The sequence below is a fragment of the Melozone crissalis genome, unplaced genomic scaffold, assembly GCF_028551555.1.
Source record: "Melozone crissalis strain CALT ecotype California unplaced genomic scaffold, PUWL_Pcris_2 ptg000006l_1, whole genome shotgun sequence".
Classification (NCBI taxonomy): Eukaryota; Metazoa; Chordata; class Aves; order Passeriformes; family Passerellidae; genus Melozone; species Melozone crissalis.
In genome coordinates, this window is record NW_026535784.1 from 38560812 (window position 1) to 38676525 (window position 115714).

At 43.8% G+C, this 115714-nt stretch overlaps 6 protein-coding genes across 8 annotated transcripts; 1 reads left to right on the forward strand and 5 right to left on the reverse strand.

Annotated features, from left to right (window-relative positions):
* Positions 1 to 22782: 22782 nt before the first annotated feature.
* On the reverse strand, positions 22783 to 26689 carry LOC128950639 (alcohol dehydrogenase 1-like). Its single transcript, XM_054295518.1, has 9 exons — positions 26672 to 26689; positions 25705 to 25803; positions 25109 to 25250; positions 24918 to 25005; positions 24598 to 24817; positions 24213 to 24473; positions 23788 to 23923; positions 23332 to 23470; positions 22783 to 22921 (listed from the first exon to the last, which is right to left on the reverse strand). Exons 1-9 carry the CDS (start codon positions 26687 to 26689, stop codon positions 22897 to 22899), a joined length of 1128 nt encoding a protein of 375 aa, XP_054151493.1. The 3' UTR covers positions 22783 to 22896.
* Positions 26690 to 30336: 3647 nt separating this feature from the next.
* LOC128950643 (alcohol dehydrogenase 1-like) lies at positions 30337 to 33688 on the reverse strand. Its single transcript, XM_054295522.1, has 9 exons — positions 33671 to 33688; positions 33194 to 33292; positions 32598 to 32739; positions 32407 to 32494; positions 32074 to 32293; positions 31689 to 31949; positions 31264 to 31399; positions 30808 to 30946; positions 30337 to 30397 (listed from the first exon to the last, which is right to left on the reverse strand). The coding sequence occupies exons 1-9, from the start codon at positions 33686 to 33688 to the stop codon at positions 30373 to 30375; spliced, it is 1128 nt and encodes a 375-aa protein (XP_054151497.1). The 3' UTR covers positions 30337 to 30372.
* Positions 33689 to 38074: 4386 nt separating this feature from the next.
* Positions 38075 to 42344, reverse strand: LOC128950641 (alcohol dehydrogenase 1-like). The gene is made up of 9 exons (XM_054295520.1): positions 42327 to 42344; positions 40914 to 41012; positions 40569 to 40710; positions 40165 to 40252; positions 39845 to 40064; positions 39462 to 39722; positions 39002 to 39137; positions 38546 to 38684; positions 38075 to 38135 (listed from the first exon to the last, which is right to left on the reverse strand). The coding sequence occupies exons 1-9, from the start codon at positions 42342 to 42344 to the stop codon at positions 38111 to 38113; spliced, it is 1128 nt and encodes a 375-aa protein (XP_054151495.1). The 3' UTR covers positions 38075 to 38110.
* Positions 42345 to 46375: 4031 nt separating this feature from the next.
* On the reverse strand, positions 46376 to 56586 carry LOC128950644 (alcohol dehydrogenase 1). Its single transcript, XM_054295523.1, has 9 exons — positions 56569 to 56586; positions 53588 to 53689; positions 52265 to 52403; positions 51155 to 51242; positions 50827 to 51046; positions 49875 to 50135; positions 49246 to 49381; positions 47814 to 47952; positions 46376 to 46400 (listed from the first exon to the last, which is right to left on the reverse strand). The coding sequence occupies exons 1-9, from the start codon at positions 56584 to 56586 to the stop codon at positions 46376 to 46378; spliced, it is 1128 nt and encodes a 375-aa protein (XP_054151498.1).
* An 8005-nt stretch (positions 56587 to 64591) lies between these two features.
* Positions 64592 to 71944, reverse strand: TRMT10A (tRNA methyltransferase 10A). 3 transcript variants are annotated; one of them, XM_054295883.1, is made up of 8 exons: positions 71899 to 71944; positions 70482 to 70785; positions 69320 to 69482; positions 68881 to 68952; positions 68378 to 68452; positions 67256 to 67405; positions 66586 to 66691; positions 64592 to 65283 (listed from the first exon to the last, which is right to left on the reverse strand). In XM_054295883.1, exons 2-8 carry the CDS (start codon positions 70754 to 70756, stop codon positions 65117 to 65119), a joined length of 1008 nt encoding a protein of 335 aa, XP_054151858.1. In that variant the 5' UTR covers positions 70757 to 70785; positions 71899 to 71944; the 3' UTR covers positions 64592 to 65116. The 3 variants fall into 3 exon arrangements, with proteins under 3 accessions (XP_054151858.1, XP_054151856.1, XP_054151857.1); XM_054295881.1 differs by lacking the exon at positions 71899 to 71944 and adding an exon at positions 71802 to 71884; XM_054295882.1 differs by lacking the exon at positions 71899 to 71944 and adding an exon at positions 71442 to 71665.
* Positions 71945 to 75908: 3964 nt separating this feature from the next.
* Positions 75909 to 101138, forward strand: MTTP (microsomal triglyceride transfer protein). Its single transcript, XM_054295834.1, has 18 exons — positions 75909 to 75969; positions 80252 to 80439; positions 81005 to 81148; positions 83023 to 83130; positions 83883 to 83999; positions 85051 to 85190; positions 86057 to 86207; positions 89535 to 89692; positions 90548 to 90716; positions 91300 to 91407; positions 92302 to 92514; positions 93526 to 93737; positions 94339 to 94436; positions 94538 to 94659; positions 95427 to 95654; positions 99437 to 99561; positions 99908 to 100078; positions 100970 to 101138. Exons 1-18 carry the CDS (start codon positions 75909 to 75911, stop codon positions 101136 to 101138), a joined length of 2682 nt encoding a protein of 893 aa, XP_054151809.1.
* Positions 101139 to 115714: the final 14576 nt, after the last annotated feature.

Consider the following 115714-nt stretch of genomic DNA (forward strand, 5'->3'; position numbering starts at 1 on the left):
GTGTGGGACAGAGCTGGGCTGCTCTGGTCAGGCCCTCGTGCACCCCAAGGCACCAGGGCTGTACAGGAGACCCCCGAGAAGGAGTCACTGTGCAGCTGACACTGTTCAAGTTGTAAAACAAATTACTTGCCTCTGGCAGAACAAGTGTTCTCCACTCTCAGCTCTGAGCTCTTGAGCAAGGAGACCTTGCTGTGTTTCCTCCCTCAGAGACCTTTTCTGTGCTGCTCTGAGGGTGAGCTAAGGACACACCAACCAGCTTGCAGTCAAAGACATGGCTGTGAGCTGACCATGTAAGCAGAATTCAGTATGAGCACAGCCTACCAGCAACTGGAAGGCCTTCTCAAGGGAAAAGGCTCTCAAAAGCATTCAAAAACATCCAGACCCCTACAGCCTTGTGTGGCAACACCAAGAAAAGAAATTGCAAAGAGAAGGTTTGCTACTGCACAAACACAGAAAGGGACTGGCCCTGAATTTCTTAACAACTCTGAAACGCAAAGCTTCCTTCTCAGATGTTGTTTTCTCTTATGCACAATCCTTAAACAGAGAGTTTTCAGCAGTACCAGCAGAAATTACTGCAGCTGGCTTAAGCTATTGCCAGCACGGGTGAAAATGCCTGCCGTGGCACAAGAATCCAGTGGGATCTATTTTCTGGAGGTTACTGACCTCAGATATATCAGTGCTTTTCATCTCCCAATGCTAGTTGTGCTTGCCTCTCCGTGAAAGATTGCCTGAACTCACTTGGCCAGCATTTTGCTCCAGTTAGATCTGGAAAAAAGAACACCTGAATAAGCAACGACCCTTCTCAAAGTGAGATCCTCATTGCCCCAGTGACATTTCCAGTTATTTGACATCTTGAGCAACACAAAATGCATGAATTTGTCCTCAGCTGATTCTTACAAACTAAACAAACCAGAACACAATGTTGCTACAAAATTGCTACATCACAGGAGACTGCAGATATCTGAAAATGGAAATAAAGTGTAAGGTAAACATGATTTCAATACTTTCTTATATTTTCCTTGGTAGAGAAAAGACTTTCTGTATATTAATGAAGAATTCTTGCAAGAATTCTTGCTTGTTGAATGTTTCAGTAATCCACAGACAAATCAAGAACCTGTGGTATCAAACATTAACAAGTTTAAAAAAGAAGCTAGGGCTGGAAAAAAAAAAGAAGAAAAAAAAGATTAGCAATTTGGAAAAAATTTCAGGAAAGGCTAAAACTTGAAATTGGCCTGAGCATTTTGAGTGATGCTTATGGCTACACAATGCACCTTCCCACTATTTCTGGAGAATTGGCTACTAGCACTTCCATGACTTGGAAGCCATTGGTCCTGCTCACCTCCAAGTCCTTGTTGCTTAACCTTGGAAATGTACTTGGAGTCATCTTGGACACCTAAGATAGGGCCAGATATAGGCAGTGAACAAAACTATGAAGTTCCATGTCCTGCCTTGACTCTTTCCTCAGTCCTGTCTCTCTCTGTGCACAGTCAGACCCTTCCTGCCTGACAGGACACTTCCCCCAGTGCCAAGAGCTCAGAAGTACATTGAGTAAAAGGTGAGAGCAGCATTATTTCCCCACACCCTGCCTCTCCCTGCAGCCATGGCTCAGAAGAAAGGCATGTCTCTCCATCACACATGCACCATTTATAACAGAAACCACCCTGTCCAAGGACTGTTCCTGCCTTACCAGTAAGGACTGTGGTTTTCTGCCAACTTATATTTTTGGAGGCTGTTTACATATAATGACTGCTCAGATCACTCCAGTTTGTTGACATTTTTTTTTTTTTTCTGGGGATCCTCAAACTGGACGCTGTTCTTCTGAAACAAAGCTACAAACACCAAGCAGATGGAAACCAACCATCTCCTTTGCTCCTGTCAAGTGGGTGGAGGCTCATCAGGAGAAATCACCTCTGAGGGCAAACAACGTGTAGCTGTAGCTCTAGAACATCAAGGATACTTTTTGTCCTGTCCAAAAACAAGAGTGAGGCTGGATAAGCGGCAGCAGGAATTGTCCTTAGAGGTGTGACAAGCTCTGCAGAAAACAGGGCAACAGCTGGGAGAGAGGGTGTACTTGTGGACATGGAATCCATGGTAACATGGACTGCAGGAAAGGCTTAGTCACTGGCAAATATGCATCTGGGTTTAGGGTTTATGCTACTATTACATTTGCATACTATTTATTCATTTTCTTGTCCATATTGTGCAATTTTGTTTTCTTCTGAGTCCCTTAGCATTGGCTGAAGACTCCTTTTTGTATTGAGCCTGCCAGTTTTGGGGTCAAGATGAACTGGAATGAATTCTATAGTGTTATATACAGAGGGTGTCCTACAGCCATCAGAAAAAGGCAAAGAGAAAAGAGGTGCTACCTGGAGAAACCTTGAGACAATTCAAGAAGTAAGATCTCAGGGGACCCTGAGCGAATTCCACCACCAGTGGCAAGATGGCATTGGGAAGAAAAATTGCTGAACTCCAGGAAGGTGTTTCAGATGCCCACCTGCAGCCAGCATCCATCCCCCCCACCTCCAGTCTCCTCTAAAACAACATTGTCTGCTTTACTGCTTTGGTATTAGCAGCCTGGTGAAAGAATTTGTGCCTGATTTGCCAGGTAAAAAAGGGAACCGGTTTGCAGTGATGCTGTCACACAAGGTGAAAGCCACCTGTGAAATAGTGCAGGCCCCAGGCCAAACACAGAGACAAGTCCATAATGGCATTAGCTGCCAAATTTGCAAAGCCTTTGACTGCAGCACTATTATCTAAATTTAAGGGTAGCAGGACTGGTTGAATTATTCATTGGCAAACCTTAGCCCTGCTACCTGTTCACAGATGTTTACAGATGTCTGTTACACAGAACAGTACAAACTGTTCACGCAAACACATTTCAGCCTGGGAGCTGTTTGCCAGTCTTCACTTCTGTAGCTCCCTGCCCCATGGATTGTGCCAAGGATGGTATCTCTGCTCCCTCCAGTACCTAAATCCTACCTATGGGCAGAAGAGAGACACAGCCCATAGGGAGGAGCCTGTAAAGCACATGGCTAGGTTTCACCACCGTTTTTGCAGATGCTTATGCATGTATTTGCTTATATCCACTTTGTGTTCTGTCTTGTTCTCATGTGTCAGACCATCCCCTTTCTCTGGAGGGTCTTTTTTGCCCATCTGAGGGACCAGACTGAAGACAGTGAAGAGTCCATTGTTAGATGCATTTCTCTTACTGCTGTCCCTCTATTTATAGCCAGCCCTCTGCCCCTTTCTGCCTTCAACAGTCTCACAGTCATTCCCAATTCTCTTGGCTAAATAATTAAAACAAAGCACTCCCATGCTTGTGCAAGAGGCTAGGGCTGTACCACCAGTGTCACATGCACATCCCTTTGAGGCCTTGCACTACCTTTTCCAGAGGCAGGACTCTGTTACCAGGAACAGCTTCTAGTGCAGAAAAACTGCTTTTTGAGAAGGAGGGATGGAGCTGAAGGAAGCCCAGAAAGACTGGCTGCTCCAAAATTACAAAGAGGAAAATAAATAAATAATATCATACAATAAAATAATAAAGAACTAATTTTTTTCCTTCCATTTTTTGGGGGCATTCATTTTGCAGGTGAGGGAGAGTTCTCTTGCCAACCCCTTCGCCTGTAATCAGCTGTGTGTCAGTGTCTTGCAAGACTGGGTTCACTGCCCAGTGCTATGGTTTGCTTCACTAGTTTTAACACAGTTGCACAGAAATTAGCTCTGTCCCACCCATGCAGAATGTACCTTTTCATGTTCCACCAGGAGAGACAATAGTCTCAGTCTTTGTGGTTTGTGCAGACAACCACAGAGATACTTTTGCAGGCATAAGTTGCCCTGAGAGGGAGTGACACCTAACCCTGAAAGTATGAAGACCAGGCATCCCAAATGGGATTGAAGAAGAACCTTCAATCTTCAATCTAAGATTCTGAAAAGTTGAAATCACTTCATCCCAGCTTAAACTTTAGCACCAAACCATTATCAAAAAATAAGCACCATACTTTTGTCACTTCAGACTCTCCCCAACTTCGAACCAGTTCAAGATTTTCTAAAGGACAAAGGCTAAGCACCTCGACCTGCGGTTGAGGACTGTGGCAAGTAATTGACCTCCAGATCAGTTCCTCCACCACCCCTGTGCAAAGTGCAAAGTATAGCAGAACATGATCCCAGCCTTCACAATCGAAGAGCAGTTGTCACTATTGATTTTCACTGAAGCGCAGAAATGAAACACCTAAATCCAGACCTAGCCATCTTCCTCCCATGCTTTTTGGGAATGCTGGTGAGTGAGCTGAAGAGAAACACATCCCCATTTCCCAAAGCCTTTGATGTCTGGGAAATCATGTGTGGGCCTCAAAACTGCATTCCCTCTCCTGGCTCCCTGAAATTCCCATCTCTCTAGCGAAAGTTCTGTGGAAGCTTGGATGCTGCACAGCACCAGCAGCAGCAAGTTTCCACCTCCCAGCGAAGTCATATAAAGAGGCAGCAAAGACCAGTGGGACAGTTCATCCTCTGACAGTACCTGCCTCTTCCTGTTAAGCTGACTGGGCCATGGGATTGCTCCAGGGACACCATTCCAGTGCCTACACATGGGTATGAGCAGCAGCGCTACTGGAAATGTCTCAGGCCTCCAGGCTGGCCTCCAGCTGCTGCTTCAGATGACAGGAGGTCCTGCAGGTCCCACATGCTTTGTGCAGACACCTCAGATACCAGAGGGCACCAGACACCTATGTTTAGGTAGCTAAATCTTTCCCCTAGCAGGCCCTACAGGTGTAATTCTTAAAGAGCTTAAGATAGAGGGACTTACGTGTTGTTTGCGCCAAGCTGTTCTGAGAGAGGAAGAAATAAAGTGGAATTGGAACGGGACTAGTTTGAAAGCTATAACTCTATGGCAAATCCAGCAAGTGACAACCATTTCTAATCAACAGGCATCCTTCTGTCTTCTTGAGAAAACAACTCCCTAGATGGTCTCCATTTACCATTACACTCTGCTGAAAATGCATGCTCCATCATACTTCTGTGCACCATATCTGGAAAGACTCACAGACTCCTTTTCCATTTCAAAGCCTGTCATTTTAGGTTGTACCCTTCAGAGTGGATCAACAAAATTGTTTTGTAGCAGGAAACTACAGTCCCCTGCCATCTTTTGAGTTCTCTCTTGTGTCAGTAGATTCTGGAAGGATGGCTCCAAGCAAAGCCACATTGCCCTCTGTATCTGTGTGGGATGTGTACAACCCAGTAAATCAGTGCCTTTACAGCATCTTAAATGGCCCACAGCCACCCTACAGCCTGAGGATTTATCTGCATAAATACTCTTAAGACCAATTTCTATGCTCTCATGAAGCCAAAATAAATCAAACAACATGGATGGGTAGAGAATCCTGGCATAACTATAATCCTAGGATTATCTTGTCCTAGCTCTGTGAATCATTAGGGTAAACTCACTGTCTTTTGTCTCTTTATCTCAACAACTAATAGTGCCAATCCCATTCCTTTATTATCCAACCAGCATATTTTAATGCCTTGAGATTTCAGATTTGTCTTGTCAGGTTTAGGCTGTCTGTGGTTTATTCCATGTAGGTATTCCTGGAAGTGTTAGAAGCCAGGTTGGATGGCCTTTGAACAACCTGATCTACTGGAAGGCATCCCTGCCCATGGCAGAAGCGCTGAAACCAAATGATCTTTAAGGCTCCTTCCAATCCAGACCATTCTAGGATTCTATGAGCTGTAGGTGTGCTAATTTTGATGACCTGCTAACACATGTGCCATCAGCACCTGTCATTCTCAGACACCTCTAATTATTTCTTTCTGATGCTTCTAGACATTCCTTCTATTTATGTCAGTGTGTCTTCCACTAATCTTTACAACTCCTGGCAGCATAAGAGAGCAGAAGAGGAATTGCTGATGTTCTTTGCAGTCATCACAAACACAGTCCAGAGGGTTTTATGTTGCCAGCTGAAGTGACTGCATGCACTTAAAGCTCTTGGAAGTCTCAGTGCTAGAGCCAGAGCAGACTGCAATGCCCCATTGCTCAGGAAAGCATTCCCAGAAGACACATCCTGCAAGTCCAGAGAGGATATGCAGAGCCAGCTGCTTTGGAGACAAGGAGCTTGTGTGGAATTCCCCCAGGCAAGGGCCTGCCTTCAAAAGCTCAGCCAAAATTACAACAGCAGCAGCTCGGCTTCTTCCTCTGGTGGCAACCTACACTAAAATGTTGCCTACTGAGAGGAAACAGTAGAGGGCTTAGGGAAGACAGCAGCTGGGTACACAAGGCAGCTGGTTTCCATTTCTTGCACTTTCCTTAGTCATTGGACTTTTAATTTAATTTAGCAATTTAATTCTATGCCTGGATTTCTTCTTTAGAACACGGCTAGTAACTTCCCTGTAAACCACAGTTGGTGTCAAAAAGTCACTACACTTGTCCATTTCCTTAAAGCAACCACAGGGCTCAGCACACGCTTTTGGAGGTTGTGTGTCTGACAGTGAGGAGCTGCCTAACTGTGGCAGGATGCCATGGTCAGGACCACAGCATGGGGAAGCAGAGGAAGAAAGGGGTAAAACAAAAGGGAAGCTGCATCCCAGACATGCAGGGAACAGCTGGTGCAGGACAGAGTGGAAAGCTTGAAAAGCAAAATGGGACAGAAAAGCAAAAAGTGGGACAGAAAGGAGACAGTTGTACTTCAAGGTATGTATGTTATAGACACTCTGTCCTGCCAAAAAAAACATAAGGGAACAGAGCAGTGGTTGTCTGCCAGGTTGAAAGTTAGGTGGTGTGGATAGAAGAACAGAGGTCAGCTAGAGTGCATGAAGACAATTCAGTCCATTCTACACATGCTCCAAAACTCAAGGATTAGGGCTGGGGGGAGCACTTTAAAGATTACAACAGCTTATATGGCCCTAGAGCACAAGGAGACGGCTAAACTGCGGGATTCAGTGCTCAAGGAGATTTTGCACAATTAAAAAAATATTCTGCAGATGGCAGAAGAGGAGGAACAGATGGAAAGCTCCCCACAGCAATGGCCATGTGACTGCAGCCACCAGCTCAGTTGTTAAGATGTGAAGACATTTCATATCCAGTATGAACACAGTGGGATAAGCTTCCTTTATATCCCGCAGCACACAGCCAAGATCCATGCTCTTCATCTCTTGGACACAAAAGCTGATGTTTCCATCTCAGAGCATTTTGCTCACTACCACAGCTACCAAGAGGGTCTGTGGCCTCTTGAGTCAGAAAAGCAGTTCTACAATCTTGAGCATGACCACCTTGGTTGAAGGCAGAAGTTTCATCCAGTATGACACACCTGCTACACCACCTACAGAAATGTTTCACGCACAGACTGAGCCAAGCACAGGGGAGCTTATTCACCCTCTGCCAAACCATGTCACTAAAAACCAAAAACTCCCGTGTCTCTGTCAGTCAGCATCCACCAAGGTGGGGCAGGTTCTCTTGGCAGGAGGACAGCATGGCAGCATTTCTTTTTTCTCCCTGAAAGGGAGCTAAATCATAGGCTTTTACAATGATTATGTTCACATAGTGAAAGAGCACTGTCTGGAGATCATTCATTTTGGAAGCCTTGATCCAACACTTGCAGGGACATCACCATCTCCCAGACTAGAGTGAAAGAAAACTACCTCCTGCTATGTTAAAATCATATGCAGACCTCTTCATCTTCCCAATCCCTCAAATACAAAATTTTGAAGATTTTTCTCAGTTTAAAAACGTTATTTTCCTCTTTCAAGGCCAACACAAAGTTTTCCATGCTTGAAGACTAATGACAATCTATCAGAAAAATCAAAGGCATTTGAACAGGTTTACTTACAGAATCTAGTAAAGTGTCACACTATTTCCTGCACATGATGCAACATTTACCAATGCAGCTCTAGTGTGGAAACAAATACCAATCACACAAATACCCATCACACATCTAATTTAATTATCATTTAGTTTCAAAATGTCCTTCCCATGATTTTTAATCTCTAACGGTGGCAGCCCCTCTAGCGATGTGCATGTGGTAGCATGCTTGAATGAAAGTGCCATTAAACCATGAGAATTTGCCACAAGCTGTTTGCCATAACATGTGAAGGAAGCCAACAGAATCTCCATTTACTTATACTGTCTTCCCTACTGTTGGTGTCTGCTAAATGGCTGTGGCAGCATTCAGGAACCCCAGCACCACACTCCACAAGGCAGCAGCCCCTGATCTGATAAGGTTTCTGTAAGACCTGTGCATAACAGCGAGGCCAGCAGTGCAGACGGGATTGCAGCAGAGAGTACAGCTGCTTCCAGACGTGGCTTGTTAGAAAATCAGTACAGGCAGGGTCAGAGAAGGACTATTTCATATATGCAAAACAATCAAGAAAAAGGAGCAAACCAGCAAATTTCAGGGAAGCCAGCCCCCAAAAACAGCAAATGTGAAGTTTTTGAGAAGGGTCCAAAGAAGAAACATGCCCACATGACTCTGCAGGGAAAAAACAAAGCATCAGCATAGCTGAAAAAATCGGCTCCCAGAGATCTGCAGCACACCACCAGATAGGCTTTGCAGGCACCACCACAATTCCCCTCAATGCAGGAAGCCTGGCTTCTCTTTCAGCTGTGCCCCTCCCAGGCTTCTCAGCTCAAATAAATGCTCCTTATCTTCAGGTCTGCCTGTTTCCTGAAGTCTGCCTAGAGTGGTGTGACCCAGATTGTGCTTAAATACAGCCAAGCTCAGCACAGTAGCATCTCACCTCTCTGGACATGATGCTTGCTTGGCATCCCAAAGAGCCTGTTGTCATAATTCAGCTGTATCAAATACTCAGACTATATGGACAGGTAATATCTGGCCTAGACTGCCTAGATCAACTAGTAAAATATCACTTCTCCCTTCTTTTTAGTCCTCTGTCATCTCAGTCCCTATATGCACAAATGGAAATGAATCATAAACATAGGAGTGTTTTCAAGTGAGTGAAGGAGGGCACACTGAGTCTCACAGCAGGCTGCTGCACTTGCCTCTAAATTACATATAAAACACTTTCATGCTGCACACAGCATAAGTATTCAACTACTTACCTAGCTTGAATTCAAGCTAGGAATAAAATAATTTTTGCTCAGCATGAGACTCTCTGGGAAGGTGTGTCATGCTCCACAGCCCAGGTCCTGCATACCACTCCAAACCTGAACACAACCACAATGAAGCAATTCCTGCTTATTGGGACATCTCTGGCTCATAGAGATCCATCTGGCTACGTGTGCTCTTTAAAAATTAACATTGCTGAAACAGGGCAAATAAACAAAGGAGGTCAGAATCACCTGCAAATACTTTACCAATGCAAGATCACTACTACCATTCACTTCAAACAGCAAAACCTCATAGTTAGCACTAATTTAGCCAGCAAACTAGGCAAAAACTCCACCATGATATATCTGCAAGTCGCACCACAAGCTTTACAATTAAGATGTGCAGTCATGACCACACCAAGTTAAGATCACAGGAGCAGGACATGGTGCTCCCCATGGGCATTCCTGAACTGAGTGGCCACAGAGCAGACAGATGCCTGACCCATGGAATCACATCCCTAATCAGAACACACCCAGAGGTCACCCCTGCCTTAAAGAGGTGTTCAAGGCTCCTGCCATTTACTCAAAAAAGACTTTTTTCCATATGGAGCCACTTTAGTGCGAAGCAGTCACACTCTTTTTGTTTAAAGAGCACATCCCTTAAGCTGTTTCAGGTTTTCCTCCCACAACGCCAAGCCCTCCAATTTAAAAAGGGCAAAAGCCAGTCAGCATTGGAGGCAGTGAATGGGAAAGGACTGAACTAGAAAGAACCCAAAAGAGAAGCAACTGCTCAACCTCCAAAGTCTTGTGCGCACCCATACTTGCAGATCAGCACCCCGTTTTCTGTTGGAGGAAAGTGCTCTGGAACACAGTGTGAGCCTGTTCCCAACCATGGCTCTGCAGCTGAGGCCACAGCTCAGTACAAGGCAGAGCAGCAGCGTGTACTGAGCACACCCCGGGCACCTCATGGATCTTCACCTGGGGAGTCCTCCTGGTGAGATGTCACTGCCACCCCATGGGGCTGCCAAAGGTGAAGTCCCTGAAAAAAGGCTGGAATGGTCTTGGTTGCAGCAGGAATGATGTTCTATACATTTGGCCCATCTCAAAAGCCTGCAGTCAGTAACTGGGTCTCCTCTACCCTCCATACTTCCATACAGACTTCCAATTTCTCTATAACGGGCCTGTCAGTTGTTATTAGAAAGAGCGTACACGATCTTACTTGGCACAAGCCTCTCTGCAGAAGAGACAAATGTTTATTAGTGGAAGAAAAAGGGAAAAGGACAAATTAAAACCAGCCATGGGAAGTGTGAGAGGGTGAGAGAAATGAGTAAAAAAACACTGCTTTCTCAAGGTCACCGAAGAGCTGTCAAGGCCTGCAGGGAAACGCAGAGAGCTCTCCAAGGGCATGACAACAGTGAACTGAGTTTTTTCTGATTTCCACTGCTGAGAATAGCCCCTTCCTCATTGCAATGTTCATTTCCAACAAAATATGAAACAAATACCCTGTTAGACCAATTTATTAAATTACCTTGCTATCAGACAAGCTCAGACAAAAGCAGTTTCTGTGGACAGCTGAGCTGCTGTGAGTGGCCCCTGTAGCCACACCTCCAACAAGGAGCTAATGGGATGCTATGAACTGTTGTAACCTCTCTTTCCCATTTGCTCAGGCATTTGCTCACTGAAACAGAGGCTACTGCTCTTTAACCTGTCTGAGAAACCTTTTCCCCTAACATAACCCCAAGATTCTGTGAAGCCCTCTCACGTTCATATAAATGTATATTAAGAAATCTACTTGAAAGCACTCATTTGAAATTAGTCTGCAATCCCTTTGTTTAAAGTTGCTGCTGTTCCACAAATGCTGTCTGCAGTAGAATTGCTCAAGTACAGCTCCTGAAATGTGAAATAAAAAGCAACAATAGAACAAAGCTTCTAACTTGAACAAGGCAATCAATGTCTGCATGGGTTTTTTTCTGCATAAAAATGAGATTGGATTGTTTTTTTACATAGTTGTCAATTATGTTTTCCAGCATGGGAAGACTCCTCTAATAAATTAAAATATTCATTACAGCAGATGCTCTCAGCAAGCTTCTTTGGATGAACAAATGAGATCAACCTGAAAAAACCCTGTTTGGCTGAATATGAGCATCACTAGTAAAATCACCAAACCATTTTTTCCCCTGTGGTCTGAAGTATCCAGGAAAATTTATTTCAAAACTGAGTGTTGTGAACGAGTCACATGCATGGGATTTAAGCCATCCATCCACGGCAATGTCACTGGTCTACTGGAGAAGACAAATCATGAGCTGAGCTGATGCCAAGACCCCCCAAGACTGTTGAAATCATCTCATGCTTTACAGACCAAATTCAGTACCTGACATGTTTAAAAATAGAAAATTATTTTAATAAGTTTGTTTACATTTTAAACAAATCAGCAAACATTTTTAAAATTCATTTCATCTCAAAATCACAGAATCAAATATTCTGTGAAAATACTTACACCTTACAGTTTGACATTAATCCAACTGATAAAATAGTATCTGGAATGATTCTACTGATTTCTGCAGCTCACTGATAGAAAACATCCCAGCCAAACAGAAAACAGTTATGATTTAACCCTTATCTCAAAATATCTTTTTGAAGTTACTTAGCTAAAATAAACAACTCTGTACTTAAAATAAATGATGTACAATTACAACAGCTCTTATGCAATCTGTAGTATAATCTGTAAAAAAAAAAAAAGTTTCTCATTTGACTGTGAGCCTGTTCCAGACGTGTAAATAAAGACTAGTGATAAAGTCTCTGGCTGCCACCATGCCCAGGGGAGACCTGACTGCTGAACTAGACTCAATTTTGTCAAAGAAACTTGCACAAATGTAACTCAGACACAATAAAGTAAATTACCATGGTACTTCAGAAAAAGGGGATACTACAGTCACTACAGTGAAAAGCATGTATATAGGAATTTGTACAAAATCTGAGCTGGCAGATAAATGGCATTTGAGGAGAAAGCATACCAGAGATTTCTATTTTACCTTGTGAAAATCCATCAAGTAGGGCTACAAAAGGAAAAACAACTATAAAGTTCAACAAAGTTCTCTACAATAGAGCAACTATCTGCTTTCAGGCAAAAAAACCCCAAAAACAAAACAAAACAAAAACAAAAACCAAAAAAACCCCAAAAACCTCCAAACTTTCAGGGAAGAAAAACTCAACACCAAAAACCATAACTCAGAAGCAGTTATGACTGTCCAAATCTGTGACTCAAGAAAGAAATCATGTGAAGCAACTGAGAATTGACTAATACTTCTCCCTCCTCCATGAACTTAAAATGGAAGTTTTCACAGTTCCATTGATGCAGTTTAGCAGTCAGAAGAGCAAAGCAGGGCTGGGAGGAGTTGGATTAGTCAAACAGTCAGTGTTCTTAACAAAGTTTATTAATTGGTTATTTTGTGTCCTGAATGTAGGTGGTAAAAAGGGTGAATTGTAATACAGAGATAGCAAATTCTTTTTTTTTTTTTTTTTCCTAATCAAGAGCAACCAAAATACATTATTTCACTTTTCAGAATGCAAAGTTGATCACATTAATGGTGCACTTTGTAACAGCCCTCAGAGACAAAGCTAATTAGTACTTTGGCCTCCTTTGAATATCATCTTATCTGAGGCCTGGGGAGTAAGCAGAAGTTGCTAGTAATTAACTGTGGCCTTTAGCAATAAAATTATATTAATCTTCCAATGCTAGATTTTGTAATAATGGCATAGCTCCATGGTGGCAGAAGCACAAGAAGATACCAAAAATAGCTGGACATGTCTTCGGCCATGAATGAGAAGCTTCTTGTTTTGTTTTATGTAATAATCACAGAGCATGAAATTTTGACAACTTGGCATGTTTTGAACTTACTTTTACTTCACTCATTTTTAAGAGCAAATGGCTGATGGTGTTTAAAAACAACATTAAATGAAGGGCAGCTTTTCAGGAATAGGAGATGGGATCCTTAAAGTGAAAATCTAAAGAACCTTTTTGTTTGAAACAATAGAAAAATACCATCATTCTACATTGATGAAATTTTTATTCAACACCCAGCCTTTCCATTTGATGAAAATTTTATTCAACACCCAGCCTTTCCATTTGATGGGGAAGCAGACAAATATATCCCTTAAAGAAGAACCTCAAACAACAGAGTACTCCTCTGCTGCTTTAGAACTGATGAATGCACACCCATTTCTCCTAGACTTTGTAAAAAATAAAAAAACTGGTAGGAACCCTTAGCAGAGTGCCTCATCAGGAAGGGCCAGCCCAACCACTGCTCTTTCAGCTCTTCCAGGAATGGCTTATTTGTGTGCAATGAATAAGCAGATAGATGCTAGATACCATTGGAGTACATCACAGTGAACAAATACTGCCCACAGGCTGGGGTGGCACAGCAGCACACAGGCCCAATCCCTCTTAGCAGGTGCTCAAATTACACCTTCTTAAAAGCTTAACACTTTGTCTGGATTCCAGATATCAACCTCACTGCTAGCAGAAGTCACCAGTACAAAAAGAAATTGCTGTAATAGGCTTCAAAGAACAAACAGCTTCCATGCTCCTCTTTATTTCAACAGAGATGATTAGTTAAGGTGCTTTAGGATTCTGCACGGCAGACAAGCTGGCAGAGGTGCCCATTTAACAACTCTGGAGTCTTTAGCGGGTATGTGAGGGCAGCCTCCGGGGCAGAGCCCTGATCTACCAGTTTCTGCAGCGGGGCATCTGTGGAGCAGGGGCTCCCTCTAAGGAGCCTGAGGAGGAGACTGTCATCAGCTGTCCACCGTGAATTCTCTCATTCACCCGCAGGTCACAGCTGTCCTGCAGCATCCTTATGGCGATCCTTGCAATGTTTTTAGAGTCATCAAGTCCGCTGTGAGGTCTCCCATCATAACTCATGCCCAGATTTTCAAGCATGATTGTCAGCTTGGTCTGATTCCTAGGAACCTGATGGAGAAAGTGAGTAACATTCAAGGATTAGGTTGGGTACCAAGTCTTTTTAATCTAACAGGGGGCAGTAGAAACACATGCAGATTTTAAGCCTACTTAAGTCACAAATGACTTTCATGTTGCCTCTGTCAGATCACTTACCATTTAACTTCAAAGCACCTTGGTGAGACAGAGACTCTCATTTTAACAGAGGAGAAATAGTCAACAGGAGTTTGTCTAGACCTGGGACCTGGGTCAAGAGCCTCTGACCAGCACCAGCTCAAGATACACTTGTGCTGGCAAGGGTGGAAGCTGTGACCTAGATAAGTTTAACCATCTTTATAAAAAACAAAAAACATTGACATTGCAGAGGGAATCTGAGTTTGGTTTTCCTTTCAAATTCTAGGTGATTAAAGATGCACCAAGCTCCTGATTCTCACTGACATCGAGCTCCTGAATGCCTTCAACCTTCACAGGATCTGATCAGCAACACCTACAGCAACCCTGTAATATTTGTCCAGCACAAAGTAAAGCTCTTCCCTAATTAAATGCCAATCTCTCTTTTATCTAGAGGTTACATTTTGGATGAAAAAGCCCTTCAAATGAAGACCATTAGCTATGCTGAAATCCCTTTCAAAAAAAGTACTTTAGTGTAGGCTGATTGGGAATTTGCTAGAATCTCCAATAACTCATTTTATGGTAGTCTGACAGAAAGCAGCAATAAGGTCCAGCACTGAACTCAGTATTACTTTTCTCTTAACAATTTGATTCCACTGTAGATACATCCTAATCTTTCTCTGTCTCCATTACACTGTCAAAAGTCAAGATTCTATGAGGGGAATGGTACAAATTAGTTTTGTAGTGTATTGCATGAAAACAGGAAAAAATAATCAAAAAATCAAGACAGTCTTTCCAGCTGAACTACTTGATCTAACAGGAGCGGTGTAACATTTTTAGACAATCCTTGAAGGAGCACATCCCGATTCTTAAAAACAAGATTAAAATCAAAATGTAGTAATTATATGATCTTCAATTAGTGAAGTGAGATCTGCACATGAAACACATTTGAAAATCAGGCACCAGGTAAGTAGTTCAAGTACTATAATTTTATACTACACAAGTAGAGATGACAACAGGTCATTCTAGACTTTTAAACCAAAACTTCCCGTAAGAGAAACAACAATTTGTACAAACCTTGTAAAGGTTCCCATAATTGTGAGTATTGATCCACTTTTTGGCAAAAGAAGGGTATTTGGTACGGTTAATAAAGCACTGGATGTTCAAAAATTTACTCATGTCCCAAGATCTTAGAAAGTCAAAAGAGGAATATTATTAGTCATATATAATCCTGTGTTCTACATATTGTACTGGTGTAGAACTAAAAGCTGTCTTGTCTCTGGTGATCAGTAGAATGAAAACAGTTTGGGAAAAGCTCATTTGCTGTAATCCTGGTAAAGAATTTTTTGATATGAATTTGTTAATCATGGGGGAAAAAATAAAGACAGGGGCAGGATGGTTTCACAGTGGTTGGGACAAAAAATAGCACACCAACTACCACATCAACACTGAAAACTGCCAGTAAATTAGATGCTTACACAGCCCTCGGGGAAGCAAGCAACACCTTAAATATTCGTGATTATCTGTGTATGCATTTATCTCTCTACTTCAGGTAGGTTATTGAAACTAGACTGCACCAAGTTTTATGAGAAACCAGATCTCTATGAAAATATGGAGAAATTATAATCCTATTTATTTAGCAGCCTGCCTTCATGAAGGGAACCACTCCAACAAGTTTGTAAGCTGCAAGATAAAGTAAAGCTTTTTTCCATCCATCTCTTCCAGTTGTCTATGCAATCTCACCTATACAACAGCTATTTTAATGCACCTGTTTTCCTTTAAGGAATTTCACCGAGAGGATTCCTCTGGAGGGGAATTCCAGAGACATTTAGGCCCAGTAACATAACCAGTCTTGCATCAGATTTTCTTTAGCATTTTCTTTTTTTAATTCACTGTTGCTTCCAAAGATAGCAATGTAATTATAGGTTAAAAACTAAAAATTGCAGAGTGTTATTTTCAGGTATTATGTGCTAGATATAAATGGAGAATTACAGCAGCAACAAAGTATAAAGTCTTCAGCATCACTCTGTTGCATACAGACCACTAGGAAAGAAACGGCGCCCTCTGATGGATTTAAGCTTCATTTTGAATAGTTCAGCTCAGCTTTACAAATTTTACTAAAAGCTTCAATTAAAATAAAACCAGCAAAATGGCAGCGTCCTGATCCATCTTCAGCAGTACTCTCACAAATATTAAAGGTGGTTTTGCAGTTTTAGATTGTGCTGAAGGCTGCATAAGGACATACCCATCAGTCAACATGGAATAGCTGTACTTTGTTCCCAGTTCTCATTGTCTCATCCACTCTATGACATTCTGCAGAACTTGAGGAAAAATAGCAGCTTTATCAACAATGTCGTAAGGGAACAAAATTTAAAAAAAAAAATGCCCCCCCCCCCCCGCAAAAGCCCCAAAATACAACCAACAAAACCAAAACCCAACAAAGTAAGGAACATTTTTTCAGAAAAAAATCCCTCAGCATATAGAAAACTTATAACCTAAGAGAAGGCCACAAACACATCATATACTACCGGAATTCTGCTTTCAATTTTAAAATCACAGCAATTGCTAAATAGCTATAGAAATCTAATGTGTTTTACCAAAAATTTTCCCAAGTAACGATAAGATTTTTTCCTCATGAGGCACTAAATTAATTTAACCAACCAACTCCCCAGCACTACTTCCTCATTCCTGCTGCCTACAGAAACAACACACTATTTTTCTCAGCTGACCTTCTTCACAATATCTCAATATCTTGCCTGGCCACAGAATTATTAATCTTGCAGGTCATTGCCAGTACAGTAGGAACTACACTATACTCTCGTGCTTCTGCCCCAGTGAACACAAACCCAGCTTATAGTACGTTCATTTTTTCACATTTTTCTAGCACACATATTCAGAGTAACAAACTCTCCATCTAAAGGTACTTCTCTGCAGTGATTAAATCCTGAGCCCCATCACCAGGGTTTGTAGCAAGTGTCAGATCTGTACTGGATGGGGTCAATTTTCTACTAATAGCATAATACTACATATTTTTTCTAACTGTTGCAAAAAAAAAAAAAAAAGCAATAGCAAATCCTCCAGGTTTATGAATTCCAAAAGGGTCAAGACCAAGACATTTGTTTAACTAAGGCAGGACAGTAGCTTGATGTCCTCCCACAAATTTTTCGTAAAGATTACATCAAAAGAAATAGAAGACTGAATTAAAAAACACATAGTTTTAACCTGAGACCAGAAAGAAGAATTAGAAATGAAGTTTTGGTTCCATCAGCACATTATTCCCTCATTTGGTCATTTTCTGAAGGGACTGCCAGGGTGGATGACTACCACCTACCCCTCCACAGTCCTGGCATTGCTAACTACTTCTTTCCAGTGATATATTCCACTATAATTGTCATATTTTCTGTTATACTTCCAACATGAAGGAAAAGATGACACTAAAAGTGGTGTAACAGCATGCAAATACACTGAGAGAGATCTCTGAACCTTTGGCAAATGTTACCTTAAGAAACACAACCCTGAAGATGTGTGTTGGGGAGCATTGCTGTGAGAAATGAATAAACATCCTTTCACTCCTTCTCCCTGACATCAAGCAGAAATGAGAAAGGGAACTCGACAGAGGTCACACACAAAAGTGAAGAGCTCCATAGAAACATCTTTGGATTCTAATCTGGACTGACAGCTATCCTATTCATTACCAGTGTTATGTATAATGGACACATAACTCCTGCTTCAAAGTCAGAATAACCCTCTGTTTAAATGTTTTAAAGACAAAATTAGTAGGCCTTATTCCAGCCTCCTGAACCAAAGTACACAAGAATCAACAGTCTATTTAGGCAAGTAGTGGTTCAAGATAACATGCTAAAAAATGCAGCAAAATTTGCACAAAGTAAATTGAATTATTCATGCAATTCTAAGAGAATTATCACATCTATTACATGTATGACCTTAGGAAAATTATTAATATTAATATTAATATTAATATTAATATTAATATTAATATTAATATTGATGTATACATTTATACTGTTGAGACATTGTAATATGTGGATCACAAAGAAAACTAAGGCAACCCTTCACCAAATGCAGAAATTGTTTTCTATACATGTTTTATTTGGCTTGGATATATAATTTAACTGTAATTGATATAATCACACTTTTACTTTCACAACATCAATTAGATGCATATTTATCTATTTCTAAAGCTGATTTTTTTAATGCCTTTTCAGTTGTAAAATTGCCCAGATATTAATTCTTTTTGCAGCTGTTCCAAACGCCAAAGATTAGGAACAGGCCTGCCCTTAACAGGCCACAGCTGTGTCTGATTATGATGAGTGCTATAGAAGATTGGGTTAGCTGGGTAAGGAGAGAGTTGGAGTTTTTTGGTTGTCCTGTGAAGGAGTCAGTGATGTGAGGAGTTGTCCATGAGAAATCAGCCAGAATGCATGGGACTCTTGCAATAAGATGATAACAATTGGTGAGCCTGATCTGATTCTGACATGAACCTGTGGTGGTTTGGGAAAAAGGATTTAAGTATTAAGCAATAGGATCTCAAGGTGATTCAGGAAGATTACTGCAGACCTAAGAGAAATTAGACAGTGGAGTCAGGCAGACCAAGAGTCTGAGAGCCTAAAAATCCAGATGAGCTATAGCCAGGCAGACCAGGGAGCCTAGAAGTCAGGACAAGGTATTAGATACCACCCCCAAGAAGAAGAGTGCTGGATATGAGGAGTGGACACTATGCACTTTGCTTAGTTGGTGCATTGGAGCAAGCCCTGTGCCCCCTGCCAAGGAATGGCTGCAGTCCAGAGGGGACCCAGGATGTGCAGAGTTCCCCTGGAATGGCAGTGTGTGTGTGCAGCAGGACACAATGGGAAATAACATATGGTTTGCTAAGTTGCTACTACATGAGCACTGGAACAAAAGCAACATGGAGCTCTGAGAGGCAGAGTCAGAGCTGCACAGACAATATGTAAGAGAAGCCCTCTAAAACTGTATAGTGGCCATCTCCACAGTAACCCCATGTGATTGGGGATTGGGCTGTAGGGAGAAGCGCAGCCCGAGATGGAGCCCAGCGTAGCACTGAGAGCAGAAAGGAATGCTGCCTGGTCCGGACCTGACAGATTTTGACACCTGGAGTACAGGTCAGTTGCTGGGGACACAATGGGAAAGAACATATCAAGTGAAGAACAGATTGTTTCATCTACATGGAAAACAGAGCAGGGCAAGAGAGGATTGCAGGGACCAACTAATACAACAAAAAACTGTAGAAGGAAGAAGAGAATTATTAAAACAACAGTGTGAGCTGAGGACAGAGTAGCTCTATAATTCAGTATGGTGTATTTGTTTGCTGATGAAACATGTATTTTGTTTGTGAATTGCACCTATTATTCTTCGATTAGGCATAAGTGTAAAAGTTTATATTCCATAAGCATAAGAACTGGCTTGATGTTGTTCAAGTTGTATAGCTATTGATAAAATTATGTAACTGTTGATTTGTTACTGTCCTAATATATAGCCTTTAGCTTATTCTTGTGAGTTGCCTTACGAAGTTGTACAGCTATTGACATTGTCAATATTCTAGAAGTGTAAGTATAAGAGTTTCTGATAGTATGTAATGTAAGTTTGACTAATGAATCAAGGTCAGTCCACAGACCCATTCCAGAGTTAACTAGAAATTACACAAAAGATGATTGTACTGGGTTTACTGTCTTTTGCGAAAGGCACTGCAAAAGATAGTAAACACAACGTTAGTTTATGAAAAGCCTAAGGTTAATATTATAGACTGTGAAAAGCAAAACTAAATCAGAGCTTAGAAACGTATGTTCTTGCTGTGACATGCTGTGACATTTGTATACTGTTAGTCCTAAGTGAGATATGTGAATATGTTATAATATCAATTTACTCGAACATATCTTTCTAGAGATGCTGCAACTTTGTAATTAAAAGAGAAGGGGGAATTGTGGAGGGGTAGAATGAAAGAAAATAAAGATAATGCAGAAGGTAGTGTCACACCTGAGGAGTTGCAGCTGTACTAATCACCAAAGATTAGAAACAGGCCTGCCCTTAGCAGGCCACAGCTGTGTCCAATAATGATGACTGCTATAGAAGAGTGGGTTAGCTGGGTGAGGAGAGAATTGGAGCTTTTTGGTTGTGCTGTGAGGAGAGATGGAGTCTGTTGGGCGTACTGTGAAGAAGAAGGAGTCAGTGCTGTGCGGAGCTGCCCATGAGAAATGACCCAGAGGATATGGGAACTTTCACAATAAGATGACAACACCTTAGACTTTGGGGAAGATTTTTTTTCTTTTTTTTTTTTTTAAGTATCCAAGCTATGTCACTCCTATCTTCCCCTCCAAGTTATGTCCTCCTCCTTGATTTTTTTCCCTTACTTTTGCAATATCTGTCAGTTTAGTTTGACCTGGTTTGGTCCTTTGCACTTCAGCTCAATTCCTCACAGAACATTTTTTAAAGGCACTAAAACTCCCGATTTTCTGGTTTTTTTGGTGTTTTTTCAATTGCATTTCATTTGATGGTATCTCCATTCCAGAGTGTTTGTAAGTCCTTTTTTCTGTTTTGGCCATCAGAGGGGATCAATTTTGGCAAGTTTTGCTGCATGTGCCTGCACTTGATGGCATATGGCCTGCCTTTATATGGCTTTGACTTTGGGCAAGATTTTTTTTTTTTAATATGTCCCTCATATCTTCCCCTGCAAGTTGTGTCTTCCTCCTTGACTTTCTCCCCTGCTTTCGCAACATCTGTGAGCTTAGTTTTGGCATGTTTTGGTCCTTTGCACTGCTCCTGATATAATCCTGGTCCATTTTCTTATAGTCACTAAATGTCCCAAATTTCTTAATTTTCTTTGTTTTCTCCTCCAATTCCAATTCCTTTGACGGTGTCTCCATTCCAGCGTGTTTGTAAGTCCTTCTTTTCTCTTTTGGCCTTCAGCAGGGATTAATTTTGGAAGGCTTTGCTGCATGTACCTGCACTTGATGGCATATGGCCTGCGTTTTGAAGGCTTTGATTTAGGGAAAGATTTTTTCTTTGTTTTTTTTTTTTAAGTATCCATGCCATGTCCCTCCTTTCTTCCCCTGCAAGCTGTGTCTTTGTCCTTGACTTTTTCCCCTGCTTTTGCAACATCTGTGAGCTTAGTTTTGGCATGTTTTGGTCCTTTGCAATGCAGCTCCTTTCCTCACAGACCATTTTTTGAAGACACTAAAACTCCCGATTTTCTGGTTTTTTGGGTTTTTTCAATTGCATTTCATTTGATCTTCTCTTCTTTCCAGAGTGTTTGTAAGCCTTTCCTTTTTTTTTTTAGTATCCATGCTATGTCCCTCATATCTTCCCCTCCAAGTTTTGTCTTCCTCCTTGATTTTTTTCTCCTGGTTTTGCAATATCTGTGAGGTTTCTATGGTCCTGGTTTTGTCCTTTGCATGCAGCTCAATTCCTCACAAACCATTTTTAAGGCACTAAATCTCTTTATTTTCTGGGTTTGTGGGTTTTTTTCAATTGCATTTTATTTGATCCTATCCCCATTCCAGAGTGTTCGTAGGCATTTCTTTTCTCTTTTGCAAGGTACTGTTTCCATTTGCGAAAGGAAATAAAACGGGATCTTTTGAGACAGAAAAGAAGGGCTTACAAACCCTCTAGGATGGAGATAGGATCAAATGAAATGCTTTTGAAAAGGCCAGATAATCAGGAGATTTGGTGCTTTCAAAAAATGGTCTGTGAGGAATTGAGGTGCTGTGTAAAGGACTTAAACAGGCCAAAACTAAACATACAGATATTGCAAAAGCAGGGGAAGAGATTAAGGAGGAAGACACAGCTTGGAGGGGAAGATATGAGGGACATGGCATAGATACGTAAAAAAAACCTTAAAAAGTCTTTCCCAAAGTCAAAGCCCTCAATAGGCATGGCATGAGGTAGTAAAAATTCGTGGACAGGATGGAATTTGTTTACCTTTGATAACTCATTTGTGTGTCCATGATATTCTATGTGATTGCTGATTGTGCTAAGAGGTTTCCAGAAGTTCAAAGGGCTGTGGGATGTGATAAGAGTTGCACAAAAGAGGTCAAAAGGCACAGTAATGTTATGGGTCCAATGTCAGAAACTGATGGAAGGATCTGTTTAGCAGAATGACAATTTGGAGTGATAAGCCTGTTCTTTGGCGAATATTTTTCAGAGTTGTACAGTAATATACCGTGGTACTTGGTGTGGAAAATATATTAAAAGTACAATAACATTTGCCAAAAATGAAACAGCATCCATGGAAGCTCTATGAGTGTTACATCATTATAGGAGAGTTATCTACTGCTTTCTATAATATGCTTCAGAGCAGCAGCAGCAGGGGTGGTTTCCCTGCTGGGCTTTGCTGGAGGCTGCAGCATTCACCCAGCTGGGACAGGGGCAGAGAGGAGCAGGCCCAGTTCTCTGAGGGAGATGAAGGTGGGGGCAGCAGCAGAGGAGGGGCACAGGCTGTTCCTCACTGCTGAGAACAAGGGTGGGGTGGAAGGGATGTGATGTGAGGGGGAGCTCCCCCTGTCCTCTGGAAACACTTTTGATTGAGTGCACTGCATGGGACGAGTTGGACAGTAAACCTTTATTAGTAAAAGCATTTTCCTGGGAGAGACATCCTTCCATGTCCTGTCTGGGCACAGCAGGACCAGCAGTGACAGCAGCACAGGTGAGTTCCTCATTCTCTTCTCCTGGTGCCCCACAAGGGGAGGTGCTGGGTGAGAAGGGCCCGGGCCAGGAGAGCACCTGCTGCGCTGGTCCCTCCGCTCGGCTTCCTAGGCCGCATCCCTCAGAAGAGCAGGACAGTGCGGATACTGAAACGTGGAAGGGAAGGGAGGCTTGGCTGCAGCTCAGGAGCAGGCAGTGTGGCAGGCAGGTGTGCCTGGGGACCGGCCACCTTCTCTGCCATCCAGCCTCTTCCTGACTGAGCTGCATGAGGCGTGCAGCAGTGGGGCAGCCTTCAAATCCCTGCTGAGGGGAGCCCCTCACGGGATAAGGCCACAGGATCTGTGCTGAGCTGAACCGTGAGCAGGAGGGTTCCCTGTGCTGAACATGGGCTCTTCCCTTGGGGCTGTGGCAGATCTTGCCAGCACTCAGCTGGGAGGCCCTGCTTCCTCAAGAGGCTCAGGTGCTCTTTGGGAAGCCAGTGTTGCATGCTCTGCCTGTTGGAATTTTAGGAGGAGGTGCTGAGGTTTGCTGAACCTCCTGCTGGTCAGGGTCTCACCTTTTTCCTGCACGTAGCAACTCAAATCCCTCGTTTACTTTAGCGAATGGCAGCGTGTGCGTGATCAGCAAGTCCGAATTGAATTTCTTTTCCAAGTAGCCGGAAACTAATTTGGGGATACATTCTCTCGTCTTCCAGCCTAGAAACAGGAGAGAGCAGCTGCATGAATATTGGGAGAAAGGCTCTTTTGGTATGGTAGTGTTACTGTCAGGGTCAGGACTAGTGACCAGTGCTGGTGCCACACCCTTGTGAGATGTTTTCTGCTCTTTGGGATGAGTGGGTTACTGTGTGACTCAGGTGGAGGATTATTTGCTTGTCTAATGCTAATATTCAATACAGGCAATGCAGTGCTCCTCTTTAGTTGTCTTTTGCTTGAAAACCCTCTTTTCCTATGGATTGTCAACTGCCAAGAAAGAAAAAGGTGAATTGTTTAGAGTGCCTTCTGAAGTACAATACCTCCAACCAAAGTCCCTTTCCATGTACGCCCAGTCAGCAGAAGTGTGGGATCGATGGAAATCTCTGAACCAGCATCCACTTCTCCAACCATCACAAAGACACCAGTGCTCATATTGCAGGAAGCCAAGGCAGCAATCTGATGGGACAGGCAGGAGAATGAGAGAGAGCCCTTATGGGTTAGTCAGGGGAGTTCTCTTTTTGTGCAATCTCCTGCTCCTCCCTGGGAATCAGAAAACATGTATGTCCTCTTGTGGAGCACACCTGGAGAGTGTGGGGCTTTTTTTAAGATTCATGCTGTTTTCTCTCATAAACATATGGCCAGCGCTGCAGGCAGCCTGTGAGGATCTTCCCATGGGGGTCAATTTTGCCCTGAGAGGAGCCTGTGATGATCTGGGAGGGAGGACAGGTGCTCAAGTGCCACCTACCATGGTGTCCTTGTGCCCGAAGGCCTCAAAGGAGTAGTCCACGCCCTGCCCGGTCATCTCAGTGATCACCTCCTGGATGGGCTTCTGGAAGTCTCGAGGGTTGATGCAGTCGGTGGCTCCCAGCTCCTTGGCCTTGGCAAACTTGTCCTTGTTGATGTCCACGGCAATGATGCGGGAAGCTCCAGCTGCCTTGCAGCCCATGACAATAGAGAGGCCAATTCCTCCAAGGCCAAAAACAGCACAGGTGGAGCCTGGTTTTACCTGCACAGATGGGAGTCTGTGAGTCTCCAGCAGCAAGAGCAGGAGGAGGAGAAGGTTTCTTTTGCACAGGATTGATGAGCATGTGAGGGTGACCCTGGGGTGCTAAACACGCCTGAACACCAACCTTGGCTGTGTTGATGGCAGCCCCATAGCCTGTGGAAAACCCACAGCCAAACAAGCAGACTTTGTCTAGAGGTGCTGCAGCATCTATCTTGGCAACAGTGTATTCTGGGACCACGGTGTATTCTGCAAAGGCACTGACCCACAGGAAGTGATGGATCTGCTTCCCTTTGCATGAGAAGCGGCTGGTCTTGTCCGGCAGCAGGTTTTGTGGTTCAGAGAAACTGTGGAGGAGATGTAAGTATTTGTATTTGATTGAGTGAAGCTCTGATTTGTCATAAAGTCCATCCCATGTAGTTGAAGGGGAAGGCAAAGTAAACTTACTGGGACTTCTGGCAATAATTGGATTCAGGATTCCGGCAGAAGCTGCATTCCCCACACTGAGGGTGGCAAAGTGGGATCACTTTGTCACCTGGAAGAATGCAATATCCCATGTTATGTGGGTCTAAGGATTCTGCCTGTGTGAGAGCTGTTTCCTGGGCATGTGATTTTTTGTGTGTGTGTATGTCAGTTACCTGGTTTCACAGAGGTCACTCCTTCTCCAACGCTTTCCACAATTCCAGCTCCTTCATGGCCGGGGATAACTGGGAATTCTGCGTTGGGAAAGCAGCCTTGCAGAAGGTGATCATCTGTGCCACAGATGCCTGTGGCCACAAGCTATTTGGAGAGGAACAAGCAGATGTCCTGGCCTCTGTCTAACTCAGTTTGTGGAAGCAATTTTCCCAGGGGTGTTATGACGCCCCTCAGTCAGTGCTGGCACTCTATGGCAGCACACTGAGCCCAGGCTGGGCTTTCCCCTTCTCACTCTGAATGCTCCATGTGGCTTTCCTCTGCACTGAGCTTGAGGTGGAAGAGGAGGAGAGGCCACAGTGTGGACACCAGAGCCCTGTCCAGCAGAGCAAGGGCTGGAGACAGGAATTCCTATGTGACAGCTTAGACAAGACTTAGTCCAAAAAGGAGCCCCTGGCAGATGGTGCATTTGAGCCAAGGCAGCTCTGGGCAATGAAAGCCTCTTGGAGAATACAGATCCCTGAGTTTTACTGAAGGTATAACCACAAGAAGAGCAATTCCCACAAGGAAGGAAGAAAAAGTTATTGAGATGTATTTTTACCTTGATCCGGACTTCCCCTGCCTTTGGGGGTGCAACTTCCACCTCCTCAACAGAGAGTTTGCCTGGGGCCCAGGCAACAGCAGCCCTGCACCTGATAACCTGGAAACAACCAAGAGGAATTCATTGCATGGGAGCGTTTGCCTTTAGCACACGGTTGGGGGAAGTCATCCTGCAATCACCTAAACCCGAGGTGCTCAAACCTGGTGATGCTCAACTGCACGTGAAACCACGTGCTGCCCAGTGAACACTGGCCTGGTTTAGCGTCTGAGGAAACCCCATTTGTGGTTTGTGACACAAAGAGTGTCAGGTGTATCCTTCGAAAGCTGCTGGGTTCTGATGGCTTTGGTAGAGTTTTCATAATATCCCCATGTGTTACTGGCCAGACTGTGCTGCCGTGAGCCCTGCAGACCCTACCTGATGGAAATGCCAATGGAGAGATTTGATGTCAGCCTTGTTACACACTGGGCTGAAGGTGAGAGAGAGGGACTATGGAATTGTCCCCATCTGATGGGCACCTGGATACTTTATTTCCTTTAGCAAGTTTTGATTTGCGTGTGACATGGCACAAACCCTTCCCCGATCAACTCAAAGCAGTTTGGCATCAGCAAGATGGGGCTTGCAGCCTGGAAAGGCTATTGCCATGGACAAGGCTGAGTGCAGGAGGTGAGCGGCTGAAGAGGGCATCACTGAAGAGCCGCGTTTGCTGCCAGAGCAGAGCACAGGGTGGGATTGAGCAGGAGGGTGCTTTTCAGGGCAGCACAATTGCAAATTTTGTCTCCTGAGCAGCCGGGCAGGATAGAGTGGGAATGAAGAGTCTGCTGAAATTCTCAGGGGTTTGGGAGAGGAGGGAGAGTAAGGTCGGAGGAAAGAGGGCACACGGAGTGGTGTGCAGGCTGAGCCTTCTGCAGCGGATTTGGCCAAGAGCAGGGCACGTGGGAAAGGAGGGTGGGAAATGCCTTGTCCTTACTTTTCCCGCAGTGGCCATGTGGTCTTAGCGGAGCCGTGTCTGTCGCTGCGGCAGGCTGGAGGGAAGCTGCTGCCCGGGCGTGCTGCAGGATCCGCCAGGCGGTGAGCGGGAGCCGTCCCGGCGCGGCACCGTCTCTGGAGAGCGCTGGTTAATGCGTGTCGGGGGCTGGATGCTGCGCAGGGAGTGCTGAGGGGAGGAGCTGGATAGCGGCAGGGAGATGGATGGGGCAGAAGTCCTCCAGGGAGCCTTTTATCAGTGACTCTGCCCTTGGGTCATTGCCAGCCCTCCCTGCCTGAAAGGCTCAGAGAGCTCAGAAAGGTTGGGTTATTCCTTCCAGATGATTGTGGCAGGTGTGGAGGGAGGAGATCTGTGTCTCTGCTGGGGCTTCCTTGGCATCCCCTTTTTGCCCGGTTGGAGCAGTTGACCTGGTGGCCATTTACACCACAATATTTGCAAAGAGGTTAAAAATTAAAAAAAGATCCAGTTACAGGCAGTGAAGACATTGTGTGGATGACAAAGACACATTGCTGTCTGGGTTGAAGCTTTACTGTCTGTGGTATTGGAGCTATTTTCACCACAGCAGTAAGGGGAACGTCTGTCAAGAAAGGAATTTTTTTTCCAAGGACACGTTTGCTTCACTCCAGGGTAGCCAGGTTTGTTGGTTCACATCCCCTGGGCTCTTCAGGTTCCCCCAGAGCTGTTTTCTGCTGAGGCATTGGAAAAGGTGATGTGTAGGAGAAACAGGATGAGCGAGAGCTTGTTGGAAGACCAGGCTAAGATGTGCACTGTGTGTGTTTGGGAACTGTTTCTGTGTTTGGGAAGAGGTCAGCCCCACGTTTACACATTCAGTGGAGTGCCTGCAGAGGTTTGTGTTGGTGCTTTGATTCCCATTCTGTCTTCTGCATTGCCCAAAGGCTGGAAAGCAATTCCAGAGGACGAGAGCTCTATGGCAGATAGCCCATAGGGTTGGCAGTGTTTGAAGTTGAAACCAACAAATTGCAAAAGTCCTGTAACAAATAAGGAATTCATTCACCTGCTTCCTAGATAGCATTCCATACAGATGGCTTATGATCTCATCTCACACCTAAGGACATAAATGTGCTACTTGTGCTGGCACTTCATGGCTCTGAAGACATGTCCAGTGTCTGCTGTTGAGTGGATAATCTACACAATAGTTGTAAAAAGATCTTTCAAATATGTACTGTTATTTTTCCTTAAAACATCCATGTGATGCTCTAGTTCCCCGGACTTGCAAACCCACCACTGATGTGTAATGAGAATTTCTGTCTGCCCTGCTTGCAGTTGTTAAGGGTCATGGGGAGCTGACACCTCTGCAAAACATTTGGAATGTATGTAATTATTGTAGGGAGCTGATACTGAGATCCTCTTGCTATGCAGTTTTTTTGTATCTGTTTGAGACAGGAGATTGTAGTTGTTTTTGTCTTATCCAGGTAATAGAGGGAAATAAGATCAAACTTGTATGTCAGCAGGCATGGATTTAATGATTAACTTTTCAATGGCCAATCCTGTGTATCTACATTCTAAATAATTGCTATCCTGACTTGCTTTATGTAGTCATGTATTTGATAAGCTTTAAGAGCTGATCTGTGAGGTCAGATGCCCTTACGCACAGGCACAGACCTCAAGGTGTTTGTCTTCATCTTGGTAGTCAGTTTTGTGTCCCCCTCTTTATGTTCTGGTTGTTTGCTGCCTGTATCAAAGAGGTGGAAAGACGGTAGAATATTTGACAGAAATCTCTGTGGAACGTATGCTGAAACGCAGTTATGAGGGCTAAGTACAAATCTTATCTTTCCTGGTGCCAGCATCAGGTTTCTGTAATTTTTAATTACAAGTCAGAGCCTGATATGAGTTCCCTTATTAATGACCCAGCATTACATTTCTGTTCAGTGTAAGTGGGCACCCGTTTCAGAGACAATTTTTGCATTCTACAAGGTGAAGGACAAACTAGACCATACCCTGGAAGATTTGTTAGCAGTATTAATAATTCCCTATTCTAAAAGACGCCCTGGTGCTTTAACTTCCATAAGAACAGAAATATTTTGCACCTCTTACAAAATGATAGTGGTCTGAGGCAAATGAGGTAAGGAAAGTGGGAGTTAGATTCACTCTGATATATTGTACCTAGCAGAGATATAGAAAACAATTCTGACAAAGATCTATTAAAATGAGCAATTGATTGAGTTCATCCTAGTGGAGGAGAATGGCTAGGGAAGAAATGTTAAAATAGAGAACAGGACTCTTGGAACAATTGCTGATTTTGAGTCCATGCTATCATAGATATTCCATAGAATGATGGAATATCTCAACTTGGGGGGGACCCATTAGGACCATAGCCTTGCCTTTCTGTTTTCTTTTCTTTTTTTTGCTCAGAAAAATTTCCTTTGTGGGACTAGGTGTGATCATATTACATCCTCCATGATTTCATTCTGCAATTACATTGCCAAGGAGGAACTTGACTTTATGATTTCTGATAGCCTAGGAATAGCACCTCTAGCAAGCCCATGATGGGACACAAATGCATATGTAATGTCTCTTCCCCATTACAGTCTGTACATTTCTCTGAGGTTGTTTCAAGATGTAAGCTAGAGCAGGAGAAAAGCCTCCATTCTAAGATCAGGATCTAAAGAGGACAAATAAGAATGAAGGAAGGAAAAATGAGGAGGGAATAGTACAGAGCACAGTGATGGGTCTATAGTAGATGCCCATGCTGACATCCACGTTATTTGTCTGCCCCTTGATTCTCACCCAGAGGCTCTCAACTGTGTCATTACAGCTGCATACATTCCAACCCTTCTATTCCATGCAGTGTCATCCACCTGCCTCTTCTGCCCTGCCTTTCCCTCCTGAAGAGCCTGTAACCATCCAACCATCCCAGGGCACTCCAATCACAGGACTTGTCCCACCAGTTTCACTTATGCCAACGATATCAAGTCTCTGGCACCTGGCAAAAGTTTCCAGGTCACCATTGCTTGTTCCTCAAACTGCATTCATTGGTATAGAAACATTTTCACGAGTGGTGTTTTGTAACCAACACTTATCAAGCAGATTGAGGGGTTCCCTTCCTGCTCCTTTCCTCACGCTTTGGCACACAATGCCACTGTTCATCACTGGCCAGCCTGGTATTCTCCCATTCCCCTTCCCAGACTAGTTTAAAGCTCTGTCAAGCAGCCATGCTAGCTCCTGTGCTAGAACTCCTTCTCCCCTCTGAGGACACCTCATCCTGTCAGGTGTCTGTATACGAGGTGGTGAACGGATCACCCCACAGTCAAATACCCAGTATTTTTGTTTTGCTTGCACCAGCCTTGGAGCCATGCATGGACCCCAAGGATCGGCCTATTCCTACCAGTATAATTCCTTGTTGCCGACAGGTCAAGGAAATCACTACCAGTGTTCCTGATCTATCAACCAATTGTCCCAAGGCCCTGGAGGCTCTATTGATGGAGTGCACAGTATCAGATGAGTTGGTTTAAAAACCTTTATTAGTAAAAGCATTTTCCTGGGAGAGACATCCTTTCATGTCCTGTCTGGGCACAGCAGGACCAGCAGTGACAGCAGCACAGGTGAGTTCCTCATTCTCTTCTCCTGGTGCCCCTCAGAGGGAGGTGCTGGGTGAGAAGGGCCCGGGCCAGGAGAGCACCTGCTGCGCTGGTCCCTCCGCTCGGCTTCCATGGCCGCGTCCCTCAGAAGAGCAGGACAGTGCGGATACTGAAACGTGGAAGGGAAGGGAGGCTTGGCTGCAGCTCAGGAGCAGGCAGTGTGGCAGGCAGGTGTGCCTGGGGACCGGCCACCTTCTCTGCCATCCAGCCTCTTCCTGACTGAGCTGCATGAGGCGTGCAGCAGCGGGGCCGCCTTCAAATCCCTGCTGAGGGGAGCCCCTCACGGGATAAGGCCACAGGATCTGTGCTGAGCTGAACCGTGAGCAGGAGGGTTCCCTGTGCTGAACATGGGCTCTTCCCTTGGGGCTGTGGCAGATCTTGCCAGCACTCAGCTGGGAGGCCCTGCTTCCTCAAAAGGCTCAGGTGCTCTTTGGGAAGCCAGTGTTGCATGCTCTGCCTGTTGGAACTTTAGGAGGAGGTGCTGAGGTTTGCTGAACCTCCTGCTGGTCAGGGTCTCACCTTTTTCCTGCACGTAGCAACTCAAATCCCTCGTTCACTTTAGCGAATGGCAGCGTGTGCGTGATCAGCAAGTCCGAATTGAATTTCTTCTCCAAGTAGCCAGAAACTAATTTGGGGATGCATTCTCTGGTCTTCCAGCCTAGAAAAAGGAGAGAGCAGCTGCCTGAATAATGGGAGAAAGGCTCTTTTGGTACGGTAGTGTTACTGTCAGGGTCAGGACTAGTGACCAGTGCTGGTGCCACACCCTTGTGAGATGTTTTCTGCTCTTTGGGATGAGTGGGTTACTGTGTGACACAGGTGGAGAATTATTTGCTTGTCTAATGCTAATGTTCAATACCGGCAATGCAGTGCTCCTCTTTAGTTGTCTTTTACTTGAAAACCCTCTTTTCCTATGGATTGTCAACTGCCAAGAAAGAAAAAGGTGAATAATTTAGAGTGCCTTCTGAAGTACAATACCTCCAACCAAAGTCCCTTTCCATGTACGCCCAGTCAGCAGAAGTGTGGGATCGATGGAAATCTCTGAACCAGCATCCACTTCTCCAACCATCACAAAGACACCAGTGCTCATATTGCAGGAAGCCAAGGCAGCAATCTGATGGGACAGACAGGAGAATGAGAGAGAGCCCTTATCGGTCAGTCAGGGGAGTGCTCTTTTTGTGCAATCTCCTGCTCCTCCCTGGGAATCTGAAAACATGCATGTCCCCTTTTGGAGCACACCTGGAGAGCATGGGGCTTTTTTAAAGATTCCTGCTGTTTTCTCTCACAAACACATGCCCAGCAGTGCAGGCAGCCTGTGAGGATCTTCCCATGGGGGTCAATTTTGCCCTGAGAGGAGCCTGTGATGATCTGGGAGGGAGGACAGGTGCTCAAGTGCCACCTACCATGGTGTCCTTGTGCCCGAAGGCCTCAAAGGAGTAGTCCACGCCGTGCCCGGTCATCTCAGTGATCACCTCCTGGATGGGCTTCTGGAAGTCTCGAGGGTTGATGCAGTCGGTGGCTCCCAGCTCCTTGGCCTTGGCAAACTTGTCCTTGTTGATGTCCACGGCAATGATGCGGGAAGCTCCAGCTGCCTTGCAGCCCATGACAATAGAGAGGCCAATTCCTCCAAGGCCAAAAACAGCACAGGTGGAGCCTGGTTTTACCTGCACAGATGGGAGTCTGTGAGTCTCCAGCAGCAAGAGCAGGAGGAGGAGAAAGTTTTGTTTGCACAGGATTGATGAGCATGTGAGGGTGACCCTGGGGTGCTAAACACGCCTGAACACCAACCTTGGCTGTGTTGATGGCAGCCCCATAGCCTGTGGGAAATCCACAGCCAAACAAGCAGACTTTGTCTAGAGGTGCTGCAGCATCTATCTTGGCAACAGTGTATTCTGGGACCACGGTGTATTCTGCAAAGGCACTGACCCACAGGAAGTGATGGATCTGCTTCCCTTTGCAAGAGAAGCGGCTGGTCTTGTCCGGCAGCAGGTTTTGTGGTTCAGAGAAACTGTGGAGGAGATGCAAGTATTTGTATTTGATTGACTGAAGCACTGATGGAGGTGGCATATTTGTCATAAAGTCCATCCCATGTAGTTGAAGGGGAAGGCAAAGTAAACTTACTGGGACTTCTGGCAGTAATTGGATTCAGGATTCCGGCAGAAGCTGCATTCCCCACACTGAGGGACGCCAACTAAGATCACTTTGTCACCTGGAAGAATGCAATATCCCATGTTATGTGGGTCTAAGGATTCTGCCTGTGTGAGAGCTGTTTCCTGGGCATGTGATGTTTTTTGTGTGTGTGTGTCAGTTACCTGGTTTCACAGAGGTCACTCCTTCTCCAATGCTTTCCACAATTCCAGCTCCTTCATGGCCAGGGATAACTGGGAATTCTGCGTTGGGAAAGCAGCCTTGCAGAACGTGATCATCTGTGCCACAGATACCTGTGGCCACAAGCTATTTGGAGAGGAACAAGCAGATGTCCTGGCCTCTGTCTAACTCAGTTTGTGGAAGCAATTTTCCCAGGGGTGTTATGATGCCCCTCAATCAGTGCTGGCACTCTATGGCAGCACACTGAGCCCAGGCTGGGCTTTCCCCTTCTCACTCTGAATGCTCCATGTGGCTTTCCTCTGCACTGAGCTTGAGGTGGAAGAGGAGGAGAGGCCACAGTGTGGACACCAGAGCCCTGTCCAGCAGAGCAAGGGCTGGAGACAGGAATTCCACTGTGACAGCTTAGACAAGAATTAGTCCAAAAAGGAGCCCCTGGCAGATGGTGCATTTGAGCCAAGGCAGCTCTGGGCAATGAAAGCCTCTTGGAGAATACAGATCCCTGAGTTTTACTGAAGGTATAACCACAAGAAGAGCAATTCCCACAAGGAATGAAGAAAAAGTTATTGAGATGTATTTTTACCTTGATCCGGACTTCCCCTGCCTTTGGGGGTGCAACTTCCACCTCCTCAACAGAGAGTTTGCCCGGGGCCCAGGCAACAGCAGCCCTGCACCTGATAACCTGGAAACAACCAAGAGGAATTCATTGCATGGGAATGTGTGCCTTTAGCACACGGTTGGGGGAAGTCATCCTGCAATCACCTAAACCCGAGGTGCTCAAACCTGGTGATGCTCAGCTGCACCTGAAACCACGTGCAAATTTTGTCTCCTGAGCAGCCGAGCAGGACAGAGGGGGAATGCACTACTGAATGCAGGTCTGGACGTGTGCAATTGCCCGAGAGCAGAGTCTGGTGAAATTCTCAGGGGTTTGGGAGAGGAGGGAGAGTAAGGTCGGAGGAAAGAGGGCACACGGAGTGGTGTGCAGGCTGAGCCTTCTGCAGCGGATTTGGCCAAGAGCAGGGCACGTGGGAAAGGAGGGTGGGAAATGCCTTGTCCTTACTTTTCCCGCAGTGGCCATGAGGTCTTAGCGGAGCCGTGTCTGTCGCTGTGGCAGGCTGGAGGGAAGCTGCTGCCCGGGCGTGCTGCAGGATCCGCCAGGCGGTGAGCGGGAGCAGTCCCGGCGCGGCACCGTCTCTGGAGAGCGCTGGTTAATGCGTGTCGGGGGCTGGATGCTGCGCAGGGAGTGCTGAGGGGAGGAGCTGGACAGCGGCAGGGAGATGGATGGGGGCAGAAGTCCTCCAGGGAGCCTTTTATCAGTGACTCTGCCCTTGGGTCATTGCCAGCCCTCCCTGCCTGAAAGGCTCAGAGAATTCAGAAAGGTTGGATTATTCCTTCCAGATGATTGTGGCAGGTGTGGAGGGAGGAGATCTGTGTCTCTGCTGGGGCTTCCTTGGCATCCCCTTTTTGCCCGGTTGGAGCATCTGACCTGGTGGCCATTTACACCAGCATATTTGCAAAGAGGTTAAAAATTAAAAAATAAACAAAAACCAAATAGAAGCAGTGAATATGTGGTATGGATGACAAAGACACATTGCTGTCTGGGTTGAAGCTTTACTGTCTGTGGTATTGGAACTATTTTCACCTGAGCTGTAAGGGGAACGTCTGTCAAGAAAGGAATTTTTTTTCCACGGACACGTTTGCTTCACTCCAGTGTAACCAGGTTTGTAGGTAGGTTCACTCCACCCAGGCTTTTCAGGTTCCCCAGAGCTGTTTTCTGCTGAGGCATTGGACAAGTTGGTGTATTACAGGGAGTGGATGAGCGAGAGCTTGTTGGAGGGCCAGGCTGAGATGAGCAGCCCGAGTGTGATGTAACCCCCACAGTTAGAAAGGAATCTTCCTTCTGTGTGGCTGAAAAGACACTTTTGCAAGCCTAAGGCATGGGATAATTTCCTAGAAGACTGCCACTAATGACATAAACCCCCTTTTGCATCACTGAGCATTTAGAATGCTATAATGAGGAGAAGTTAGCTCTTTGGCTCTTGGGAATAATGATATAGGTATATATAGGTTTCTTTTTTCTTTTAAATCGAAAGACATCTGTTGACATTTGGATTAGCAAACGGGACTAGATAGGATCAGAAAAAAGTGTAACATTCATGAATGAGGAGGGCATTGCTCTGTAGACTCAAGCGTGGCACATTCGGCTCTATGGTAGATTCACACGTCCGTCACAAAATCACAGAATGGCCTTGGTTACGTGGGACCTTAAAGATCACGTTGTACCACCCCCCTGCCATGGGCAGGAACACCTCTCACTAGAGGAAGTTGCTCATAGCCACATCTGAGTGGCCTCAGATGCTGCCAGGGATGTGGCATCGGCCACTTCTCAGCCTGTTCCAGTGCCTCAGCACTGTCACAGTAAAGAATTTCCTCCTTATATCTGATCAAACTTGCTATATTTCATGCCTCTTATCCTAGCAGGGCACCCACCAGATGCTGTAGAAGAAGAATACAGTTCTTCTCCAGGATTTTCATGGGCTTTCCTGTGCCTTGCAGTGCTCTCTTCAGCCCCAAGGTGGGCTGATTTAAGTGCTCAGCCAAAACCAAAAATACTCTATACTCTGTAGGCTGTGCAGACAGACCCACTGTACAAAACTCCTGGGACACAGAGTAGTTGGCTTTGATTCCCATTCTGTCTTCTGCATTGCACAAGGGCTGGAAAGCAATTCCAGAGGACGAGTGCTCTATGGCAGATAGCCCATAGGGTTGGCAGTGTTTGAAGTTGAAACCAACAAATTGCAAAAGTCCTGTAACAAATAAGGAATTCATTCACCTGCTTCCTAGATAGCATTCCATACAGATGGCTTATGATCTCATCTCACACCTAAGGACATAAATGTGCTACTTGTGCTGGCACTTCATGGCTCTGAAGACATGTCCAGTGTCTGCTGTTGAGTGGATAATCTACACAATAGTTGTAAAAAGATCTTTCAAATATGTACTGTTATTTTTCCTTAAAACATCCATGTGATGCTCTAGTTCCCCGGACTTGCAAACCCACCACTGATGTGTAATGAGAATTTCTGTCTGCCCTGCTTGCAGTTGTTAAGGGTCATGGGGAGCTGGCACCTCTGCAAATCATTTGGAATGTATGTAATTATTGTAGGGAGCTGATACTGAGATCCTCTTGCTATGCAGTTTTTTTGTATCTGTTTGAGACAGGAGATTGTAGTTGTTTTTGTCTTATCCAGGTAATAGAGGGAAAATAAGATCAAACTTGTATGTCAGCAGGCATGGATTTAATGATTAACTTTTCAATGGCCAATCCTGTGTATCTACATTCTAAATAATTGCTGTCCTGACTTGCTGTATGTAGTCATGTATTTGATAAGCTTTAAGAGCTGATCTGTGAGGTCAGATGCCCTTACACACAGGCACAGACCTCAAGGCGTTTGTCTTCATCTTGGTAGTCAGTTTTGTGTCCCCCTCTTTATGTTCTGGTTGTTTGCTGCCTGTATCAAAGAGGTGGAAAGACGGTAGAATATTTGACAGAAATCTCTGTGGAACGTATGCTGAAACGCAGTTATGAGGGCTAAGTACAAATCTTATCTTTCCTGGTGCCAGCATCAGGTTTCTGTAATTTTTAATTACAAGTCAGAGCCTGATATGAGTTCCCTTATTAATGACCCAGCATTACATTTCTGTTCAGTGTAAGTGGGCACCTGTTTCAGAGACAATTTTTGCGTTCTACTGTGAAGGACAAACTAGACCATATCCTACAGGATTTGTTAGCAGTATTAATAATTCCCTATTCTAAAAGACGCCCTGGTGCTTTAACTTCCATAAGAACAGAAATATTTTGCACCTCTTACAAAATGATAGTGGTCTGAGGCAAATGAGGTAAGGAAAGTGGGAGTTAGATTCACTCTGATATATTGTACCTAGCAGAGATATAGAAAACAATTCTGACAAAGATCTATTAAAATGAGCAATTGATTGAGTTCATCCTAGTGGAGGAGAATGGCTAGGGAAGAAATGTTAAAATAGAGAACAGGACTCTTGGAACAATTGCTGATTTTGAGTCCGTGCTATCATAGATATTCCATAGAATGATGGAATATCTCAACTTGGGGGGGACCCATTAGGACCATAGCCTTGCCTTTCTGTTTTCTTTTCTTTTTTTTGCTCAGAAAAATTTCCTTTGTGGGACTAGGTGTGATCATATTACATCCTCCATGATTTCATTCTGCAATTACATTGCCAAGGAGGAACTTGACTTTATGATTTCTGATAGCCTAGGAATAGCACCTCTAGCAAGCCCATGATGGGACACAAATGCATATGTAATGTCTCTTCCCCATTACAGTCTGTACATTTCTCTGAGGTTGTTTCAAGATGTAAGCTAGAGCAGGAGAAAAGCCTCCATTCTAAGATCAGGATCTAAAGAGGACAAATAAGAATGAAGGAAGGAAAAATGAGGAGGGAATAGTACAGAGCACAGTGATGGGTCTATAGTAGATGCCCATGCTGACATCCACGTTATTTGTCTGCCCCTTGATTCTCACCCAGAGGCTCTCAACTGTGTCATTACAGCTGCATACATTCCAACCCTTCTATTCCATGCAGTGTCATCCACCTGCCTCTTCTGCCCTGCCTTTCCCTCCTGAAGAGCCTGTAACCATCCAACCATCCCAGGGCACTCCAATCACAGGACTTGTCCCACCAGTTTCACTTATGCCAACGATATCAAGTCTCTGGCACCTGGCAAAAGTTTCCAGGTCACCATTGCTTGTTCCTCAAACTGCATTCATTGGTATAGAAACATTTTCACGAGTGGTGTTTTGTAACCAACACTTATCAAGCAGATTGAGGGGTTCCCTTCCTGCTCCTTTCCTCACGCTTTGGCACACAATGCCACTGTTCATCACTGGCCAGCCTGGTATTCTCCCATTCCCCTTCCCAGACTAGTTTAAAGCTCTGTCAAGCAGCCATGCTAGCTCCTGTGCTAGAACTCCTTCTCCCCTCTGAGGACACCTCATCCTGTCAGGTGTCTGTATACGAGGTGGTGAACGGATCACCCCACAGTCAAATACCCAGTATTTTTGTTTTGCTTGCACCAGCCTTGGAGCCATGCATGGACCCCAAGGATCGGCCTATTCCTACCAGTATAATTCCTTGTTGCCGACAGGTCAAGGAAATCACTACCAGTGTTCCTGATCTATCAACCAATTGTCCCAAGGCCCTGGAGGCTCTATTGATGGAGTGCACAGTATCAGATGAGTTGGTTTAAAAACCTTTATTAGTAAAAGCATTTTCCTGGGAGAGACATCCTTTCATGTCCTGTCTGGGCACAGCAGGACCAGCAGTGACAGCAGCACAGGTGAGTTCCTCATTCTCTTCTCCTGGTGCCCCTCAGAGGGAGGTGCTGGGTGAGAAGGGCCCGGGCCAGGAGAGCACCTGCTGCGCTGGTCCCTCCGCTCGGCTTCCATGGCCGCGTCCCTCAGAAGAGCAGGACAGTGCGGATACTGAAACGTGGAAGGGAAGGGAGGCTTGGCTGCAGCTCAGGAGCAGGCAGTGTGGCAGGCAGGTGTGCCTGGGGACCGGCCACCTTCTCTGCCATCCAGCCTCTTCCTGACTGAGCTGCATGAGGCGTGCAGCAGCGGGGCCGCCTTCAAATCCCTGCTGAGGGGAGCCCCTCACGGGATAAGGCCACAGGATCTGTGCTGAGCTGAACCGTGAGCAGGAGGGTTCCCTGTGCTGAACATGGGCTCTTCCCTTGGGGCTGTGGCAGATCTTGCCAGCACTCAGCTGGGAGGCCCTGCTTCCTCAAAAGGCTCAGGTGCTCTTTGGGAAGCCAGTGTTGCATGCTCTGCCTGTTGGAACTTTAGGAGGAGGTGCTGAGGTTTGCTGAACCTCCTGCTGGTCAGGGTCTCACCTTTTTCCTGCACGTAGCAACTCAAATCCCTCGTTCACTCTAGCGAATGGCAGCGTGTGCGTGATCAGCAAGTCCGAATTGAATTTCTTCTCCAAGTAGCCGGAAACTAATTTGGGGATACATTCTCTCGTCTTCCAGCCTAGAAAAAGGAGAGAGCAGCTGCCTGAATAATGGGAGAAAGGCTCTTTTGGTACGGTAGTGTTACTGTCAGGGTCAGGACTAGTGACCAGTGCTGGTGCCACACCCTTGTGAGATGTTTTCTGCTCTTTGGGATGAGTGGGTTACTGTGTGACACAGGTGGAGAATTATTTGCTTGTCTAATGCTAATGTTCAATACCGGCAATGCAGTGCTCCTCTTTAGTTGTCTTTTACTTGAAAACCCTCTTTTCCTATGGATTGTCAACTGCCAAGAAAGAAAAAGGTGAATTGTTTAGAGTGCCTTCTGAGGTTCACTACCTCCGAGCGCAGATCCCTTCCATGTACGCCCAATCAACAGAAGTGTGGGATCGATGGAAATCTCTGAACCAGAATCCAGTACACCAACCATCACAAAGACACCAGTGCTCATGTTGCAGGAAGCCAAGGCAGCAATCTGATGGGACAGACAGGAGAATGAGAGAGAGCCCTTATCGGTTAGTCAGGGGAGTGCTCTTTTTGTGCAATCTCCTGCTCCTCCCTGGGAATCTGAAAACATGCATGTCCCCTTTTGGAGCACACAAAAAAATCTTTAAAAAAGCCCCATGCTCTCCCACATGGAGAGCATGGGGCTTTTTTAAAGATTCCTGCTGTTTTCTCTCACAAACATATGTCCAGCAGTGCAGGCAGCCTGTGAGGATCTTCCCATGGGGGTCAATTTTGCCCTGAGAGGAGCCTGTGATGATCTGGGAGGGAGGACAGGTGCTCAAGTGCCACCTACCATGGTGTCCTTGTGCCCAATGGCCTCAAAGGAGTAGTCCACGCCCTGCCCGGTCATCTCAGTGATCACCTCCTGGATGGGCTTCTGGAAGTCTCGAGGGTTGATGCAGTCGGTGGCTCCCAGCTCCTTGGCCTTGGCAAACTTGTCCTTGTTGATGTCCACGGCAATGATGCGGGAAGCTCCAGCTGCCTTGCAGCCCATGACAATAGAGAGGCCAACTCCTCCAAGGCCAAAAACAGCACAGGTGGAGCCTGGTTTTACCTGCACAGATGGGAGTCTGTGAGTCTCCAGCAGCAAGAGCAGGAGGAGGAGAAAGTTTTGTTTGCACAGGATTGATGAGCATGTGAGGGTGACCCAGGTGCTAAACACGCCTGAACACCAACCTTGGCTGTGTTGATGGCAGCCCCATAGCCTGTGGAAAACCCACAGCCAAACAAGCAGACTTTGTCTAGAGGTGCTGCAGCATCTATCTTGGCAACAGTGTATTCTGGGACCACGGTGTATTCTGCAAAGGTGCTGACCCACAGGAAGTGATGGATCTGCTTCCCTTTGCATGAGAAGCGGCTGGTCTTGTCCGGCAGCAGGTTTTGTGGTTCAAAAAAACTGTGGAGGAGATGCAAGTATTTGTGTTTGATTGAGTGAAGCACTGATTTGTCATAAAGTCCATCCCATGTATGTGTAGGGGAAGGCAAAGTAAACTTACTGGGACTTCTGGCAAAAGTTGGATTCAGGATTCCGGCAGAAGCTGCATTCCCCACACTGAGGGATGCAAAGTGGGATCACTTTGTCCCCTGCAACAAAATGGATCTCTGTTAGGTGCCTTTAGCTCCACAGTCCCTGAGGGCATTGCCTGTTGAATCACCGCTCCTGAGCTTTATGATGGTAGAAACCTACAATGAACCCTCTTGTTTCCCTGTGAGGATGAATGCTCCACTCCTCATTTGTCTACATGGGGAACAGACTGTAAAATTGGACATGAGAGTCCAGTGCATTGATTCTGCACTTAGTTTTTTAACAAGTGACTCAGGAGAAGGGAGAAATTTCTGAGCTCTTGGCAGAGCTGTGAGGACTGAATCCTGGACATGTGTTTGGGTGTTTGTTGGTTACCTGGTTTCACAGCAGTCACTCCTTCTCCAATGCTTTCCACAATCCCAGCTCCTTCATGGCCAGGAATAAATGGGAATTCTATATTAGGCAAGGAACCTTTCAAACCGTGCTCATCTGTGTGACAGATGCCAGTGGCCACAATCTGTTTGGAGAGGAAAGAGTAAATGGTGATTTCTAGAAATAGTCCAGACACTGTTTGTTTCAGTTTGTGGAAGGATGTTCCACAGAACTTCTCTGGGCAGTTAAGGTGATGGGTGGACACTGATCAATGGATTATATCCAAGCTACAGCCACAAGAAGAACAGCTCCCTTCAGGGAGAAAAAATTATTGAAATGTATTTTTACCTTGATCCGGACTTCCCCTGCCTTTGGGGGTGCAACTTCCACCTCCTCAACAGAGAGTTTGCCCGGGGCCCAGGCAACAGCAGCCCTGCACCTGATAACCTGGAAACAACCAAGAGGAATTCATTGCAGGGAAAGGTTCTGTTACAGGGCTTGCAAGGGTTTTTCAGGGTGAAGAGAGAGACGAGAATGTTGACCTCATGTTCAGAAGGCTTGATTTATTATTTTATGATATATATTACATTATAACTATACTAAAAAGAAATAAAGTTCTCAGAATGCTAGCAAAGCTAAGAATAGAAAAGGAATCAATAAACAAAGGTCTGTGTCTCAGCACAGAGTGAGACCCAGCTCTGCCGTGAGTGGTCAGTAAATCCAAACATTCACCCAAGACCAATCACGGATGCACCTGTTGCATTCCACAGCAGCAGATAACCATTGTTTACATTTTGTTGCTGAGGCCACAGCTTCTCAGAAGGGAGAAAAATCCTAAATAAAGGATTTTTCACAAAAGATGTCTGTGACAAAGTTCACTTTTGACAACAGCCCAGGACAGTTTTCCTACAATCACCAAAGCCAAGGCTGCACAACACGTGTCTGTGCACACTGCAGCACACACTTCCAGTGCTACACAACTGCCCTGTGCTGTTTTCTGAGGGTTGCTGGTTGGGTGGGATTTGGTGGGGGAGCAGAAACATTGGAGTGCTCAGTTGTATGCAATGCCAAACAATGTTCAGTAAACACTGGCATTGTGTGAAGTGTGAAATACAAAATGAAGTGACTGGTTCATCTGGTGTACGGGCAGATGGGACAGCAACATGAGCGCTTCTGCAGGTTAAGGCAAGCAAGACAGAACTTTTCATTTCAGTGAGCTGATGGTATCTAAAAAGAGGTTACAAAACAGTCCCAGCCTGGCTGGCAACTGGATCATTTCTCTCCTTGCCAAAAGGATGATTTATGTGTGACATGGCGCAAACCCTTCCCCGATCAACTCAAAGCAATTTGTCATCAGCAAGATGGGGCTTGCAGCCTGGAAAGGCTATTGCCATGGACAAGGCTGAGTGCAGGAGGTGAGCGGCTGAAGAGGGCATCACTGAAGAGCTGCATTTGCTACCAGAGCAGAGCTCAGGGTGGGATTGAGCAGGAGGGTGCTTTTCAGGGCAGCACAATTGCAAATTTTGTCTCCTGAGCAGCCGGGCAGGACAGAGGGGGAATGCACTACCGAATGCAGGTCTGGACGTGTGCAATTGCCCGAGAGCAGAGTCTGGTGAAATTCTCAGGGGTTTGGGAGAGGAGGGAGAGTAAGGTCGGAGGAAAGAGGGCACACGGAGTGGTGTGCAGGCTGAGCCTTCTGCAGCGGATTTGGCCAAGAGCAGGGCACGTGGGAAAGGAGGGTGGGAAATGCCTTGTCCTTACTTTTCCCGCAGTGGCCATGAGGTCTTAGCGGAGCCGTGTCTGTCGCTGTGGCAGGCTGGAGGGAAGCTGCTGCCCGGGCGTGCTGCAGGATCCGCCAGGCGGTGAGCGGGAGCAGTCCCGGCGCGGCACCGTCTCTGGAGAGCGCTGGTTAATGCGTGTCGGGGGCTGGATGCTGCGCAGGGAGTGCTGAGGGGAGGAGCTGGATAGCGGCAGGGAGATGGATGGGGCAGAAGTCCTCCAGGGAGCCTTTTATCAGTGACTCTGCCCTTGGGTCATTGCCAGCCCTCCCTGCCTGAAAGGCTCAGAGAGCTCAGAAAGGTTGGGTTATTCCTTCCAGATGATTGTGGCAGGTGTGGAGGGAGGAGATCTGTGTCTCTGCTGGGGCTTCCTTGGCATCCCCTTTTTGCCAGGTTGGAGCATCTGACCTGGTGGCCATTTACACCAGCATATTTGCAAAGAGGTTAAAAATTAAAAAATAAACAAAAACCAAATAGAGGCAGTGAAGATGTGGTATGGATGACAAAGACACATTGCTGTCTGGGTTGGAACTTTACTATCTGTGGTATTGGAGCTATTTTCACCACAGCATTAAGGGGAACGTCTGTCAAGAAAGGAATTTTTTTTCCAAGGACACGTTTGCTTCACTCCAGGGTAGCCAGGTTTGTTGGTTCACATCCCCTGGGCTCTTCAGGTTCCCCCAGAGCTGTTTTCTGCTGAGGCATTGGAAAAGGTGATGTGTAGGAGAAACAGGATGAGCGAGAACTTATTGGAGGACCAGGCTAAGATGTGCACTGTGTGTGTTTGGGAACTGTTTCTGTGTTTGGGAAGAGGTCAGCCCCACGTTTACACGTTCAGTGGGGTGCCCGCAGAGGTTTGTGTTGGTGCTGGCTACTGAATGTCCCAGCCCTTTCTCATGAGCTGGAGGGGAGGTTCATAGCGGCTGCAGGGCTCAGAGCTGGCTGGCCAAGCCCCCAGCTCTCAAGGACCCTGAACATATCTCCAGCTCCAGGGATACAGCCCAGCTGCTCTGTCCTGCCCCAGCAGCTGTCTGAGCTCTCGCACAGAGTATGGCAGCCCTGTGGTGGGACAGTGGTCCCAGCCACATGGATGTGCTGCTTGGCATTCAGTTCTCCAGCCCTGCTGGTCAACTCGACCTCTAGGTGAAGACATGCTCCTGTCTTGGAGGTGAGCAGCTGGTTCTAGAGCTGACATGCACTTGTGGATCACTTTAATCTGTATTTTAGGTAAACAGGGATGTTTAACAGTTTTTCCCAAGAAATTTCTACTTTTTCATACATTTGTTTGCACACCTCTGGTAGCCTCAATCAGACCATAAGCAATGATGATGTATAATTTCCCAGGAATAAGGAGTTTTTAGAATGAAGTTTTAAAGATTTTCAGTATTCAGCCTGGTCAACCTGTTGCATTTAAAAAGAAATAAATCTATCATAACTTCTAGTATGCTTTGTGTATCTTGTTAGAGAAAAAAAAATTCACTTGTCCAGAGCAACTTTTTTTACTTGTCCAAGCATTTGATAACCCCTGAACAAAACATGGGCTTCTTGTTTCCCAGGTATCTGTGTAGCACAATTGTTCTTATTACTGGGTTCTGTGGTCCCCATCTGATAACCTGGAAGCACTGGAGGAAATTATGTTGTGTAGGAATGATCATTTGGCTTTGATGCACTGTCAAGGAGCGTGATCTTAAAAGCATGTGAAAATAGAGCTGCACACTGGAGCATGTGCCTTTTGCGGGGGCAGTGTCTGAGTGGGTGGGGTGTGGTGGGAGAGGATAAACATGGGAGTGCTCAGCTGTAAGCAAAGCCAAGTGACGTTCAGTTAAACTCTACTGTAGTTCAAGGTCAGAGGAAACACCATTTGTGCTTTGTCTGGTAGTTAGATTGCTTCTTGGGAAATTCCTGGATTTTTCATGTGTTTGGTGGATTTTTCCTGGTGTCATCATGTGCTAGTGGACAGCTGGTGCTCTGATAGGGCATGTGGTCGCTACTCGCTGCCAGGAAAGCTCCTAAAGAGAGGCACAGGGCTGTGCAAGAGCTGTCCAGAGCTGTCCTGGGCTCCCCAGGAGTACCTCAGAGCCAGACAGTCATCAGGAAGAGCTGGCAGAAACCTTCTGTCCAAGCTATACAATCACACAAACAAATTCATCTTCAGCTGAGTGTTGATGAGGGTCTGCAGGGCAAAATAAGCTAGGAAAGTATGAACTTTTTGTTGTTTCTGAGTCAGAATACACTTCATTCCTCCATGTGAAGACAGATCTAGATGGCTGCCTTATAAAATATTCCTAATAAAATTATATAATGGGTTTATTGTTTTGGACTCCAGCAGCTATTATACTAAAGATACTAATAGCTGGAATTTACTATGCTTGGCAGATGACAACCACAAAAATGGGCTTTGCATCATCCTGAAGAGGACAGAAGTGAGGTTTGTTGTACTTCAGCTCTTTTACACTGACGACTGAAGTTCAGCTCTCAATTGTTGTGTAAATTTAGTTTATAGACATGTTTAAGGTTAAACTGTAATCTTTTAATTCTCAAATCATTAAACTGTGATCTCTTGTCCTCAAATCATGAAACTAGCTGTGCCACTCAAAGGCTGTTTCTGCTGACAGGTAAGTCATCTGTAGCACAGTCCACTTGCTTCACATGGCACCTCTTCTACCCAGGTGCCATGTGTGTGAGTGCCTGCAAGCTCTGATTAGTCCATGCTAAAGATATGTCAATGTTGACCATATTTGCCACGATAGGAATAGCCTTGTTTCTGTTTCCACATTGCAAATTCAGAAAACTGTAAGATGCTCTATGTTTGGATTGTTGCAAACTGTTACCACTCACCTGTCTCTTCCCATTTATTCTGTATTCATACTTAAGAAATTAAGGAACCTCCCCTTTGTATAATGGAAACAAAAAACTTGATGCACATTCGTGTTTCTTCACTCTGCTTCCCAAACTTCAGAGGCATTTGTATAAATTGGCCAAAGGTGTTAAACCACACTGATCAACAACTAAAACAGCCTCAAGAAAGAGGCATAAATGTAAAAAAACGCCAAACCACCAAATACAAACCATAACACAGAACAATAATATGCCAGTTTTCCATAAAATATCTGGGAGTGTTAATCTGGTAAAATACTGAGTGGTGAGACATTCTACAGTACCTAAGTCTATGGAGATTCTCAGTTCAGTTGAAGAAAGAACAGAGATAATTTCTCCCAGGCCGAGCCTGGGAATCTTAGAGAAAAGAATTAAAACAACTATTATCTCTCTTTCTGTAACTATTATTAATAGTTATGGTTCTTCACAGTGTGCTATTCATAGTCACCAGTAGTGTGAGATGTTTCTACTTTGAGACCAATCAAGTATCACTTTATTGAGTCACATTATAAGAGATCCATTACTTTCATTAAAGTTAGCCTTCTGATCCACCTGAAGACTGGAGTCTTTCTTTCCATCCCTGACTTGACAGTGTCTTAAGTCTATGATTTACTTAAATTATTGATTCAAACACATGGTCACCATAAATTTTAATTTCTGCTATATAATTCCTTGCTTATTAGGCACTGGAATGATACAGTCCTTCAGGATGGATACACAGTTCTAATCTAGAGTTTCACTATGCTGAACTGCAGGTACAAATTTCTTAAGCTTGCAGTGTTATGGAAGCCTAAACAAACAGCGTATTTCCTTTTTATTTTATTAAAAGATTGCATATTATAAGTAATTTGTAAAAATCCAAACTTTTTAGAACATCTGTGACAGGAGCAAGTCCTGTAATTCATAACTGGCTGTTAAAAAAATTGCAGCACAATATAAAGGATATAAAACAGGAATGAGGAGAGGGAAGTACAAGGAAAAAGATGGTTTCATAAATCCTGTGCTTGAAATGTGGGGTTTGAGCTTGATTCTTTTATTCAAGGGCGGTAGTAGATCCTTCAGGAAAGCCTTGGTCTGCATTTCATGTAAGTTGGATTGGAGGACGGTGAAGTTTGTACTGGTGCTGAGCCATCCACTGCTTAATGTCTGGGAATCCTAAAATGTCAGGACACTGCGGATGCTGCAGTATAAAATGACAAGTTAGTGACTAGAAGATCCCCTGGGCTGGCATCAGCAGAACACTGCTGTTTTCTCTTGTAATCTGTGCTATTGCTGTCAAACAGGTACTCACTCCCTCCCTGCATGCCCCCACCCCAGCCTGCAGCAAAATGACAGAACAGATGTGCAAACTTTGCTGCAGATGTAGAGAACAAAATTCACAGAAGACTGCAAAGCCTTCACTGATGCAGCCCAGGGCTCCTGGTAATTTATTACCAGCTACAGCCAGAGAAGTTCCTCAGAGAGGGGCTTGGACACATCTTTCCAATTACAGAGTAACTGGTACAGCTTACTCTGCTCTGAAATGCTGAAGTATTATACTCTGTAAAAGGATCCACTGCAACGTGCCTCCATCTTCAGGATGACTATCAGTATCTTAGCAAAGCTGCTGGCATCTCTGTCCTCACCACTTTTCCATTTGTTATACTAAAGACTAAAAATAACATTTATAGCCCATGTAAAATAAGGACAGTCAAAAAATGAAGTGTGTGCTGCATCGTTAGAACCTGAGAACAAACCTCAGGGGCTGAAATTCTGCTGTTACTTGCTTTTATATTCAGAGCGAGGAACATCTAAAATAACTGCTAGCAAATGACAATGAAAAGAAAACATGAATGTAACTCTTCAGACTCTGTAAGTTATAAACATCTAGAACTTTCAGAGGGTAGTCCCCACACATACTAAGATATACAAATCTATTTCCTACTTCTGCTAAGGACAATTTTCAATTCCCATGGTGAGTCTTGTTAAATGTCTCTGTCAAAAAATATTTCCAATTTCTTTACCCTGAGAAAACAGTCTGAGCTGAAATTTCATGTTATTTGAGGAATGCACAAGAGCTAAATTACGAGTTTGCAATGTATATATATACACCAAGTACTTTAACTTTTTAAAAGCTCTGATGCTCAAGGTAAAGTACCCAGTAACTTTAGACCAGTTGGACTGGGATTGTGTTCCCTAACTCACAAGAGAAATTGGCTGTGTTCCTGCTCCTCATCCTGAAATGTTTCTTGGAATATGATGTAGCTAACCCTTGGCATTCAACAGCTTGGCACTCCTATGCTCCCTTGGTTGTGTGCTTTTTTCCAGTGAGTACTGGGACTTCCTCAACTGTGCAGTCTTTTCTCCCTATGCCACCCAGTGTCTCTGCTCAAACTAGAATCTGAAAGTTCCTCTGCAAGGGCCCGCTGCATTTCAGAAGCTGAAGGTTTACTGACTTTATGACTCCAGCTGCAGCCCATGGGAACACACTGGGAGGGATTAAGGGGCATGCTGGGCTGCCTTCCCCATTCTCTGCCATGAAGTCAGACTTTGTCTTACCATAGATCTCCTTTAGGTTATTTATACAGAGCCTTTACAGTGAAATTATGCTTACCTCTTCCCTGTCCTTAGAAGATCAAATCCTTCATTGATCTTTGTGAAAGGTAGTGTGTGGGTTATTAGTGGATCCAGAACAAACTTTTTCTTCATGTAGTCAGCAACCAGTTTGGGAACTGCATCTTTACTCTTCCAGCCTGAAAAAAACCCCCACAGAAAATGCACGATGAAATTAAATGCTTCTGAAAATTCATAAAACCCAGGGCAGCTTAAATTTTTAGATAAACTTTCTACGGCAGAGTAATGGGATGAAATGTGGCCGCATGGCTTTACCTTTGTAACACAGGGTGCCAGCAGAAAACATGGGACAAAGTGCAGCTATTCCACATATGGCAAACCCAGCAGACCAGTACAATTGTCAGTCTTTACAGAATCCAAACTTTCCCCCACATCAAACACTGTTCCAACTTAATCACGTCACACAAAAGCCAGAGTGCTGACATCCGTGTTGGTAAGTTGAAACTTGATTGTCTGCTCAAAAGTGGGGAGCGGGTGGTGGATGTGTCTCTGTTTTATTACAAACACCACCAGATAAAGTGTCATAAATAGTAGAATGCCCTTCCAGAGGAACCTGATTTGTCTCTGCTATTTTATTCAGGTGTCTTTTTGAATACATAAGAGGAACAGGTCACGAGTGAGAAAACCTGTTGTTGGAAACAAATTTTCTGTGGCCTTTGAGTCGAGTGAGCTAGGACACTTTGCTGAGTGTGGGACTGCTGAGAGAGGTCCAAAAAGAGAAAGAATGGGAAGGGACTCTTGGCAGCTGGCCAAGGGCTAAGGTGGGGTCTGACCCCTGTGGAAATCAGCTGAGTATAAGCCCTGATGTCCTTTACAGTTCTGACTCTCCATCTATCCTGCTATCTCTCCCTTTCTATTCCTCTATTGCACTTGCTCTTTTCCTCTCCTCCCTCTGTCCTCTCTCTCTCTTTATGATTTTCTCTTTTTTTTTGCTTTATCTTCTATCCTTTATTTCCTCTTATCTCTCTCCTTCTCATTTTTCCTCCTCTTTATTTTTATCCATCCTCCTCCCTCCCTTCCCCCTCATTTTCCTTTTCTCTTTTGCTTCTCTCCCTTTTCTCTCATTTTCCTTCTTCCCTTCCCTTCCCTTCCCTTCCCTTCCCTTCCCTTCCCTTCCCTTCCCTTCCCTTCCCTTCCCTTTCGCTCTATTTTCTGTTTTCTTATATCTCTCTTTGTCTCTTCTTCTCTTCCCTTTCTTCCCCCTCCCTCCCTCCCCTTCTGTTTTTTTCCTTCCTTCACTTGACATTATAGTTCCCATAATTAATTCCATTTCAACTTCTTTATCAGCAAAACAACTCTCAATACTGCTTCCAATAACACGGCCTGAGCAATTAATTTCATGTATCCTGTTTCAGTCAAGATGATGTACAAGTTTCTCAAGCCAGGTAAATCACACCTTTCCAAGTCCTTACCTCCAAAGACGGAGCCTTTCCAGCTGCGACCAGAGAAGAGGAGCATGGGATCAAAGGTGATCTTTTGTGCTGCAGGGGGCACTCCCACAATCACACTGACTCCGTAGTTATACTGACAACAGGCCAAGGCTGCAGCCTGCATTAGAAACAGAGGGACACCCAGGGTCAGGCAAGATTTGTCCTTGGGGCACAGAAGTTGAATTCCATCTCCTCCTCTCATGGCTCTGCTTGCAATTAATTTTTTGTAACTGAAACCACATAAAAAATTGTCCATTTTATCTGCTCACACCATTGTATCTGCTTTCACTGGTTAAGTATGTCCTAGCTTTGCTCTTCTTGTCCATTTTGTCTAAATTATTAGTGATTCTCATGCTCTCACTTTTGGAGAGCATGAGAAATATGTGACCTGTAGCCACCCTGGTGTGGCCAGGGCACTACAGTGAAGTTCCCTTTCCTAAATTTCTGAGTATGCTTCTGTCCCTGCATCTCAGTGGCCGACAGCTGGACTTAACAGGTTTGAAGTGAGCTTGGTACTTGGCCAGTGGCTCCCAGCTCCTCTTCATCCTCAGTGCTTGGTGACTTGGTGAAGGGAGTGCTGAGGAGTGTCACCCCCTCCTTTGGTGGCATACCATGGTATCCGTACGGCCGATGACCTCGAAGGAGTAGTCCACACCCCCGCTGGTCATTTCCGTCAACACTTCGTGGATGGGCTTATTGAAATCTTTGGGGTTGATGCAGTCGGTGGCTCCCAGCTCCTTGGCCTTGGCAAACTTGTCACTGTTGATGTCCACGGCAATGATGCGGGAAGCCCCGGCCACCTTGCAGCCCATGATAACGGAGAGGCCAACTCCTCCGAGGCCAAAAACGGCACAGGTGGAGCCTGGTTCCACCTGTAATAACAACCATGTAAACATGGCATAATGTTACAGGCTAGGGAAACTACCATGCACTTCCTCATTGTCAGCAGGATTTCACTTAAGCCACTTCTTGCAATTTAGAGATTACCTGCTGAGAAGGAATTTGCACATGCATACCTGCTAGTGCAGTAGCCAGCTGTACTGTTATAATGCTACGTGTGACTAAGAGAAATTCTCCCTAAAATACATTTCTGAGACCAGGTTTTCATTATGTCTCAGCTTCGGGTTTAGACACAGCTTTTTTTTATGATGCTTTATATTCCAGTGGTGTTAAGGTCTGTAGTGTCACTCAACTCATGACAGTGCCAGCTCTAAAACTCACATTCATATATTGCTACAATTGTGAGTGTTGCCTATATGTGTTGCTTCTATCTATTCCTAGATTTTAGTTACAATAAAAAAAATGAACTCTGTTATAACATTTTTCTGGGGGTGATAAAGCTATGAGGGAAAACACTATAGATGGTAATAAATAATTTTACTGCATTTTGAATTGAAGACTTCTGAGTACCCTAGAGACAGAATCTGAAGTAGGCAAAGAATTGGCATCTTCTTTCTGCAGAGTCTGTACCTTCTCACTGCCATGCTGACCACCCACTTGCAGGCTACACAATCTTGAATAGACACCACAAAAAATATCAGAAACACCCAGCACAATATTTACCTTGGCAGTCTGCAGAGCAGCCCCGTAACCAGTTGAAAATCCACAGCCAATTAGACAAACTTTTTCCAGAGGAGCAGCGGAATCAATTTTGGCCACAGCAGATTCATGCAGTACTGTGTATTCAGTGAAGGTACTTGTACCAAGAAAATGGTGAATTGCTTTTCCTTTACAGGTGAATCTGGTGGTGCCATCAGCCATTAATCCACCGCTTGTACCAAGACTGTTTGAAAGATGATCAGAAATAATGGCAAGTGAAACTTGTTGATAGTAATCAATTTTGGGTAAAGTCAAATTAAATTAGGGTTGTAAATAATCCAGAAAAACTCACTCAGTTTTACTGCACAGATTACTCTTGGTGTTTAAGCAGTTCTGGCACTCCCCACACTGTGGAACAAAGAGTGGAATAACCTTGTCTCCTAGATATAAAACAGTAATGACAGAGGATTAAAAAGGCAAACAAGAAGCATGCAGGTAAAAACATGAAGTAAGTGTATTTAATCTCCAGGCAAATATACACTAGGAACACAGCCATGGTTTTATTTCCTTCTGCTACATTTTTAAGATGAACCATCTCTCTGTCTTTTATATAAAAGACATAATTAGGGCAAAATTATTACAACTAATTTTGATATGCAAAATTTCTGGTGTCTTTCCACAGAACTGTGTGACCTATGTCATAAAACCATGTTATTTTCTCTTAATAATTTAACCCTTGTTAGAATTTTTTCCATCCAATAAAAGTGTAGAGGAATCCCATCTCATCTTGCAGCACTTGGCTGAAAATTGTCACCTTTCACTGACTATCTATGCACTGTGGTTCAAAGGGAACAGGGAGAGGAGCAGCTGGTCCAGATGAGTGTCCTCAGAGCAATCCAGCCCTCAAGGAAAAGTGCTGCCTCACCTGCACTGGTGCTGCCCACATGCAAAGCCTGCAGCAGGGTGGGCAACCCAGTTGTGCCCTGGTGCTTTTAAAATGAGGTAAGGCCTAAGTTCTGGTCAACTTAAGTCAACGGACTCTTTAGCTGTTAAGAGAATTAAAAGGTGTTTGACATGTTTGTCATTTAGTGCTTTGCTTTGCCTTATCCTTGAGAAAGGGGAGCCACATAAACTGTTCAGAGAACCTGCAGCTAATGCCTGATTTCACATGAACAACAGCAGACTCTACGTTCCTAGTCCCACAACAGGAAAAGCACGATGTAGGTGGAAAGCAAGCTGCAGATGTTTTTTGCCAAAACCAAAAGAAATTGAGTAGAAAATCTGAAAGTATATTGGGGACACAGAAAGGCATAAACAGCAGGTTTATATCCTTTGAGGTATCCTCGAAAAAATTGAAATTGGAATATTTTCCTGCGCAGTAAAAATACTCACAAAAGAAATAATCTTTGACTTGAGGGTCTGGAAACTTAGCACAGGATTTGTTTTCAGCGCTGTTTCATACCTGGCTTGACTGCAGTCACTCCCTGCCCAACACTCTCCACAACACCAGCTGCTTCATGCCCAAGAATTATTGGAAAAGGCATAACCAGTGCACCAGTTATCACATGGTCATCAGAGCGGCAGATCCCAGTGGCCACGATCTGATTCACAGGAAAGACAAGAATATTTCTGCTTTTAACTGTGTCATGTCATATATGGAAATGAAATGATATTCTAATTTGGAGAAGGCACTTGCTTCTCCCCAAAATCCAACATGCACACAATAAATCTACAGGTAAAACAAATTTAGTTGTCTAAGATTTTCATGGTGTTTATTAGTCTTTAATCTACAGGGCAATGCCCCTTTGTGAATCTTTGCTATGCAGTACTGAGCTCCAATGGTTTTTCTGTAGAACTAATGTTGTAGCAATACAATTATATAGGGAGAACAGAGTAAATTAAATTATTCCTCATATTTATATATAAATACTTAAAAAGAAAAGTGTGAAATATTTAAAGAGTGTGAAATATTATATAAATATTATAAAATTATGTAAATAAAAACTACCCATCACATATTATTTATAAACATATAAATATTGTATCTATTTTGTATTTATTACATTTAGATTATATGATAATGTATAATAGATATTTTATATAAATTATGTATTATAGAATGATTTTATATTATAGATAATTGCACAATAATTATATTACTGTGCTGTGTATATATTTAAAATATTTGTATATATTACATTAAAAAATGTAGGCTACATAGTGTTTTATATGACAGTTTGCCTTTTCTTCCAGCCAGAACAGCACTATTTCTTTTGAAATATTCAGGTATGTGTTTACAACTTTTATTCTGACAAATGGATTTGTCAACCCCATGACAGGGTTTTACTCACATATGTAACACTTGAAACTGCTCAAAAATTAAGGCAGCTGCTAAATTCCACTGAGGCCAATATCCAGGTAAAAAAGGAATCTCCCAGGCCTAATGAGCTACTTCCTAGCACAGATTCAAACAAAGTAAAATAAATTTTCTTGCTCCACACTACAGGAAATTCTGATTTTTGACTTGTACTGTAATTTTTTCAGCCTATTAGAAAAACAGATGTCAGTAAACAAAAAATACAACCCTGAAAAAATTATTTTTTTTAAAAGAACCTCATCATCAAATTAAGGACTTTAAATGTGTTTCATAGAAGCTGACTGATTAGAAACTACTTTCTAGTAGAATGTTTTCTGACTGGGTTTTAAAAATTTATAGAACTAATTCCGATTAAAAGCAAGATAGAATGCAAGTCATAGGAGGTGTTTTAAATTTTATTTTCAGTACCTTTACACGCACTTCATGTTCTTTTGGTGGGGCAACTTCCACATCCTCGATACTGAATGGTTTGTTGGCTTCCCACAGCACTGCTGCCTTGCATTTAATAACCTGCAAACAGAGCAAAGAAAATGGGAAAGGCATTTGCATTTTCAAGTCACCACGCAGATTCTTCCCTTTTGCGTGTGAAAATCCTGCTCATATTTGTGTAGATGAGAGGGAAACTACAGGGAAGAAAACCAAACCAAGCAACAAAAAAGTCAACACCAAAGGTCAGTGTAAGCCTGCTTTTCCCCTCACCAAGATCATGTCTGACTTTGCTCATCATTCTGTCACTTCTGTCAAGTTTTCAGATGCATCATGTGTAATAGTCTCCTAGGTAATGGGATACCCTACCCATTCTCATTGCTCCTTTGCTAACTTCCTTGGTCAATTTCTTTTGCTGTGTTGGATTACTTGTCTGCATTTCTATCTTCCTGAAGATGACACACTAAATGATGTCACTTATCAGGCTGTGATGGTCTGTATTGCCTAGAACTGTCTGTGTTGGGAACTGACAAAATTGCTAAAAATGGAATTCAGAGCCTAGTACAGCTTTATAAAACTTCCAGTAGAGCTCAAGTTCAGGCATGAGGGGACGGCTGAAAGGACACCTGTGCAAACTGATGTAGCACTACACAGAGGTAATCTTGAACAGTCTCTTTAAGTGCAGTATTATGCATGCTAAGGTACCCCCTTCTCAGAAGGGATACTTGACTCAGGTGGATTTACTACCCAACTATCCAAGACAGTTTTTTTCCCATCTCTTAGACTGAAGTTTGTCCATTAACTCTTCAGGCTTTGTCCAGGTAATGACAGGCTTTAGGGCGCCTCTGACCATCTGCCACTGAGAGAAAAATCCCCTCAGAAAAGAGAAGAGCACTGTCCACACCTCATCCCAGGCTCTCAAACAGGTTTCCTCCCTGCAAGCTCAATCCTAGTGTATTCAAAAGCAGTGGGACCTCTCTGTCCCCATAATTGCTGTTCCTCCTTGGAAGTGTTTGAAGATCTCATTCTAGGTCTTTAAACAACCCCAGTCCCTGAAATATTATTTTCCTGGGTGACACACTATAAAGTCCTCAGTCCTTCTGTTAAGTCTACTGACTGCAAGTGTCCAGGTGACATGATCTTGAAAAGGAAACAGAGGGGAATCAAATCCAGGATGCAAGAAGTTTAGCACATGCATATTTATCACGTGTGACCAGGACAACTTAACACCAGTGTGCTGCAAAAGTCACAGGAAAAACAACAAACAAACAAATGTTTAGTATCAAAACTTTTGAAGTAGAAGTAGAAATAATGTCTGATTACCCACAAACTGAAAATTGGTAACAAAGAAAATAATTACTAGGAAATTCTAAACAAATAAAATAGACTTCAGCAGCTAGACACAGAAGTGGGGTGGGCCCAATGCTTTGAAAAAAAATGCATCAAGAGATATTTGCACTAAATTTAAATTTAATGTTTAGATGCAAGTGTGATTAGTGAAAAATTCACAAGTGTGGTCAAAGATCACATTTCAAAGGGCACCAGCTTACCTAAAAAGGCAGTATATATATTTGTATTGTATCCCACATAACACAGTGATGTTCCCATGACTTGCCCATGCAAAGCACATGTACTGTTTCTAAGAACAAAGGTCAACAAGTGTGGCTTGCCGAGAACAAACAAATCTCTCCTATAATGAGACATTATTAATTATGTATTTTTCTGACTGCTTAGTCCCTGTGAGCTTTTATGGATTGCAATAGGGTCCCACAGATGCAGCAACAGCACAATATGACCCACCTCATCTGCTAAGACAAGCACTGCCTTAACAGTTGTTTCTCTGCTCCTGTGTTCTACCAGCTGTGTGAGTTACTGCAGGGGGAGGGCAGGTGTAGAAACACACCCTTCTGCAGGACACACATTATGCTGTTTGGTTACATAAATTGCAACTGTAACTCCCGTGTTATTCTCAGATAAACATGGTGAAATCAAAGCAGTTAAGCTACATCACAACCCTTCTTTTACTGATCTCCATCCTATGCTGAGTAGGGGACTGAACGTAGTGAATTTACCTACAGTAAGCTACAATTAATTTTGTATTTGCAGTAACTCGGAGTTAAAGAGCATTTTTTCCTCTCTCTTTTGGTTTTAGAATAGTGAAGACAGCTGGCAGTAACAGCAAATGATCTTGGTGCTATCTTAAGACATATTCTAGGAAGGTGCCTGCTTTCAGTTGTTTTCCATTTCTAGTTGCATGTCCCTTAATCCCTCTTGCAGATCCCTGGGTGCCTGTTAGCATCTTGCCAGCAGTGCAAGAAGGAACATGTATTGGTATCAACCTCCATCTCTCTTGTAATCTAATTTCTAGCAAAGATATAACTTGAGTCACAGTTCAGTATTGCAGTATTGCATTGCATGTGAAATTTACTTCTGGTGTTCATTAACTAAAGTTTGAGACTTGTTATATGCATATTCAAATTTAATAACTGTCCTAATGGCAGCACAATTTACCCCGAAATTTCACACAATATTAGCTATATCTTCTTTTTAGAAAACAAGGTGATAGAATTATAAATAAACTAAAAATAGTTAAAAAAATAGTTTAAACTGTAGGATCTCAGAATAGAAATAAATACATTGATCTAAACATTTAGTACATTCTGTCATATTTTAAACTATCCAGAGATTAAAAAGTTTGCTAACCCAGGCAGGATGTTATACTTATTCTGGTGTTATTACCTTATGTTGCCTCAAATAAACTATTGCCTTGAAGAGTTAACAACCATTTCCTGAGAAACTACAGTAGCCTGCAAATAAAGGCAGCTCTTCTGTACCAGCTTCATCCTAAACTTTAATCTGTGCTATACCACCAGGATTTACAGTGTCCCTGCAAAGAATTCACATTTAAAAATGCATTACTCAGCTGCAGCAAAGAAATTTTCCTAATACAAACTGTTGCTTACTTTGCCTGCTGTGCTCATGTTGACCACTGTGTCTGTTTCAAAGCTTGCCACTGCTGATTTCCTGCACCAAGAACTCAGTCGCCTGTAGAGCAGCTGGGTTGCTGGCACCACAAGCCCTCTCCAGCACACGGGAACCTGGCTGTGTGAAGTGCTCCCACAAGTGGACTGCTCTGATCTTTTAGCCAAGCCTCCCAGCTCAGAGTCCCACCCCTTAATCAGAAGAAGTGCTAGAATGAGAGTGAAGCACTCACTGGATTAAACCTCACTTTTTCAGTGCCTCCCTCTTCTTGACTCCTTTGTCATGCTCTTCCTACCCTTTTTTTGCAGCTCACCTGTGGTTGCCCTCAATGTCATGGGACAAAAGCAACAGCCCTGGTTAGAAGTTATTTCCCTTTTTCCACCTCCCTGGAAGCTGATCTCCCAACCCACTACTCCCACGGGCACTGTAGGTGCAAAGAGAAACGGAGGGAGTGGCTCTTGAATTCACAGCAGCAGGGACACAGTGAGAACATGAAGGTTTTGCTGATGAACTTTGGTGACACTTGTAAGAGCCCAGCTCATCCATGAAGACGTGGGATTGTGCAGGCTGCTTAAGAATCATACACTGACTGTGTGCCTGTGGCTGTATGTGCTCCTGAATTCTTCGTGTTACAGTCCGGCTACTCATTAATCTGTTGGAATGGCTTTCACTGTGTCCAAGGACAATGTGCCAATCATGCTGAGGGCAGAACAAAAATCAGTAAGTCAGAAGTGCTGTGACAGAATGTTTCTTACCACATGGAACACCCTGCTTGTTTTGTGCCTGACCTGTTGGTTCTGTCAATACCCACAAGCACAGCCCCATCACTGCTCACATGCCCACACACTTCCCCTCTCCAGGCACGACACGTTGGTGCAAGGGACTGGGTGGAAGTCAGCACTGCATGCCTTTCCTGGGGACTTCAAACCTCATCTATTTGTAAGTTATGCCCAGCATCCTGAAATCAAGATTTTTCTTTCATAAACAAGTAAAAAAGAGATAAAATGCTGCATATAACCTTAGTAGTAATTACTAAGTATAGCATTCTCTCATGTTTACCTGTATGACTGTAACTAATTCAAGAAGAGATTCTTCTCTTCCCTAGTCATGCTGGCTACTCTACTTCTGATTCTTGGCCACCAGAGCACATGCTGACTCATGTTCAGCTGCTGTCAACCAGCACCCCAGGTCCTTTTCCTCCAGGCAGCTTTTCCTGCGGTGCTGCCTGGGGTTGTTGTTACTGAGGGCTGGACTTGGCACTTGGCCCAGCTGAACATCTGTGCTGGTTTTGGCTGGGGCAGAGTTAGTTTTCTTCACTGGTGACTGGTTTGGGACTGGGTTTTGGATTCATGCTGAACATAGGGCTGATAATGTAGGGATTTTTTGGTATTGCTAAGCATGGTTTATAGAGCCAAGACCTTTTCTGTGTTTCATATGGCCACACTGGTGAGGAAATTGGGAGTGTGTGGGAGGCTGGGAGGAGACATAGCCTGGACAGGTGACCCAAACTGACCAAAGGGCTGCACCAGACCTCATGGCATCATGCTCAGTATATAAAGTGGGGGAAGAAGGAGGAAGGCGTGGACATTTGTAGTGATGGCATTTGTCTTCCCAAATCACCATTACACATGATGGGGCCCTGCTCCTGTTAATATATTTATAGAAACATTTTTATTGTCTTTAATGGCAGTGACCAGATTAAGTTCTACTTGGGCTTTGGCCCTTCTAATTTTCTCCCTGCCAAAACTCATAACGTCCTTGTAATCTTCCTGAGCTCTCAGCCCTTTCTTCCAATGGACATAAACTCTCCTTTTTTGTTCAGAATTCCAGCCAAAGCTCTCCAGTCCTCTCAGAAGGTACAACCTAGTGATTTGCACTTCCTAAAATAACTTATATCACAATGAAGTATTTCTAGTCCACTCAATTGCTTGATGTTTATCTTTCTCCTTTCCTCCCTTCTTTTGTACTTGATGATTTTAGAGATCTTTTCCAACTATTCCCATCCCTTTTCCTTATTGGTTTATTTCTCATATCCCTTTATGTTTCCTTTCCCCTGAAAACTTTTCCTCATATCTTGAGCTATATGCATATCAAGACCATGAACTTTTTTCTTCTCCACCTGAGAACACTGGTTCAGACAGTGGATCCTGTCTGCAGCCTGTGCAGGGGTAGGTGTCATGGTCTTTAGGCAAAAGGTGACAAAAAAAGAGACTGCACAGGGTTCCAGTGAAGCACGAGCAGACTTGCATAACCATGTTGCAGAAGTTGCTTTATTTGCCTTGCTCTGCCCAATTCCTAAAGATAAATGAGGGTGAGGCTCCAGCTGAGGGCATACATGGAATGGCCCTGGAATGCAGGGAAACCACAGTGCCACCCCTTTACAACTTGCTTGCACAGGCCCTCGGCTGAACCCTTTGCCAGAAAATACTTAGCTGATCCCTAGATCTCTCCACTTTTAGGCCTGTGACTATGAAGAGAATTTTTTTCTGTGTTTATCTACATGTTGTGCAATTAAAATCTCTTCTTTCTGGTGACCAGTGACATGACCCAAGGGGATGGCATGAAGTTGTGTCAGGGGAGGTTAAGTTGAATATTAGGAAAAGGTTTTTCACCTATAGGGTGGTTGGGCACCTGAACAGGCTCCCCAAGGCAGTGGTCACAGCACCAGACTGACAGAATTCAAGAAGGGTTTGGACAATGCTCTCAGGCAAAGGGTGTGACTCTTGGGGCTGCCCTGCACAAGGCCAGGAGTTGGACTTTGATGCAGGTCCCTTCCAATCAGGATAGCCTGTAATTCTATGGAAAGATGATACATAATTACTTTATCATTTTTTTATCTCAATTTATCCAACTGAACATGATGCAATAATATCCCCTCTCCAGTGATTTATTAACCTCAGCAGATTTCAGTGAAATGTGTGTCAGAGGCTGAAGACAAAGAGCATACTGGAGGTGTTCAAGGCTGGTGAGCCTGCAGACAGAAGCAGTGGGCAAAGGCCTGTTCTTGCCACTCCAGGTTATCTTCACTTGGGGACTGTAACTTGGGCAAATGTTAACATGAAACATTGACCATGCTCAGCAGATTGTAGCCATAGCTACAGTTTCTGCCTACAAGGCACTTGTAGCAAAGTGGTTCTTTGCTGCCACTTCCCAGGCAGCACAGCTTGCTTCCCACTCCTTACTCCTGCCAGGGCTGAGCAGCCTTGCACTGCTTGTTTCCCCTCAGCAGTGCATGATGTTGACTGCAGGTGAAGAGAGCTAGTGCTTTCTGAAATAGCTTTCTTGTAATGAAAAATTAGTTCTGCACTGAACCTGGCTCTATTTAACAGGAGACTATTTTAACCACAGCTCAAGTGACCTAGAGAGAACCTGTTGTTCTCTAGCTCTTCAGAGAACAACAAAAAAGCTTTTAAGAGCAGTTATGCATCACAGATTTAACTGACAAATAATAAAATGCATACTAACTTTAGCTAAAACTTTAGAATTTTTAAAAATAGGTTACTTCTTCCTTATCTACCATGTTGATTTTTAAGCTTACCAAAGTTACGTTTGTTTCTTTCCGACAGTCAACTTAGCTGTTAAGAAAAATAAACCTTCTGGGGCATGTTTAAATTGAAAATCCAGCATTTCTTCCTACTGTGTGATAGCAATTTCCAAGTTACCCTCTTATGAATCACTTCTGAAGAACTTGGTAACACAAAAGCCCTGGAACACACATGTTAGCAGAAAATAGGAAAAAAAGAGCAACATTTCTGAAGTCCCACCCTACACAGTATAGAAGCTGTGACTGCAACAACTCCTTTGTATTTTTCCACCTGCACATTTAAGAATGTCCACAAGATTAGGTATACAAAACCCTAAGTGCAAGTGCTCATTGTTATTGAAGCACAGAGATTGAGCAGAACTAGCTGGCAGGGCAGGTTATGCCCTTCAAAAAGTTTAGGGATTGTCTGAAGATTATACAAATGTGCATGGCACGGCAATGGAGGTGAATTAAGCACGTACAGGATGTCATCCAGTTTTGTGAGAACATGAACAAAGACATCCAGAAATAAACACCTTTCCAAACACACACAGGAAATAAATCAACAGCTCACAGGACAATGGCTTATTCATTTTAGTAAGCTGAAGAAATACTAAAGCTGAAAGGTGTAAATTGGCTTGTGGGTTTAGAGCAAGTACTAGAAGAATTTGAAGGGGAAAATAATATTCAAGGAAAGTACTCAATCAAGCATCAACACCCCTTTTTTAAATAATGCTTTTCTTCCTTTTAGGTCTCTTATCACAGCCAAACGAGGCAAACAAGAAATTAAAAAGCACATCTTATAGTACTTGAAGTAAAAATGCAGCAAAAGGGAATAAATACAAATCAAACATTTGATTATTTGGCTTTAGGATTGTCAGTAGTAGATGCTGTTGTTCCAGCTAACAAAGCCACCTTCTTGGAAGAGAGACAATTAAGGCACGCATTTCAAAGATGGACCAAAGTCCAAAGTTTATTCAGCTCTAGATTTGGAAGTCACACTGAAGTCCACCTCTGCTTTTCAATAACTTAGGATAAGAAGAATGTGTGCTTACTGATAGCTTATTTTAAAGCCCTCCTGCAGAATAAATGGATTCTTTAAAATAATACGAGCCAATACCAATAATGGTGCAGTGAACCTGTGATCTTCAGTGTGATCTACAGCACAGCCTGAGCAATAAAAAGTTCTGTTTAAATCAGAGAAACACCAAACTCTTCAAAATTCCCTGACCTTATCCTCAAGCTCTAAGGATTTTAGGAATGCCACATCCTGCACCTGGTAGTCACACTGCCCCAAGACTGCCCTGAGTGCATGTGCCTTGTCAAGCACACAGGATTTTGGAATAACCATCAGTGTGGATCCCCTTGGACAGCTACACCCCTGAGCTCCATGCAAAACCCACCATCGTTGTCAACTTTGTGACCAAAAGCCTCTGAGATGGGGCACTTCAGAGAGGCTCTTCTCTACTCAGGTGCTCTTCTGCACCTGATTCATGTCTAGAATCAAACACTACTGCTCCATAAGCAAACATGGAGCACTATGGGACATATGGGACAATGAGCATATGGGACATGTGGAAGCCAAAGGAAAGGCAAATTGAGCTGAATCCAGGAAATGGACAAGAAGGGGGAAAGTACAGTAACCTGCAGCAGTAGTGTTTGGGAAATTGTCACAACATGGATGCAGATAAACAGATTTCTGACTTCAGAAATCTGGACCAAGGATATTGAGGCTCAATGGAAAGGGAACAAAACAACAGGATTATTTATGGCACCTTGCTATGGCCTCCCCACTGCATGCAACTAAAAGAAAATTTGCCTATTTCAGTGAGGTTTGACTTTCTGCCATATCCCCTTCCTATTTTCTGTTTCTTTCTTTTCAGGTTCCCTCAGCCATACCTTCTTTATTGCCTTTTTAATGCTTTCCTACACAGGTTTAAAGACCTCTGGATGTATTCTGCTGCCCAGCATTGCTGAGCAGTAGTTCTGGGAGTACCTGAAACTTTACAAAGCTTAGTGATGAAAGTCAGAGCTTTCTTAAGCTCAGCAATGACGCCTGGTGGCGTTACTTAAGCTCAGCAATGACGCCAGGTGTTTCACGCCTGGTGGTGAAACACAGGGATCCTGTTCTAGAGCTGTGCAGAGTGTTTTTTTAATGTTCTGTTCTTCAACATTGTGGCCCAGGAACAAAGCACATTGGAGATCTCTAAGTCTTGGTTAGACAAGCATGTCAGAGCTGATCTTCACTGAGGACAGCAGTGTGAAGCAGAGAACTTCCCAGTGTGTTTTCCTACAGTTGCATTAACTTCATACACCTAAAGCTGGTTCAAAGAAAGATCTTTCTGTAAGTGTCCTAAAGCACTGTATGCAAATATTTATTTCTGGCATCAGAAACAAATTCCTTGTCATTTCTTATTATAAAACAGTACAGTGATTTATCTCTGCTTCCAGTGTAATGTATTTGTAGGCCATGCTTGAAATATGAAAGTGACCATCTTGAAAATATTGAGAGCAGCCAGGACTGTAGATTGAAAATGAAGAATAAATGTGCTTTCTTAAGTAAGCATGCCACAAGCTAGAACACCAGAGTGGCAAACACCGCTATAACTTGTACACACTAAGTAAATCCAAAATGAAAAACAATTAAAAGTCCTCATCCTCACAGTGAAGAATTTCTTCCTAATATCTAACCTAAACCCACCCTCTGTCAGTTAAAAGCCATTCCCTCTTGTCCTATCACCACTTGTCCCTGTAAGAAGCCCCTCTCCAGCTTTCCTGTAGGCTCCCTTCAGGTACTGGAAGGTGCTGTAAGGTGTCCCCAGAGCCTTCTCTTCTCCAGGCTGAACAGCCCAGCTCTCCCAGCCTGTCTGCAGGAGAGGTGCTCCAGCACTCTGAGCATCTCCATGGCCTCCTCTGGCCTTGCTCAAACATGGGCTTCATATGCTGTGAGCCCCAGCTCTCGCCACAGCAGGGTCTCAGCAGAGCAGGAGGATCACCTTCCTTGAGCTGCTGTCATGCTTCTTATGATGGGGGACAGGCAGACCCCACTGTGTGGGTGAGACAAGCAACACGTATGAACAGGCAGCAGCCACTGAGCTGTTGTGACACAGTGCAGTTGGCATGAGCTGCCTCTGAACAGCAATACACCCCAGACCATGTTTTCTTTCTATTTCTCCATAGACAGGTAAGCTTCAGATTTAAACAACTGAATTTTAAAACACCTGGATGTGTGTATCTTATTTCACTGGTAATGTTGTAAGGCTGTGTTTTAAGTTGCACAACAGTTCTATAAGATGCTTTGGAACCCTTTCAGCATGTCTCTAAAAGCCCCCAGTTTGTCTGAGCTCCTATACTCTCAAGCCTGAGTAAATAAGGCACATGTATGAAATGGTCTTAAGGAAACCTTGGACAGACTGAAGAGTCTTAGATCAGGTTTAGTATGTGCTACATGGATTAACATGAGGTTCTCTCAGCTGTAGAGGTGTAATTCCTTGAAATGTTACACATTTCAGTTAGAGAATCAGTGTTATACAGGCTGGGTACACTTATGCTGCCTTTTTTGTTACAGAAATAAAACCAGCAATGCTTTTATGAAAAGGCTGATCTAGTTTCTGCAACAAAGCAATCACACTTTTGTAAAGCCTAAGAAAAGCCCCATGGATCTTCAGTAACAAACCACAATCCATCCTTTTAACAGAATAAACTTTTCTATTTGCCTTTTAGAAAGCATAGAGAGAAGTGCACTAAGAGTGTAAGTCATAACCAGCTGTGTGCCAAGCCTTCACAGGCCACAGAGATCCCACTTGCAGTCTCCACTTGAAAGCAGCAGCAATAAAGGGAAGAAGAAAAATGGGCAAAAGGCAAATCATAGCTGAATCAGCCCTCTGACTGCAGCTCAGCAGAGAGGAACACTTAGGATGCCATGACCTCAAGCTCTTCAGGCATGAGAAACCTGTGTGAGAGGTGCACTTATTCAGGCACTGCAGCCACCTGGATACTCCCTGGAGAAGAGAGGGACAGGCAGGCTCACAGGGCTGAAGCAAAGCCTCACTTCCAAGATGTCCACTTCACTACTCTGCCACAGCACTGAAGTCAGGGGATGAATCAGAATCAGAACGTCCATCCAAGACTAAGATTATGACTTTTTTTTAAAGGAAAAATATTTGATAGACAATACAATACAATACATACAGGATCCTGTGATTACACAGTAATACTGAATCTGAGTGACCTGTAAGGAAGAGTTCCTCTCTCCTGGTGTTGTTCTGAGGCCGTGTGATAAATTTTGCTGAGAATATGAAGGAATAATCAAAAGTGATTGAATCACCTCACTGTGCACCATGTGCCTACCAAGGCACAGGATTTGCACCTGTGCTAACACCCAACCCTCTCAAGCTCAAGTATAAAGCACTGGCTTAACCCCACATTCATACTTCACCTACTGACCCCAGCCAACTAAACACAATAGATAAATCAGGCAGTTCAGTTGCTTGTGATTCTCTGTTGAGATACTCAGGAAAATCAGAATTTTTGTTTTGAGTGTTCATGCACACTTTGCAGCAGGCACTAGTGGTACAGGTTTTGGAACCAAAGGAGCACTTGTCATTCACTGCTTTTAAGAAAACTTTTGAACAGAAATGGAGACAAGAATGTATACATTAAAATATTAACTACTAATGCTCTTGGAATTTACATCCAACTTGGTATGTATAAAAAATAATATTTAAAAAATTAAATTAAACAGCTTCCCTAGGAAAAAATGCAGCATTTTCCATTAATTTCTTTTTTCCCCCCTCTCTTTTAAAAAGCTATTATATTGAAGTTTCAGGGTAAAACCTGCATTTAACTTAACCTTTCATGCACAGATACAGCTCTGGGACTACCAGGCACTGAGACAATTCAGCATTACAAGTGCTGCAGATGGTCTTTGAAGCAAAACTCCTCCCTGCCCCAGTTTTATTCCACAAACTGCATGTCTCGTCTTTCCCATCAACCAATTCTGAAGCCTAGCTGCTGTCCGAGTCATTGTCTTCATCTTCTTTCCCAGACAGAGCATGCTTGGATGAATCATTGGCTTCTCCCAAAGGAACAGCCCCTTTCCTCTGTGGCAGGACACTGAAAAAGGCCTCCTTCCAGTCTCTCTTCTCCAGGTAAGCCAGGATGATCTCAAACACTGCAACATCAGAAAAGCCCATCAGCTCTTACAGGGAGGTAAGTGAATTGCTAATAGAAACACACCCCCAAATCCATCTTTACAGAGGCTTAGGTGCATGCTCTTGTGGCTTCTTCAGAGCAGAGCTGATGAAATGCAGGCAGGAACAGACACTGCAATTCTGCTGCTGCTGCAGCCTGAAGCCAAGCACAGCCCAAGTCTCCAGCTGCATGACAGTATTTCTGTTAGGAACTGAGACAAATACTTCAGTCTCACCAGTGCCTTCTGTACAGGCACCAATGCTTTCACATGTTTGATAGGAATCCTGCTGTGGATGCACTTGATTAAAGATTTTGACCCCTCCTAAAATTAGCTCTAATTAGCTTTTCCTTTCTATATAAAGCAACAGTGAAAGATCCAATTTTTGAAACATGTAAAATCTTACAAATACATAAGTTTTTTTGATAATTTTTTTGACAATTTTTAAGTCCCGTGCCATACCATATTCTCCTCCATGCTTAAATAATCTTTATTATCTTGCAAATGCCAACTTCATTAAAATGGCACTTTCAGAAAATAAAGTTATCACTGAGCAATGTGTTACATAAAAAAATAAACTTGAAATAAAGTAAGGTAAGTTAAGCTAAAGAATGTGCAGTGGGGCACAATAAAGGCATTGGCAGCATGTCAAAAATTTCCATGAAGGTCTGAGTAGGCTGCATTTTGCATGTATTTTTGTTTAATAACACTGAAAGACAATCTAATAATAAAGCTGAAAGTTTAAAAGGAGCAGGATTCAAGGTTTGGTTAAGCCATTAATACTTCAATCAGAACCAGGAAATCAGGTAAAAATACAGTTATGAAAGTTCAGTAGCTGGAGTACTGCTGATACCAACTGAGGAAAGTCTACAGGTACTGAGGCAGTTACTGCTGAACAAAGCTGTTGAAAGAGGTGAAAACATCACACTCATTCATCCTCCCTTGGCATAAAATACAATGTTGGATAGTTTCCAACATTTTACTCACTTATACAGTAAACCTGGAAACAAGACCAGAATGGAAAGAAAGCCACAAGTAATCCTCAGACAAGCCAATGGGATACAACGTTCACTTCTAAATGGCTAAGATGTCATTTACATTTAACCACATCTACAATATTTAAAGGTCAGGGCAATTAGTGTATTCTGAAGGCAACTAAATTCAAGAAGTATCAACATAATAAAACAAGGTTTAGGCATCTGCACTACAGTGCAGTGGGTTTGAAGTGTGACTATTACAGGTACATTCTAAAAGAATGTAATTGTTTTGTGATTTAGAACTTACCATGATTGACAGCTAACACCTTCCGACTGTTCATTTTGACAAAGTTTCCAAGTGGGAGCTGTGCGTGACCAATTCCCTGCTCTACAGCTTTTCTGTAAGTAATTCCCTGGGGAAAAGACACCAAAACAAGTGGATTGAGAATTACTGTTTCAGATGAGCCCATACAGATTCACTCCAAGTATCATTTCCTGGCAAAAGTTTTGCCTGTGCTGCCATGATGTTGCTTTAGAAGTTGGTTACAAAAAGAAACTTAACCGGATTGGACAGCACCTTCCTCAAGGGCTACCACCACTGGAAAACTCACTACTTTATATGTATTTCACATTGTGACCTGTGGTCAAAAGGATTGTAAATGAAACCTGTTCATGCAGCTGCAGCTCTAGAACCATCAGCTGTTGGCTGTTTTAAAGGCGAGCTTATGTTAAAGTACAAAGATATTCAGGTTGTAGTCACTCAATATTTTTTTCAGAGGAAGAGTAAAGAATAAGAAAACTCTGGAACACAAGCCACTGCTCCCACCACAAGTGTTTTTCACATTTCTTGAACATTTTTTTAAATTCTTTTTTGAAGAAGACTTCTCATTATTAATTATGTTAGTTTACACATGAACAGCAATAATGTCAAATAAGGTGCCAAAAAAAAGCTGCAAAGGAACAGACCCACAGCTTACCTTGTGGTGATTGTGATCCACCAGTCCTCCAATCACATAGGCTTTCTTCTCATCAAGCTCGCTGAGAATGTCTGGGGAATCTGAGGTAAGATATACTAGGTCCTCTTTCTTTATTAGCTCACTATAGTGCTCTGTTCTAATTTGGATATCCTCAAAAAAAGGTAGTTAAAAGAAGTTACATTCAACTGATGAATTGCTGGCCAAGCTTTACAGACCCAAGATGGGACTGGCAAAATAAATCCAACAGTATGTGGTCATTCCACATTCGTCCTTCACGTTCAAATACCTAGCACAGTGCAGATTGATTTTCTCTGTAAACAATCCAGTCCCTAGAGCATTGATTTGTAAAAATCAACATGAAATTTTCTGAGACCCAGAAGAACTTTACACGTCCTTAAGTTCTTGTGATTCCTATCAAATGTTGCCATATTTCTCCTATGGATCCAAGTAGTTTTCAAGCCCATTAAAAAAGTGAACTCAGAAGCAAAGGCTTAGTTAACATTAATTGTTCAGTAAGAGAAGTTTATGCTAAGCTCTCATGGAGAAGCTATTGCACAAGAACTGCTGGAAACAGGACTGCTTTCATTTGTTCTAAGTGCTCCTCCTCTGCAGCTGTTGGAATAGTGGCTTAACAGGGAGTCACAAGGAAAACCAACAAGAGCTTGACCACAGGAGAAGTGACTTCTCTCCAGAACGCTTCAGCACTGAAAGGAACGCGATGAAAGTGAAAGTGCCCACCAGAGAATCACATCCCAACTGGCAAGTCTTGTTTTGGACATGGATAAAAGAGCACTGCCAAGACAGACAACTGCTGGAACTGCCTAAATCAAGGAGTCCTGCTTAGTCTATCAAGAATGGAATTTGTTAAAAAAAATAAGTGAAAATGGATTTGTGTGTAGTTTTTCACGCAAAAATCAAATCTAGATTCAAGAGAAGCAGTCTTTGGCTTATTAAAGTTAAATCAATTAAAAGGACAAAAAAACTACACTTTTTCAAATATGCTATTGCTCACATGTATTACAAAAACCCATGTGGAAAAAAATAATGTTCTTCACAACTAACAATATAGTTAACAACTACAATCAAGACTTTAACTTTTTACAGAAATACTCAAATATTCACCTTCCAATTCACCCATCCTTTGTCATTTTCATTCATGTTGGTCTTCAGCTGTCCCCCATGGCTGGTCAAGTAAAACTTCAAACAGAACAAACAAGAGGTACAAAATACAAAAACATCAATTTGCCACAATCTGTTTCCTCTCTTTCTACACTTAACTGTTAGCTAAAACTCATAATATTTTTTAGATGGAAGTGGTACTAGGACTATATTCATATAGTTAGTGATACGTTTAAAAGACAAATTCAGACTTACAATGACTTTTTAAAAAATCTGCCACAGCTAAAACCAAGAGTATCAACAGCCTCTTACTGGCACACCTGGATCTGGCACTTTTCATTTGCATGCACATACTGTTCCATATATAGGTGTATCCTTATAACATGTGGGTGTTACAATAGAAGTAATTTTCTTATGAAAGAGGCAGCTTAAATATTTTCTTTTCCTACTACACTTCTCATGTTTGGTACTTGGCAACAGTCAGCGTTCAGTTTGTTCAAACTCACCTGCACAGGATGAAATGCCTTGCGGTTTTCTGCGTAACATCTCTGAATCTGCTTGTGAAGCTTCTTAACATCCTGTACACAACACAGTTTGTTTTTATTTAGTCCTTTATACAGACCATCACAAAATGCTTTACCATGAGCCAGTCAGAAGCTAAAGAGAGAAAAAGCACCCATTGTGAGGGGATTATGCTGACAAGGGGACACACACATCTTCCACACAGGTGTACTTAGACACCTCTATGCGTTGTGCTTGATTTACATTATTCTAAGGGAAAAAAAAATCACAGGGATTTAATGAACATACAGAATTAATCTGAGGAATCAAACAGGTTTATCTCTGTGACAACACTCAGTCTGCAACCCATGGGAAAATCCTGAGAACATACAGTCTATATTTAAGAGAATTAAATATACCTAGTTAATCTGAAGTTCCTTTTACCTTTAACACCATCAGGTCATCAAAGCTGCAGTCCACGATGAGGCGAAGCGTGCTAGGAACAGCTTCCCTGCGCATGCACTTTCTGCCGTTCCCCTCACTACTGGAATCCAATTTTGACTGACGTTCTAGTTTTCTCTTCTGGCGTTTTTCTTTTCGTTTCTGCCTAAGTAAACAAACAAATCAATCCTCTAAAAGTGCTGCCAACTCTGCTGAGGTACTATGTTGTGCACACAAATGCAGACTTCTAGGGCCAAAGTGGTTGTCCTGTGACTGTGATAGTTTAAACTCAGCCTGTTGCCTGCATTTGTGCCACACTGAGACCAGCACAAAACACACTCCCCCCACCTTTGTGAAGTTCTGTAAATACCTACAGACATCTGACACAAATTCAATTTGCTTAATTAACCCAATGCTGGGAGTCTCATGGATTTAAAGGTGTTCTGAGTCAAATCTCGCAACAGAACTAGCCAAAAAGTAGTTAGTTTACACATGAACAGCAATCACAGTATCAGGATCAGAATGAGGAAGACAATTTACATCCCGTTTCACTGCACAGTTTTTCAAAAGGCTTCTGAAGAAATTGGTCCATCCTCCTGTCCTCCTGACAGGAGCAGGCAGTTGGGAGATCAAATTTCAGAGACAGCAACAACCACTGTCTTGGGAAGGAGGACGTGGCAGTCAGTGGGATAAGAATAAACCACCATCAGCACATCTGCAGATACACTTTCTCTCAACACATCAAAACAGAAGCTCTATATAAGTCAGTGTAACTTGTAGCACATCACTTCTTGTCTCAAATGCGGCTGCTTTTATTCAGTGTCTTTGTAAGAATCTCAAGTCTGACAGCACCAGGAGAAGAGGAACAAGGCCACACGTTCTGTCTCCCTTCTAACAAATAACAACATGCACGTTTGAATCCCCCCTCACATCCTCCTGAAGCTGAGGAACAATTCTAGTATGAGGAGGGGACGCTTACCTCTACAGCCTCTTCCAGTGCAGACCAAGTAGCCTGGGGCTACTGCTTTAAACCTGGTGTGGGAGAAAACTGGTTCAACTGCCTTGATTTGATGAAGCAATTCACAAGTACATTCTGCTGACACATTGTTATTATTAGCACTAAATATTACATGGGAACCATGGGAAGCTGCTTTGCAAACCATACCTCCGTAGATCTTTCTGTTCTTCCCACTGCTTCTGCTTCAACAGCTTCTTCCTTTGCCTCTTGGACATGGACTCAAGGCATTCTTCCTTGCCTGAGCCTGCCTCCAGTCTCTCTACTGGATCGTCATTTGACTTCACTTTTCCTTCCACATCAGGAACTTCAGGGAATGGGGTATTTTCCATTGGCACCTCTGGACTGTCTGTGGGTGACTCAGATGACATTAGCTCTTGGCTGGGTTTTCTGACTTGTTTGTCAGCACATGGCGGATATTTCATTAAAAACAATTCTTCTGCTCACCAGTTCTCTAGGAAACAAAGTGATATAAGTGTCATTAACAAGATGCTCAACTAGAATAAACACCACTCAACACCTCCTATAAGCGTGAATAAAGAGAAGGCCTTTTCTGCTTAAAGCATCTACAAATAGTAACACAGAACATTCTAGAAAGATTATAAGCTATATACTGAGAATCTAAAATTCTGCCTTCTAGTTCTGCAGGCAGTGAATAGCTTCTGATTAAAAACTTTGCAAAAGAACAAGGGCACAAATTTAAGGAATCATACTGAATCAAATGTAATAGAAAAAAAAGCATTAGCAGGACGTGTACACAAACACAAAAAATTAAAGACGTGTCTTGCAATATAACTACAGGAGCATATTCGAGAAATATGTAATACAGAAGTATGTAATTTTAAAGTGACTAAAGCCATTTGGGGGGGAAAAAACGAAGTATGAACGAGATGTACACCTTCAAAATTAATTTTTATTTCTCCCGAAAACAAAACACACTGGCCACTAAAAGACACTGGCCACTGTCAGAAGACAAACACAAGTAAAAGGATGAACAACTGTTATTCAGCAAAACACTCTCAGTTCAAACCAACTACAATTATAACCACTCCTTTCCCATGGCTAGCACGATTTTTCCGCACTAGCAGCTCGTCTGTGCTCGACACTCACACAATTCCCCAAGGACAACTTCACCGGAGAACGCTGCATCTCCACCAGGCAGGAAACAGCAACCCCCTGCTTCCTGCAGTGGCAGCACAGACAGGAAACACACAGCGCAGCAGAAATCCAGCGGAGCTTTTGCTGGCACATCCCCATTTCCCTGTGTGAGGGCGTTCGCACACCGAGCCCTGCACACCTGCGCACACCTGCGTGCCTGCATTCAGGCGCACAGACACACACATATATACATACATACACGCACGCGCACACACACACACGCAAGCACACGTGTGTCTACACACGGACACGCCATACGCCCCTCATGACTGCAGAGGGCAGGCCGCAGGCCCGCGGAGGGCCGTGTCCCACCCCGGCGGCGGGGCCGGGCCGGGCGCGGTGCGGGTCCGCGCTAAGGGCCCCTGGGGGCCGCCATGTTCCCCCCCGCCCCCGAGGGGCCGCAACGTACCCGCGAGCCGCCCCGCGCGCGCCCGGCGTGGGAAGGGGCGGAACCGCGCATGCGCAGGCCCGCGCGAGAGGGAAGCAGAGCGGCGTCCGCGTGAGGCCGCCGGGCAGGGCGCCCCCCAGCGGCGGGCGGTATCAGGGCGCGCGCCTACCCCCCTCACACCCCCAGCCGTGGCTTTGGGGGCTCCGTGGGGATAAAGGGCAGCGAAAAGGAAGAGAAAAGCTTATTTTTATCTGATGGTTTGAGTTCAGGCAGGGGCCAGCGAAGTATTTTTGGCTGGTGGCATTCCTCCGGGCAGATCTGTAGCTGCAGAGGTCCCCGGCAGTGCCGCGCTCCCTCCGCCCCCGCGGGAGAGGGCCGCGCCTTCGCGCTTCCTATTTTTAAAGGCCGCCGACAATTAGGTTTTTTAACTCCGGTGTCAATGCTCAGCGAAGGCAGCGAAGTTCTTTCACTGCCAGATAACTTTACGAAAGAATGCCGCCCTGTTACAGGAGTCGGTTTTGGAGACTGGGATGATATTCTATGGGAACAATGTATTTTGGGCAGCCTGAGTATGTTGATGTCTGTTTGCCCCCGGTTAACGAGGCACACAAAGTTAGCAAACACACGAGCGTGCGCTGCCATAATCCCCTTTCCGTGTGCATCAGTGTTTAGCTCAGGTTTCATGGGTGCCACAAATACACACTCGGACAGTTTTAGTGCTGGTTTCGGGTTCGCCACAGCTGTGTTGCACTCACAAAACTGTGTGGTGTCACTATAGTGAGACACTGACCTTTCAATTGCTGCTGGAATTTAATATTTGCTGTAGTATTTGATCTAATTTGTGATTCCTGTTCAGTGCATTGCTTTAAAAATAGCTAGATTTGCATTTGCTGGGGTCTATTTAAAACCTAACTCACGTTACTATTAATATCTAGCTTGACACGCCAGCATCATAAAAGCCCAAATGCTCCAGTCTCCCTGTGGAGAATCCTTTGGTGTTTTTTGGTCACTGAAAGGGAGCAGATGGGTTACCAATAGAAGCCTTTTTTTTGAAAAAAGCAAAAGACATCTGACAAAGTCATGTAATACTCAGATGTGCTTTTTCCTAGAATGAAGAAGCTGCTTACGCAGTTTGTTTTTCTCATAGTGCCCTCTGCAAAGCATCAGTATTGCTCGTCCAGCCCCCTGTGTCCTCAGACAACAACAGAGCATCATGCAATGTTTTCCAAAGTCTGCCAAGTGGTGACAACGTGAAATGAAAAACTGAGCAGTCGCAAATATTGGGAAAGAGCTGTCTGTCTAAATTTCATTATTTTTATAGGGCCTTAACGTCACCTTTTCAAGATGCTGATCCTGATGGTGAGTCACCCTCTCTCCCAGCAACAGAAAGAACTAAATATTCCAGAGCTTAAAGCTGCAGCTCAACAGGCAGACTATGGAGAAGAAAAAAGATACTCAGGGGAGGCTCAGGTGTGGGCAATGTCATTGCTCCCTGTGGGCTGGGCCTGACTGCAGCACTCTTGAGGAAGGCTCAGGGTGCAAACTGGCTTTGGCCAGTGGCTTGGGTGGGTATCTCTGACCCCCTGCCCCCTGTGGCAGAAACAGGGGGTCTTATTCACCCAAAGCCTGCGAGCTGGGGGCACACGGGCAGCAGCTGAAGGGTAAGGATGCACTGGGGTACTTTGGTGCTCACACCTGAAGGTTTGAGTTGAAAAGCAAGATCTTTGTGCTGTTGCTTCAGAAGAGAAGGCAAAAAGAAACATTTTGTTGACTCAGAACATGGGAGGAAATCTCATTAGTTTTATTAGGCTGTATAAAGATATGAGCCCTATAGTTTGGACTCTGGAAAATGTGCAGCAGCAGGAATACTTTGACCCCAGTCTGTATGCCAGCATGGCGTGAGGCATCCATGAGGGGCTGAGCCCACAGCCTGTACGTGGAGTGGACTTTGGTGGGCACAGCGCCGTTTGCACGGGTGTAATCTGCCTGAAAGGAAGTCACTGCTGATTAACTCTGGCCATAACTGGGGTGAGGCTCAGGCCTTCTGTTTCTAAGATGTTTGAAGAGCACCCCAGCTCTGTGTTACAGGTAAGCCTGTGGGTGTATAAATGTGTGTGCACGTGGAAATGTATGGACAAAATTCCTCTACGTGGCAGTTGTGCCCTTAGCTCTGCAATTGACACAGCTACAGTGGTGTCCAAAGAGAGATGTGGATTTACATCAGCAGGAGATCTGGCTAGGGATATTCTAACGGAGGCCTTTTTAAAAAAAAGTATTTTATTTGAAAGAAGAAATAAATTTCTTGTGTCTCAAGAGCACAGAAAGAGGACAATTGCTCTTCTTCAGATTTCAAACCAACATCACCTCCCCCTTCTGAGTAAAATGTCAATGCTACTTTTCTGAAGCAGGACCCATATCTCTGGTCTTTCTCTAGATGGAGTTGGTTTTGCACCAAGATAGTGTCCTTATTTTTTTCAAAACAGCACAGAAAGCCTGGAAAGCTCCTTGTTTACTAAATGCAGCAAAAGGAGGCCTCTGCCTCAGCCCCTTGAATTCGGGAGCATGGCACAACCTGTGCTGAGAAAGCAGCATAACCAACCACAAATGGGGAAGAAGCAAAGGCAGACCCCTGGCGTTTCCTGATCTCCTCCCTCCCACGTGTGCACACACAAACAAAATACAGGAAGAGGCCCAGGGGGAACTTCACAAGGTGCAGATGAGCATGGGGGAGAAGCAGTGGCATGGGCCTGTTGTTTCCCACTGCTGGGCAATGATTGACATCCACAGTGTTTACTCAACTTCTCTTTACCACAAAGAAAAAACAGAGGAGGCACTTATACCCCTCAAGGTGAAGGCTGCTCTCACTTTACCATCCCTCACAGAGCATGGGGCCCTCTGGGAGCATCTAATTGCAGCCTGGGGTGGCACTTGCTGGGTTGGGGTGTGTGTAGATCGCAGTCACATGAAATCAACCTGAGGAAGTGAAGTGGAAGACTGTGTCGATGGCTCCCTTGTGTGTTTCCTTTGCTGGCAGGAGCAGATCCTGCTTCCTTCCAGAGCTGGGAAGGCTTTGTGTGCTGGGGAGAGGCATGCAGCCTCGCAGGGCATGCCAAGAAACACGGAGGGTTGGCCTGCTGCCCCACTGACACCTGAGGGACAGCTGAAGGACATCCTTTAACCAGCCCTGTGGCCATGAGGTTAGTGTGAGAGGGCCTGGGATTTACTGTCCGAGGAAAAGGGATGCATGTGGGTTAGTCAGGCAGGGCCTTTTCAAGGGAGGTGGTGAAGGAAGCACAAGAAAAGGGGGAAGGGCTTGGTTTGCCCTGCTCCCAGACCTTGCCAAGCTGGTACCCTTCATGGAGATGGGACAAAATATCTTGTTTTATCTCATCTTTCAGGCTCTAACCTCTGCCACTGCAATGATGTAAGATGGGGGCTGGGGATGCTGAAAGAAAGAACATTGATTTAGTATGGTACAATGCAGCAGGCACTGACATCACATCTGAGTCTGTAATGAAGTAGGATCCGTTTTTGGGATGGCACTGATAAATCCCATGTACTTCTGCTTCCTGGAAGACCCTAAAAAAACCTCTGCTTCTGTGGTTGCTCAGAGATGATGACAGATGATGCAAGACAGTGGAAACAGTGGTCAAGATCTGGCCCCTGGCAGAAACAGAGCTGATGGTCCTTTCATTCAGAGAGAGGAGTGGTGGCAGGATCTGGTTCTTCCAGCACTGGAGGTGGGCTCTGCTGCTCAGAAATGGGTCTGTGTGGGCTCAGTATTCAAAAATGAAAGCCAGGGTGATTGATAAAATGGGGTAGAAACTGCCTGTTACCTTAGTTCTTAATAATTAACTGGAAGTCCTTTAATGAACTTAGTACCTGAGTGTGGAATTTGGAATCTGACCTTTACTACATCTAGATAAACAGTGTGGCCAAGCCTGTGGCTCTCTCTGCAAGCTCCACTCTCAGCTCACTTCTTGGAGGTTCTCACACTTCATGCTGCAGTCAGGAGCTCGGCAGAGTCCAGCATGATTCTTCTTACCGTGCTGTTCCTTTGCATCATTTCCACCTACTCAGCCTCTGTGAAAGGTAGGTCTGTACTGGGCTTGGTTCAGCTTCTGCCTCAGCAGAGGCAAAACCAGTGTGTGTATGCAGATCTCTGTTTTGCTTCAGAAAATTATCAGCTTTACTCAGACATGCTTGAGTAATACAAGATGCATTTACTAGCTAGGTTTAAGTGCTTGTGGCATTCCTCTCAGCAAAGGTGATGGAGGAGATGATGTTTTCAAGTGCACAGGGCCAGTGGTGTGACCAGAAGATCAGAGATCTTGAACTTGCTTAATCAGGACATACTGTGGGGGCACTGACTTCAAAGGGACTTTTCACACGCTCAGAAGTTAAACACATGGAGTGTTCTGTGGAGCAGAGCCAGGAAGTGCTCAGGGCTGCCCAGGTTTCAGCTTCTGAGCAGTTGACTCAGCTACCACTGAAGTCAGTAAGAAGCATCCTGTTAATTTCATGAGAACGTTGCTCTGTAGTAAGTCTTGAAAATCTGGATGTCTGCAGAAACCCTGTGAGCAGAGCTTTACTCAGGAGTCCTGACAAAGTCAAGGGTATGAAATCTTGGAGACTGTCTGCTTCAGCAATGCCAATGTATGAAGCAAGGAAAGGTGTCTGTAGTAGTGACTCTTCATGTACAACTTCACATTAAATTTAGAGGAGCAGCAACCTTATAAAATAAGCTGAGTTTTTTAGTTTAATGAGATGTCTTCATCATGAAGGGAAGCAGGGGGAGCACAACATCCTGGGCTAAGCTATTAAAAGGGCTGTAGAGATGCTCTCATGGGTGCCACCTCCTGCATTCTGCAGGGAATCCAGGACACTGTGTAAGCACAGAGCAGCAACCTTCCTTCTTCCCTGCCTCTATACACCCTCATGACAGGAGTTATAAAGCAGAGAAATTTGCAAGCAGTGCCTTTACCTGTCAGTTTATTTCATGAGACTGCCACATTCCATTTATGGCTAGGTACCAATGTGCCACATTTCTGGTGTCTGATCTTCCCAGCTTCCCTTTAATATCAATTAAGCAAAACTTCTTGATGTGAAGTAGTATTTGCTTGTCACATTCCCCAGGATACTGAGCAAGCATTTTCCCTTTACTTAGTCATCCCTTCAGCTCTGCCAGATTTCCTCTCTCTTGTGCAGAGGGATTGAGAGCTAAATTACTGGCCCAAAAGCCACTTAGGGCCTCAGGGTAAGAGTTGGTATTAGGATAAGGGTTTTACCTTTTCATCAGGTCACGCTGCCTTTTGGAAATATTGAAACATTATTCTGTTTGATTCAGGTAGGTCAGCACACGTAAAACTTTCCTACTGCAGTTCCACTTGAAAAATGTTTTCAAATAAGCGGATGGGGTTTGCTTTTTAAAGCTATCTGGTGTCAGAGATAGTGGCAAATATGATTTATGAAGGTAGAGCTGGCAAGTAGTTAGAGACACATATGCTGTGCATGCCATATGTATTAATAAAAGGCACAGGACTTGACAGCTGTCTCTGCTCATGCAGTGTAACCTTCTGTATTATACAGTATCATGATTTAATTATAGACTTGGCATGTTACCCTTAATGACAGACACTTAACGTTACTAGTCAAACTATGTGTTATGCACTCCACCTTGGAAGCAGCACTTCTGACCCCCAGAGAGCTTGGCTGGGCTGCTGGCAGTCTGTGTGTCCATCTCTCCTCCCTTCTCAGGCAGTGGGACACTTGCCATCAGCTGAAATGTCAATGGCTGCACAGGCAGCAAGGATCCCAGTGCTGTGCTGAATACAAAGGAAGGAGCTTCTAAAAGGGTCACTTTCTATTAAGAAAAGTTTCCATCAGAAAGGTGTTGCAATATTCCTGTCAGAATAGTACTGGTGTTTTCTTCGTGGAAGTCGGCATGAAAATTTAGTTGTGTTGTTTTGAGTACTGGTTCTGCTCAGTGACCCTGTGCCTCTGTTATGTCATCTGTCATCTCTCAGCCTGACCACACTCTTCATTTGTCTCTCTTGGGTTCCCCATTTCCACAGGGATAAGTGCTAACTCTTTGGGACTGCTTTCAATACTGCCTCATCCCTGCTGCTTCTCTTATCATCATCCACTCTTGGCCTACCCTTGCCCAGTCTGGCAACTAAAGGTGTCTTCTGCCCTGGCTCCTGCAGTGTTTTCTATGTGTGAATTGGTAAAAGTTTTCAATACCTCATGTTCTTCTAGCTCCCAGGAATACTTTGCAATTATTCATTTCTTTCATGACACTTGCAAGAAGGTCCTGCATCATTTGCTCATCTGTTTCCTTTAGGATGGAACAGCTCTATTGTATGTGGGGATAAGCAAATGCTAAAAGGGAGGAGGAGGGAAGGAACTCTTACAAAAGAAGAATAAAACCATGTGTGTGTTCAGCTGTGGGGAAAGGAAGAGGATAGGTGAAAGGTGCTTTTAACTGAGAATAGGGAGGGAGCAAAACCACAACATGCACCTTAACTAATAAGACTTGTTTCTGAGCACCCAAATAATTTCTCTTGGATGTGCTATTCCCCTACTTTTTTCCTGTAGATGGGGCTGTGTTTAGAATGCACCTAGTGGGTGGTATTCCTAAAATCTCAGCCAATACTAAGTCCTTTGCACTGCAGTTTCTGCTGCAAATCAAGGACATTTTGAACCAGGAAGCAGCTGGCTCCAAGGCACTGCAGGGAATCTGTCCCTGAAAGGCATAGCCACCTCTGAGCAGGCACTGAGCACCCTCTACTCTCAGGGGTAAGGTAGCTTCAAAGCAGGGAACTGGGGAAGGAAATTGGCTAGGAAATTCACAGTAAACCTCCAAGAAGGGTTACATGCCTCTTGATGACTTTGTTTGGAAACAGACACACAAGACATGCAAAACCAGACAGCCCCATTGTGCCAACATGAATCCTTCAACCTCCCTGGGAAAAAATCAATAGTTACAGCTTTGGCCTCTCATGTGTGAGCAGGCTGAGCCCACTGGGATCACCAGACTTGCTGCATCACATCCCCAGCTGGCATAAAGTCTGTTTAGTTCTGTAACTTTGCCAGTTTACCCAACTTGCAGATTAAACTTGCTGGAGTGTCCATTTTGCTCAGGGAAAGGTTCTTTGAAGCTGACCTTAATCCACTGCTATGGTATCTGAGTGAACAGGGAAACAATGTGATGCAAAGTCTTAATGAAGCAGGGGTTTTGAACTGCAGAATGTATCCATCCAGCCATGGTGGAACTACCTGTGCACCCACCTAAATGGGCTTTAAAATATTAAAGTGAAATAAGACTGATTATCCTTTCCAACAATGCAGTGATTTGAAGCTTATTTAAGTGAGTCAGATAAAACAGCGGGATATAAGATAAATCAGGATAGCCTGATGAATCTCTGCAGGAGGCTTTGAAGACACTGATTCCATTACAGCATGCCTAAGAATTTTTCTGAGCTGTTGTCGGAGATTTTTCTTCTTTCCTCTGCCCTTCCCTGCACTTGTCATAAGATTGAGATGCATGTCCCTGAGGACAGCACTTTGTGTTTCTTAGATTACCTCTGTTGTGAGCATGTTTCTGCTCTGTACCTCCTGAACTCCATGAAGAAATCTCCAGTGCATTCAGTGGTGCAGCATTTGGGTGTGTGAGGCTGGTGCTGTGCTGCTTACAGATAGCACCTAAGGTCACTCTGTGTGTGTTTGCTTTGAGAATGTTAAGAGCACTTAGTGTACAGCCAGCTTATTTTCCCTTCTCTTCCCTTTTACATTCCTTAAAATATATAAATTAACAGAAGAGACACAGCGATGGGAACAATTATTTAGTTGAAAGAACAAGAGCTTAATTATTTTATCTAAAAAATACATTCTTAATGTTTTCATCGCACTCATGTCACCCTTGGGCAAGTCTCTCCATGGAAAGATTCCCAATAAATGTGCAAGAGATGCAGAGAATTATTTATGTTGGCCCTAACAAATCACATCAGTGCATTTCACATTGCTAAGCACACAAATTGTGTGATTATTAACAGTATTTTGAGTTGCAAATAATTTTGGATTAATTTGTAATGCTAACATAGCTGAAGAAAAGAATCTGACAGTCTTAAAGAGCTAGAAAAAGGATTTTGTCACCTTTCTTATGTTAAATATGTATGATCAGTGTCAAGTTAATCACAAAAAACCCCAGCTGCTTCAGTGAGACAGCCTCTGTAATCAGGAGTAGCAGGATCAGTCCCATAAATCTTTTGCTTGTAATTAAATTTTTCATTTTTCTGTAGGTTTCTTAGAGAAAATGGTAGATTATGAGAGTTAGTCAATTCTAAAATGCTGTTTGTTTTTCCTTTCCAAACAGGGCACACTACAGGGCCCAGCCTAAATAATGACAAGCTATATAAGTTTGCTTACTCAGCTGAAGTCTATGTTGATCAAGTGAAAGCATCCCTGCAGAAAAGTGCAGGATATCGGATTTCTTCTGGTGTGGATGTCAACCTCTTATGGAGAAATCCTGACAATGATGATGACCAGCTGGTCAAAATTACGGTAATTATTGCCTTCAGACAACTTAAAACATACCCAATCTTTTCTGCACTTATCTAGCTGCTGATCTAATCTCAGAGAACTCACTTTCAGAACACAAGCTAAACCTTTTGTTCTCGAGTCTCATCAACTAAACCCAGCTGCTTTGATGATCTAGTTCCTATAGAATAAGATTTCACAAGTAACTATCTAACATCATAAGCCAGCACTTCAGAATGTCTCCTGTATTTAGAAATTGCTTCATACAGCACCTATAGCTTCAAGTGACTGGTGTGCAAGCCCTTACCTGAGGGGCAATATGTTGTCCTCAGTTGTAACTGTAAATATTTTTAAATAGAAACTGGGTTTGGTACTTAGCTCTCTGGTGACATTTTCTGGGACTTATTTCCCCAGTGGAGAGCACTGGCTTCTTCTGTAAACTTTGACATAGTAATCATGGAAGATTAATAATCAGAACCAGAAATGCAGAAAGAAAGAACATTGATTATGTGATTTAGTCTGTCTACTCTACTCCAGGCCAATTCTACACTGCTCTCTACATTAATTTCCTCTGCTTTTGCTTTGCTAGATGAAAGATGTTCAGGTTGAAAATGTGAATGAGCGTCCAGCTGATAAAAACATCTTCAAAGGAAAAAGCACAGAGAAGATCATCGGGAAAGAGTATCTGGAGGCTTTGCAGAGGCCCATAATGGTTGAACTAGTTCGTGGAAAAGTAAGAGCCTGTCTTTTAAAATTCAGTCCCTAAGGAAACATGACAGAAATCTTTTGTTACAGACTTGAAGAATTTACCAGTTCACCATCCACTCAGTGTTTTTAATAAGCCATTGTGTCCTATCATTCTGTGTGCAATACAGTAGCTGAGAGCAGATTATAATTTACCTTCTAGCCTAAGCCTAGAAGAACACCACACAATGGGGAAGTAAAGCACAGATTGTCCACAAAGATAGGTACACATGTATATGCACAATTGCTGTGTGGGATTTGTGCTCTTGACTTCAGCCAGGGCAGGATTTTGTCCAAGATCTGAAGGCAGAAAAGCAGATACAATTTGTCATGAGGGATGTTCTACTGAGTCTGTGAGGAACTCAGTAGAGTGTTAATCACTTTAAACCCTTATCAAGTATTTTACCAGGATTGCTTTTCCTATCTCCTTGGTTTTCTTATTTACTTCTGTGTCACCTGCCAAGTTAATGAGCTTGATGCTGAAAGAGCTACAGCCTTATATGTTTTTCCCCCACTGGGAGACAGTCTCCAAAGTGTGCCCCTTTCTCTAACACACTTTCTCTGGGAAGGGGATTCAAGTACATCCATCCCACTCTCTTTCCCCTGCAGAGCTGCTTGTGACAGCTGCCCTAGTACTCAGCCTACTCTTGTGGCCAGGGAGTGGTGGGGCTCAAGTCATGGCTGCTTCTGCCTCCTGCCCCTGGTCCTTCACCCTCCTGTTGCTTGTGGCATTGGGCCAAGAGCCCCATTTTCCCCTCTGCAGCCTGAGCAATGCTCAGCAGGTGGGGCAGGAGGGGCTGTGAGAAAGGAGGAAGGTTGAAGGTCACACTCCCTTTTCCCGTCTGCAGAGCGCAGTGAGAGCTGTGACACTCTATCCCAGCAGGATCTTTACCTCCTGCTGTAAATAGGCACTGAGCACATACCCTGGCTGCCAGCTCAGCCTGCTGAATTGCAGCTGCTATCAGACCTGCTCAGTAACTTTCAGACTCAGCCTTGTCATCAGTTTTACACAACATAAAAAGAAACAGGACAGCACTGGCTGTGAACTGCACACATCCCTACATGAGAACAGAGGTACCAGAAGAACACAGAATGCATCTGCTCCTCATACATTGCACACTTTCATATGCTAAGGCTAAGATGTAGTATTAAAAACTTGAGCTTTTTCTCAGGTGATAGGGTCTATATGCTCCTTTTATGATTTCTTTGTGGTATGACAATTTCAACCCTGGCACAGTAATTTCACTTTTCAGGGTTACCCCAAGATAACATACTGGTTGTACTTACAGTTCCAGATAAAGGGGCATTTCTAAAGCACCTTGAATGCAGAGTGGAGGTGCAAAGTCTTGTTACCAGAGGAGAGGCTCAAGCACAATAGTTGACCCATGAAGTGCAAAGGTTGTGATATGTTTGACACGTCATTGAAGTCATTCTATCTGTGATTTATCTATGATTCATCCTGAGTTTTTGTAACCTGTGATTAAAGTGCAACAGATATTATGCCCCTGTGGGGAGTGATTACCTGAGGATTATGCAGAAAAATGAGTCGCCTGTGGAAGTATGAAAAGTTTCCCATTTCCCATCTAAATTCTCTCTAATTCCAGGAGGAGAGATGCTCACTGCACTGAAACTGTACTTAGGTTCAGCTGAAGGCCAAAATGTGCTGGTACAGTTATTGCCAGGCCCTGTAGCCTCTGCAGTTTGCTCAAAATAAGCAACTAACAGATCCAAATTCAAAGTAAAGGTTTTTCTAGAGTGGATCCTCACTATTCCTTTCTAATTTAACCAGATTTGTTACACACTTTTGAATGCTTACTATATGTTTGGGGTTTTTTTGTTTTTTTTTTTTTTCAATTCCTACAGATCAAAACCTTCTACTCATATCAAAATGAACCTGGTTTTACTCAGAACATTAAGAGAGGTCTGGCCAGCCTTTTCCAGCTGCAGCTGCACTCTGGCTCTTCCCGTGAGGTATGGTGCTCTATCAGGCAAGATTATCATCACATGAGGAACAGGCAGAGCCTGATCTCCTCTGGAAGGCAGGCCTGTGGTTTCTGCTGACTTCAGAAAGAGTGAACTGTGATAGAAATCAGTCCTTTGATAACATTTGAGGTTAGGGACTTAAGGACAGTCTTCTGCATATTTGGTGGCACCAATCAAATAGCTGCAATTAGCATAAAGAAGTAGTGCAATCCATTTGATTTAAAATGCCTTTATAAATCTAGCACAATTTGGTAATAAACCACCTTAAACCAGGTCACTATAAAAGTGATTATACTGCTCTTTAAAGTTGGCTGATTCCTAAATTCAATTTAGTGGAATCCCATTCTAAATCCAAGTACCCACACAAAGTCAGCACTGATTTAGCTGCATCCATTTAAGTTGCCTTCTATTGTTATATTTCTAAACCTGTCCCCTTAAACAAAGCTCAAATTTAACTCAAACTTGTGAGTATAGTGTAAGCTGCCTGGTATTTCCTAATTATTTTGTTTAAATAGCCATTGTTACTTTTCTTCCTAGCCATCTAATGAACAGTACCCCTGTCAATCCAAAGCAGATAGTTAGAACCACTGACATCCTCAAAACTGTTAAATAAACCCAAGCAGTACAGCATCTCAGGTACAGGATTCCAGCAGTGGAGAAAATGCTTCATCTTTGGAAGGTGTTGGGGGGTCCCAAAGATAAATTCAAGAAATTGTCCTAATCTAACTCTCTTTTCCAAGGTGGACATTTCTGGGAAATGTGATACTACTTATCACGTGCGGCAAGATCAAGTGACTAAAATAAAAGACCTGGCCTCCTGTGAAATAGAAAAGAAAGGATTTACCAGCCACAACAAGGTATGATTTCTTTAACAAAATAAAATCTATTCTTCCTATTTAAAATATATTCTTAGCAGACACTACTCATCTTCTCAGAAGTCCTTCTAGCATTAGAGGAAGCAAATTCTATATGTAAATTTTGTAGTTTTACTAGCCCAAATGTCATATGTAGTTCCCATGGAGAGAACAGGGAATGGAATTCTCCTGTGGTGTAAACCACTTTGGCTCAGCTGATACAGATACATTCATAGTGATAATAGTAAGTTTTTCCCATCTGCTGTAAATGCCAGGCAAGATGCTGACTCCTGAATGGAGCCTGGTCAAGCTTGCCTGGAAGGTCAAAGGCTTCCTTCATGCACAGGTGTAATACAGGAGATGTGCCATGGAGGTAAATGACTTAGAAAGTCATTTACTAACAGTGGAGGACTAAAGTGGTCCTCCACTGTTAGTAAATGACTTTCTAAGTAGTCACTGCTGAGGACAGGCTGGACACCTGCTGGAGGCACTGGGATTCTCCACATCAGAAACTGACCTTTCTCAGCTCAGAGAAGTACAAAGACACCACACACTCTCTTAATAACTGCCTTAACATTATGACTGGGTTGCCCATTTTCACACTACAAAGACATAATCTTGTTTACAAAACAAGAAGCAAAGACAGCCACCTTGTTTGATCTGTGAACATGACAATCTGTTCGTTGATCTGTTTGATTGTGAACATGACAATCTTATTTACAAGACATTTCTCTGGAAAAGATTCTTGTCTTATTTAAAGCATATCTTAAACTAAATGTAGTACTGGGTATTTTCTCAGTTGCAGCCTGCTCCTACTGTCCTTTACCCTGGTACATACTAAATTTGAAGCACATAGTGTAGAAGTGAGTGGCTACTTACTGCAGAGGGACTACTTGAAAACCTGGTTCATAGGCTTGAGATGCCTGCCTATATGCACCTTCCTCATATAGCTCTGCTTCATTCCAAGTCTTGCCCTCATTTGGAACAGTGAGCTCTTTTCCTATGTTGTTTGTTGAATAACCCGCTTTCTGTTTTATTTTTTAATTATTTTCAGATCTTGGATATCAGTACAAAAGCCACATCTGCTACAGTTTATGTGCTGGAGGACAGTTTCATTAAATCCATTAAGGCAGAAGAAAATTTTGTTTTCGCTCTGAATTACCGGCGAAAAACAGGTGCCAAAATAGTTTCAAAGTAAGTTGGGCAATTGGGCTGTCATTGATGGTGGAGGACTAGTGCTTCAAGTTAGGTTACATGTGTAGGTTTTATAGAATTAAGATCTAAGGCTGTGAACTCTCCAGGATTTACGTCTCTTTTTTATCCATATACAGGTCCAACTGTGCCAGGTACCAGGTCCAACTTTGATTAAGGGTTCTACCACACCACAAATAATAAATAATGGCTTTTATAAGAAGTTAACAGGCAACAGCAGGAATTGGCCAAAACCTCTTAATCTACCCATTAGTGCTATAGGTGTTCTGTCGTCTCATTTCTCAAGAAATACTTCTGATGCATTTCCATTTCTAGCATATGAGAGTTTGGAAGCATAGCAAATAAAATCTACTGCATAGAAAGGAAACAACAGTGAAACCTAGATCTGTGTTAGACTTCAGACTCCAAAGCACTGAAAGTGTGGAGATACTCGTAAAAGATAAATAATTCAGGCAACTCGGTAATAATAGATATTTAAAAGAAAAAGTACATTCAAAAATTTCACTTTCCAGATCTTTTAAGAAAAAATATATGAAACATTTCAGAATGTATATGAATACTAAAGGCTGTTTATTAAGTATAACAAATCTGTGCTTTAGAAAGTCTCTCACACAGGTACTTTATTGCACATAACTCTAGCAGTAATTTTGCTGGTATCAATTACTTCTGTTACCTTAAAAGCCCCACAGACTTGCCATGTTCTGAACATTTTAAAATAAGAATTTAGTCAGTCTGCATTCTACATTTTTTAGTCTGTGGAGGGGTTTTTTGTTTCCCCTCGGTGTGATTTCTGCATCTGTGTGCTGATGGTTGGGCTCTGATGGTGTCCTCACTGTGTGGATGTGCAGGCAGAGGCTGGAGCTGAAGTCAGTCCAAGCTGGGACGGGACTGATCGCTGCAAAGCAAGTCGCTGGTGTGATCAAGACCTTGGACCCCAATTATGTTGCCATTGCCCTGGAAGCAGAGCCAGTGAAATCTGAATGCAAAAAGTGCCCTTCAGTAAGTAAACACAGGTTCATTGGACATCATGTTGCTTAGCTGAGCAGGACAAATGTGAAAGCAAATTTTCTGTCCAAGCAGAACTAGGACAGGTCAAGCATAGCAATATAAAATGCACCCTGGAGTAGGGAGTACAGAAGTGTTGCAATGGTGCTCACCCCACAAGAGTGTCGTAAGATCTACCACTAAAAGCACCAACCTTTTTGCTCTCTTTTAAAGACTGCAAGATTTCTCCAGATCACTAGAAAATACAGCACCCTGTTGTTTTATCTCACCTTGCCAGCCTTTAGCTGGGTGCACCTAATTTCCTCTGGGTGAAAATTAATTTTAAGATTGCTGACTGGTGTTTGTAAACAGTTCTATCATGGAAGAGCTGATCTGTTCCTAGGATTCAAGTTCTTTAGCCATTCTTCAGGCAGGCTAAGCATTTGTTGGTGGTATATTTAACATCTTCTTACTACCTGACCCCGAGGAAGTCTTTTGTTAGGATTTTATAGGTATTTTGCAAGTATAAAATGGGGCTTTAGTGTTCTTGGGGAGTCCAATAATGTTCTCATTTTTCCCTGGGAAAAACATTGCCTTGTTTTTTTATATTTAAGACGTCTGAAGGCTAAGAGCATGACAGTGTAAATGCATCATCTTTTGTTTTACTAATGATGTTCATCATAACCTAAATAGATTACTACAGTGACTTTTAGCAAACAGTATTAATGCTATTACCATTGAGGAATGAATGGGAACATTAAGGATCATTATTCTCTAGTGTTGATAAGCAAGATATAGTTTCTATTCAGCACACAGAATTTTAGTCCTCCCGAGATACTCCTTATGAGCACAAATATGTTCCTGTATTGGAACTTTTGCTTTTTATTATCATTTGGAAGTAGCATTACACTGTAATAATTTTTTCTTAACTAATGCTTGTTGAGCCACAGGGAAGACCAAAAACACATATTTGGAGAATATAGAAATGATGCTGCCCATGTGCTAGGGCAGTTCTAACAGGGAATATCAAGGCATCATAAACAGAGTAGGGACAGACAGGTGGTTTTTCCTTGACTCTGCCTGTTGGGGTTTGTGCTGACCAATTTGTCACTTGGGACTGAGTTTGTCATAACAGTTATAATTTTCAGACCAAGATAACAAACACAGGGTATAATTCCAGAGCACTGCCTGGGGACTGACCTATGTCATTATAAACCTAATGGCACGGGGAGAATGAAGTTCTGCTTTCTCACTGTATTTTTCAGTAACTGCTATGAAAAGATGGGCTCTATAAACAGAACACTGTATCCGAAGCAGCAACATAGCATATGCTACTTATATTTCATGGTATACATCAATGCCCTGCTGACATGCTATGCCTTAGGGTTTTACATTCTCAAAGCCCTTTTTAAATTTTAACAGGTCTTATCTCTATCTTTATGAATTTGATAAAATAATCATTACTACCCTCATTTCCCAGATGGCAGCACTAGCTTCTCTGAGGTTATGGCAGATGTTTGCACTTAAAATCAGGTCTAGATTTCTATGTTAAGACAACATAAAGCATGCTCTTTTCAGAAGAGCTCATGTATCTTACACTCTTTTATGCTCATGGTTCCTATGGGGAAGGATTCTTGCCCCTTCTGAAGGTGAGATGGGTTTGTTCTGTCTTGTGCAGCCACCCTTTGTACATTGGTAAGCAGCTGTCATACACAGACATTCAAAACCAACTCCTGCTCAGTTTAGAATCTCTTGGTTTCATTGGAGTTTTCCTAGAGTGCCCACAAGACCTCTGTTCTGATCTCTCTGTCAGAGAAACACAGGTCTGTGTCCACGCTGAATTGCCATGTGGAAGTGTGTGCATCTTGTGCCTGAATGTTTGGGTTTTTAAATCCAAACTGCCTGACATTCACATCAGGAGAATGAGGGCCCTCAGAAAAGTCAACTGTGAATGGTGTTTTTAATGCCATGGTCACTGCAGGAGATGGCAGCTGCTCCTGAGCACCCACCAAAGGAAGGCTTGGTCTCCACTCTCTTTTTCTTGAGATAGCTCCAGCTTGCATCTCCCACCTTGCTTGTCTCTAGGGTATGGGCCAAACTGCCTAAGAGCAGCCCACACAGCTGGGCTCTGCACAGGAGAAAATGTAGGAGTAATGAGGTTAGAGGTTTTTTTTTGCTGGACTGTGGTGCAACTTCAACAGGGGGAATAAAAAGTGACCTATATATTTATCCAATTTCAGTTAATAATAGCAACACTGACCTTGGTGCTAAGCACTAATTACCAGTGGAGGTTAAAAGACCCATCTGTGCCTCAGAACATGAGCTCCTCCCAGCTGGTCATTAATCCTCAGGAAATATCCTATGTCTCAATCATTGTTGCCTAATTATTGTTTGTTACAGTCAATAGAAGCTGCACTCTGTACTGATGAATGATACTTCTAATTGCCTGCAGGTTCAAGTGCTATTGCCCAACACAAAATCCACAGTGGGGAACTATTTTAGTGAAGGTCAGATGGGTGCTACTTTTATTTCCCACTCAGGAAAACTGCAGTAAAGGCTGTTGCAAAGAACAGCTGAGTTTTCACCAAGGAATGTTCTCGATAACTTGAGATAACAGAGGCAAAGGCAAGGGAGAGAAGAAAGGTCAAAATACTGGCACCAGTTTCTTATGGGAGTGTATCTGGAAGGACAGATATGGGTGCTTTGCTACCATGTTGGCTTGTTCAGGTAAAAAATGTGATGTAGGAATAAATACAGCAGCCATCATCTCACCTTTTATTTTGTACAATAGCTACAAATCCCTTTTTATAAAAGTTTATGAAAAAAACTGGGAATAACTTCTTGGATATTTAATCCTGTTCTGTACTAACCCAAAATTACCATCTTCTCAAAAAACATGATTAATTAGCGGATTGGGGATTGTGCATCTCCCTTTTTTTTTTTTAAGTCTACTTAGGAAAAAATGGGAACATAAGGCAAACACAATATTCACCAGAAAGCACAGTAAATTTGCAAGAGAAGAGATTTCCCTTTATTCCAGTTACAGTATAAATAAATTTTATTGTTCCAAAAGAGATTGCAGTGAAGGTCATGTGCAACATCAGGAAAATAATAAAGAGTTGGAAGAGAGACAGCTATAGAAAGATTTCTAAGATATTTGTGCTAGGATATCATAAATTACCTAATACTGAGCTAAAGGATCATAGGTCTGTTGGATTTCAGCTACTTTGAGCAACAGCATTTGCTCAAAGTAGCTGAAATCACATCAGCATTTATTTAGTCTGATTTTGAGAACTGAAGCTATAATCTGAGAGATTTCACATAATATGAATTGTTTTGCAGCTTTCTGAGCACTGGAAGAACATCAGAGAACAAATGCATCCTGACAAACTTTCCAAACCTGACGCAGCAAAAAGCTTTTTGTCCTTCATTCAGAACATCAGGAAAGCTACGAAGGAGGAGATACTGAAAATTATTAAAAGTGAAAATAAAGAGCTTCTGTAAGTTACCATGAAGAAGCTTTTAAAAGGTTTAAATTACTGAAAAATGCAGAAGGGCAAATTGCATACAAAGAGATTGAGTTCTGCTGGTGATGTCCTAGCAATGCAAACCCAGTGTTCAGTACTGTCTACAGGAAAAGGATTTTTTTTAAAGTTATGTTTGTTCTTGTAATATAATAAATTTTCAGCACACCCTTCAGCCATCAGGGTTGTATCTACAGTGCAAGGCCAACATGGTTTGTAGTTTAGCCAAAGATTCTCAAACCAAATAGTTGTTCTGAAACACCTTATAACTTGTTCTTGACTTCCCATTGGTTTCCTTCAATAGGAAATACAACAAAGAAGTATTCCCAGGCAATGTTGATGCCTGGGAATTGTCCGAGTATTAGAGTTTGGTTGTGAACAGCATGCACACTGAAACTTGAGAGTTGAAAAGCATTTCTGAGTCATATGGTTGGGATCTTTCAAATAAATTGTAGCAATAGAGATAAACCGGAGAGTCACTCAGGAAGCATAGAAGCCTTTTCTCTATGTTTCATTGTGCATGCAGTACTAAAACACTTCTTTATAACTACAGCCTTTTCCTGTAAACTTTAATACACTTGTGATGGTTGGGTTTTTAAACTTTTTTGTCTCTTATTTGCATAAATTAAAATACTATCCATGGATATGAATCTGTGTGCCATTTTGAGGTGAAAGTTCAGGGACACTTTTTCCAACAAGAGTAAAAGATTCTCTTGCAATGAAGAGCTGTTTCAGTACATAAGCTTCTTTCTCTCAATGTGCAGCCAAGTCTTTTCAGTATTGACTGGCTCATTGCAAGGATATGTTCATTTAATTTGCACTTCTTTGTAGTCCACAGGTAGTGGATGCTGTAACCTCGGCTCAGACCCCAGAATCACTGGAGGCCATGCTGGAGTTTCTTGACTTTAAGGATGCAAGCACTTTTATCCTGCAGGAGCGGTTCCTGTATGCCTGTGGATTTGCTTCTCACCCCAGTGAAACTCTTCTGAAATCATTAACTGTAAGTCCAAGGACAAAAAAAAAAACACAACAGAGCTAATATTCTTATGCCTTGTCCCAGTCAAAGGGGAAGAGAAGAAGAAACAACTGTTGCTGTTTCTAATTTTCCTTTCTTTATGCCTTCCAGGGTTTCCAATAAGTGTGCTATTAACACAAAGCCTGCAAGCAACAAATATTCCTATGCCCAGACTGAAAGTCTAATTACTTTGTAAAATATTACCAAAATCCATTACTTGAAAAAGAAACATAATACTGAATGTTAAGAAAATAATTTGAGGATTGTTTGATTGTTGCATTATGAAAGTTCTGTAATCAGAACTGTAAATCCCCCCTTTTTTTTCCAAATGAATCTACTTGAGACACTGAATGTAACTGAAGGTGAAAATGACACTGAGTTATTATATGTAATATATATGTAATGATAGAGCTGTGCTGTGCTTAGCCTGAGCCCAGGCCATCGTGGTAATCACTGCCCTTGCATTGCATTATTGTTCACAGAAAATGAGGGAACCTGTTGAACCCACAGCAGTGTGGCTGGTCATGTTTACTCTGAGACACTAAACAGCTTTGCTTTTGCATGACAGGAGAAGTTCAAGGGAGATGTCGCCAGTCAAGAAATCAGAGAAACTCTTGTCATTGTCATGGGAGCCCTCATTAGAAAGCTGTGTGACAGGGATGGCTGCAAGCTGCCAGTGAGTATCTGATGGTCACTGCTGCCCAAATTCTGGTCTGCAACACACAGCACCGATCCCTGGTGACATTACTGGGGGAGCATGACAGACATGGGAAGCAGATTCTCCCACTTAAAATAAGTCCATGAACTCCTATGTTTGATAGGGGATTGTATTTTTTTTTTAATAATGACCTCTACTTTGTCAGATTTAGGCTTTAATCTTGTCTCTTCCCATTTCTGTGGCCTGAACCTGTCAGCAGAAGCAGTGCTTGTGCTGCCTTGTCCAAAAGCTTTGCATATCCTCAGAGAAACACTGGCCAACTCAGGGTCTGTTTATTATTTGCAATCACCTTAGATTATTTCACCTCTGTAAAGAAAATTCATTGATTCAAATATTCAACTGTGCCCTGAACATGCATAGAAGGAGGAAGACTTTTACTCTGAGCATGAACTGAGTAGATACTGGCGTTAGAGGATGAGAATGATCAGACAAAGCTGCTGGATCTGTGTTGTTCAGCACTGCAGCACACCACTGAAAAGATACAGAGCCCTTTTAATTACCTGAACAGGCCCTTTTAATCTCCCTTGTTAATTGCCAAGTAGTTTTATAACATCATGTTCTGAGGCACTGAAGAACACTTCCCTTGCCTTTTTTTGTGGGAACTTGTTGGCCCCACAAGGAGGACCTGTGAAGTCCCTGAATCAGGTCAGGAGCAGCTGGCAAGTGATAAAACTCTGGATCAGGTGTCACTGTGGCTGCAGTCACTTTGGTTATGCTTGAAGGAAGCCATCAACGTACAAATGAAACCCTGTGCCACAAAACATGCCAGAACCCAGCCCTGCCCCTTCTGCTCCTGCAAAGGGAAAAAGGGAGGTTTATGATCACCATTTAATGTGCTGTTGATTTTCTTAGGCTGTTGTGGAAGCCAAAAGGTTGATTCTGAATAGGCTGGAGAAGGCCAGCAAAGACGACAACGTGCAGATGTACCTGCTGGCACTGAAGAACGCACTCCTTCCCGAAGCAATTCCAGTGCTCCTGAAGTATGCTGAGTCAGGAGAAGGGCCCATCAGCAGCCTTGCTGCTACTGCCTTGCAGAGATATGATCCTTCTTTTCTCACCAAAGAGGTAAGAAAATATACTGCCCAAGAAAAAATGTGCAGGAGACTGTATTAAAAATAAAGGGTAAATTCACAGAATTCATTTCTTGTCATCACCGACATGGACAGTGAGGTTGAGTCCAATCTCAGTAAGTTTGCTGATGGCACCAAGCTGTGTGGTGCAGTCAACATGCTGAAGGCAAGGAATGGACTGGTGGACACGTGCTAGTCAGCCCTTGGCTCCAGGGTCACATGCAGCCACCAAAGGCAGCAGGCAGTCTGCGGGGAGAACCGGGCTCTGCTCGCCAGAGGGAGCACTTGGGCACCTGTGCAGCTCTGTTCTTCCTTGTGCTTTCACACAGGGAGAGCACACAAAGTAAGAGAAGGGTAAAATAGCTGCAATTTACCCTGCAGCCTCTAAGAATAGGAAAAGACATAGAAAACAGTGGGACAAGAGGTGCTTCCTCTGCTGCATTACCTTGTATTCCATTTCATACCTGCTGGCCATCAGGATTGAGGCTGTCTGGGTGCTGCTCTGCAATGAGCATATAGGAGGCCATTCAGTGGGACTACATGGCTTTCCACAAATTCCCCTGTGACAAAGATGTGTCACAATCTTCTCAGGGACACGCCACCACAGGCACTATCTAGAAAATTAAAATAACAATATTCTTGGTTTTTAAAGTACATGTTTCCTTAACAGTCAAGAAAATCTCTGTCTTACCACTGCCGCATTTGTTCTTAGTGCTGCTACTTATTTACAGCCCTGCTTTAAAACCTGTGTGTAAGGCTGTATTTGGTCTGTGGCTGAGAGAACATAACAGATGTCCCACTTGTCCTTGTGGTCACTGAGCTATACATGTCTCAACATTCCAAAAGGACCATGAAAAACATGATGCTGAAAATATATCCTTATGTATTAGCCTTAGCTATGGAGCTAACTAATCTAACTTAAGCTGATATTATAAACGACATTCCAACCTGTACTTTGCCCAGTCATCTGCATGAGCACTGAGTGAATAATGTGTTTCCTGACCAGGTGAAGGAAACAATGAACAGGATATACCACCAGACTCGCAAAATCCACGAAAAGACAGTGAGAACCACAGCAGCTGCCATCCTCTTAAACAGTAACCCATCCTACATGGAAGTGAAAAACATCCTGCTCTCCATTGGGGAACTGCCTATGGAGATGAACAAGTACATGCTGTCCATGATCCAAGATATACTGCGCTTTGAAATGCCTTCCAGGTATATTAAGTTCAGTGTAAATAAATACAGCCCTTCCTTACAGAGAACACACAGGTTCTCATGAATTACTAAAACTTAAGGAGAGTATAAAGGAATATCTTATTTTTATGTCCCTTGTATTGTTATTTCAGAATAAATCCCTTAATTTCAATGTCATTATTTTAATAGCTATTCACATTTTCACAGGTACAAAAAAATAATTGGGCATCTGACTTGCATTACTGTGAAAAATGTCTTCTGTTGATCTTAGTTCTCTCAAATGGTCCCTTGCTTCTGTATTTTCAAAACCAGGGATGTGGAAAAATTTTAAACATCAGAGTGTGAGAATGAAAATAATCAATATATATCTTCTTAAAAACATTAATTTTCAAGCAAGATCTTTGCTTGCCTTTCTTCCTATGACTGCAGGGAGTACCTGAAATTGAAAGAGAGACTGGGTTAGGGCAGATTTTTAGTGGGAAAAGGTTAGGGTTTGGAAGACCCTCTTTCCAACTGGGAAATTCGCCCTCTCAAATTTGATCTTTCTATGAAAAAGTAATGCATGGTACTGTAACATTTTTGTATCTCAGTGGGTTTGTTTGTTTGTTTTGAAATCCCACAGCAAAACAGTTCGGCAAGTTCTGAAGGACATGCGTGCCCATAACTACGATCGCTTCTCCAAGATGGGCTCTTCCTCTGCCTACACTGGATACATCACACGTATGTAACCATGAAACTGCCTTTGAACCCTCTTTGTATTCCCAAACATTTCATTAATCCACTAGTGTAGTCACAGGTACCTTCTTTCTTTTTCAATTAAGGTGGTCCTGATGTGTCATCCACATACAGCCTCGACATCCTCTACTCTGGCTCTGGCATTTTACGGAGAAGTAACATGAACATCCGTGTTTTTGACAGAAGCACTGACCTTCATGCCATCCAGGTAACTGCCACACTGTGCACAATAACGTAGCCAGTATGTGGTCCTTTTCTTACAGCTTTTAAATCACTTCAGCTAATGCTTAAGACCATAAGGTTTGCTGCACTGGGCAGACAACAAGCCAATAACAGGGGAAAACCAATAACAGGGGAAAATCCCACAATGTGGCATAAGTTGCCATAAACAAAACAAGTGTTTTGTTTTTCATCATACATTGTGGTCTGTATCTGTGTAAAGCCTATGCTGTTTCTCTAATGTAATCAATAAAAGCTTTGTGAGTTTGTAAAATCAGGTACCAGTTCATGTTCAAAGAGTAGATCAAATGTACAAATCAAAGAGATTTTAATGTCTGTGTTTTAGAATTGTCTTGATATTGGCAAGAATCTTCGGTATTATAACTCTCCTAAATTTATACAGGACAAAAATATTGCAGTGGAACACCTCTGGCCTTTCCTCCCAACTGTCCCTGAAAAATAGTTATATGAATAAAGGAAAATGTGTTTGAAAGAAAACTAGTCTTAGGATTATGATCTGCATGTGGGTAAATCCTGCTCAGCACCTAAAGGGCAAAAACATGGCATGAGATTATTTTATTTTCCATTTTTCTAAGTACTCTTCCTAGTTCCATTAAGTCTTACCCTCATACCTTTTCCACTGCAACTACATAAATTAGAATTAGGCATTTAGACATCAAGAAAATATGTGGTGGTGTTAGTAGTCTGAGTCAGGCAGGATTTTCTCATTGATTCTGTATCACTGTTCCTTCGTAGGTGGTTCTCGAAGCTCAGGGTCTGGAGTCCATAATAGCTGCAACTCCTGATGAAGGCGAGGAAAACCTGGACTCCTTTGCTGGCATGTCAGCCATTCTGTTTGGTTTCCAGCTGAGGCCAGTGACATTTTTCCAAGGGTATGGTGATTTAATGTCTAAAATGCTCTCGGCAACTGGAGATCCCATGAATGTGGTGAAAGGACTTGTCCTCCTCACAGATTTCTTACAGGTACTAACAGCACACTGTTTGCTTCTTTTTCTGTCTCTTAAGCACAGATGGTTCCTCCCCCACACTGCTATTGTAGGACACCTTATTTTCTTTATTCTCAATGCTGAAACTTGACCAGTGTTACACAGGTTACCTTTACTAGGAGAGCAATAGAAAAGTCATGGGTATTTAAAACCAGAATGAAATTACATGAAAAGCAACCTAGAACAAAGGTGAGAACAGATATTCTAGAAAATAAACCAGAAACTTAACAAAAGCAAATGCAACTGAGTTTCCTGTTGCAAACTCATATTGCTCTCAGCTATGACCTCCCCTCCCACAGTTGCTTGTAATACACTCTTGTCCCATATGACCACCTAAGTTTTCCTCTTCACAAGTTGTCCAGGGACCTTGTGTCCAGTTAGGCAATAATTGTCAGGTGAATGAATCAGAGAAGTGTCCTTCAAAGAACAATGCTAAGAGGTCCAAATTTCAACTGTTTATTTCTAGGTAAAACAAGCAATTAAAATGAGGATTACACAGTTTTTATGCAACTGTCATCCCAAATGATTTGCTAATTTTGGGCTTAAATAGATTCACATAGAAATAAAACTGTCTACATAATGTATTATTGGAGGACTAAGAATCTAGACATCTCTCTCAAAGTGCAGGGTCAGCATCTTTGCTCTTCCCAAGCTGGGATCTCCTTAGAACCTGTGGATTTAACAGCTGTACTTGACTCACAAAACATCTGCAGTCTCAAACTTTACTTTTGGCTTTTCCCATTTAATTCTTGACCAAAGAAAGACTTATCATCTACCAGAAGTAGATGATAAGACAATCCACTCTGCTCAAAATTACACAGAAACACCCTCTGCACATGACAAGTTCTCCCATCCAGAACCCAGCTCAGCTCCTTCTAATGGTATTTTAAGTCCAGAGGGCTTCCCAAGTAGTGCCCAAATTGGCTAACTAAAGCTCATTCCAGCAGTGCTTTACAGTTCACACGCAGATTATGGGCAAAAACTTTGCTGTGACCTATTTAACAAACAGACCGCAGAGGTGAGAAAGATAATCATGTCTAGTCCTGAGCACAGGGAGCATTTAGAGAACTAAATATTTCCAACTGCTGTGCATGCACGAAGCTCCAGACATACTCTGGCTGAATCAGCTGGCTGGGCACCCCTAGAGCTCTGCTCGCCAGCAAATTCTCCACTCCTTGCCTTTGGAGAGCCTCTCAAAAGTCTGGGGCAGCCAGGCTGGGACTGTGTGCCATTTTTAACAATATCAGGGTGCAGGGTTTTCAGTCAGTCACTGCCTTTTTAGAAGCCTTGGCAGCAGTGTCTTACCTCCACAGCCCACAAGAGCAGGAATGGTTTAAAGCACTGTTGAACACAGCTTCAGGCTGAGCTCCCTTTTAAGCACAGCCCATCTTTCTAAGAATGGTCTTACAGCTACACTCCAACTCAACAGCACATCAACATGGTTTTGGCACTTCCCTGTGGCCACAGTGTTGTTTGAGGGCTAAGAATAACCCAGAAGTTATATTCCTGCTAGAAAATAAACAGCTCTCATAAAACTATTTGCGAGACTCCTAGGTCACCTGCATTAAAGTTCAGCAGTGTTAATAGTTCTCCTAGGCAACACACCTGCCAGAAGCCCAGAGAAATGAAATACTGTATTGATAGGTCAGAGAAGCCATTTGAAAGCCAGACCCCAGTGGAAGGTAGCCAGTTCCCAGAGAAGTGCTTGTTGCAGCCATCTCTATGTTGCATTACAGTAAGATTGCATTACAGTGCAATACATAAAGACACTTTAAAGACACTTTCTTATTGAAACATGGCACATTTCAGCATTTTAAACAGTAAAAAAATGACTGATTCTGATCTTGTGGGTCACATTTTCCACTGCAAATGGGACACAAAGCTTAAAATAGGAAAGCAAAGGAAAATACTTCTCCTTAGGAGGCTGGGTCCCTGTGATTTACACCTCCCATCAGCCTGGATTGGATTTGCACATGAGACGAGGGACAGGGCTGAGCTATAAATAAGGAAATAGATGAGGTAGTAAAACACAAGACAAGTGCTCTTTAACTTCTCTGCTGGTTTCAGTGACAAATACAGCTTAATTCTAGGTGGCATTAAAGTCTTGAACCGTGCAGCCTTTGTAAACCCAGCCTACTTTAATATTCTTGGATGCAATGTGACAATACATCTAAAAATATCTGCTCCTCTGGTTGTGTGTACATATCTCTGCCAGCATGTATACTGTTACCTCCTCACTCATTAGCAGCTACCCACCAATCCAGTCCCAATTAAGAGCAAAGTAAAATAAAGTAAAACAAGCTTTACGTCTACACCTAAACAGACCAACAAGGGAAATATTTTATGTCTCATTGCAGTCAATATACAAACTCCCTTTGATTTCAGAAAGGTTTCAATTTCAATCCATGATTTTAACTTGGGTGAAAATAAGAAATCAGACCATCATATGACCACGCTTGCTGGGGTCATGCTGGATTTATAAGCCACAGCCAGCCCACTGCATTCTTTAAATCTCAAGCCCACTTTAGCAGCAACTGACTGCCAAGATGGCTCTGCCAAGCTGGTTCTGTCAAGGAAATAATTTCAAGGATAATTAACTTACCCTAAAAGGTGAAGTAAGCATGTACAGCTGCCATAATTATCCGAGTCTTCGATTACAGCCAGATAACTTTAATGTTCTGAACAAAACCCTTCCCTGATATTGCTCCTTGCTATAGGGATTAGGAAGCTAGACTGACTCTCTGCTTGCTTCTTTCTTAAATCTTGGGACAGCATTAGTTGGAGCCACTGGACTACTGAATAGCTGAGAATAGAGACTTCTAGGGTGCCTGAACATCAAAAAGGGACAGGAAATTCATATTCCCACATATCCTATAAAGGCCTGAAACATTACAGATGCTGAAAATACCACAGGCACAGAAACCTGAGAGGAGAGAGAAAACCATCTGTGAGACTGAAGAAGGTGTCCTGTATATGAGGCACATGATCAAAAGAAGCTTTTCCCAAATTAATATTTCTTTTAAAATGGTGAATTAATCCACTAGTTCTTAGGGAAGCAGGACGAATATATAGAGCTAGATTGCCAAGCTGGGTAAACCCTGAAATCTTGGCTGTGTGTCAAACCTTAAAAGGAATGAACTGCCGTGACCCTGTGCTATATTACCACTTCCGAAAGTGACTTCATGGATGTGTTTCCAGTCCAGCCTTACAGGTTTCATGAAGCCATGAGCACGTTTGATATTTGATAGAAAATGCATTTAATGCCAATTAAGGTGCATTAGCTGATGGGTTTGGCCACCCAGCCACTGAAGACGTAATTCCTGTCATATGGTGGATTTGCAGCCACTGCACAAGTAGCAGCATCCCACTGCCAGTACAGGGGTGCTGGTCACACTGCACTGCACCTGTGCTGGGCTTCCAGCAAGGAGTTCAATCTGATTTAGCTGGACTGCTGTCACAGCCTCCGTGGGGCTTGTGTGGTAGCTCTTGGAGACATGATATTCCCTGCAGTGACACTCTGTGCAGAAATGATGCCAGCTGGCACACAGGGAGAGGGGAAGGATGCAAGGTGCCTTGCTGCAGCTTCATCCCATTTCTGGGGGAGGGAGGTACATCAGGATGTTTTGTCCATCCTTTCAGAAAATCCCTCTATTCCTTTTTGTTCCTGCAAAATGGCAAGTGGTGTGAGTGCAGGACCAAAGGGAATAAGGAAACCTCAGAGGTGTGCAGTCAGTAACCTGTGCTTTGCCATGACTCCAGGAAATCCAGCTGCAGTCTGGGCCCACAGCCAGTGCAGAGTTCATGGGTGGGCTGGCCATCGACATCTCCGGAGGGATGGAGTTCAGCCTGTGGTACCGGGAATCCAAAACCAACGTCAAGAACCGGTGAGATACCCCCAGCACGCGCTGTAGCTGTAGGCAGCTTAGGCTTCTGAGCCAAGGTAGCACCAATGACACAAATTTAAATATAAAAGACCTTGCAGATGAGTTAGAATTAAGCAACTAAATAAATAGAATGAAATAGTTATGTGCATGGGAGAATGTACTTCATTCCTTTCCACCTGGATAATACCAGTTCCCACTGGTCTCGCGTGAATTTATATACCTTTATGTGAAGAACAGGCTGCTTTGAGGGCAGTTTTTTTGTATGTGTGGTAGGACTATTTGTAATTCAATTTCCTCTTTTTTAATGTGTTTTGAAACAATTGTAATGCCTAATTTTTTTTTGTAGGGTAGCCATGTTTGTAGCTGGTAACACCGAGGTGGATTCCTTCTTTGTAAAAACTGGTATGGAAACCACTTTGGAAACAGAAACAGCTTTAGACTTCATCTCCACAGTGCAGTTTTCACAGTACCCATTTTTGGTCTGTATGCAGATGGATAGAGTGGACTCTCCATTCAGGTAAGAACTAAGAGCACACACTTTCTGAAGTGTCTTTCCAGCCAGCTGCTGGAACTTTTGGTTTTCACAGACACGAGATTATCCACTGAGGCCAAATTCCAGCCTAACACGATGAGGTGCAGTGCAGGCTGTTACACACACTGACCTCTCTGCTAACCCATTCCTCCCCGAGATTCAGAAATAACCTTTCTGAAGATCACAACTGATCAGCTCTGAATGTGCACTTCAGTCCAATTTTTTAATTTGATTTTGCAAGTGAATTAACTGAAGTGGCAGGACAGTTGTGCCCTTGTGTGCAAACAGTTCTGATGGTGACCTCAGGTTTTGCCAGCAGTAGTTCTCTATTATGCTATTGAGAAAGGAAGTGCAAAGCCATACATGAGCTGAAGTGGAAAGCTCTCTTCGTCATCTGCTCTTTACTCATGTCAACAAAAGTACCTGGTCTGGTACTCCTGCAGCCATTGTGTTCTATCATACTTTATTAAGGCACCAGTTTTCCTGAAAAGTAAACAACTGTGGAATAAGGTTAAAAATATGTTCTTCAGTAGCCAAAGAATAGTAATTAAATTTGCTTTATTTGGTATATTGCTCTCTTTTAATCCTTATTTGCTAAGACCTAAGGAAGGTAACATTTGTAGAGCCTGTGCCAGATTTCCATTCAGGTTATTCTCATCCAAAAGTGTTTAAAAACCTGAGAGTGTTTTAAGACTTCGAGAACCTTCAGGAAATCCTAAGAAAACAGTGTCTGCTATTCTGCAGCTACTGAAACATCTGCTGCTTCTGTCTGCTGACTGTGGAAGGGCCACCTGGCCTGTGTGCTAGGGGTTGGTAGCGGGGTGCAAGCTGTGCCCAGACCTGCTGGTGGCAGAGCCCGGTGCTGTGTCTTTGCAGGACTCACATGACCAAGTACGAGAGCCTGCCCTCCGGCAGGCGCTACACGGCCCGGAGGGGGAAGGCAGCCACGCTGGCCGGGAACGAATACCCCCTGCACCAGGAAAACTCCAACATGTGCAAGAAGGTGTTCGGCGCCAAGTCGGACTCTGCTGGCGGCTGGTTTTGAAAGCAGCGCCTGGGCTCCTGCTTTCCTGCACCCCTCAATGACTTCGGCCTGCACACACCTCACCAGCGTGGAGCTTGACCCTGCACTGCTGCATTAATGGGAAATTTGCCATTGATTTCAACGGGCCAGCATCAAACTCTCAGTGTGTGCACAGTGTTTACATATTAACCTGTATTTAAAACTTTTGTAAAAAAAAAGCCCTAAGGCAAATAAAGACCAATTTGGTAGCTTTTCATGCACTCCCATAAGGGTGGTGCTTGTTCTTCATTTTTACTTTTTTGTGCCAAAAGCAAAAGTAATCCTTCATTTTTTTTCTTGGGGAATACAGAAGTCTGTGTTTTTGATGTGTGGAAAGAACAATTATGATGTATAAAGAATGATTATTTATAAATGTATTTTAAAGTATTTAGGTATTTTAGGCCTATGACCGATCCCTGTTCAAATATTCAAGTACAATTAACATCCAGATAGGACCATGAATTCCTGCTTACTCAGTATTGCCTGTACAATAAAAAGCAGGTTTTATTTCACATTATTTTAAAGCATTTTGTGGGTTTTTTAAAGCAGGCAGAACTTGATTATTATTATTATTTATCTTTTGGAGTTTTTTTATTAACTGCTGTAGTTAAATACAATTGATTAACAGTGTAGGGTTATGTTTCCAGAAGGAACTTACAGTTGCCTTAATTCTGTTCTCATTGAAATCAATGGTGTAATTTCTGTAGCTACCAGAAGCAGGAGCAGAGTTAAGCCAATACTGGCAGCTCATCAAAATTTGTCTCCCTGTGTGTAATCAAGGCAGGTGCATTTCAAAAAATGACCATTCACTAAGGCAATTCAGAACTATGAAGAAGGAAAGGATCTTGAAAGAAATAGATTTTGGATGCACAGTCTAGCAAAGCCTGTGCTGAGCCAGAACATTTTTTTCTAGGTAAGTTAGGCTTGTATTTCAATGCAAAAAATAATCACTACTCAGACAAGTCCTCTGATTAAAATTACTTAGACACTTCAAGCAGTGTCTTCATAGGATATGTGAAAAAATAAAAAAAAGTTTTACATCAGCATTGCAGATTAAAAAAGAATATACCCCATCCCAGCTCAGCTGATCGCTCTGATCCTTCTGATTTCATTTTTATAAGACAAGGTGGGCAAGTGCTGTTCACAAAAAAAAAAAAAAGTAAAATAAAAAGGCAAGAACAATTGTTTATTTTTTAAAATCCCAAACCCAAAAGCAGCCGAGAAAAACCCATAAATTGTCATGAAAAAAATTTCTTACAAAATTAAGGAAAAAATCCAAACTCTTTTGTTTTGTAAAAGCCAAGAGTGCAGAAATCTGCAAAAATCAAACTGTTAGTGGGATGAAATGGTCTGCTTGTTGTCTTTCCTGAAAATGCTGGCACATTTCTAGTCAAAGCCTAAATAAAACAGGTAAAAATACAGTGTGAAGAAATTGTTTCCAGTCTTATTGTCTGTTACTTTCTGGGTGGGGAAAGCCTCTCATTGGGGAAGGAATGCTGTTGATTGGGGTAAGAGGAACCATTTTACTCACCTTCACAATATGAAGCCATAAATTAAACTGGCACTCAGGTCCTGGGCTCCCTCTCTAATCAGGAGACCTCCTGATTAGATGAGGATGCACCACGGGCTGGAGGTGCCTGCCCAAGCCCTCTGCCCAGAGGAGAGCTAAGACCCAGCCACTCCTCCTCAGCATCCACTCACAGTCTGCTCCCTGTTGTACACTCTGATACCTCCACTGCTGTTTCAGGAACAAACTGAAGACAAACCTTTGTATTTGTTATTAATACTTGCTCTTTGTGTCACACAAAACAAAAAGAAGAGCAGAGCTACTTACTCACTCACCTGGCAAGAGGCAGTCTCCTCCTGCAGAGACCTGACACCCTAAATACAGAAGGTGGACGATGAAATAGCTGCCATCACTCCTTTACTTGCAGAGTTGAGATATCAACAGATGACACCTCAGCCCCACTCTGCAGGCTTGCCTATCAATTTACAACCCAAAATCAGAATAAAAAGTTTCTAGATAATGCAGTTTATATCTGTAAGATCTTTGTCTGATACCAGCAATCCTTACATCATACCAGCAAAGCTTACCCCTTCTCAATTGTGTCAAATTGAAGACCCAGCCAGTAAAGGGACACTGTGGACCTCCCACAGCTTTGACACTTAAACAGAGCCCCTGAGACCCCCACTGCTCCTTCAGAAGGGATACGTGTCTTTGTGGATACCCCCTGGCATGGCAGCAGATGCTGCTGAAGCTATCTGACCCCAACAGCTGGACATAATGGGAATTCCAGGAGAGGTTTAGTCCAGCAGCTGGGTAATGGAAGGCCATGGCTTCCTTACTGGGGCTCCATAGCTATGGAAACAACAAAAGTAACAAACTTCTAAAAATAAGGTGAAATGAATACATTGCTCCAGCCTGCATTTGAAGGAAAAACACATTTAGGGGTACAAACAAAGCAAATGCTCTGTTTATCCAATTAGCGGGGGTTAATCAAGATGTAAAATACGTATTTAATAGTGGTATTACATGTACTTTTAAGTAATCAGCAGTGGTAGCAATTAAACAATAATTCATACCTGAAGTTCAGAGAAGGAAACAAATGCTCAGTCTTTTCTAATTGGAAGCCACAGAAGGAATAGTGCAATGAAAATCCAGCTAAGTCCAAAAAGCAACCCACTTGCAATAGAGACTTGGAAACTTTCCCCTTCAGGTTTCCTTCCCGGAGTGCTAATTTTTGAACAGTGTTTTTCATCTACTCTTAAAAAAATGTTCATATATATAGAGATACAGTTTGGGTTTGGCAGGCAGCTTACATGTTCTCAACAGCAACAAGCCTACGGGTCAGCAATTCTAATATAGGTGCCATTTTTTTTGTTTGGGTTTTTAGTTTTTTTTAGCGTTATGTTCTATGTTTGGATAACTTGTTTAGATCTGACATCAAGGAATTATTTGCTTCTCATTTTACTTTGTTTCTACTCCTTTTCACAATAGAGTTGCACTTTTACCGTCATTCCGACCAGTGATATTTTAACGACTATGTAGAAACTTATAAGATTTTCTCCAACAATCCTTGAAAATCCCAGACATATTCCACCTTTCAGTTCATTTAAAGTATCGTAAGAAATGCTCATACTTTAATTTCAGTAGATTCATGTGGTGTGAGGCAGTTTGTGTCTGGACAAACACTGGTTGCATTACTGATCTCCTTAAGGAAGGGTTAAAGTTCATGTCTCTCAGTTTATTTACTTTTGACCTCTCTTTTGTGGAGGTTTCAGCTTCATTTTTCCACCTATTGTGAGAAACCAGCAGTGCAGTGAAAATCTTGTAACAGATCTCCACTGAAATAAGGCTTCAGGAGCTTTCCTTCAAGAAAAGCAGAGTTCCCATATTTTCCAGTTGACAACCCCAGGTCCCTTTGCAATTTCGGACTTCTCTGCTTTTAATAAAGTGATCCAAGGCCATTCTCTCTGCTCTACCCACCCACTATTATTTTGTGTCTGTTTTGGTCACCCTTTATCTCCTGGTAGCCCAACTTGCTTCAGTTTTCCTTTAAGCGAAAGTGTTCTTTTAAACTGCAAAAGTAATACTTCAGTTTTCAAGTCTATTTTGGTATTTTCTGGTGTTTGACTCATGCTTTTTTAAACACTTGGACTTTAACAATAGAAACCTTTTCAGTCTCCATGAAGATAGAAGGAAAATACTAAAGCAGCAAAAGATTTTTCCTAGTTATAGTTCAAGCAATAATGCTATCCACTAATAAACTCATCTTATGTATGCTTATATGCAAATGTTAGGCAATGAAGATAACATGGAGAGTGAGCAGAAAAAAGTTATTTACTCCACCAATTGCTCTCTCTGAACACGTTACAACATACAAAGATGCAGTTCTTTGGATACCCAAACCCATTTACCAGTCAAAGTTAGTTCACTGAAACTGGGGAGTTTTTTCTTAAATTATACTTGGGTAAAAAAAATAAGCAATGCCAACTTCCCTTTGTTGTAAGAGGAAAGAATAAAGAGAGATCAGGTCAGAAGGAGACTTTCAATACTGGAACAAACTCAGGGAGACTCTGAGTGTGGGGGTTTTGATCAGCACTCTGGTGTAATCCCCTCTTCTGTTGGTGTTTACATGTTGAACCAAGTAATGCCTCTGTTTTCACTTGTTCTGCACAACCCCCAAGGTAACTTTGCAAATATACAACCAGGCAGGACTGCAGGCTTACTTGCAGTGTGTCTTTTACTGAAAAATACATTTTATTTATCATAACATTCAAGAGAAAAAACAAAAACAAAAACAACAAACCCCAACATAATACAAATGCCAACTCATTCAGGTACAAACTTTGGTACTTGGCAGTTTCAGACACTCTGTTCTCCCGTGGCTGTGATGCTCCGAACTTCCCACCGTGCAATTCCCAGAGCGCTGCCGCTATCCTTCAATCCCAGGCCCACGGCACCCTGCAGTGGGATCACTTTGGGTTTCAGCTACACACTTGCCACAGTGTTCTCTCCATTGAGAGCAGCTCAAAGAGTCCATTTCTCTCCAGTTATACATCTTCTGTTTCTTAATTCTTCCTCCACAGGCAACAGTCATCAACAGTTCACGGCGTTTTCCCCTTTGCCTTACAGCCCACCTCTCTCTCATCAAACATACCACCCACATCCTCTTAACAATCATTATGTTTACTTCACATTTGCACTTTTAAATATCTTTACACCAATAAGTAACTCACCCCTTTAAAAATGAGAGGAAAAAGAAAGGGGCAGGGAGGAAAAAAAAAGAAGAAATAAAAAAAAAAAGAAATAGGTGAAAAAAAGCACAAGCATTTTTGAAGTATGTGTTCTCAGGTAGCCACAAGTTAATGGCAACATATAAGCATAAGGAATGACACTTTGGCCATCAACACTAAAGAATAAAGGTAGCACTGAATACAGACAAGAGGGAAAAACACCCCACACAACCCATAAATACATTTCAAATCATTCACCAGTTGATTCACCAAGGGTTAAATTTGATACTGAGTGAAACCAACCCAAAGGACCAGAACAACATTCTGGTGCATCACTCCAGTCCCACTCAAACTTTTAATTGGATCCTGACCTAAAATGCATGGACAGTTGGCTGGTGCAGCCCTCAAAACCCCAACAGCAGGGCTGGGAGGGAACTTGAGTGGTGCACAGGATTTTGCCCTGCTTTGCACATGGGGTGAATTTCAGCTGTAACACACTATGACTGCACCGTGAAACATATAATACTAGCAGCTTGTGAGCCCTGACATGGAGGGCTTGACTCTAATCCAAGATATGTGGTTACACATCGCCCCATCCACTGGAGAAATTCACCACTGGGCATACATGGAGGAGCACCATATTACCAGAGCTTTTTTCTGGTGACCTTTTGTGACATTATCTGCTGGGTCTGGCTTGACTCAAGCCCAGAGATCGGGTTCTGTAAAGGGAAGAACCTGGTGCTCAGGTCTGCAAGGCATTCAGCACTCTGGGATGAGTTCAGCAAAGCTTTGCATAGATGGTGAAGGAAAAAGTCCTTCCACTGAAGTCCCCAGGAATCTGCTTAAGTATCTGAAGTTGGAGATGCATGTGAAGGCCTTGCTGGGTTATTGAAGCACCTTGCAAAACTGACCCCTTGATGCAAACAAGAAGTCTTTTTAGTAATAAACAAAATCAAGTAAACACTGTTTGACATTAGGATTGACACATTCCACTGAAGTAAACTCCCCTGAGAAAATAAATAGCTGTTGGTATTCCCTCATTTCATTGCTTTCATCTCCACAGACAGTAAAAAAAAAAAAACAAAACCCTGCAAAATTTACCTCCAACAAACACATGTTGAAATCCTGGGCAGTTGTTTTCTATGCTTTTTTTTTTTTCCTTTCAAGTACACCGGGTGAAACTGTAAACCTGAGGTTGTGTGTGCAAACCTATATCTTGTAAACTGCAACGGGAAACTCCGCTCCGAGCACCGATACAGGAAAAGGTAGGACAGGACCATTGTGGAACAGGGATGCTAGTATTATACTGAACATTCTGCACATGTGTATGTCACAGGGAACCAGCCACTCTGGTACCTGCACTGTCCTGCAGTCCCAAGAACTGTTCTAACACTGATACTGGAATCACAACACCTACGGACCTAGCAGTCATGAGAGAGGGGGAGAAGCATTCATCTCCTTTAAGAGGCAGTCAGCCCCAGTCCCAGAGGGCATGTAAAGCTTGTCATGCAGACTGTACAGCTGAAGAGCACAGGGATTAGCCTTACAAAATCTGTGCTCTTTAAAAAGAATGTTCACTGGATTTGCACAATGATGAAAATTAGTGAGAAGGCACATGAGAAATCACTCGCTATCTGCACAGTTGTAGTGCGTTTCATCCTGAGGGCAATTACAACTTGTGCCTGTAAACAAATAAATTGCATTGAAATACCATCTCCCACACATGGTTGAAGACAGTTCTACCTGAGTTTTCTGTACGTCATGAGTTACTCAGGAAAATGAAAACCCAGGGCTTATTTTAAAAATGGGAAACACTGAAACTTTCCTAGCTGCAGAAAGCCTTGAGAACAGGGGGAGAAAAATCCTGCCCGCTGGCAAATGCTTAAATGAAGACTTTTGGGATTTGCATTTAGACTTTAAAATTCTAATTTGTTACTTCAAGAAAGCTTTATGTTATATAATTTAGGTTTGGTCTTACATTTATTTGCTTCCCAAAGTGCTTCACTTAGCCAAAATTTTGGGCAGGGAAGAGACTATTGAATTTTAGATTTGGTGTCATAATAACAATTCTCTTTTGCTGAGGCAAACTAGTTGCTGGTAACAAGAAATAATCAGTTTGAGCAGAGTTGGACATATAAATCACTGCACTGTCAGTAATCTTATTGTATATTTTTTGTTCAAAAGGTAAATATTTTCTTAGCAAATTGTAATTGTAGCCCTCAGATAAACCTGTCAAACAGCTAAAGAAACAACTGCATAGTACTGAAGCTGTAACAGTTAAAAATTATTCTCACAGGGCAGTGACTAGGATTATGTTTTCAACAATGTTGCAATTTAAGGAAGAATAGACTGCAGTCTTAAAGGAAAATAAATGCTGTTCTCTCCTTTAGAACCAGGATTTTAAAATATTACATTCAATTTCTGATTTCCCAGTATTTAAACACTGTCCTAATTAAGGCAACTTGTGATATTCAACACAGTACAGAGGAGCAAACAAAAAATGAAAGCAATCAAATGTGTTTTCTGACATTTACACAGCTTGTTTTGAACCATGGCAAAAAATAAGCACTAAGGATAAACTTAACACTACAGCTCTCTTCCTTTGCAATTCCAACACTACAGCTCTCTTTCTTTGCAATTCCAAGTGAGAAGTAGAGAGTACAAAAAACCATCTGATCGCAAATTGTGACTAAAATCTATATGGAAGACCCTAATTTAATGCAATAGGAGAGAGCTGAGGGCTTTAATTCCTTTTTGAAGAGCTGCAAGGCTGCACTGGATCGTCACAACACATTCCAGGGACCTGAATGAAGCTGTGTGGTGATGCACACTGAAACACTGCTGCATTTACACCCTGCATTTTACAAACAGCTGCAGTGGCATCACTGCCATTAGCTACCAGCACAGAGCAATGCCTAAAGCCTGCAGATCGGCTTCAGCACAAAAAGAACTTTGCACAAACTAATGCAGTAATTTAGTGCTGCTCACATAATTAAAAGTAGGCATACTCCAAAAGAGGGGGGCATTTAGGAGAAAACAAGAAACTTACATGCTTGTTTTGTATGATGAAGCAAAAAAAATTGAGAAAACTGTGGAAGCAGTTTTTAGGATTGATGTTGAAGAGTTACCAAGTGTATTTCAAATTAAAGAAGCATAATTCTTCTTCCTTATCCCTGTGGAAAAACAAACAAACAAAACCAGAAAAGCATCATTAATATAGATTGTTAGAGAGCTGCCACAACAATCTGAACAATCTTTACTCCTCCAGAGAGGTGCATAAATGGCTCCTTTGTCCCCACACTACTCTTGCTCCTCATTTCCTGAGCCCCTGCCAAGGATCAGCCAAGGGCACCCAGGTTTTCAAACTGAGTCAGTTTTGGGCAGCCCTGGTGTTTTGAGCAGAACCCATCCTTGCTGCTCAAGGTGTGGAACGTGCTGTGCCTTCCAACCCCACAGCTCCCAGCAGACAGGTCCTGGGGAACCCCATGGACACAGCTGGAAAGAGGCCAATGTGACCTGTGTGGAATTTCAGTGATCCATCTGCTCAGTTAAAGACCTTCCCTTACCAGCACAGCATCCAGCATGGAACACATCAGGAAAGGGGAAACAACCCACCCCCAGTGCTCTAAGAACACTTCAGTACTGGCTCAGGAAATCATCCTGGGCAGGAGGAGTCATTAAGGCCACCAGGAACTTTTATTGGTACCAAGGCTCAGCACTATTGAAAAGTTTCCTAGATGGCCACAGTTTTGAGCACAAAGTCACACTTATTTCCATTTGTAGACTGATTTACTAGGTCAAATGTTAGAGCCTGTTTGGTTCTTGGAATATCCCAGTATTTCCCATGAAAACTGGATAAATTCTTTACTAAATTCTCAGCAAAGGCATCAGCATAAGTAAGTCCTATGTACTGCATACTACACTGTAAGTTGGCTTCTTGGCTTAGTAATGTGGAGCATACATCCTGCTGAACAGGGAACAACTAAAACAAAGTTGGTACAAATTCCAATTTATGAGCCTTTAAAATAATTTTTACATACTATCCACACAAAATTAATTTTTAAAGGAAAGCATAGATTATGTGATAGCTGTTAGGAAGAAAACACAACTGATAAGTATATTTGCATATGCATTCCTGTACCTGTAAGGTGTTTATGTTCATGGTTTAAACAGAACAATAAAAATACCCTTCTAATATTGGCAGTACAATTTACTAGTTACTTTTTACTTTGCTACCTGTTCTTTTCTCATTTATTTACCTAACACGTGGCAGCAACTCCAGAGGGTAAAATATGGGAACAGATACAAAAGTTGAAACCACATTTTCATTCACTCATACTGGGAATGAGCTCCTGTCAGGCAGTTCACTCTCTTCCAGGTCAGTTCTGTCAAGGTCTGGATGCAAGTTTATTTGAACTGAAAACTAGCATCAAGGAAGAAGTGCAGCAGGAAAGGATGATGTTGTTAAAGCTCCCCATTTACTGTGAGTGAAGAAGAGGAGGGAGAGAAGCAACCATAAGATATCACTCAGAAATATGCTTGTATTTTCCACTATTTTCTGCATATCAAAAACTTAAGAATAGTTCAGAAATGGCAGCTTGGATTTTGTCAGAACACAAACTGCTGGGATCCATTTTATCCCAATGATTATGCAGGAAAGAGCACCAGATACAAGGGGGAGTGCTGGGAGAGCAGCAGATGTGCAGGGGATTTGGTGTCAATCCTCCACAGGCATCACACCTTCAGCAAAACTTCAGGTCCCACTGACCTCCCACAGGTGACAGAGACCAAGATGGAGCAGTCCTTAACACAGTGATACATTTGTGAATGAAGATGTGAAAGAAATAGAGCAAAGAAAGGAAGAAGAGAGTATGTGCAGTGCAGAAAGGAATTCAGGAGTGGAGAGAAAAAACATTCACTCAGCTCATTTTGCCTAGTTAAAAAAAGGGACCTGAAAGGACAGTACTTTATACAATTCTTGCACTCAAAGGATGAAGTCTGGCTGGTTTCAAATCCATGTTAGCATCTGCACAGCATTGCTGCAATCAAAAAACCCTGGTCTGGTGTGAAAGCAACTAACTGGAATAAAAAAAGTTAACAACAGTTCACCCTTAGATTCACATGAAATTATACTGATGTTCTTGGGGAAAAGCACCACACTGAGCAAACAAAGGCTTTTCATTGGGAATGGAATGACAAAAGATAAAGGAAAATAATGGAAAACAAAAGTAGACATCAAAAGAGAGAAGAAGATGAAAAATTATCCACAGGGACATGAAAGTTATGTAGGTGAATGAAACTAACAGGAAGAAGAAGGCTACAGATGTGATTCCTCAGTGGCATATACCTAATTTTCCACAGAGACATAAGATGGTAAGAAATAACCAAAGTCTAATGACAAGTTAAACACATCCTGCAGCATGCTGGTAAAATTATTTCTTTCAAGACTGTCAGAACAGGTCAAGGGAAAAAAGTGCATCCATTGTCCAGCAGCAGGACACCTCCCTCAGCAGGTCTGAGACAGCCCATGGGAGCACCCCTGTCTGTATTGGACAACAAATGCCTTGGCACGATCAAAGATTGATCAGGATGGTGAAATGAAACTCAAGGCTGCACAGTGCTGCATGACCTTCTGTACTGAGCATGCACCACCAGCGTTTTGGGGCAGCTTTCACACAGTTCTGCAGTGTAGAGCTCTGACACAGCACAACAAAGCAGGGCTGCTGTTTTAACTTCACCAGGGAGAAACAGCAATTTGGTGAGAGCATCACCTGCCTCACCAGGCACTGAAGGCAAGCTAAAAACATGGTAACAGGATAACCCTTTGGGAACTGAGGGGCAGGGCACACCAGGAAATATGATGTTTTTCACTATTAAAGAGTGAAAAAGACACAAGAAAAGCTGAAGGGTTTTGTTTAGTTACTCTTACAAATACATGTACTATACACCCTATCTTTTCAAAAACATCACATCTCTAATCTGAAATCTAACAAATTCCTTCTGCTAGCCACCTCAATCCAGCCTCCAGACTAAAGAGAAAATAATGAACTACTTTTTGCCATTCCATCTAGGTTCTAGATTTTCCTGGCAAGATGAACTCAAGCAGCACAGCAGAGCTCAAGTTAAACTGGCATGTTGCCTGTCCTGAGTGATCCATAAGGGCCAATGAAAACAACTTCCTCCACAGCCAAGATAAAAGAATGGAACTTTCAAGATAAAATAATTACAAGCAGAGAAGCAAGTGTATAAATCACATAAATAATGTTTCATTCAACAAATAATTTACTATGTAGTAGATGATGCAAACTAAAAAAAAAAAATATATATTTTAAAGCAAAATAAATAACCCAAGTGCTGGAAGACAAAATTTGCCCTCAAGCACGCAACTGGGCAAAGCTCAGCCCAAACTGGTGACAAACCCAAATTTCTGGCTGTTGCCACTCTTCCACTCTTTCTCTTTGCCTTTTCATATATACCAAAAAAACTGACTCTGTGAATTCTTGGTAAGCCATGGAAGATTTGGCAGCCAACATTTGCCTAATACTGCACGTGATGAAGGTGAGCCATGCGTTCTAATGCAAGGGGCAGAAGGAGCAATGACACCAGTCCTGAAGGCACTTCTGTAACATTTCAGGTCTTTTAAAATGAAATGCCATCATTCCTTGGTTGTTTTGCACCACTGGTTTCAGTGCATGCTGTATGCACAGTCCTGTGCTCCAGGACAGGTACTCAGTGTCCCTGCAGGCACATCCCTGAATCTGGAGGCTGGCCCTGGGTTACAGCCCCAGGTAGCTGGGCACTGTCAGGACTCTGGCACTACAAGCTCAGAGCTGCTGTGTAAAACCGTGCTTTGCAGCTGTGGGCACCTCTGCCCCTGCCGGCAGCCCTATGGCTCCAGGAGAGCTCACCTGGGCCTGCTCCATACATCCTGCTCCCTCATCCCACTAACAAGAAGGACCCAAAATAAGGGTTTGCTTCCATTAGACCCCTCTCCCACTCCTCTTGAGCTTAGGGAGAAACAGGTACAGGGGAAAGAGAGAGGTGCCCACGTCCTCTTGGGAGGAAGAGGTGAGAGGTGAGACAAGAGGAGAACGTGATGCCAAGGTGAAGGGGCTCTTTCATGGCTTGCAAGGTGGGTCCAGATGATGGATCCAGAGATGCCCAACCACACTGCCATCCCCGGGAGCAATGGGAGGTGCCCCGGCCATAGGGCTGCACAAATACAGGCTGTGTGATGAGTGGCTATGGTGTGCTTCTCTGAAACGGCCAAGAAAAGAAGCTCCAAGTTTTACCGAACTGCACCAAGGGGTGTGCCTGACCTTTCTATATTTTACACCCTAGTGAGGGCCGCTTTGTGAACCCTCTCTCCCCCTGAGGAGAAGCTGTGGCACTGCTGCCACTTGGCCATTAACCCGCTTTGCCCTGCCCGCTCCCGGTGACGGCCGTGCCCGGCAGGCAGCACCCACTCACTCACCGCGCTCTTCACCGGTGCTCCACCACGAAGCGCATGGTGGTGCCGTCGAAGGAGGGCGGCGCGACGATGCGCGGCCCGGTGGCCGGCGCTGTGATGCTGATGACGGGCTTCGCCTCGGCCGGCCCGTGCCGCGGCGGCGGCGGGCCCTTGCTGCCGGCCACGTAGTAGGGGCTGTCGGGGAACGCCGCCTCCGGCGCGGCGGGGCTGCCGGGCTCCGCGGGGGCGCTGCCGTCGCTGCCCGAGTGCGACAGCGGGCGCTGCAGGGCTCCGGCGGGCAGCACGGCGGCCGCGGGCAGCAGCCCGGGGTACAGCATGTACGTGGCGCCGTAGGCACCGGCATTGAGGGCGAGGGGCGAGAGAGGCAGCGGGACGGGAGCCACGGCCGGCTGCTGGGGCACCGGCACCTCCACGTACTGCCCGGTCTCGGGGTCGAAGAGGCGCCGCTTGAGGGGCTGCTGCACGGGCGTGTCCACCAGGTAGTACTGCCCGGTGCTCACGTCCAGCAGCACCTTGCGCTGCGTCTGCGGGAAGGGCTCGGCCGCGGTGGCGGCGGCGGGCACGGAGGGCGAGAAGCAGAGCAGCGGCGGCGGCGCGGCGCCGGGCAGGGCGGCGAAGGGCAGCGGCGGGCGGTACAGGGCGGCGGGCGCACCCTCGGCGGGCGGCGGGGCGGCGGCGGGGGGCTCCTCGGCGGGCGGGGGTCCGGGCGGCGGTCTGGGGCTGCCGGGGGGCTTGGCGGCGCCGAAGGGCTGCAGGCCGCACAGCGCCGCCGCCGCCGCTGACGCCGACACCGGGCTGGGCCGGACGCCGCCGCCCTCCGTGGCCGCCGCGGCCGGGGGGGAGCCGGGCTCGGCGGCCTTCAGCGGCAGGGACAGATAGTTCCCGCAGTCGGGGCCGCGCTCCGCATCGCCGCCGCCGCCGCCCGCGGGCAGCCGAGGGGAGCGCGGCGGTGCCGGGGCCCGCGGGCCGCCCTCGGGGGGGAGCTTGGCGGGCGCGGGGGCCGCGGCTCCGCCCGCCCCGCGGAGCGTGAGGAGGGCGCGGGGGGCGGCGGGCGGCTCGGTGCGGGGCGGCGGCGGGCCGCGCTGCCGCTGCCGGGCCAGGCTCTCGAAGGCGGCCGCCTTGGCCGAGACCTTGTCGGCGGCGCTGTTGGAGGGGCGGCGGGGCAGCCGCTCGCTGCCCGCGCCCTTGCCCCCCGACGGCTCCTCCGCCTTGTCCGCCGACGGCGGCGGGGGCGCAGCGGCGGCAGCGGCGGGTCGGGAGCCGGCGCCCCGCTCCTGGCTGGCGATAAGGGAGAGGACGTGGCTGTCGGTGATGGGCAGAGGGTCGCTCTTGCGCTTCCACTCGCGCTTGTTGAAGCTGTAGAGCTCCTCCATGCTCCGCACCGCCGCCGTCAGCTTCTCCAGCGCGTTCTGCACCGGCGCCGCCTTGCTCTCCTCCCGCGGGTCCTCCTCCGGTCCCCGGCCCCTCTCGGGGGGCGGCGGCGGCGGCGGCTGGTGCCGCCAGGGCGCGGAGGATTTGGAAACGATCTTGAGCACAGCGGGCTGGCGAGCATCGCTCTTGTTGGGGGCGATGGTGGCCACTGGCAGCCTGCCCGAGGTGCGGTGCACCAGCACGGTGCCCTCCGGGGGGCAGGCGGGCGCCTTGCCCGCCGCCTTGGCCCCCGCCTCGGTGGGCTTGGCGCCGGTGTGCCCGACCGCCTGGCAGGTGATGACCACGGGGGAGAGCGCCCGGGGCACACCGGCGATGACCAGCTGCTGCCGGGGCTTCTGCTCCGCGCCGCCTTGCTCGGAGGCGCCGCTGCCCTTGTCGCTGCTGTTATCTCCCGAGTCAGCGCTGTAGGAGCTTTTGATGAGCTTCCGCACGTCCCGCACCTGGTGGAGGATCCCCTGCGCTCTGTACTTGCTGTCCCTCACGTCGCGCACCAGGAACTGCGGCACTTTGTCGGTGCCGTCGCCGGCCTTGAGAGGCTTGAGCGGCTGCCCCCTGCCCTCCTCGGGCGGCCGGCCTGCGATCTGCGGCGTCAGCAGCTGCGCGATGCTGAAAGCGGCGTCCCGGGGCTGCTGCACGCTGCCCAGGCTGATCTTGATCTCGGGCGCTTTGGGCTTGGCGGCGGGGGGCGAGGCGGCGGCCGAGGACACGGCGGCGGCGGCGGCGGAGCACTTGATCGCCCTCTTGCCGGGATCCTTCTCGCGAGGGGTGTGCTGAATGGCGGGCACGAACAGGCGGGACATCTTGGTGGACTTGCCGGCAGAGATCTCACCCAGGTCGGCTCGCCAGTCGTTCTTGGGAGAAAGTTTCAGCTTGCCGACGGGCGCCCTCTCCTCCTTCCTTTCCGCCTCCCGCTCCTTCC

Bases quoted from the DNA above. Each gene is read 5' to 3' on its own strand.
- MTTP (XM_054295834.1), top strand. From the start codon at position 75,909: ATGATTCTTCTTACCGTGCTGTTCCTTTGCATCATTTCCACCTACTCA. The intron at 83,131-83,882 runs GTATGGTGCTCT...CTCTTTTCCAAG, and splicing joins ACTCTGGCTCTTCCCGTGAG to GTGGACATTTCTGGGAAATG. The intron at 86,208-89,534 runs GTAAGTAAACAC...ATTGTTTTGCAG, and splicing joins AATGCAAAAAGTGCCCTTCA to CTTTCTGAGCACTGGAAGAA.
- LOC128950644 (XM_054295523.1), bottom strand. The intron at 51,243-52,264 runs GTATGAAACAGC...TTTTATATCTAG, and splicing joins AGTGACTGCAGTCAAGCCAG to GAGACAAGGTTATTCCACTC. The intron at 47,953-49,245 runs GTAAGGACTTGG...GGTTTTTTTCAG, and splicing joins GAAAGGCTCCGTCTTTGGAG to GCTGGAAGAGTAAAGATGCA.
- LOC128950639 (XM_054295518.1), bottom strand. The intron at 25,006-25,108 runs GTAACTGACATA...GCATTCTTCCAG, and splicing joins AGTGACCTCTGTGAAACCAG to GTGACAAAGTGATCCCACTT. The intron at 23,471-23,787 runs GTATTGTACTTC...TCCTGTTTCTAG, and splicing joins GAAAGGGACTTTGGTTGGAG to GCTGGAAGACGAGAGAATGT.
- LOC128950643 (XM_054295522.1), bottom strand. The intron at 32,294-32,406 runs GTAAGTTTACTT...TCTCCTCCACAG, and splicing joins AATTACTGCCAGAAGTCCCA to TTTCTCTGAACCACAAAACC. The intron at 30,398-30,807 runs GTGAGACCCTGA...TCCACGTTTCAG, and splicing joins TTGCTACGTGCAGGAAAAAG to TATCCGCACTGTCCTGCTCT.
- TRMT10A (XM_054295883.1), bottom strand. From the start codon at position 70,756: ATGAAATATCCGCCATGTGCTGACAAACAAGTCAGAAAACCCAGCCAA. The intron at 68,953-69,319 runs GTAAAAGGAACT...TGTTGTGTACAG, and splicing joins ATGACCTGATGGTGTTAAAG to GATGTTAAGAAGCTTCACAA. The intron at 68,453-68,880 runs GTGAGTTTGAAC...TTCTGTTTGAAG, and splicing joins AGGCATTTCATCCTGTGCAG to TTTTACTTGACCAGCCATGG.
- LOC128950641 (XM_054295520.1), bottom strand. The intron at 40,711-40,913 runs GTAAAAATACAT...CTCTCCAAACAG, and splicing joins CAGGGGAAGTCCGGATCAAG to ATTGTGGCCACTGGCATCTG. The intron at 40,065-40,164 runs GTAAGTTTACTT...TCTCCTCCACAG, and splicing joins AACTTTTGCCAGAAGTCCCA to TTTTTTTGAACCACAAAACC.